Source organism: Ochotona princeps, chromosome 17 (assembly GCF_030435755.1).
Source record: "Ochotona princeps isolate mOchPri1 chromosome 17, mOchPri1.hap1, whole genome shotgun sequence".
NCBI lineage: Eukaryota > Metazoa > Chordata > Mammalia > Lagomorpha > Ochotonidae > Ochotona > Ochotona princeps.
Genome location: NC_080848.1, coordinates 17285779 through 17429957, shown reverse-complemented (window position 1 = coordinate 17429957; position 144179 = coordinate 17285779). Strand labels below are relative to the sequence as shown.

The following is a 144179-nucleotide window of genomic DNA, read 5'->3' as shown; positions in this document are numbered from 1 at the left end:
CATGGGAGGATCTCCCACCCCCAGCCCTGGAGCCTGCCAGACTCACCATAGGTTCAACTGTATGACCTTGAGTGCCATCATCTCATCTCCCTGCACCTCAGAGATGCTCTGTCCCTAGGCATGGTGCCCAGAAGGTGGTGAGATAATGCAGAGTAAGTGTTTAGCCCACAGTCTGGCACTTCATAGGAATCCAACAACTCTTGGTTCAAGGGTTGAGTGGCTTCCTTTCTCTTAACTCTCAGCCGCCAGCCTATTCTGTGACCCCTGCATGGCTTCAGCGGGTGTTACACAGCAGTGGCTTCAGTAGTGCCATTGCTGGGAGTATTTAAATACATCCAACAGGTGGGTTTGTTGTTTCCAGAGTCTCGACAGTTTCTCAATCTTGAACTCTCAGCCTTATTTTTGTTATCAATAACTCCAGCAATAGTTTGAGCTCCGTCTCTCTGCGTTTACTCGTAGCAGGCAATGGACACGCTGCTTGTCAATCTTTCTTTTTCCACCACCCTAAGACACTGGCATTCATGTTTTTTTTTTCCCCCTGATGTTTTGCAGAGGAGAAAGTTCAAGTGGCAAAAGCAGACACAAACCCGGAACTGTGCTTCAAGCTTTGTTCTTAACCACAGCTCGCTGCTGCCTCTCTCCCCATGGCTGACTTCATCCTGGAAGTGTTGTGTTAGTTTTGCATTTGGGGAGTATAGTCAAAGGTGGATATCTGGCACCACTGGTGATGCTCAGACTGCTGACGGTGCCGTCACCTGCAGTGTAGGGAAGAGATTCAGGGGACTTGCATTGCAAGCAGTGCCTGAAGCAGTGAGCAGTACTTGTGTTGCCAATGTCACATTCCTGGCAAATTTTGGTGCAGTCAGGCTCCAACACACGTGTTGAATGTCCCCAAGGCTCTGTGTGCCCCAGAAGCAGCAGTTAAGAACGGTTCTGGTCCTGCCTAGGGGACTGCTGGCTTTCAGGTGAGGCCCTTGCTTCTCCTCTTGGGGCCTCTGTGCTCCCCCTTCATAAAATGAAGGTACGGAATCCAGGCCTGGATTTCAAACTTTGGGGTGCATGATTCCTAGGCTCTCCCAGGGTCGCCTCTGAGTCAGGCTGGGATGGGGGCTTACAGGCAACCTCACTGGAGGAATTCTGATTTCTGACTGGAGGACCTGCCACCCAGAGCAGCCTAATATAGGGTAGTTTCTTGGAGGTCGTTTTTTTTTTAAAGCACATTTATTAATTTTTATTTGAAAGGTAGGTTTACAGAGAGAGAAAAGGAGAGAGAGAGAGATCTTCCATCTGCTGGTTTATCCCCAATGGCTGCAACAGCCAGAACTGAGCTGGTTCAAGGCCAGGTTTAGGTGCAGGTCCTGGCTGCTGCAGCAGCCAGGACTGGGGCAGGGCCAAGTCAGGAACCTGGAACTCCCCCTGAGTCTCCCACATGGGCATCAGGAGCAGGAGTGCTTGAGCCGTCATCTACTGCCCCCCCAGGCCATACCTGAGCCGGGAGGTAGGTCTGCAAACAGGGCTGGGCCTGGCCTTCTCACCCCCTTCCAGCTGGCCCTCTGCTAAGTGGTGTCTTTAACTGCACAGCTACCCCCAGTGCCTGCCTGCTTAACCCAGGGATGGCATTTAGAAGGCTGCCCGCTGCTCTCCTCTCAGATTGACAGGAAACCACAACAGTGTAAAACGCAAACAAGAACCCACTGTGAATCAGCCTGGAGTGGTTTTCCAAGCAGCACAACATCATGTATGTTCACAAATTGTTCTTGTTTTCCATCTCTGTCTCTCCCTCCCTCTCTGTGTTGTGTGTATTTTTTCATTTTGGTGGCGGAGAGAGCGCTGAGAGTTAGAAAAGGCTTCACACCGCAGCTCCCTCTACCAGAGCCCCACTCGCCAAGCGGGTTCTGAGTCTTCTGCAACACTGTTCCCTCTGGAAGGAAAAAAGGAACAACTTAAATCTCCCATTCAGTGCGTTGTGCCACAGACTAAGGCTCCCCTAAGAAAACTGGTTTGTAGGAGTTGCTGGGACCACCCAGGCCCAGGGTCGTAAGATGCAGAGGTTATTGGTAAAGTGGTTTGCTCTACTATTTACCTCAGGAGCTAGGGAAGAAGAAAAGAGTTTAAAAAACACATGAGCATAGACTGACTGCTCATTAAATACTGGCTCTGGTTATCATTCGGGGATCAAGGAATTCAGTTTCTCCAATTTCCCTTTATGTTAGAAGCTGCTGTCGAACCAGGAGTAGTTTCTAAGAGCAAGGCTCATGCCACTTCAGGTAGCAGGGAAGTGCAGCTTCTTCAGGGAGCACTGTCTAGACAGGTGTTAGGGTCCCTGAAATGTTTTTAGGTGGAATGCTGACCTTTTGAATCATTTTCTTTAAAATGGTGTGTGTTGAAACATAAACGTAACTACCAACCTATGTGTATAAAATTGCTTTTGTCGGCCTGCTACGATGGCTCAATTGGTGAATCCTCTCCTGCAAGTGCCGGGATCCCTTATGGGAACAGGTTTGTGTCCCAGCTGCTCCACTTCCCATCCAGCTCCCTGCTTGTGGCCTGGAAAAGCAGTTGAGGATGGCCCAAAGCTTTGGGACCCTGCACCTGTGTGGGAGACCTGGAAGAAGCTCCTGGCTCCTCGCTTGGGATTGGTTCAACTTGGGGAGTGAATCAGTGGATAGATGATCTCTGTAACAGCCTTTCAAATCAAAATAATCTTAAAAAAAAGAGAGAGAGAGAGGGAGAGAGAGACTGGTTTCATGACAAAAGACAGCAACATTTACACTGACCCAGGTTCCTTTTCACATAAATTGGTCAAGTGGAAGGAGCCGATTCAAACAAAGTTATAAAGTAATGCAGTACAGGCGGTACCCAGAAATGGCGGTGCTTCTGCCGGTGCTATGCAAATGACAGAGCTTTGAGAAGCATGGGGTTAGTGAACCGGACTTGCTTCCTCCCTGTTTGTTACACAGGAACACGTTCCTCTGCACTCACCTGTTGGAGGGGCAGCCTGTAGCACAGTTCTACAGCTTCTGTGCTGTCTGCACCCGGAGAACAACCTTTGCAATTGAGATGCCCGGTTTCTGAGTGGCAGAGATGCTGTTCCTGGTTAACATGCCCTAGGATTTTACCCCCGTGCAGAAAACTGTGTTTCAATGGCCTGAGGCCTCACAAGTTGCCTGGACAGAGTCCTTTACCCTGAGCTCAACAAGACACAACAGGAAGATGAGAGTGGAGACTGTTGCACTAGAGGATGGCAGGGGGCGCCTGTGTCGCAACCCTTGAAGACCTTTTCTTGGAAGAGGATGACACTCAGTGACTTGATTGCACGGTGTATAAATAAGGGGCTGAGATGTGAGCAAGACAGACTTGGGCTTTGCAAGAAGAAATATTTTGTGGAGGGAATGAGCTGTCTTAGCGATCATGGAGTCCCTTGGGCTCACTGCAGAGCCACAATGCCCCAGGTCGCCAGGGGACCCAGTGTGGGTGGGTGATGGAGTGGCTGACCTCAGCTCCCTTCCTTTCCTTCAGCATCCATGAGTTCAAGGTGGCTTGTATTGAAGCATTATCTGCACTTGCTGCTTGCAATGGCAAAAACAATTTATCATTCGTGAGTTCCCTTTCCCTATACAATTTTTATTCATGAACACACTTGAAAAAAACTTTTTTGGGGGTACTAAATGAAAACTCATGAACATAAGTCAGTCAGTTTCATGCTATGTTTTCTGTACTGCAGCCTAAAAATTAGGCTGTTAAAATATTTGATAGTTTGGCATTTGCATTTTCATCAGGGGTTTGTTGTACTCTGCAACGAAACTATGAGAGAAGTGTTAGTCAGTCTGGCAAATGGAAAGTTTCATCATTTCTGCTCAGAAAGCTACCATTGAGAGCTTATTCTTTGAGTACAAGAAGTAGAATGATTAGGCTCAATCCGGTGAAATGATTAATTTACAGATAAAAACTTACATGGGCAATTTCATGTTGTACAAGAAGTCTTACAATGACTAATGCATTTAAACGCTCTTTTCTGTCAAAGTCAGTGTCTTTCTTACCACACTGATTAAAGAAACATTATCACTGTCGATCATTCCAATTGTAGCCTATGTGCTGCCAAAGCATTATCACTGTCAATTGAATTGTAGTCCTGTGAGCCCTGCCCAACAGCCTGTGGTGCTATGGATGCACAGTGGATTTTTCCTTTGCAAAGATGTTACTCCCTTGATGCACACGTCATTATGGAGGGCATGGCTGTGCCTCTAGCCTGCTGTGCCTGTCAGAGACCAAACTCATGCTCTGGTTGGATGCAGCCAGGAGATGCTGTGGGTGGCAGTACTTGGGGGTCCAGGGGAGGTATTTCTGAACTGGGGATTTAACAATGGATAATCCCAGCTTTGTCGTGGGTTCGCACAAGAAGCCAAAGCTTCCCTTTAGCCACAGGCAACAGGAGCTTCTCAATGTCGGAAATCCCCAACAAGGATCTAAACACACATTTGGTGCTGTCTGGCTGAACTTCAGGGGAGATGATGCTAGCCTGATTTCCTGCTAAAGACAGGTGATTGACCTGGAGTGATGGCTCAATTGGCTAATCCTCCACCTCCAAGTGCCCAGATCCCCTATGGATACCAGTTTGTGTCCTGACTGATCCACTTCCCATCCTATTCCCTGCTTATAGCCTGGGAAAGCAATAGAGGTTGACCCAAAGCTTTGGGACCCTGTACCTGCGTGGGAGACCCAGAAACTCTTGGCTCCTGGCTTTAGATCAGCTCAGCTGTGGCCTTTGCAACCATTTGGGGAGTGAACCAGCAGAAGGAAGTTTGTATCTCCTCTCTGTAAAATCTGTCTTAAAACAGAAGTTTTTTCCACAGGGCACTTGCACGGCCAGGTTAGAAATTCACTTCTATTAGGTTTCTTGATCTCTACCCAGCCACACATTGCCTTCTGAGGGGTGACAGGAGAGCCTTATGAGAAATGTACCCCTAGGTGATTTTTTTTTAAGATTTATTTATTTTTATTGGAAAGGTGGATATATAGAAAGGAAGAGAGACAGAGAGGAAAATCTTCCATCAGATGGTTCACTCCCCAAGTGACCACAACGGCCGGAGCCTAGCCAATCTGAAGCCAGGAGCCAGGAGTTGTTCAAGGAATAACATTGGAATCTCAACCAGATATGATAATTAAAACTATATTAGAGCATCTTAATTATAGTGAAAAAAGTCTAGTAAATATTTTCTCTGCTCCTACATTTTTTGGTATCCTCTATATACATAGTTTATGTGTTCTTAACTAAACATGGTTTACTCAAGCAAAAGATGAGGGGAAACAAAGCCTTACACATATCTAATAGGAGCTGGGTAAGTAAATTGAGATGGGTGCTATACTCGCCTCTTGCTGGCCTGAAATTCTGCATAACTTCATTTTTGAATGTGAGTTTCCCAAGTGAAGAGCAGAGGAACAATGAGGCCATTGCCTGAGCAGAAGTCATCTGCAGTTAGATATCAGCCTCTCTTACCCCCATTCATACACAGCTTGGGCGTGTCAATTCTGGTGGCCTTGTGATGTCTGACTGTCACCCAGAGCAAGCGCAAGATAAGTACATTATGTGCATGATTGAGCAGACTCTACACCCACAGCCCCAAGAGGCTTCTCTTTGCATAGCACCAGAGCTTGCGCCAAACTCAGAAAGAAGGCAGTAGCATCCTAACAAACAAGACTGTACCATGGGACTGGCACAATGGCTCAACTGATTAATCCTCTGTCTGCAAGCACTGGCATCCCATATGGGCACTGGTTCAAGTCCTGGCTGCTCCACTTCCCATTCAGCTCCCTGTTAATGGCCTGCAACAGTGTCCAAGGAAAGCCCAAACCTTGGGATCCTGCTTCTGCATGGGAGACTTGGAAGAAGCTCCTGGCTTGGGATTGGCTCAGCTCTGGCCGTTGAGGCCATTTGGGAGAGTGAACCAGTGGATGGAAGATCTTTGTCTCCTTTCTATAACTCTGCTATTTTCAATAATAAATAAATCTTAAAAAAAAACTTTACCATGTTTTCTCTGACATGGTGGCATGCAAGGGAGGGAAACTAAGGCCACCGGTGGCTCCTTGTCCTTTCAGCCTTGCCCACTTCAGAGTCAGTGAAGGGCACAGAGAGTTGGTGGCAAGTGCAGGGACCAACAAGCAAAGTCAGAACCGCTGAGTTCTCTTTATACAACATTCCCACCGTTCTGTGGGGGGAAAGACATGCATCTGCAAGTGAAGCTGCTAAGATCAATCTGTGTAATTTCAGTGATTCAAGACACGAGCTAAGCACTATTTAAGTGTATTGTACAATAGAAAAGCATATTGGGCCAGGAGCGATAGCATAGTGGCTAAAGTCCTCACTTTGAACGCACCAGGATCCCATATGGGTGCCAGTTCTAATCCCAGTGGCCCCGCTTCCCATCCAGCTCCCTGCCTGTGGCCTGGGAAAGCAGTCTAGGACAGGCCAAAGCCTTGGGACCCTACCCACACATGGGAGACAATGAAGAAGCCTCCCGGCTTCGGATTAGCTCAGCTCAAAAGCTGTAGCAGCCACCTGGGGAGTGAATCATTGGATGGAAGATCTTCCTCTCTGTCTCTCCTCCTTTCTGTATATCTGACTTTCCAATAATAAATTAAAATAAATATTTTAAAACAAACAAAAAGATACAACCGGAAGGAGAGTTGGAGTAACAAGTTCCAATGGCAAAGGGCATGTTTATAAGGAGGACAAGAAAATCAAGTCCCAGGTTTCGTTGTCCTAACAATAGCATTTACATTTTTATATATTTATTTTATGTGAAAGGCAGTTACTGAGAAAAGGAGAAAGATAGTCCATCTGCTGTTTCACTCCCCAAATGACCAATGGCTGGGAAAGCAGTCCTCTCTGTCTCTCCTCCTCTCTGTAAGCGAAGCTATTAACTGAGGGAAGTGTATATAACACATACCTCACCCTTTTGACACTCCATCCTTTAAATTCAATGCCTCAGAAGCCTACTCTGGGACTTCCTTACCTCTTTTCTAGTCCCTTCCAGGTTATTTTTTGATTAGTGTCCTCTGCAGTCTTCCAGGCACAAAGACAATGACTCAACTATCCTGACTACAATCCGTGGTCTAAACAATGCTTTCTATTAAGAGTCAGTAGAGGGCCCAGCACCATAGCTCAACTGGTGAATCCTCCCCCTTCAAGCACTGAGATCCTATATGGATCATGTCCCAGCTGCTCCACTTCCCATCCAGCTCCCTGCTTGTGGCCTGAGAAAGCAGCAGAGGGTGATCCAAAGCATTGAAACCTACATCCATGTGGGAAGAAGCTCCTGGATCCTGGCTTTAGATCAGCTCAGCTCTGACCATGTGACCACGAGGGCAGTGAACCAGCAGACAGAAGATCTTAGTCTCCGTCTCTCCTTCTCTTTGTAAATCTGACTTTCCAATAAATCTTTCTTTTTTTTTAAAGTCAGTATACAAACACAGTGAGAGTAGCAAAAATATAAGCTATATGAAAAGCACTCTAAAGTCTTTAATAGCAGTGACCTCCTACGTTGACTTTAAGAACCATTAACAGGTAATAATCAAGACCCTACGTAATCTCTCCATAAGTCTCTACTAAATGTAATCTTTCTCTGTCTGATATAATCATGATTTCCTTCTACTATCTGATTTCCTAGTTTTCAGTTTTCATCTTTCTAGGTAATAAGTTTATTGTGGTCTTTCTAGAAATAACTGCCTTTTTGTCATCTAGCAAAGAGGAATAGTGGTAAGAACATTAGTTTAAATAAAATAGAAACAAAAACTTATGTTAGGTAGAGATTTTGGTTTAAGTGCCTCTCCAATCACAGTGTGCAGGTAATTTCTAAACTCACCATTTGATAAAACAGCATTTAGCTGGGGAAAAAAAGTAAAGTGAGATGAGTCCTAAGGCTTTCTTTCTGATAAATATTTTTCTTTCCGTGTCAGTTAATTTATACATTTTTTGAAAGTCAGAGTTACAGAGAAAGAGGGGGAGACAAAGAGAAAGATCTCCAGACAGCCACAACGGCCAGGCAGGCCCAGAGCTAGGATCCAGGAGCTTCTTCTGGTCCTCCATGTAGGTGAGAGGGACCCAAGCACTTGGCCATCTTCTGCTGTATTCCCCAAGTAATTAACAAGAAGCTGAAATAAAAACAGAGCAGCTGGCACATGAACCAACACTCATATCACAAGCAATGCTTTTACCTGCTATACTACAACATCAGCCCCTAGATATGGTTTTAAATTTTCACTTCTTTGAGAAGTAAAGAGATAGTCACAGAAAGACAGAGAGTTCCTGAACACTGGTTCACTCCTCAGATGCCAGCAATGCACAGGGCAGGGCCAGGCCAGAAGCCAGGAGCCAGGGACTCCACTCAGTTCTCCCATGTGAGTAACAGGGATTCACCTGCTGGAAGCATCACCTGTTGCCTCCCAAGCTTCACATTAGCAGAAAGCTGGATCTGGAAACAGGGTTAGAACAGAAACTCCAGCACTCTAACACGGGATGCAAGCATCTCAACCAGCGACTTACAACTGGTCCAAAAACACACACCAATATTGACAGTATGAAGCATTTCTCCTAGGTATGTATGAAACGCTAGTGCTGCTTCTGTAACGAACGAAAGGGAATGCTCAAGGTGGCACACAAACTACCAAGGATAGAAAGAGTTCAGGGCCCAGCGGCGTGGCCTTGAGGCTAAAGTCCTCGCCTTGAACGCCCCGGGATCCCATATGGGTGCCGGTTCTAATCCCGGCAGCTCCGCTTCCCATCCAGCTCCCTGCTTGTGGCCTGGGAAAGCAGTCGGGGACGGCCCAATGCATTGGGACCTGCACCCACGTGGGAGACCCGGAAGAGGTTCCTGGTTCCCAGCTTCGGATCGGCGGGCACCGACCGTTGCGGCTCACTTGGGGAGTGAATCATCGGATGGAAGATCTTCCTCTCTGTCTCTCTGTATATCTGACTTTGTAATAGAATAAATAAATCTTTAAAAAAAAAAAGTTCAACGTAATGGAAAATTATTATTAAAAAATAATTAAAAAAATAAAAACATTTAAATTAAAATAGTAATGAAAATTAATAAGACAAATAAATGGAAAAAATATCCTTTATTCATGGATTGTGACAAAAGCAAACAACGAAAATCCAAAGCACCAAGCCCAAATGATGACAAGGATATGGAGAACAAACCATGCTGTCAGGAATGAAAGATGGTGTAGTCGTTTCTGAAAGATGGTCGGGCCATTTCTGATAACGCTACACACACTCTCATCACAGGATTCAGTCTGAACTCTGTGACCCGTGCAGGCAAGGTGCCCAGATCTGATCCCGACGGGCGCAGCCGCGCAGAACCCGCCCGCTCCAGGTTCCCCGCTCCCAGGGCGCAGAGCTGGGAGCAGAGCGGCTCCGGGGACGGCTGGATGCTCACTCACCTCCGAGGCCGATGCCCGCCCTCGCCCCCGGCGCCCCCGGCGCCCCCAGCGCCCCCAGCGCCAGCACCGCGGCCCGGAGCCGTGGGGCTGCGCCCGCGCTCGCGTCTCCACTGCCCGCCCCACAGTGAGCAGCCGCGCCCGCCGCCGCTTTTCCCGCAGCCAGAGGGGAGGGGAGGGCACGCGGTGGGTGGGACCAACGGGGCGGGCCGCGGCCTCAGGCAGAGAGGTTTCACGCCCCACTTCCGCTCACCTACTTCCGGGAGTTGGGCAGGGAGAGCGGTTGGCGGCTCGGGTTCTTTGACCGTTACTGTGTCAGTTGGGAGCCGAGGAGCACCGCGGCCGAAAGTGCTCCGTGCTCTTGTGCCTGCTCCAGTGTTTTCTGTTGCGCATCTTCCTGTGGTATGAACAATACAGTCAAAAACTGTGTATTATGTGTAATATGTTTGATTTTTACGCAAGGGTAGGAAGAGAAGATCCTAGAGCATCTAATCCTACCATATTGGCAAAAGAGATGAGCAATTGAATTTCCTTATCTTTAATCCTTATTTTATTTATTTGAAAGGCAGTGTCAGAGAAGGGAAGTGGCTAGAGAGCAATCACCCACTGATTCTCCAAGTGGCCACCATAGTTTGGGCTCAGGTAGACTGGAGCCAGAAGGCTGGAATTCCATTCAGGTCTCTCACGTGTCTCTCCAGCCTTAGACAATCCTCCACTGCTTCCCTAGGCACACGGGCAGGAAGCTGGATCAGAAACAGCAGCCAGAATTAAAACACTCTGATGTTGGGATGCTGGTGTTATGAGCTGCTGCACTTTATCTTCTGTTCTGTAACACCAGCCCTGAAACTAAACTCTGAAAATTTTGTTAATTTGAAGGAAACAAATGTTAGTAGTAATATTTACCTATCAGATTGTCACTTGGATTTCATCTGGCTATTGCTAATAAACACGCTAATTTTTATGAAGTCTGCATTGATTCTCAGCTAAGGCTATTTGTGATACCTTCAATTCTAGCAAATTCATTTGTTTGCATTTTGTGGTTCTTACAGGATTATGTTGACAAAGAGAAAGCAATTGCCAAAGACTGTGAACTCTGTGATAAGCAATATCAAAAGCATCAGGAATTTGACAACCATATCAACTCCTATGATCATGTGCACAAGCAGGTGGGTAGTTCCTTGCTGACAAACAGGAAGATTCTTTATCTCTTGTGGTAACTATTGAATTTTATAAATACATTCAAAAAACTTGGACTGCAGGTTTCTTACGTCTGCGAGTCTTTATTAAATATCATCTGCCATAGTTAATCCTTGCTAGTGGCAGAAATCCCAACATAGACACCTGTTTTTCCTCCTTGCTGTCTCCACCTGACTATTAGAAGTAGAAAGAATTGTGAGTTCCATAAATCAGATATATAATTTTTTTAACTCTAAATGACTTGAGTTTTATTTAATTTGATAGTTTACGCGAGGTTTACTGGGGAGTTTATTATTTTTTTAAGATTTATTTTTATTACAAAGGCAGATAGAAGGAGAGACAGAGAGGAAGATCTTCCGTTCGATGATTCACTCGCCAAGTGAGCCGCAACAGCTGGTGCTGTGCCAATCTGGAGCCAGGACCCTCCAGGTCTCCCACACAGTTGCAGGGTCCCAAATCTTTGGGCCGTCCTCGACTGCTTTCCCAGGCCATAAGCAGGGAACTGGATGGGAAGTGGAGCTGCCGGGACTAGAAACGGCACCCATATGGGATCCCGGTGCATTCAAGGCAAAGACTTTAGCTGCTAGGCCACCACGGCGGGCCTGGGAGGTTTATTTCTATTTCTGCTTTATTCTAAATATGTTAAATTTTCAAGAGTTTTGGAAATCTGTTATGTTTTCAATTTCTATAAACGTCTGTACTTTGCAGCTATTATCAGTATGTCATTTCATTATTCAATGTGCTTTGAAAGTAGATAAATCTTGAGAAGGAAGTAAAATTAGATGGTGTCTTAAACAGAAAACTCCTGCTGCTTGCTGAAAAACTGAAAAGCTAATCACACTTTGCCGTCTTTTCTCTTCATTGGGCTGGGAAAGAAATTTGTACCTGATTACTGGGTTACAGAAGCTGGTAATAATTCTGAGAGATTCGAGAAGGGAGAAATGAATCTTGAAATTTGTAGAACTCTGCCTTTTATTGATAGTTTTGGTCCACTTGATTTTGGGTCACTTTTCCTAACTTACTAGGTCTTTGTGGGCCATAGTAATTGTATGCTAAAAAATATATATAAGCATTGCTGGAATAATTACCTGTTCTCATTGAACTAAGACTTTTTTTTTTTAATGTGTATCTCATGTTTCAAATCGGCTGTGAGATTTCAGTGCACAGGTAAAAGGCAAACTTTGACCTGTTTTCCCTTCCTGCTCCTGGGAGTGCTTCTGAGCTGATTGTGTTACATTGTCTGTAACAGTCTTGTCTGTGTTGAACCACAGCAACCAATTTAAGATTCTTCTACTTAAAAAGTTGTTTTCAAGATAGTTTTTCAAGATTATTATGTACATGTGGGCATTGTTTTAATACACTGTCAGCTGCACTTAATTCAAAGAGAAATTTAGAGAAAATATAAATGGATTGGATGTTGGTGATAACCTTATTCCTTTGAAGAGTCATCTTTCAAGAAAAAAAAAATACTACAGTGAATATCACCTATTATTGACTTTTCTAGTTCTTCAGTGTATCTATAATTTTTCAGCTTATTTTTAATAGATTAACAACAGACATTTAGCATCTAAGTACATACTCACCTTTTTGGGCTCTTGAAATTTTCCTGCATTGAAAAGTATCTGATAATTTAGGCCAAAAAAAGGAAACTTTTAAAAAAGTTACATTTTTAGGTGATGAGAAGTCTGAGTAAAATTTGAGACAGAAAAAGGGAAACCAAGAAAACTTCAAAGCAAAATAGATCTAAATTAAGTGTGAACCAAAGTACAGAGCTAATAAAGTTCACATTGAAATCATGAACGTGATGGGTGATAATGTTTTAGTGATGGTGCTGTCAGCATGAGTGAAGGAGAAATGTTTGGGTCATTTGAATCTGCATGTTTATTATGTGTACCTTATGTTGATCAGTTTTCTCCCTCCTTTTCTCTATTGCAATGGTTTTCCAGTCTAGGGAGATTTTATTCCTTGAGGGTACTTAGCAGTGTTTGCAGGCATTTTTAGCCGTCATAGTTAGAAGCGCGGTGCTGCAGGCATCTGGTAGGCACAGGACAGTTTGCTGCTGGACATCCTACAGTGCTAAGGAGTGTCTGTAGAAACAAAGACTAGCTCGACCCGCATGGCAATCAGTACCACTTAGGTGGATAAACTGTCCCATCAGAATTACTGGAAAACTTCTAAATACATGTGAAACTGTGACATCATCTACCTTTGCTTGTTACGTAGACATCATAATCATTTTACTGTCCTACTCATGTTATAAACTTGTACTAAATGCTCATCTAAATAATCCAGAATATTCACTTGCGACTTTTTTAGATTCTCATCAATGTGAAAAAGATTGGTTCTTGTGGAAAACTCATGGTCTGTCTGTCCACTAATATAGAATGTAGCTGTGATCTCTGGTTTGGGGAAAATGTCTTAACAGGTAGGATTAATGAAAAATGAGTTTATTTCTTCACCTTAACCAGAAGCTCATCTTAGGTATTAAAAACGAATAGATTCTTTTTAGTTTTTGATAGAATGTTTTTTCATTTGGTTGAAATAAAGGCCTTTTCATCTTCACATTTCTGTCTTGTGCTAATGCTAGACTCTAGATTGATATAAAATATAAACAATAAAAGCACAATGCTAACTTTTTTTTAATAATTCAAATCTCTGCATTTTGACTTCCAAGGAACCCTTAATTGACCTTGGTACAACACAACTAAGTAATCTCTAACAGGCATGTGGGGAACAGCGTTTCTGTTAAGGGCCATCTGTCTGGGTAAATAGAAAGCTTCTGCGGCCCCTACAAAATCCAAACCTATCGTGCTCTGGATGTATTGAATTTCAAGTCTCATTGCAGTTGCTTTGCCAGACCACATGATTTCACAGTCCTTACACAGCCTGCTCTAGCTGGAGGTTGGGCATATTTTTTGTTCTTCTTTACGGACATAAATTTATCATACCAATGGCCCTTCCACTTCTCCAAATTCTTGTGCTAAAGACATAATAAAGACACCCTGTCTTGTCTTCCAGGAAGGCACACAGGATTTATATGAGTCTGAGATAATAGGTAAGTACTCTGACCTGTGATAGTAATCCCTAGTTTACATACATTTTCAAATTTTCACCATTAAAATATCTCAGAGAAATAATGTCATGTTAGTGGTAAACTTCTAATGTAGGCAGGGTTCTGAGCATACCCTTACCTTTATTAAACAGATTCATAGTGATTTTGTGCTCCCTATTCACTGGCATTTTTCAAAAATTTACTAAGATTTTAGGAAGTCATTAACAAAAGTATTAAGACTTAGCTCAATCTTCAAAAATGAAAACGGTAATGAGACATTTTGACTCTTTGGAGTAATTTTTTTTTAAAGGTTCATTTATTTTTATTACAAAGTCAGATATACAGAGGAGAGTCCAATGATTCACTCCCCAAGTGAGCCGCAACGGCCGGTGCTGAGCCCATCCAAAGCCAGGAACCTGGAACCTCCTCCAGGTCTCCCACGCGGGCGCAGGGACCCAAAGCACAGGGCCGTCCTCGATTGCTTCCCTGCGCCCGCGTGGGAGACCTGGATGGGAAATGGAGCTGCTGGGACTAGAACCGGCACCCATATGGGATTCCGGGGCGTTCAAGAAGAGGACTTTAGCTACTAGGCCACGCTGCCGGGCCCTATTTGGAGTAATCTAACCCTGGTTTTCAAATGGGCAATTTAAATACATGTTTAATTCTCCAACAGCGAACCTTGCCATTCCTCTACAGAGTCACCCAGTCTACGATTTCTGTGTGTATAGATTAGTTCTGATGGGCCTCAGTGCTGGATAAGCATAAGCGCTGATTATCTACCCTCTTGGCTTTGTTGCAACTTAACTTGCCAAGCTCGAAACTAAAATGTTTCCATTCCTACCTTCTGGTCTTTGTAAGGCTTCAGATGTATAGATAGATAGATAGATAGATATAGATATATAGATGTGTATATATATATGTATTTAAAAGATTTATTTTTATTACAAAGTCAGATATACAGAGAGAGGAAGAGACAGAGAGGAAGATCTTCCGTCCGATGATTCATTCCCCAAGTGAGCCGCAAAGGGTTCCGATGCCAGGAACCAGGAACCTCTTCTGGGTCTCCCACGCGGGTGCAGTGTCCCAAAGCATTGGGCCATCCTCAACTGCTTTCCCAGGCCACAAGCAAGGAGCTGGATGGGAAGTGGAGCTGCTGAGATTAGAACCGGTGCCCAGATGGGATCCCGGGACGTTCAAGGCGAGGACTTTAGCCGCTAGGCCACGCTGCCGGGCCCAGGCTTCAGGTATATTTTTAAAGCTCATGGCAATGAAAACTGTTGTCCTTAGATTTTCAAAGTGCTTAAAATTCAGTTCCAAAGAATATTCTGCCTTCCCTCCACCCGCAGCAAATTTGTAGCACCACACTTAAGAATCAGTCTCCCTCCCGCTTACCTCTCTCTCTGCTGTTTTCTTGCTTGGCATCTTGTGACTACACCAGATTCTGCAAATCTTTTCCTCTTTGTGCTTCTAAGGGTCCTTCTATTACATAAATCAGGATTAACACAGGTGTTTCAGAGATATATTTTGCTATTTAGCCTGGTGGTCACAGTGAAGTCTTTTCCCTCTTTAATGTCACTTAGTTCCAGCTTTTTTTTTTTTAAATTGGGAGATTTTGCATAATTCAGTATTTGGCTTGTCTTGAAAATTTTAAAGTGCCTGACAAGCCAACAGTGGCTGTCTCTTTGCTCACTCTCCGTTTCGCAGTGATTTTCGCTTCGTCTTTTCCTACGTGCCACCTGCCAAACACCTCTAAATATCATAGTTTGTAGCCCAGACCTCTAGCTTTCCTCCCGCTCCACACAGGGTCCTGTCGGTTCTAACACTGGGGACATGGCTCTTGAAAAGCTGCCTCCTTACTGCCGCTGCTGGAACCAGCTTGCTTGTGATTTTCTCCTGGGGTGGTGTCATCCAGCCATCGCTTTCTAGTGCTGTGATGCAGCCTCAGAAATTCCCTCAGTTTACTAAAGGATCTGTGTTTTGCAAGAAGTGCTTTTAGACTCTTCTTTTTCTAAAATAGCCTTAGCATTTCAAAAACCTTTGTACTTTTTACATTTTTCTAAAAAGACTGATGTTTTATTGAATATCAAGGTCTGTTTTAGCAATGAATAAAACTAAGTTTTCTGAACTAAAGATCAGTTTGGGGCCTGGCGGTGTGGCCTAGTGGCTAAAGGCCTCACCTTGAACGCCCCGGGATCCCATATGGGAGCTGCTTCTAATCCTGGTAGCTCCACTTCCCATCCAGCTCCCTGCTTGTGGCCTGGGAAAGCAGTCGAAGATGTCCCAAAGATTTGGGACCCTGCACCCATGTGGGAGACCTGGAAGAGGTTTCTGGCTCCTGGCTTCGGATTGGCATAGCACCGGCCATTGCGGCTCACTTGGGGAGTGAAACATCGGACGGAAGATCTTCCTCTCTGTCTCTCCTTTCTGTATATCTGACTTTGTAATAAAAATAGATAAATCTTTTAAAAAAATAAATAAAGGTCAGTTTGTTTATTTGAAAGGTAGAGTGAAAGAAGCAGGAACTCGAGAGAGCTGCAGATTATCTGTGTACTGGTTCACTCCCCAGATGTGACCACAACATCCCGATCTGGACCAGGCTGAGATGGGAGCCAGGAACTCCGCCCAGGTTTCCCACTTTGATGGCAGGAACCAAGTACTGAGCCACCTTGGTGCTGCCTTTGAGTTGCACCACCAAGAATTTGAATCGCAAGTGCGGAATAGCTGGAACTTTACGGGATGTGGGATTCCAGGCAGTGACAAAATACACTGTACAGAAACACCTTCTGAGCATTAAATAGATGCACTAGAACAGATGGAACGTATGGCAATTATTCATGACTTTTCATCTAAATTGTACAAAATAGAATATAATGGCATGATTTAGTTAGCCTTGTCTAAACTGTTTATAAACTGCTATTTGATAGTGTTACTCTTTCTTAGTTGATTATTTTGATCAGTAGCATTAGTAAGGAATAGAAGTTTTAGACCTTTTCTCATTACTCAAAAATGATGGGCCTGGCGCAGTGGCCTGGGAAAGTAGTCAAGGATGGCCCAAAGCCTTGGGACCCTGCACCCACATGGGAGACCAAGAGGCTCCTGGCTCCTGGCTTGGTTCGGCATGGCTCTGGCCGTAGAGGCCACTTGGGGTGTGAATCATTAGATGGAAAATCTTCCTCTGTCCCTCCTCCTCTCTGTATATCTGATTTTCCAGTAAAAATAAAATTTTTTAAAAAATGAAGCCCATCTGGATTGAAGTGTTTCCTGAAAATTTCGTGATGATCGAGGGAATGATCCTGTTTCAGCTTCGCAAGGACTTCATTGAAGTGTGGCATGATCACTCCCCACTGGAGGTTTGCCATTTACTGATTGTGCTCAGGGTAGCACACATAGCATGTGATGTGCTGAAAATAACATGGCCCTAGGACATTTACACTTCAAAATTGTAACTTAGGCCAGGAGGCGTGGCCTAGTGGCTAAAGTCTTTGCCTTGAATGCACTGGGATGCCGTATGGTCTCCGGTTCTAATCCTGGCAGCTCCACTTCCCGTCCAGCTTCCTGCTTATGGCCAGGGAAAGCAGTCTAGGACAAACCAAAGCCTTGGGACCCTGCACCCATGTGGGAGACCCGGAGGAAGTTCCTGGCTCCTGGCTCCTGGCTTCAGATTGGCACAGCACCGGCCGTTGCAGTCACTTGGGGAGTGAATCATCGGACGGTACATCTTCTTCTCTGTCTCTCCTCATCTCTGTATATCTGTCTTTCCAATAAAAATAAATAAATCTAAAAAAAAAAGGGAAAAGGGTTGCCAGCCTATGGAAATCTTTAAAAAGAATTTGTAACTCTACTTAGTCTAGTTCCCTTTATTATTATTATTATTTATTTTTATTGGTAAGGCAAATATACAGAGAGGACGAGAGACAGAGAGGAAGATCTTCCATCTCTTCAGGTCCTTGTTCATGTCCTGGCAACCCCACTTCGCTTCCCATCCAGCTCCCTGCCTGTGGCCTGAGAAAGCAGTAGAGGCTGGTCCACAGCCTTGAGACCCTGCACCTGCGTGGGAGACCCGGAAGAATCCCCTGACTCCCACTTCGGATCGGCTCAGCTCTGGCTGTTGTGGCCACTTGGGGAGTGAACCAACAGATAGAAGATGTTTCTCCTGTCTGTTTGCCTTACCAGTTAAATAAATATATCTTTTTTTTTTTTTAAAGGAAAAAGTGACACTTGATAATTTTCGGTTTAAATTTTTCACTATTTTTTTAAGATTTGTTTATTTGAAAGGTAGATTTAGAGAAAGAAATGTCTCTTCCTCTGACTGACCCCCGATGGCCACAGTAGTGGGCACTGCTTCGGGCCAGAGCTGAGAACCTGAAAGTCCATCTGTGTCTCAGACCTCTGGGCTGAGGTGCTGCTGTTCAATTTGCTGTAGGTTGTAGCAGCTTTGTCAGTCATATTCCCACTAGAGTGGAAGAAATGAACACACAATAAGTAACATTGGAGAGGGGGCAGTGGAGTTAAAACCCTGCCATGCAGCTTATGATATAGTGCAATGACAAAACTGAAAAATGGGTTGAGACTTCTTCTCAAGCTTCTATATAGAGATATATGACTAGCATACAGCCAAGAGAAATGAAAGTAAATGGCTGGCCACACAAGAATTGTGCAAGAATGTTCATAACATTAGTCATAATAACCAAAAAGCAGAAATAATCCAGTGTACAGCAGTTGGTACATGGATAAAATAGGCATGTCCACACGATGGAATATGCTTCACAATAAAAGGAGTGATTTATCAGCATATATAACATATATGAACCCCGAAGATATGTTAAATAAATAAGCTAAATCATAGTAGTAATGATGAAAATATGTGCTCTATACATGTGTTTGTGTTTTGATACACATCTGTGTATATCATGTGTTTATATATACATGTACATATACAAAAATACCTTAAAGCAGTCACTTCTTTTTTTTTTAATCTTAAATGAAATGTTTATTGAAGCTAGACCAAACAGTGAAAGCAGTCACTTGTATATTATTAAATAATATACCCAGGTGTGTGCTCTCCTGGACTTTCCCTTACCATGTATGATGTCGTGGGTGGTTCATTCCGAAGCAGAAGCTGAGCCAATCCGGAGCCGGGAGCCAGGAACTTATTCCAGGTCTCCCACACAGTTGCAGAGTCCCAAGGCTTTGGGCTGTCCTCAACTGCTTTCCCAGGCCACAAGCAGGGCGCTAGATGGGAAGTGGGGCCGCCAGGATTAGAACAGGCATCCACATGGGATCCCGGCACGTTCAAGGCGAGGACTTCAGCTGCCAGGCCACCGCGCTGGGCCCAAATCTGATAGCTATCCCTGATTTTCTAATGTGAGAACTAGAATTCAGTAAGGTAAAATCACTTGACAAGTAATTATTGAAACCAAATCCAGTATATTTTTGACTAAACTGGAAACCCCATGCGTTTCAAAGATCTGGAAAGTTGTAGTCAGAGCAAAATCCTATGGTTGTTGGCTAAGCTATGGCACTGTTAGATACCTGAGACTCAATAGTGCTTCTCAGGAAAATTATCAGAGACTTCATGAAGGAAATTTAGCTGCAAAGAAAAGACTTGAAGGTTTATTATTATTATTTAGAATTTCTTTTTAAAATTTATTTTGTTTGATTTTGTGTTTGAAAAGCAGAGCTTGTGGGGCCCGGCAGCGTGGCCTTGAGGCTAAGGTCCTTGCCTTGAATGCCCTGGGATCCCTTATGGGTGCCGGTTGTAATACCAGCAGCTCCACTTCCCATCCAGCTCCCTGCTTGTGGCCTGGGAAAACAGTCGAGGATGACTCAATGCTTTGGGGCCCTGCACCCGCGTGGGAGACCTGGAAGAGGTTCCAGGTTCCCGGCTTCGGATTGGCACAGCACCGGCAGTTGTGGTCACTTGGGGAGTGAATCATCGGATGGAAGATCTTCCTCTCTGTCTCTCCTCCTCTCTGTACATCTGTCTTTGTAAATTGAAAAGAAACAAACAAAAAAAAGAAAAGCAGAGCTTGAGAGAAAGAAAAAGATGCACAGAAATCTTCCTTCCACTGAATCACACCCCAAATCGCTGCAATAGTTGGAGTTGGGCCAGTCGCACATCCTCTGCTGCCTTTTCCCAGACCATTAGCAGGGAGCCAGCTCAAAAGTGGAGTATCTGGGAGCAAAACTGGTACTCATCTGGAATGCCGAAACCAGAGGGGGAGGCTTAACATGCTGTGCCATGGTATCAACCCCAGGAGGCTTGGATTTAGGCATCATTCTAGGTGAAGAGAAACCATGGCCTCGTCATTTTTATCTTAAGAATTTTTTAAGCGAGGCCCCGCGGCGTGGCATGGTCTAGCGCTTAAAGTCCTCGCCTTGAATGCACCGGGATCCCATATGGGCGTGAGTTCTAATCCCGGCAGTTCCACTTCCCATCCAGCTCCCTGCTTGTGGCCTGGGAAAGCAGTCGGGGATGGCCCAAAGCTTTGGGACCCTGTGCCCGTGTGGGAAACCTGGAGGAGGTTCCTGGTTCCCGGCTTCGGATCGGCTCAGCACTGGCTGTTGCGGTCACTAGGGCAGTGAATCATCGGACGGAAGATCTTCCTCTCTGTCTCTCCCCCTCTCTGTATATCTGACTTTGTAATAAAAAAAATAATTCTTAAAAAAAAAAGAATTTTTTAAGCGACCTCAGATGTTCAAATTGGGTTTGGAAGAGGTGCCTGAGTCCTATCTGTAAAGGTATGGTTAGTATTCTGTGGTTCGGCCCTGGCACAACCCCAGAATTGTGGCTCAGTCCTCACTTTGCATCCACTGGAATCCCATATAGGTGCCAATTCTTGTTCTGGCTGTTCCGTCCCCATCCAAGCTCTCTGCTTGTGGCCTGGGAAAGCAGTCGAGGGTGACCCAAGACCTTCAGACCCTGCATCCCTGTGGGAGACCCAGACAAGATTCTTGGCTCCCTGTTTCAGATCAGCACAACTCCATTATAGCCACTTGGGAAGTCAACTGGCAGACATAAGATTTTTCCCTGTCCTTTTCTCTGTAAATCTGCCTTTCCAATAAAAACAAATAAATATTTAAAAGAAAAAAAGGGATTCTGGGTTTCCTAGTTCTATGTTTGAGACTCCAGATTTGATTTCCAATTTTGGGAAAGTGTATGGGAGTGCCTACTGTGCCTTGCAGAACACCGAGATAAAGCTACATGGCAGGTAGGGGGAAACAAAAGTTTCTTTTTTTCTCATTGACATCTCCTTTTCTTTGTCCTTCCCTGCAACTGTATCCCCGAGGTGGCTGTTTGGAGCAGAGTGTCTTGGGCTGGTGTGGATGTGCTCCTATTCCTTCTACTTCTAAGGATGTACCGAGTGGCAGTTCTGTCGGATTCTGGCTGTTCTCCAGACTTGGAAATAGGATTGCTCTGTTGGTCAGTGTCCTGTACTTTGAGAAATGCTTCATGAAAATGATGAAATATTTGTAAGAGGAGAGGAAATTGGGTGTAGGGGACTTTTTCCAGGCTGAACAGGTGACTAGAAGAAGATGGAAGAAAGACACATTCTGTTGAAATCTTGGCTAAGAAACCTTTGAGGTGTTTGGAGGGGGGAAAGCTAGGTATGTAGCAATAGGCCTGATAGGCTCCTCTCTGGGTCCCCATGCTCAGAAGGAAGCTGCTACAATTCATATTTACTCTAAATTGTTGATCATTCCTCTTGAGGCAGTTTTACAAAAATGTTCATTTTTTGGCCTGCCAATCTCAGTAGCAGTTTTGCCGGCTGTTGGTTGCTTGAACTTTCCCAAAACAAAGATAAATGAAAATGAGAAAGTGTGCTTTTAGATAGCAGTGACTTGTCCAGAGTTCTATTGCTTTTTCCTTGGAATGTGCATTGGCAGTCCCTTTCTCTCGGTGGGATTACTGTGTCGGTCTGTGTGTGTGTACGTGTGTGTTGTACAGGTGCTTCCCTTCGGCCAGACGTTTTAGAGCTCATGGCTTTGTCCTAATTGTTCAGTATAACAGTTTGCAGATTCACTAAGAGAGCTTAAGTAGTAATGCTTGCTTTATTTTTTTTCTCTTCCACTATTGTTTCTTTTTTTTTTTTTTACTTTTTGCTTTGTGATATGACATTTTCAGCTGATCTGTTGAAAGCAAATCCTTCTAATCTGGTAGCCCAGATCACAAGAGTGAGTTTTCTACTAGTGTCTTTAGCTGTATATCTTTGTGTGTGTGTGTGTGTGTGTGTGTGTGTGTGTGTGTGTCCTCCTGCCCTTGCCCACTCCCAGTTCAAACAGATTCAAAGCACATTTCATAAATATAAGGTAAGAGAATTCCTCTGTCTGTCATACACGAGGCCCTTCCACAAAGCAATGTCCACTTTATATTGGGTTAGATTCCTTCCCTGATGCTGTTGTGAAAACATAGGCTAGTATATATGTTTTGTTTTATTTGTTTTTGTTTGTTTTTTATCCAGTGTGTTTAAGTAATTGTATTTCTCTCCTCACAGATAAGATACCTCTGGACTCTGTCACTAATGTGTCTCCTGCCATTTTTCTTTTTGAGTGTTTTTTTTTTTTTAAGGAAAATTTTACAGTCATTTCTGAGAATTAAAGACCCATTCTGTTACCTGGATCTTAAATTTAACAATCTTTAGTTTGTTTCTATTCTCCCCCCATATCTCCAGGATGTTCCTCTCAGCACTGTTAAAGAATGGAAACCTAAACATATTCCTTTGTAATTTTAGCAGCCTGAGCAGAGGAAAGTGCTCAGGCTGGTGATTTCTGAACACGCTAGCATTGGGCGACCTCGGCTGGGTTCACATAATAGTTACAGGAAACTTCTGTTCATGCTGAAAAGAACACCTTTTTATGGTGAAATGAGAATATGTTCTCTGTTGATCTGACTCAATGAACTCCCCATGTAAGCTGTACATTGCTTTTTAAGATGTTATACCTGGGTAATTTTCCTTATTAGCCTAACCCCTTTCTGTTCAGTTTGACCTCATGGTCTGTTTGTCTAGTTTGCATCCTGGAAGTGCAGGTGATGAAAAAGTCCCTTTTCTGTCTTGCCAATGTTCTCAAATTTGCTTGTTGCTTCTGAAATCATTTTATTTTGCCTGATAAAGCAGATGATATGCTGTCCTAAATAGAAGTGCAGATACTCCTAAGTCTTACACTGAAAGTAATCAGCTGTTGTGTTTTCAGTTACTGTAAGAAAGTGTAACTCATGTTTCCACTAGTGCAGTAATCACTGGTAAACAGTAAATATTCTGAACGCTTTACTTCCAGATACCCAAGTTATCTTAAATCACCTGCCCTCTCTTCCTTTCTTTCTGTTACCCTAGAGATTAAAAGATCTCAAACAGAGAGAGTTTGCTCGAAATGTCTCCTCAAGATCCCGCAGGGATGAGAAGAAACAGGAAAAGGCCCTGCGGAGACTGCACGAATTGGCAGAGCAAAGGAAACAAGCAGAATGGTGAGGATGTTTTTTCTCAGCAGTTTCTAAAAGTCAGTAGAATCCTTCAGTTATAAAAGTTAAAGATTTTGGTTTGATTTTGCCCCTGGAGAAGGTGGAACCCCCAGTGGAACTGCCGCTAAGAACTGAAAAGCTAAAATCATTTAATATCCCTCTTGTTCCACTACAGGTCAGGAGTGCAGAGAAATTTTCCACCTTCTTAGAATGTTTGAGCAAGACTTTAAGTGTAACATTTTATTTATGGATAACAAATTCTTTTTTTTTTTAAAGATTTATTCATTTTATTACAGCCAGATATACAGAGAGGAGGAGAGACAGAGAGGAAGATCCTCCGTCTGATGTTTTACTCCCCAAGTGAGCCGCAACGGGCTGATGCTCTCCTGCCTAAGACTTTTCTGTTGTTCAATTATTAACATATGATTTGTTAGAATTATAAAACTGTTTTGATTATCCTAAATGCATGAAAATCTGTAAAATCAAACTTGAATTATATAAATGGCAAAGTTTAAGTTGTAAGTTAGGATTCTCCCCAAAACTTTCATCAACTGTTAATGCTAAATGAAAAGTAACTGCATAGAAACTTTGGTGTTAAGTTTGTAATCAGCTGTTATATAATGGGTGTTAATGTTGATCCTTTCACTGTTCCTGTGCCACTCTGATTTAGGTTTAACACAAAAACATGTTACCTTGGGAGAAATTCTAGCTGTTATTTTTGTACCTTCTACCAGGGACCCCAGATGCATTCCCTGGAGAATGCCTGGCTGCTGTGCCCCCCTCTCTTCGCCCCTATTTCAGCAGGAAGTAGCCAGAATGATCGTCGTCCCCTATCCCTGACAGCAGCCAGGTTCATTCTCCTGGGAAAAAGAATATTGAGGAGCTAGATGGAATGCTAGGCAGTAAGGATGTGTGGTCCCTGGTGAAGTCATCTTGGTATAATATATAATATTGTTTTCCCCATTTTTCTGCTCCCCAAGAGCATGTTCCCCCAGCTACATCATTCAGGCCTAATTTTAAAAACACAGAAGGGGGATTTGCAGGAGGACATCAAGACCCTAGAAGGTCAGTGAGCACAGGATTACAGTTAAATGGACAATACTTGTATGGTAAACAACTGAATGGGTGTCTTGTGTGTGATTGGGTATCCTTTGCATGAGAACAACTGAATGAATACCTTTTGTATACCTGATGGGATACCATCATTGTGAACTAAGTAGAATAACACAATTTTTAAAGGCTTATTTATGGCTTTTTTAAAAAGATATATTTATTTGAAAGTCATATATACAGAGAGGAGGAGAGAGTGAGGAATATCTTGTCTTCATGGGCAGGCCATCTGCTGCACCCCTTGCAAAGTCCCTCTCTGTAAAGAGGCCTCCGCTCCTTGCCCTACAAAGTCTCATCGATTCCCCTCCCTGAGAGCCTTCTCCCTCTTCTGGAGACCCGAGTTCTCAGGATATTCTTTCTCCAGAAGCGAAGGCTCTTCCAATACCTCCTGCAGAAGACATTCTTGAAGCCAGCCTTGGTGTAGGAAATTACTTAAGAAACATTTTGATGGACAGTATGGCTGTGCCAGATGAATCTCCCTCTGCCAGCGCAACACAGGGGCATCCATTGGCCGCTGGTTTCCCTGAGATTGCCCCCAACTCAGTAGTGGTGACTGAGAAAATGCAATGGGGGAACCCTAACATGGGCAAGGACATCCCCTCCATACCCACAGGCATTACTTACCCCTTGCAGTCATCCCCAGGGGACCAGTTGAAAAGTCAACTGAAGCAGCAGCTACAGTCCCTCATCCCCAATAATGATGTGAGAAAGTTCACCTCACACGTAATCCATACTCTGCAAACGGACTGTGCAGACCCCCAGGTGCAGCTGTCCTGTGCCAAGCTCATCTCCAGAACGGGCCTCCTCATGAAGCTCCTCAGTAAGCGGCAGCCAATAAAGGAGGCCAAGGCAGAATGGGACACTGCCAGGGACCAGAGAACTGCCAAACACGGCCATGGTGTAGCCACGGTTGAATCCCGAGAGGTTGTAAGGGAAGGGAGGTGTTAGGTGCCTAATTGGCTTCTTTCCTATACTCTCATCTGCTATAATTCTTTAGGTCCAGGTCTAGTTCCCTCCCCAACCACAGGGCTAGGAGCACCATGCCGCGACACAGCCAGCCCAGGGCCCAGCAGTGAGAGCCCAGCCATGGGAGGTGAATGAATGAGGCGGTCCACTCCATTCTTTGCTAGTCCATTGCACTAGCCCCTATGTTAGGGCCTCCTCAACAGTGGTAGATAGTAGCAATCCTACTAAGCAGCCTAGTGTCTTTCTCTGTTTAGTTTTCTGATCCAATTAAGGATGCTTCATCTTTTCCCTCTTTGAAGAGGTTTCATGGAGAATTGTCTGCTTAAAGTTCTCTAAACAGCCAGTAAAATGTATTAGGCACCAGATGCATACAAAAAGAAAGGCATGTAAGTGATCTGGACATTGTGGTCACTGTGTTGCATAACAATGACTCTGTCTTCTTCCAAAACAGATTTACCCTCACAGGGCAAGACCTGAGGTAGATATAGGAAACAGAAAACATTTCCTTTTTTTATGGTCATGTCCACATGAAGAGGTTGGTCTGGCCCAAAAAGTAAAGAGAATCAATATATGAGGAATATTAAAAATCAGTGGCTTTATGTTATCTTTGGGGGAAAAAAAACAGAGGCTAAATGCTTGACCGCTGTACCAGCATTTCAGTTCACAGTTAAGTTCACTCAGCATCGTAAGCTTGGACTTCATGCGGCCACCAAGAGGAGGGGAGGAAGCTTGATGTTGGGAGAAAATGGCAATAATGGCTGGGACCCTGTTCCAAGTCAAGGGACTGATGTGTAAGGCACCTTATGTTTGGCAATGTAGGACCAAGAGCTTCAGTGTCTCATCCCATGTGAATTGAACAGAGCCTGACCCACCAGGAAAAGGAAAGGAGGACATAAGTGAAATAGAGTCCGAATTGTGTCTGCACTCGTTCCTGTAGGCTCTTTCAGAGCGGTTGCATGCTCATCCTCTGCAGTGGGTCTGGACCATTGGTAGGTGGTAGGTTCAAGGTCTGATCTGTGACACTGGGTGGCACTGGAGGTTGAGGTGGCGTTGGAATTGGAACAGCCACCTCTTGCAACACTGGAGGTTGAGCTCCCACCTCTGTAGATGGCTCTGTAAACTGCATAGGGTTCTCCTGAGTGGTTGGAGCCTGGTCAACCTCTGTATTGGGGTCTGGAGTTGGGGTATCTCCCAGGTTCCATTGTGCAACTGTGACTTCGGGCAGGACTGCATGGTGAGTCTGGACCTGGTCTGGATGTGAAATCTCTATCGCAGAGTCCGGAGGGGTTGTGGTCTTCAGGGCTGTGGAATGTTCAGCCTCCACACTGGGTCCTGGAGTTATGGTCAGCTCCAGCTTCAAAGGCTGAAATGTGATCCTGGGTGACAGGAGATAGGGAGCCTGTTCCTGAGCTGGTTTGGGGACTGTTACCTCCTCATGTACCTGCAATGGAGGTACAACTTCTTGAGGAGGCTCTGGAGTTTGGGTTAGGGTCTCCTCTGTCTTCAATGAAAGGACATCCTCCATCGTAGGAGGTGGAGTCAGGTGATATACTCGGGGTTGGGTTTTGGAACTCACAGTCATTTTCAGATGCTGAGCTGAGACTTTCAGCCATGGTGGAGACGGGAGGGTGACGTGAAGGGTCTCCAGGGGTTCAGCTGGAGATTCCCGTCCTGTTGGAAACGGCTCTGTCTCCTTGGGGGAAGCTGCAGTCTCATCCACGGCCTCTGGCTCAGCTGCAGAAGGTAAGGCTGGGTAAGGCTCAACCTCTGAAGGTGAAGTGGAGGTGACCTCAAGATGGGCGGGTCTCTCCATAGTTGTGGGCAATGTAAGATGGTGACAGGACTCTTGACAGGACTGTCAGGTCAAGTGGTGAAAGTGTCGTTGAGGTCTCTGGCAGCAGAGCTGGGGCTTCCTGCTGGGCTGCAGACATTCTGATTTCCTCAGATGAGGGTCCCTCTTCCTGAGTTACTTCTGGTGAAGGCATAGACTCAACCTCTTCCAAATTCTGGAAATGTGCAGATTTAGCAGCCAGACTGGGCAAGTCTGTGTGTTCTTGCTGGTGCTCTGGAGGCTGAACTGCGTCTTCTTGAGGCTGACTTGCAGAAGTTTCACCAGGTCCAAAGAACTCGATGGCTGAGCAGACTGTTCCTGCTGGCCTGGAGAAGGTTCTGCTTCCACTGAAAGCTCAGCATCCTGAGTTGGCTGCTCCAGCTGGGTGGGAGATGTGACCTCCACATAAGGACGTGGAGTCTGAGCTGGGGTCACCTGGTGGCCTAGAGAAGGTTCCTCCTCCACTGAAGGCTCAGCATACTGAGCAGACTCCTCTTGCTTACTGGGAAAAGGCTCTGTATCCTCAGAAGGGCCTGGAGTCTGAGTCTTGTTCTGCCCTAGGTGCCGCACAGCTTCTTCAGCAGCACATCCCTGCGGCACTGGAGAAGGTGTAGTCTCCTTGAGAGGCTGTGGAACCTGGCCTAGGCCTTCTTTCAGAAGCAAAGAGGGCTGCACATTTGCAGAATTCCAAAACAATGGAAACAATCCTCTTGTGGGATTGAGCAAGGGGATTCCCCTTCCAAGATCCCCGCAGGCTGAACTGGAGCCTGCAGCTGGCCCAGAGTACTTTGAGCTTCACCGCCTGGCTGTAGTGTGATCGTAAGCGTCACATCTGTAGGTTTCCCTGTGATGCTGGACAAGGGTTTGACTTCACGCAGCCACCAAGAGGAGGGGAGGAAGCTTGATGGGCATAATGGCTGGGACCCTATTCCAAGTCAAGGGACTGATTTATTAGGCACCTCATGTTTGGCAATGTAGGACCAAGAGCTTCAGTGTCTCATCCCATGTGAATTGAACAGAGCCTGACCCACCAGGAAAAGGAAAGGAAAGGAGGACATAAGTGAAATAGAGTCCGAATTGTGTCTGCACTCGTTCCTGTAGGCTCTTTCAGGGTGGTTGCATGCTCAGCCTCTGCAGTGGGTCTGGACCATTGGTAGGTGGTAGGTTCAAGGTCTGATCTGTGACACTGGGTGGCACTGGAGGTTGAGGTGGCGTTGGAATTGGAACAGCCACCTCTTGCAACACTGGAGGTTGAGTTCCCACCTCTGTAGATGGCTCTGTAAACTGCATAGGGTTCTCCTGAGTGGTTGGAGCCTGGTCAACCTGGAGTTGGGGTATCTCCCAGGTCCCAGTGTGCAACTGTGACTTCGGGCAGGACTGCATGGTGAGTCTGGACCTGGTCTGGATGTGAAATCTCTATTGCAGAGTCCGGAGGGGTTGTGGTCTTCAGGGCTGTGGAATGTTCAGCCTCCACACTGGGTCCTGGAGTTATGGTCAGCTCCAGCTTCAAAGGCTGAAATGTGATCCTGGGTGACAGGAGATAGGGAGCCTGTTCCTGAGCTGGTTTGGGGACTGTTACCTCCTCATGTACCTGCAATGGAGGTACAACTTCTTGAGGAGGCTCTGGAGTTTGGGTTAGGGTCTCCTCTGTCTTCAATGAAAGGACATCCTCCATCGTAGGAGGTGGAGTCAGGTGATATACTCGGGGTTGGGTTTTGGAACTCACAGTCATTTTCAGATGCTGAGCTGAGACTTTCAGCCATGGTGGAGACGGGAGGGTGACGTGAAGGGTCTCCAGGGGTTCAGCTGGAGATTCCCGTCCTGTTGGAAACGGCTCTGTCTCCTTGGGGGAAGCTGCAGTCTCATCCACGGCCTCTGGCTCAGCTGCAGAAGGTAAGGCTGGGTAAGGCTCAACCTCTGAAGGTGAAGTGGAGGTGACCTCAAGATGGGCGGGTCTCTCCATAGTTGTGGGCAATGTAAGATGGTGACAGGACTCTTGACAGGACTGTCAGGTCAAGTGGTGAAAGTGTCGTTGAGGTCTCTGGCAGCAGAGCTGGGGCTTCCTGCTGGGCTGCAGACATTCTGATTTCCTCAGATGAGGGTCCCTCTTCCTGAGTTACTTCTGGTGAAGGCATAGACTCAACCTCTTCCAAATTCTGGAAATGTGCAGATTTAGCAGCCAGACTGGGCAAGTCTGTGTGTTCTTGCTGGTGCTCTGGAGGCTGAACTGCGTCTTCTTGAGGCTGACTTGCAGAAGTTTCACCAGGTCCAAAGAACTCGATGGCTGAGCAGACTGTTCCTGCTGGCCTGGAGAAGGTTCTGCTTCCACTGAAAGCTCAGCATCCTGAGTTGGCTGCTCCAGCTGGGTGGGAGATGTGACCTCCACATAAGGACGTGGAGTCTGAGCTGGGGTCACCTGGTGGCCTAGAGAAGGTTCCTCCTCCACTGAAGGCTCAGCATACTGAGCAGACTCCTCTTGCTTACTGGGAAAAGGCTCTGTATCCTCAGAAGGGCCTGGAGTCTGAGTCTTGTTCTGCCCTAGGTGCCGCACAGCTTCTTCAGCAGCACATCCCTGCGGCACTGGAGAAGGTGTAGACTCCTTGAGAGGCTGTGGAACCTGGCCTAGGCCTTCTTTCAGAAGCAAAGAGGGCTGCACATTTGCAGAATTCCAAAACAATGGAAACAATCCTCTTGTGGGATTGAGCAAGGGGATTCCCCTTCCAAGATCCCCGCAGGCTGAACTGGAGCCTGCAGCTGGCCCAGAGTACTTTGAGCTTCACCGCCTGGCTGTAGTGTGATCGTAAGCGTCACATCTGTAGGTTTCCCTGTGATGCTGGACAAGGGTTTGACTTCACGCAGCCACCAAGAGGAGGGGAGGAAGCTTGATGGGCATAATGGCTGGGACCCTATTCCAAGTCAAGGGACTGATTTATTAGGCACCTCATGTTTGGCAATGTAGGACCAAGAGCTTCAGTGTCTCATCCCATGTGAATTGAACAGAGCCTGACCCACCAGGAAAAGGAAAGGAAAGGAGGACATAAGTGAAATAGAGTCCGAATTGTGTCTGCACTCGTTCCTGTAGGCTCTTTCAGGGTGGTTGCATGCTCAGCCTCTGCAGTGGGTCTGGACCATTGGTAGGTGGTAGGTTCAAGGTCTGAACTGTGACAATGGGTGGCACTGGAGGTTGAGGTGGCGTTGGAATTGGAACAGCCACCTCTTGCAACACTGGAGGTTGAGTTCCCACCTCTGTAGATGGCTCTGTAAACTGCATAGGGTTCTCCTGAGTGGTTGGAGCCTGGTCAACCTGGAGTTGGGGTATCTCCCAGGTCCCAGTGTGCAACTGTGACTTCGGGCAGGACTGCATGGTGAGTCTGGACCTGGTCTGGATGTGAAATCTCTATCGCAGAATCCGGAGGGGTTGTGGTCTTCAGGGCTGTGGAATGTTCAGCCTCCACACTGGGTCCTGGAGTTATGGTCAGCTCCAGCTTCAAAGGCTGAAATGTGATCCTGGGTGACAGGAGATAGGGAGCCTGTTCCTGAGCTGGTTTGGGGACTGTTACCTCCTCATGTACCTGCAATGGAGGTACAACTTCTTGAGGAGGCTCTGGAGTTTGGGTTAGGGTCTCCTCTGTCTTCAATGAAAGGACATCCTCCATCGTAGGAGGTGGAGTCAGGTGATATACTCGGGGTTGGGTTTTGGAACTCACAGTCATTTCCGGATGCTGAGCTGAGACTTTCAGCCATGGTGGAGACGGGAGGGTGACGTGAAGGGTCTCCAGGGGTTCAGCTGGAGATTCCCGTCCTGTTGGAAACGGCTCTGTCTCCTTGGGGGAAGCTGCAGTCTCATCCACGGCCTCTGGCTCAGCTGCAGAAGGTAAGGCTGGGTAAGGCTCAACCTCTGAAGGTGAAGTGGAGGTGACCTCAAGATGGGCGGGTCTCTCCATAGTTGTGGGCAATGTAAGATGGTGACAGGACTCTTGACAGGACTGTCAGGTCAAGTGGTGAAAGTGTCGTTGAGGTCTCTGGCAGCAGAGCTGGGGCTTCCTGCTGGGCTGCAGACATTCTGATTTCCTCAGATGAGGGTCCCTCTTCCTGAGTTACTTCTGGTGAAGGCATAGACTCAACCTCTTCCAAATTCTGGAAATGTGCAGATTTAGCAGCCAGACTGGGCAAGTCTGTGTGTTCTTGCTGGTGCTCTGGAGGCTGAACTGCGTCTTCTTGAGGCTGACTTGCAGAAGTTTCACCAGGTCCAAAGAACTCGATGGCTGAGCAGACTGTTCCTGCTGGCCTGGAGAAGGTTCTGCTTCCACTGAAAGCTCAGCATCCTGAGTTGGCTGCTCCAGCTGGGTGGGAGATGTGACCTCCACATAAGGACGTGGAGTCTGAGCTGGGGTCACCTGGTGGCCTAGAGAAGGTTCCTCCTCCACTGAAGGCTCAGCATACTGAGCAGACTCCTCTTGCTTACTGGGAAAAGGCTCTGTATCCTCAGAAGGGCCTGGAGTCTGAGTCTTGTTCTGCCCTAGGTGCCGCACAGCTTCTTCAGCAGCACATCCCTGCGGCACTGGAGAAGGTGTAGTCTCCTTGAGAGGCTGTGGAACCTTGCCTAGGCCTTCTTTCAGAAGCAAAGAGGGCTGCACATTTGCAGAATTCCAAAACAATGGAAACAATCCTCTTGTGGGATTGAGCAAGGGGATTCCCCTTCCAAGATCCCCGCAGGCTGAACTGGAGCCTGCAGCTGGCCCAGAGTACTTTGAGCTTCACCGCCTGGCTGTAGTGTGATCGTAAGCGTCACATCTGTAGGTTTCCCTGTGATGCTGGACAAGGGTTTGACTTCACGCAGCCACCAAGAGGAGGGGAGGAAGCTTGATGGGCATAATGGCTGGGACCCTATTCCAAGTCAAGGGACTGATTTATTAGGCACCTCATGTTTGGCAATGTAGGACCAAGAGCTTCAGTGTCTCATCCCATGTGAATTGAACAGAGCCTGACCCACCAGGAAAAGGAAAGGAAAGGAGGACATAAGTGAAATAGAGTCCGAATTGTGTCTGCACTCGTTCCTGTAGGCTCTTTCAGGGTGGTTGCATGCTCAGCCTCTGCAGTGGGTCTGGACCATTGGTAGGTGGTAGGTTCAAGGTCTGAACTGTGACAATGGGTGGCACTGGAGGTTGAGGTGGCGTTGGAATTGGAACAGCCACCTCTTGCAACACTGGAGGTTGAGTTCCCACCTCTGTAGATGGCTCTGTAAACTGCATAGGGTTCTCCTGAGTGGTTGGAGCCTGGTCAACCTGGAGTTGGGGTATCTCCCAGGTCCCAGTGTGCAACTGTGACTTCGGGCAGGACTGCATGGTGAGTCTGGACCTGGTCTGGATGTGAAATCTCTATCGCAGAATCCGGAGGGGTTGTGGTCTTCAGGGCTGTGGAATGTTCAGCCTCCACACTGGGTCCTGGAGTTATGGTCAGCTCCAGCTTCAAAGGCTGAAATGTGATCCTGGGTGACAGGAGATAGGGAGCCTGTTCCTGAGCTGGTTTGGGGACTGTTACCTCCTCATGTACCTGCAATGGAGGTACAACTTCTTGAGGAGGCTCTGGAGTTTGGGTTAGGGTCTCCTCTGTCTTCAATGAAAGGACATCCTCCATCGTAGGAGGTGGAGTCAGGTGATATACTCGGGGTTGGGTTTTGGAACCCACAGTCATTTTCAGATGCTGAGCTGAGACTTTCAGCCTTTCTTCTAGGATAGGAGGCTAACCCACCTTCCAGGGTAGAGGACCCCAGGTCATCAAAGCTGCCAGGCTCTGCTGGGGTTGAGTACTCTGGGCGTCTCAAATGACATATTAAGGGAGTGGGAAGACCAGGTCTCAGGAGTCAGCTAGATCAGATCCTGAGCCCTGCTTGTGGCCTGGGAAAACATTGGAGAATGGCCCAAAGGCTTGGGACTCTGCACCCATGTGGGAGACCCGGAAGGGGCTCCAGGCTCCTGGCTTCGGATTGGTGCAGCTCTGGTGGTTGTGGCTACTTGGGGAGTGAATCTATGGACGGAAGATCTTCTTCTCTATGTATCTGACTTTCCAGTAAAAATAAATCTTTAGTTTATATACAGGACCAGCTGCTATATACCTTAAAATGGCTATTTGGAACCATTCAGCTGTCTCGTGTCTATTTCATTTTAGTATTTAGCCATTTGTTGTGTTGAAGTATAATTTTGCTGATCTTGGCAGATTTTAGGATAATCTAGACTGGCTTATAATTCTAACAAGATATTTGTCGACATTTAAGGTGCAGAACATTTTTTGGGGGGGTGGGTGCAGGAAAATCCTCAACACCATGGTGAGGAGTAACTAATCTTTGTGTCCCACCCAGCGAGGCATGAGCCAATCCACGCCAGCTTTTTCCTGTCAGATTTCAAGCTCTACTTTCTGTTGTTTGTCTATTTATTTTAGTTTTTTTTTTTAGTTTGTATGATTGTTTGCTAAACTAAGATTGAAATGTCAATGAGCTAATCATAGGTTGTGGTTAGGACTTGCTTTTTTTTTTTTTTAACATACTGATTACTCAAAACCATGTCAACTCCATAATATTGCAAATTGCTGTTGATGTTATATTGGGACTCTTGACTGTGATGATATTCTACCAGCTCTAACTTCAGACAAGAAATGGTCTCCCCAAGAAACTGTTCAACCCATCTGGACAATAAGTAGCTGGACTCTATGCTTGGTATATGTTTGCAAGGAAAGAATCTTGATTGAATTTGAACTGTAATACTGCATCAAGGTGGAGGAATCCACCACGGGGGAGGGGCGTGGGGAGGGGCGGGGGGATTCCCAGAGCCTATGAAGCTGTCACATAATGCAAAATAATTAATAAAAAAATCAGACTTCTCAATAAAATAAATAAATAATTCTTTAAAAAAATCTTAAAAACAGCAATGAAAGTTGCTTGTTCTGTCTCTAGCCTTAAAGAGGCCTTGTGAGTTTCTGTTTCCTTGTGCACTTCCAACTTCTCTGTGGGCAGCAGCTGGCTCTTCTGCCTGGACCCCAGAGTGGACACCCTAGGACCAGCCCCCGCCCTGTCCTTGCCAGTGTGCAGACCTGTAGGAAAAGCAGAGCCAATCTTAGTTGCAGAGCCCTCCGGTATAATGATACCATCCACCTGCAGACCTGTGGGAATCCTGATTGTAATCTACTCTATGTTTTAGTATGGTGGATCACATAGTATTCTTGTGGCCACAGCTAACTCTGATGTGGTGATAAGCTCAGGGGGCTCTAATAGAGACTCGATACAATAGCAGGTTAAGTAAGAAAGCAGTTTATTGGGCTCTTGTGTAATCTGGTTAGGAAATCCAGGGTTGGTTTGATGGCTCAGGTGTCACAGGTAACTTTTTTTTCTGTGATTTTTACTTGCTCCATTAGTTTTTTAATTATTAATTTTTGATGATTACATAATTGAGAAGGGTGCATGCCCATGTGGACCACTGATTAGGATGGGAAGGGGTCAAGGAATAGTAGGTAGATGAGACCACTGCTTCCAATTCTGTTTTCCTTCTTCCTGTATCTGGGGGAAGAAAGGAGAAAAGGGGAGAAGCCACACCCAGCATCCTAACCGCATTAGTACCAGGAATGGGGGGATAGCCAATGTCATCCCAGGGCCCTGAAGGTGGAGCATGCTTCCAGGGCACTGCTCGGGTGGTTTTGATAGTTCTGAAATGCTTGCTGATTCCATTACTCCAAGGATGAGAAATCCTTTCAAGGTCCACTGGCCGACATACTCCATCTCAGAATTTTCATTCACCTATATACGTGCTGGCAAACCTCGGCTGGGAGAGCTGTCCAATTTGTTCTGCCCTCCATCCTCTGCTATGGTACTAGATGTCCTCTCCAGGCCCCAATGAACTTCCGTATCCTCCATGTACATCTGGGCATGCCGTCGCTGCTCCATCTTCAGCAGCTTAAGGCCAACTCTGCCACATGTAGCCCAGGATCAGACCACAGATCCTGTGATTTTTTCCCCCCGTGATTGGTGTTCCCAGTCCAGTGGTCCAGTTGGGGGGTCCCCAGAGAAACCTCACCAGAAGTGATCTCAGACATGACTCTTATGTGAAGCCAGTGTGGGGTCTGGTTCAGTCCATCACCCACATCAGCCTACACGCACACTGGTGGTTGCAGTTGTTGGGTCAGTTCTGTCCCCAGACCCATCTCTTACACAAACCAATGGATACTGTGGCCCAGCCCAACCCTACCCACAACACATTCAGCACTCATGCATACCAGTGGCAACAGCAACCTTGTCAGAGCAACTTCCAACTACCCCCACCAAACCACCCCCCAGCTATGGTTCCTGTGTAGGCAAGATATGCAACAGACTGGTCCAGTCTGTCCCATATACCATTTGGCTTTTCTACATACCACTGGGTGCTGCAGGCTAGCTCAGCCTAAACAACCCCACTACCCAGCCCACAGTTATGCTGGTGGGTGCTACTGCCTGTCCAACCAGATCCACCCCCAGCCCTAATTCTCATTCTTATTGGTCCTGATCTTGTACTTTCCAGGTGGTTCTGTGGTCTAGCTGGACGAGACTTGCCCCTAGTTGCAGCACTTGCCAGCTGACACTGTGGTGAATCCTGACCAGCTTGCACTTATCTGGCTCATGAATGCACCAGTGGCTATGTTCACTTAGCCCAACCTGGCTCACATGAACGCCAATGGGTGTTGTAGCCCTGCCTGTCCTGTTCTGCCCCTGCTGGTCCCAGTTTCTCATGCTCAGCAGCAGTAACACTGGCCCAGCAGGGGAGGCCCCACTGTCCCCCTGCCAAGTATATCCCCTCAAGTGTTACTTGTGCTGGAGGGTCCTGCAGCCCAGTCTGGTATACCTGGCTTCAGGTTGGCATTCACCAGTGGATGCTGCAGCCTAGCCCAACCTGGACAACCCCCAGTCCTGGCCCTAACGTGAACTGGTTGGTGGTGCAGCCCAACCATGCTTGTCCTGCACCCTGTGCTGGTTTTCACATCTGCCAGTGGGTGCTATGAATTGGCCCAGCCTGGCCCAACTCCAGACTTGACCCACATGAATGCCAGCGGGTCCTGTAACCTGGCCTGGGATGGGTTGATCTCTGCCTTGGTTCTTATGCTCACCTGCAGGGATTGAATCCTGACAGGATTTCCCTGAGTTCCTCTATCAGGTCAATTCCCAGTGGTAGATCTCACGCACACTGGTGGGTCCTTGGCCCAATCTGACTGCGCCCACCTCCTATCCTGGCAGGAACAGTGGCCTTGCCCAAACAGCCCACAGTCAATCTGGCTCTTACTGTTGGCTGCTACAGCCCAAGCTCATATGGTCCACCCCAAGATCCAATCAATCTGGCACACCCCAGACCCAATCTACACCGATGCTGAGGTATACTGTAGTCATGTCCAGGACAGTTCGCCAACCCATCCCAGTTCTCATGCTTACCATTTGGAACCACAACCTACCCAGGGAATCACCCTTAGCTCCCCAACCAGACCTGATCCCAGCCACAGATCTTGTGTGTGCCATTGATTGTTCTGACACAGCCTAGCATAGCCCACCCAGTCACAGCTTTTGCCAATTCATGCTATAGCCTGACCTGTCCCAGTGTACTCGCAGTTCCAACTCTTGCTGGTGGGTGCTTCATCCTGGCTCTGCCCAACCTCTCACCATCCCTGGCTTTCACACAAACTAATGATGTAATTAGCCTAGACCAGCATAGCCTGCACCCCACCCTAGCTCCTACACATGCCAATGTGCTAGTTTGGCTCGGCCCTGCCCAGTCCGCTTCCCCCAGAACCAACCCATACATCTGCTGACAACTGGAGCACCTTGCCAGGCCTGACCAACACCCAGACCTGAATCATATGCTTACTAGTGGGAGCTATGGCCCACCAGGAAGTTCTCCAAGTTCCCCCAACAGGCCCACTCCCAGACTCAGATCTCACGTGTGTCAGTGTGAATTAGGCCCTTAACCTGGTATAGTCTGAACCGTGTCTTGGCCTCTAGGTGAGTTGGTGGATGTTGTGGCCAGACCCACCCAGGAGCTTATTCTTGGGTGTTTGTTGAGTGGTACAGCCTGGACCAGCCCAGCCTGTTTCAACCCCAGTGCCCATGCGTGTCAGGGGATTCCTGATAATGCCTAGCTCAGTCCATCACCACCTCCCAGCTCTTGAGCAAACCAGCAGATATTACAGTTCCATAGGACAAAGCCCCCAAAATCTGCCCCCAGACCTGGTTCTCTCATGTGTTGGTTAATGTCATGGCCTAACCTAACATTACCAGTTCCCTGTTTGAACACTCACTGGTGGGTACTGTGATCAAGCCCTGCCAGGAAGAACCACAGTGCTAGCTTTAGTGTGAGCTAGTGTTTGCTGGTTAGCAGTGGTCATGGCTCACTAGCCCAGCTCAGGTCTCCCACATGGGCAGGTGCTTTGGTCTGACCCAGAGAGGTCCTCTAGCTTCCTTCCTCCAACTGCTCCGCCTCAGCTCCCTCACTGACCTGCTAAGTATAGTGGTCTTCTTGGTTGAAGTCCCCCAGAAGTCATTCCTCACTTGCAACATACTTCCTCAGCAGTCCTCCCTCCCACACATCCCCATTGCCCCTTCCCTGAGCAATCCATAGTTGCTGCGCCCAGGAACACATGGGTTCCCCAGCCCAGGCTTCCAATGGGGTGGTGGCGTGCTGGTGTTGAGCTCTGCCTGCCCATCAGAGATCCAAGCTCCAGACATGCATGCTGGCCTGTTTACTACTCCTCTGCCCACCCAAGAGCCAAGCATGTTCACAGTTTCCCTAGCCCGGTCCACCAGTATGCCACCCCAGCATGCTCACCTACAGTTCTCCCTTCTACATTCTATACCCCAAGCCCCTGCCTGGATCAAGTACATGCAGAAATCCTCAGGCTCACTCTGTTTTTCTGGGCACAAGTCCCAGGTTCCTGCATTCACCTGCTGGCACCACTCCCAGGCTCCCTAAAATCCCACACCCTGAGCCTCCCAGTAGCCTACCAGCGCTGGCAGAAGCCAGGTGCTCTACCACAGGTAACTTTTATCTTACTGCTAAACCTTCCTTAAGGTGTGGCCATCCACATGAATTTTCTTATCCTTTACATGTTCAGCTCCTCCTTATATCCTACACTCTCATTAAAATGAACATTCCCCAGGGATGCAGTGGGAGCTGGCATGGGCAGAGTTGATGTCCTTGTGACTTAATGGTGTGACACAACTGTCCAGGATGGTACCTGGCCATGCTGGTGCTTAGTAAATAATAGTGGTCCCTGTCTTTCCATCTGTGTGGTTACCACGGTTACTGACCTGGATGGCAGCCCTTTATCCCTGCATCCTAGAGTCGCGGAGCAGAATGGTTAGGAGACTTCGGAGTCTGACAGCCCTGGGTTAACCCTCGCTTGTGGATGTGTGGCCTTGGGCGGGTCACCTCTGTTCCTTGAGCTCTGTTTCCTTTTCTATGAAATGATGTCTAAAAACCAAACAGAAAACTCTATTCCATGAATTCCTGGGATAGATACAAGACTGAAAAATGCCTGTTCCAGGGCTAGGCCCCAAGTAAGCAAATCAGAAATGGTGGTCCCTGTAGCCACCCACTGCCACCACTGCTTAGTCTCGCATTTCACACTCAGGAATCTTTACTGGCTCACTGAAGCCAGTGGGCAAGAAAAAGGTGTTTTTCCTTCTCAGCAAGGAACTTTGTGAGGTAACTTGGGGCAGCATGCAACGAAAGCCAGACCTGAGAACTTTCCCAATGGCTTGTAAGGACCAGTGCCCTTTCGACAGCATCATGAGACACATTCACATATGAGGCTGTGGGCTTGGGGAAAAGGCAGGACATGTCCCCACAGGGCACGAGGCTTCAACATCCAAATATCCAGGCAACCTGAAAGACCTCAGAGGGGCCAGTGTGGTAGGTCCTCTGTGGTAAATGACTGGTTTTTGATGAGCCAGGGGAGAAGGCCCTGGAATGCCTGGTATTTCACATGTTCATGTCCTAGAACCTGACTGTTGGGGGCATGTGGTGGGACCCCTGCTCGTCCTGTGCCCATGGTGCCACCAGGGGAGGATTTTCTACCTCGGAGGCTTCTAGTTGTATAAAACTTACACTTTCATTTCTTATCATCTTGGCTGGGACTGCTTATGAATATCACACACACACAAATATTAGAAGGGAAGTATTTTTAATACGAAATGGAGGCAGCCGCAGCAACAGGGCTCACTCAGTGAGCACCTCCTCAAGGGCTTCACTTTCTCCGGCAGTTGACTCAGCGGCCGCCATCTCGCCTGGGCCTGCGCTCACCGTGCTGTGGGGAACAGAACAGGTCACTTGTCCTCTCTGCCCGCCCCGTTGGTTCCCGTTAGGGAAGGTGGTGAAAGCACCCTGTCATTTACCTTGCCCGTTTGATGAAGATTGCCTCCTCGTCAGAGGTTTCAAAGTAGAGGTTTTGAATCACCTTTTTTTTGCTTGTAGTGTGGCGGGGTTTATAGTCACCCCTCAGCCAGTGCAGCCACCTCACCCAGAAGCCCACCTAGGGAAATGCAGTAGGTTCAGCACCCTTAGGGATGGGGAGGGGAATGTATATTTTGCCCCTACTCCCACCATTCCTTCCTCCAGCAACACACCGTGGCCCCTCAGTTTACCTGCTTCTTGGGTGATCCGAAGAAGTCGTCGCTGGGGGAAAACACATGCCCAAGACAATCAGAGACTGGTGTCACTCTCCATAGCCCACACATCTCTGGTGTGCCCGAGACAAAACGTGTCCTTGTCCCACATATACCACAAAGCAAAATCACACAGACCCGGGATCTAGGCTTCTGGGAGCTCTCCGTGACTGCCTGAAGTGCCCCAGTGCTAAGGACCAACTTTAACCACTGCTTTGTGTGAGGTTGTCAGCCCCAACCACTGCCTTCCCCAAGTGCCCTTGTGCAGTGACAGACTGCACAACCACATGGGGCACACACACTGTCTCCCTCCTTTAGTATTTGACACCAGCCCCACCGGGACTGAGTCTCACATGCCTCCTTCACCTGCGGTGAGGGAGAAGGTGCCTCTGTGTGCACTGTCCTTTGAGCCCCTGTAAACTGAGTCACATCAGGCAGGGCCTGAGTCTGACAGCAGTTACCTAGCTCATGCAGCCTCACACTGCAGGTGTCACTGATGGAAGCCCTCTGGTATGGCCAAATGACTGTCAGCTGCAGGGATGGCACAGCTGGAGTCCCTCCCCAGCCCCTGCCTCCAAGAAGGACTGAGGACAAGGTTCCTGGTCCTGGCATTGGATTGGCGCGTACCGGCCTGTTGTGGCTCATTTGGGGAGTGAAACATCGGATGGAAGACCTTCCTCTCTGTCTCTCCTCTTCTCTGTATATCCGGCTTTCCAATAATAATAAAATCTTTAAAAAAAAAAAAGGACTGGGGACAGCAGAGGTGCCATGGTAGTGCTGTCTACCCCAGCTGTGAAGTATGCTTCCTGTCTGTGGAGATTTCCTCACTATTCAATGAGGTGATTGGAATACATGTGTTCTAAGTTCCCTTCTAGTTCTCGAGTTTCATCTCACACATTGATGGGATGGTACTTACCTCAGACCTTTTTCTATATCTACCTCAGGTCTTGCCCTGTGAGAGTAAATCTGTTTTGGAAGAAGACAGAGTCATTGTTATGCAACACAGTGACCACAATGTCCAGATCACTTACATGCCTTTCTTTTTGTATGCATCTGGCGCCTAATACATTTTACTGGCTGTTTAGAGAACTTTAAGCAGACAATTCTCCATGAAACCTCTTCAAAGAGGAAAAGATGAAGCATCCTTAATTGGATCAGAAAACTAAACAGAGGGGTCAAGGGGACTAGGCTGCTTAGTAGGATTGCTACTATCTACCACTGTTGAGGAGGCCCTAACATAGGGGCTAGTGCAATGGTGTTTAGGTTTAGTCCCACCCGTGGTACAGCATCCCATTTGTGTAACGGTTCGAGTCCCAGCTGCTACACTTCTGATTCAGCTGTCAGCCAACAGCCTGAGTAAAGCAGCAGAGGACGACCCAAGTGCTTGGGCTCCTGTGCCTGTGTGGGAGACCCACAGCAATTCCAGGCTCCTGACTTCAGAGCAGCTCTGGCTGTTGAAGACGTTTAGAGTGAACCAATGGGTGATAGAGCTGTCTCTCCAATAAGAATAGATAAATCTTGAGTATCCATTTTTCAAAAAGACAAATACAGTATTGTATTGCAAAGGAATGTCATCTGAATGTGAAATGATGGACAACTCGGAAAACCCAACAGAATCAACTACCATTTTTGTGGAAAGTGATATGCCGAGTCCAGAAAGTTGGCCAGACACCAGGTCAAGAGATCAACATACATGGTGTGGTAACTTTCCTGTGTACTGCCAACAACTAATGGGAAAATGCAAGAAGGCTCCCATTTGTAACCAACAAAAAGGATTAAAGATGCGTAAGATTATGCGATGAAAACACGAAAGCTCTTTTGAAAGCCATGAGACTTGCGTTCCTATAATGTTGTGATGATGTCAATTCTCCTCAAATTAGTCAATCGAAATAACTCAATTCAGTTTTATTCAAATCCTAAGGTACATTTTTACAAAACTGACCGGCTGCCATTCAGTGGGGAATGATGCGCAAGAATAGTGCAAGAAACATGAGAGAACTGGAGCGCGCTCTAACAAAAATGAAACTCAAAACTAAGCCATAAAGTGACTGGAATTTACTTGTGTGATACAGGTATGGGTGGAGGAAAAGACAACAGAATCAATGCAAAGAGCATAGCGTCCAGATCAGGATATTTTAGATTGGTAAGGAATGAGTGAACTGTTCAAAGAAAAATTATTTTAGAAGATCTGGAAACTCATGTAGAGAAAGATAAGCTAGATTCCCTACTTCAGTCATATTGAAAAATAACTCCAGAGGGATTACAAAATAGAAATTAGAACAAAATGTTACACAAGTCCTAGAAGAAAATATAATACTACTCTGTCAGTTTCAAGAACCTAACAAACTTACATCCCATCAGCAAAATGTGAGACTGGCAGGTGCAGGCATGTGTGCTAGCAACCCCCTATCCCAGAGTGTGCCCCCTTCTGTTGGGATGTTACCTTTTATTTTGCTGTGGTTGGCTTAGAAACCTTTTTTTTTTAAAAAAAAAAAAGCAATAAATATATTAATCATTTTGGTGGCCTTTTTCTTGTTCAAGTGTTTCCAGTATTTCTCAGTGTGTTTGTAAGGAAGGGAAAGAGAACAAATGTAATAAGGAATGCATTCTTTGCAGTCAGGAGATCTGGGTCTGGCGTTGGTGTTGTCATTTGGGACCATAGCTTGATTGCCATGACCTGTGAAAGGGGAACTGCGGCAAGGGGTAAGTCGAGAACACAGGGAAGACTCTGCCCCAAGCCTGACCTCCCCAAGTGCTCAGTTAGCAAGCAGTGTCACACACAGGCAGACAAATCTTTCAAAGGTTTCTCCTGTGCCACTGGGCTTAGAAAGCTCTTTTCCATGCCAAGACTGAAAAATACTGCTTGCAATTTATTCTCAGTGTGTTTTTGTCTTTTTTTTTAAGACATTAACTAAAATACATTTAAGATGAGAACTATGCATCTATCATTGTTTGCCATTCACCCTAAGTACTTAGGCAGCTAGGCAGTGTTTGCTCAACCTGATTAGGCCAGAGGCGACATTGCAGAAGTTTTAGGAACACACACGTCCGTGTATTACTGAACTCTGAACTCTGTATGCTACTTCAAATGAATATTATATTGCATTCTTCTTCACTGTAAACTTGACATTGTACCTAACTCTGATCCTTTGAACACTGTTACTATCTTTCTAATACAGGCAAAACTCTGCATACTCCCTGACCTCACACACCTTCTCATCTAACTGGGGAGAGGAACTCGGGAAAACATGAATGAAAACAAATAGAAGTAAGCCAGAACTATACATGCACATTAAAATAACATAGGACTTGATCAAAACTTCAGTAATTTCCCCGAAGGCAAAGGCCACCGGCCACCTGGAGATAGCCAGGATACTGTCTGCAGTGGCCAGGGACTGTCTCCACCGAGACCTTGGCAGTTGACCCCATGTGGCTCCCAGCTCCAGGGTTCAAAAATCAGACTGTTTTCACAAAGAGCAAACGCACTGGAAACAACCTCACTGATCAGCACCACAGGCCTGAGTGAAAAGACAGAACAGCTGTGACTGCATGACCAGGGAGCCGCCTCTGCAGGGCCAGGCCTCCATGGCATACTCAAGCACCATCAGAAGGCAACTTGGGAAGGACAAAGATGGAAAGGAATCAGCTGAACCCAGCGTTTAATGGAAAGGTCTGGAATGTCCAGATGTGTCCCTCCCCCTCAGAGGCACAGCCTCACCAGTGGGCTGCCTCCACATCTGCCCGGGGGCTGTCCCTCTGCCCTTGTGCAACGTCAGGATGGCCACGAGCATGCTGGTGGGCTCTCATCTTCCTGTGCTCCTGTCACCATCCCCTGCTGTGGCTGGCATGTCTGTCTTTAGAAACAGTGACACACTCAGGCGGGTGTTAACGAGGCCAATAGACCTGGGAAGGACCTCTTTGGTCCCTATACACCTTTGCTGTGCTCCATCGTGTGTTGACCTTGGCACTTCCCTTTGTGAAAACCGCCATATTTTTAAAGTTCTCAGGGAAAAGGAAATACCTCCCCCCGTGGTATCATTGAAAGGTGATCAGTCTCACAGAAGGTTTAGCCCCAAGAAAGTGGGAGGATTCAAGGCATGCCATGAAGTAAGGGAATTTTAGGTAGAAAAAGGCACAGGAGAAAGTAGGAACGGCCATGGTGTGACCGGGGTATGGTAAGGGGCCACTTAGGCAGGAACACAGACAAGGCTGACACGACAGTAAGAGTATCAGTGAAGTAAACTGGGTTGGACTGGTTGGGTAGAGTCAAGACTGTCAGATCTTTCAATGACTTCATATTCAAGCCCTTTCCTGTTGGGAAAAGGAATACACTTTTTGCAACTGAACAATAGGTGAACAAAGCCAGGCTCCAGGAATGGAATATGACAAACACAGCACATCTCAGGGTTCAGCTTAGGAAGCAGGATTCAGTTACATTTAGGTGCATAAACAACCTGTCTTTAGACCTGCCTTATGTATTAGAACAGGTAGAATCTTTACCATTTGTTTTCTGGCAGTGTCCTGAGGAAGTAACCATTCAGTGAGGTGAGGTGAGGTGAGGTGAGGTGAGGGTGCTGATACAGCTCTCATCATTTCACCAACGAGAAGAGACATCAGCAGTAGCAGAGGGGGGCATGGTAAGCACATCAAACAGTTGACATAGCTGTGGGGAAATGTTATCATCTATGAAATCTGGTCTTCCACTTCACCTCTCACAATAGCCAGTGGCTTGGCTTGCTATCTAGTTTCCAGCTGCACTGAGATTTCCTGGGAGTAGGGTCTATTCAAAATCTCAAGCGTATGCTTTTCAGGAAAGAATGTCAACTGGCAGTATGTGGGCAAGTGGCCCTGATGTTCACTCTGTGCATTCAAATCTGTTGTAAAGAAAGGATGTTCTAGAAATCTGAGTGAATCGTTGTCCTTACCCCAACGAGACAGGCTCCCATTATTAAGATCACCATTGCTACAGTGACAGATATTGCCATGATGAATGTTTTGTGAAGGGTGTATCTTGGGACTTCTTTTCTGAGCTAAAAGAAAAGAAAAAGAGCAATTAAAACAGATCAAATAAAGAGACAGCATGAGCACTTAACTATTCCAGCCCATATTCTTCCAGGTGAGTGGCTTATAGGATCTTCAAGACCACACAAGATCCAATGTTACATGATCTATTGTCACACAGATACTCTACAGGTACTCTAGCTTGTCAGGGCTGCTTCATTCTCTAAAGGAGCAAAGTGGGAAATCACCACCTTGGCCAAAGTTATGTGCCCAATACAAGATATGGACTGGGAGCCCCTGTTCCTCCTCCTTGGTGCTTTAATGACACTTCCTAAGCGACAGGAAAGGGCAGGTCTCCTGTCTCGTGGCCGTCCTCACCTCGGTTGACTCGATCATTCCTGCATCACTCAGGCGTCCCGGGCTCTCGCTGATGTAGTTCTCTTCTTCCCGCCGGTCTGTGTCCCATTCCGCCTTGGCCGCCGTTACTGGCTGCCGCTCACTGAGGAGCTTCATGAGGAGGCCCGTGCTGGAGATGAGCTTGGCACAGGACAGCTGCACCTGGGGGTCTGCACAGTCCGTTTGCAGAGTATGGATTACGAGTGAGATGAACTTTCTCACATCATTATTGGGGATGAGGGACCGTAGCTGCTGGTTCAGTTGACTTTCCAACTGGTCCCCTGGGGATGACTGCAAGGGGTAAGTAGTGCCTGTGGGTATGGAGGGGATGTCCTTGCCCATGTTAGGGTTCCCCCATTGCATTTTCTCAGTCACAACTACTGAGTTGGGGGCAATCTCAGGGGAACCAGCGGCCAATGGATGCCCCTGGGTTGTGCTGGCAGGGGGAGATTTTCCTAAGTCATTTCCTGCAGCAAGGCTGGCTTCAAGAATGTCTTCTGCAGGAGATATTGAAAGAGCCTTTGCTTCTGGGGATGGAATATCCTGAGAACTCGGGTCTCCAGAAGAGGGAGAAGGCTCTCGGGGAGGGGAATCGATGAGACTCTGTAGGGTAAGGAGCGGAGGCCTCTTTACAGAGCTCTGTGTGTTGAGGGAATTCTTCCTTCTCAAATGCAGTCTCCGTTTGGTTTTGCGGGTTTTGAACACTGGATGGAGATCAATTTTATTGAAGTGGTACTTCACTCTGGAATCTGTGTTTGGTTCTGTTGCCACTTTTGTTTTCACTTTGCTCTTGGATGTTCTAAACACAGGATGAGGATCAATTCTGTGTAAGCGGTAATTCACTCTGGAATACGAACTTTGTTCTGCTGCCTCTGTCTTTTTTGTCCTCATTTTCATGGTGTCAATTAACCCTTTTTCTAGGTCAGCAAGGGACTTTACAAGGAGGGCAGCAGATGGCCGGTCCACCATGTACCTCTTCAGGGAAGAGGCGGCCCTGGCACTGTGCTCCTCTGTGAGTGGGGGCTCTGGGTGGAAGGAGTTGGCCACCAGGTGCCAGGGCCTCTGGGCCACAGGAAGCTCCTCCTGCTCCCTGGTACCTGTGCTTCCCAGCTCGCCTTGCACGGTGCCCTCCACAAGGGGGCGCGCGTTCTCTCTCCTCCTCCTGATTGCCTCCCGCTGCTGCCTTTTCCTCAGGCCCTCTGACCCCTTGATGACATTTTTCTGTCTCTGTAATCTTTGTCTTGTGCTTGGGGTGGGCGCCAGGCTGATCTGCTGTGATCGGGTCCTTTCTAACTTCCTTAGGAAGAATCGTCGTTTCCCTCTGATATCTAACGGAGGCTGCATCAGCATCACAGCTTTTTTTGAGTCTTTAACCTCATCCATTTTTTGCTCAATTTCAGAGTTTATCAAGTTTTCCAGAAAGTGGATCTCTCCCAATGTACGTTTCTGTGCTTTCACAGAGAAGTCTTCTAGATGGTTTGTCAAGTGATCCACAGATCTATCTTCTTCTGGACTTGAAAAAATCAACTTGATGTAGGGTAGTAACGCTGACTCTACGTCTTCTAGATTGCTGCCTGAGAAATAACGCAGCACGTAATTTAGTGCACTGATAAAGTCAACTTTTTCATTCAAGTCTAGCTGCTCATTTGTAGAGTCTAGAATGTCAAGTGTATGTTTATCTGAATTATGCGTCTCTGAAGTAATAATTAATTCGGTGCTAGTGTTCCTCTTCCGGGCTTGCAGTATCTTCAGGAATTCTGCTTTGGGATTCTCTGTCGATGGTTCTGGTACTGTCAGAAAGGAAGAGAATGCTTTCGTTAACAGGAAACGGAGTGTCAGTGTACAGTCATAGATCCCCAGCAGTTTAGGCTCAGAGTCACCACCATTTGGTTACCACATAGGAAGAAAAATTAACCCAAGCTGAAGTCTATGAAATGGCAGCAACAGAAAAGAAGAAAAAAGTGATTTTTTAAAAAGAGTGTCCGCAGAGGAGTCCCAAGTATGAAAAAGCAGTCACTGTTTAGGATTGTTCCTTGGCTCCCCAGTGGTCAACTGCCCAGCACCCAGTAAAAGCCCAAGGCTGGGAGACGGTCTCCGTGCAGCTGCCCAGTGTGGAAGCGCCCGCCTCACGGGCACATGCTGCACCGTCCTGCCTCAGACACCCAGGGAGCACAAGGCTTCCTCTCCAGCAACCTTGTCTTCTGGCTGCTGTCAACAGGTGACCATGGCCAAATGCATTCACATGAGGGGAGTGAAGGCACAGATGCTAAAACAGGAGCCTGCTCCTCATTGGATGTGTCCTTTTCCATCGAGGCAACGGTTACTTGGTCCCTGCTCAATGTTTCCTAGCCCTTATCACATCCACCCTGGTTCTTTCAATCTGGGCAGGTCTGGGATCTAGGTGGAGTGATGTGTAGGTTGCTAGGTGGTATGCATGCACAGATTGTTCTGTGAGCTCTCTGGGGTGGTAGCAGTGTCTGGGTAAATGTTGCTCAGTGCCCTAAAATGCAAAAGGGAAAGACGCTGGAGCCCTGGAGTGGTAGCCTAGTGGCTAAAGTCCTCACCCAGTATGTACCGGGATCCCACATGGGCACCAGCTCATATCCCAGGGGTTCCACTTCTCCTTTCGCTCCCTGCTTGTTGCCTGGGAAAGTAATCAGGGATAGTCCAAACCCTTGGGACCCTGTACCCATGTGGGAGACTAGAAGACACTCATGGCTCCTGGCTTCAGATCAACTCAGTTCTGGCCATGGCTTCCACTTGGGGAGCGATCCAGTGGGTAGAAGTTTTTCTTTCTCTCTGTCTCCCTTTCTCGCTGTAAATCTGAGTTTCCAATAAAAATAAATAAATCTTTAAAAAAAAAAAAAGGGAGGGGGGAAGAAGCCGCTTTTGCAAATGCCGGTTTTGCTTTCATTTCTAGTATTTCCAGCTTGACTTGGGGATGTCTTCAAGCTTCCAAGTGCAGGAAGGTCAAGTGTGCTGTTGTGTGGCTGGGCTTCTGTCCCAGACCCTGTCGTGACAGTGAGAGCAGGAGGTGAGCATCACGAGAAAGAAGGAACATGAGTGCGTGGAGAGTCAACGGTGGGCAGAAGACCGGGTGTCTGGCTTCACCCCTTCATGCCTCTGTCTTGTGTCTCCTCTCTGTGAAAGCCCATTAAATTGTTTGTGCTGCCCCCTCTTGGAGAGAAGGGGTTACCAGGTGGAAAAGTGTTCTGGACAATAAACAACACTGTTTGTCAGCCAGCAGTGCGCTAAAGTCCTGGATCCTGACAGAGATGTATATTCAAGCTCTAGGGAGAGTAAAGCAGTCTTGTCTGGAATCCCAACATTAGTGGGACTTCCAGTTAGTTGGTGGAGTTTAGTTACTTACTTAGTGGCACTTCACATATCCAGAAAACCACAGCAAAGCCCCTGGGTGACTGCCCAATGAGCAGTCTGAGCCTCGGAGCAGGTTCAGAGCTGGGCTGTCTACAGGTACAATGGCATTCCGCTCCATCAGAGGAGCCAGGCGGCCATGCCTGGCTTGGCACCACAAACTCCCAGGCTCAGAATCAAGTAGTGTCACTTGTACTCTTTTCCACAATTGCAAGAACAAGTCAAACAACAATGTTCTGCACCTGTTCTCTAGGGCAGAGGCACTGGAGGCTGCTGTGTATAAAAGCAGGCTACAGGCTGTGGTGCAGTGCCCACATGAGTGCTCATGGAAGCAAAGCACCAAGCTGAGAGCACGGTGCACCGTGTGGCCCTCAGCGTTAATTCCTTCCCTTCCATTTCTTTCCTGGGATTCTTTACGCACAAGGAACAGTTAGAGCATCAAATTTCCTATCAGTCACTGGGAGCCTGATGTTCACTGACAGAGTAGTTCAGAAATTGAGAGTTTTACTCTGAATAAATGAGCTAAAATAATTACATTATAACTTTAAGCATTTATCTCTAATTTACAAAGAAGAAATTAAAATCACCAGGCATCTCAGACTCACCACAAGATAGAGGGTTTGTCAGACATTCATTGCGACAATGCAGCTTGACTGTATTGCAGACAGTCTCAATGTCCTTTTTAAATTGGCAGAGGCAGCAGGCCATGTGGCTAGGTAAGATCCTGTTAAAGGGAAACACAGAGAATTCAGCTACAAATTAAGGGATTACCACAGTAGGTCAAGAGGCAGGCCAAGGCTGTGAAAAAAGAAATCTTGAGATGTGGCGTCAGGCTATGTGGCTGGGAACCCGATGACCAAGTGCTGCTCTTAAATGCTGCAAATATGGGGAGGAGGCAGAGGTGCCCAACAGAAAGGCAAACAAGGCAGTGGGTGTGGTATGCTCGGGATAAAGGTGACAGGGGCTGGAAGTGAGTGCCACTGGTCAGCACTGTCACTCAGGAGCATCTCCCCTCAGCTCACAAGTCTCACTCTGGGATAATGTCAGACTTGTGAGAAGGAGTCAGAGCCCACAGCCTAGGGAGTGCCTTTCTCATCTGCTGTTGGAAGGGTCTAATATTAGAAATTACTCTAACTGCAGAAAAGACTGACTAGCAATTGTTGGGAGAAAGATACAGAGTAAAAGGATCTCACAATCAAGGTTGGGGTCTACAAAAAGTTTGCCAGGGGTAGGCGTTTGGCCCAATGGTGAGTATCTTGCTTGGCAACCCACAGTCCATGAACCTGGATTTGAATCCTGTCTCCCCTTCCACCAGTGAATTCCCTGGGAGGTGTCAGGTAAAGCTTAATAAATACCCAGAAGTAGAATAGCTGGAACATATGGTAGGTCTTAAAGTTTTTATGATACTCCGAAACTAATTTGATTAAAAGCTTTTCTTGAGACATATTTTAAAAAATTATCTGTAAGGTGGAGAGAAAAACAGAGACAGGAATGTTCCATCAGCTGGTTCACTCCAAATATCTACCAGAGTCGGGGCTGGGCCAGACTGACATCGGGAACCTAGAACTCAACTTGAGTCTCCTGCATAGGAGGCAAGAACCCAAGAACTTGGGCCATCAGCTACTGCCTCCCAGGTGCACATTAGCAGGAAGCCAGAGTTGGAAATGAATCCGGCACTTGAATTCAATCACTTTGATGTGCAGTATGCGTGTCCCAGGTGGTGGCTTACTGCTGCTCTTGTAACAGCTTCATTTGTGATAGCCAAAACTAGAAAGAACCCAAGTGTCCGTCGACAGATGAGTGGATAGATGATACTGAGTTCACATAATGAGATGCTGTTCCACCAGAAAAAGAAATGAGCGATTGCTACAGACAACAGTGTGTCTTAATCATATTACGTAAATAAAGATGATGAGAAAGAGTGCATAGTGTTTAATTCCATTCATATAAAATTCTAGAAAATGCATTGTATAGTAACAGAAAGATGCTGAGACTTACACAGGCACTGGGGAGAGCAAGAGTGATGGAACAGAAGGATTCCAGAGAGATAAGGACCTGTTGATGTGGTACATTTGGAGTTGGGTGATGGCTTCATTGTATAGACATATATCTATACCTTATTTATGGTCTCAATTATGCTTCATCTCTGGCATTATTGTGAAACTGAAGGAAGAAGGAAGGGAGGGCGGGAAGAAGAGAGTAAGGAAGGGAAGAAGAGAGGCTACTCCAAATCTACGTGACAGGTATATGGACAACCATTATATTCTGTCCGTAAGTTTGAATTTGTAAAAATATTTACTTGAGGGTGCTGCTGAGTGTGTGGAGAGACAGGGACAGAATTAAGCAGAAGAGAGGCAGGAAGCGCAGAATTGCAGGAAAAGATGTCCGAAGCTCCGTGAAGCTGGTGAAACCGAGGCAACTTTCACACAGGCAAGAGAGAACCTGGAAGAACTCTCAGGACGGCAACCTGCAGCCTGAGCTTGTGGAGACGGATACCAGGACACCATCCGGGACAGGCAGGGACTCAGTAAAAACCTGGTGAGTCATGAATTGACGCAGGGAAGACACCAGCAGGAGCCTTGGCCTGCCCATAAGAGACAGAGGGAGTCAGAAGGACTCTCAGATCAGGACACTGGTGGGATTAAAAAAAATGGCCCAATGAGGAAACTATAGGCACAGATATGAGCAGCCTCTCCCAGAGGAGTGAACGCCTTTGGGAAAAGGGTAGTTGGGAAGTGAAGGGTGAGGGTCGGAGACACAGTTGGCAAGGTTTCTCAGACTTGGGCCACCCAGAGGGATGCCAGAATCCCCCAAAATGGAGATGCGGGAGCCCCCAGGGTTAGCGGTTTCTCTCAGTGACCCAGCAGCAAAAGAGCAGGCTCCAAAAGTGCTTGAGAGTAGGTTCGTGCCATATCAACACCCAGCAGACCGCAGGAGAACCCAGCGGTGGAGGTACAAATTCCAGAGCAAACCAAAGCCACATAACCCCCTGCCGTCACTTGCCCATTGGAGGTGAGGGAAGGCGTGATGCACCCCAGAGTGCGGAGATCCCAGCCACTGACTGTGCACTGTGGAGCAGAGGCTGGGTCATTTCCACTCTCGGCAACTGCACAGCGGGCAGAGGCTGTGAAGGCGCTGGGCAGCAGGGGGCTTGCACACAGAACTGGAATTGGCAGGCTTTTGGTTGCAAAGCTCCACACAAATGAGGGAGGAGAGTGAAAGCACCGGTCGCCCACAAGGTGGCAGCAGCTGACAAACATCCTAGTTACTTGGCCGGCAGAGACCCCTCACAACCCACAGGGCAGCTGACAGATACAGTGCTCCCAGAAACCCCCAAAGCACATCAGAGCTAAAATCTCAAAATGACAAGAAGGCACAAAGCAATGGGAAGAAATACCAGAAAAACTATTCAGATGAAAGAGCCAGTAATCCCCTCAAAAATGACCAAAAAATAACCTGCCTCAGTTGTAACAAGAAGACATTGATAAGGAATATTAAAAAAATGAGCATGAAACTCGTCATAGGGCCCGGCAGCATGGCCTAGTGGCTAAAGTCCTCATCTTGAACGCGCCGGGATCACATATGGGTGCCGGTATCACATATGGGCGCCGGTTCTAATCCCGGCAGCTCCACTTCCCATCCAGCTCCCTGCTTGTGGCCTGGGAAAGCAGGAGAGGACAGCCCAATGCCTTGGGACCCTGCAACCACGTGGGTGACCCGGAAGAGGTTCCTGGTTCCCGGCATCGGATTGGCGCAGCAGCGTCCCGTTGCGGCTCACTTGGGGAGTGAATCATCGGATGGAAGATCTTCCTCTCTGTCTCTCCTCCTCTCTGTAGATCTGACTCTGTAATAAAAATAAATATTAAAAGAAAGAAAGATGGGCCCGGCGGCGTGGCTTAGCGGCTAAAGTCCTCGCCTTGAACGCCCCGGGATCCCATATGGGCGCCGGTTCTAATCCCGGCAGCTCCACTTCCCATCCAGCTCCCTGCTTGTGGCCTGGGAAAGCAGTCGAGGACGGCCCAAAGCTTTGGGACCCTGCACCCGCGTGGGAGACCTGGAAGAGGTTCCAGGTTCCCGGCATCGGATTGGCGCGTACCGGCCCGTTGCGGCTCACTTGGGGAGTGAATCATCGGACGGAAGATCTTCCTCTCTGTCTCTCCTCCTCTGTGTATATCTGACTTTTTAATAAATAAATAAATCTTTAAAAAAAAAAAGAAAGAAAGAAACTCTTCATAGACAGAGAGAAGTGTTGGGAAGAGCTCAAAGAATTCAAAAGTAACATTATCACAGAAATTAAACACGTCCAAAATGAAATTTCGGAACTGAAAAATATGGTAGCAAGCTTGACAATAGAATCAATGCTGCAGAGGAAAGAATTTCAGACATAGAAGGTAACCAAAATGAGATACACAACAGAGAAGAAAATGAAATACCTGGGAATAAACTTAAAGGATGTGGAAGATCTCCATGAGGAAAACTAAAAAACGTCAAGAGAAGAAATAGAAGACTTCAAAAAAGTGGAGAAAAATACCATGTTCCTGGATGGGCAGAGTCAACATCATCAAAATGTCCACACTTCCAAAAGGAAAATATGCATTCAACACGATTCCAGTCAAAATACCAAGAAATTTCTTCACAGAGCTGGAAAAGATGATACAAAGGCTCATTTGGAAACACAAAAAACCATGAATAGCCAGAACCATCCTGAAGAATAAGAGCCTAGCGGGAGGGATCACAATGCCAGATCTCTGGACATACTATAGGGCGGCAGTTATCAAAACAGCCTGGTACTGGTACAGAAACAGAGAGGTAGATCAATGGAGAACAGGACATCCAGAAGGGAAGCCACATATGCACAACTATCTAATCTTCAACAAGAAAACAGAAAACAATCTGGGAAAAAGGAAGGGCTCTTCAACAGATGCTGTTGGCACGACTAGTAATAGTCTGCAAGACCCACACCTTTCTCCACACACAAAGATCAAATCTAAATGGATAAAATCTAAATCTACACCCAGAAACCATCAAACTTTTGGAAGAAAAAGTTGGAAATACTCTGCAAGATATAGGTATATGCACTGACTTCCTAGAAAAATCATCCAAAGCAAAGGAAGCCAAGACCAAAATAAACAAATGGGACCTACATTAAGCTAAGAAGCTTCTGCACAGCAAAGGAAACAATCAACAAAGTAAAAAGGCAACCATCAGAATGGGAGAAGATCTTTGCACGTTACACAGGAGACAAAGGGCTACTTTCCTGAATATACAAAGGACTCCAGAACAATAATACAAACACACCAGTCAAGAAATGGGCAGGGGAAATGGGCAGACACCTTTACAAAGGAACAAATTCAAATGGCTAACAGACACATGAAAAAATGCTCAAGCTCTCTGACAATAGGGGAAATTCAAATTAAAAACAACACCACTTAACACCAGAAAGAATTGCCCACATGCAGAAAACTACCAACACCACCTGCTGGCAAGGTTGGGGAGAAAAAGGAACCCTACTTCCACTGCTGGTGGGAATACAGGCTGGTGCGGCCACTGTGGAAGTCAGTATGGAGAACACTTAGGCAATTAAAAATCCACCTACCATATGACCCAGCAATACCACTACTACTAGGAATATATCCAAAAGACTTGTTACATGAGAAAGCAACACACACACCAATGTTCACTGCAGCGCAATCTACTATTGCAAGAACATGGAAACAACCGAAATGCCCACTAACAGTGGACTGGATAAAAAAAACTGTGGTTCATCTACACTATGCAATACTACTTGGGTATTAAAAAAAGAAATACAATATTTTGTGCACAAATGGGCCAAACTAGAGACCATTATGCTAAGGGAAATGAGTCAATCTTAAAATGTCAGGTATCATATATTTGCTCTAATATAATATGATGTCAAATCTAGGGATATTATATGTCAATCTTACTCTATGTCACTTCATACTTACCTGTACCTTGTGTAATAAGATCTTCACTCAATCTTAGCCAAAAGGTGGAGAAGCGATTGTGTAATAACATCTTGTGATGTAATTCATTAATCAAACATCCATAAGAGACCGATTATTTATAATTTAAAAAGATACAATGGTAAAAATATTTACTTGAAAAGTAGAGTGTTGGAGACACACACACACATACCACAAGAGAGAGAGAGGAAGAGAGTTAATCTTCCAACCTTGGATGGGGCTGGGCCAGGCTGAAGCCAGGAGCCAAGAGCTCCATCTGATCTCCTACCCCCGGCACTTTGGTCTTCTTCTGTTGCCTTCCCAATCACATTAATAGAAAACTGGGTTAGAAGCAGAGAAGCCAGGATTCAAACCAGCACTCCTAAGCTGCTGTGCCACAACCCTGGCCCCATGTAGGTTTGAATTTTCTCACAACAAAATCTTGCAGCGAAAGATAGCCAAACTGATTGTCTTATGAGTCAAGGCTTCCTGCAGGTAGTTTCAGGGAGAGAACAGCAGTCTCTAACCGCTGTGCCACACTGCCCACTCACTACAAAATAAATTGAAATGGAAACACACAGATTGCAACCAGAAGTGGAGCAATCACGACTCCCATACCCTGCTGGTGACAATGCAAACAGCACTGTCATTTTAGGAAACTGTTGAACAGTTTCTCAAGGAGGAAAAAATGCAGTTAGTAGTTGCTGCAGCGATCCTAGCCTTGTGTTTATCCCCTAAGAAGGGAAAACATGTTTAGACAAAGGTCTGCCTAGGAGTGCTCTTAACAGCTTTATTCATCATTGCAAAAATTGAGAAAGTCCAGATATGCAAACTGATGAGTGACTAAAACAAACTGGCCTATCCACACAACTGGGACATTACTCAGCCACAGCACTGCTGCTGCAGCCAACACCAGGGTAACAGCGTAATCTCACAAAGATTGTGCCCAGTTAAACAAGTCCAATGCTAAAGCCTACCACTGACCAGGGCCTGTCACAACGGCTCAATTGCCTAATTCACCTCCTTCAAGCAACAATTTCTCAATGGGTGCCACTTCATGTCCTGGCTGCTCCACTTCCCATCCATCTCCCTGTTTACAGCCTGGGAAGACAACAGAGGATGGCCCCAAATCTTGGGATCCTGCACCCACATGGGAGACTCAGAAGCAGCTCCTGGCTCTTGTCTTCAGATCGGCTCAGTTCGATCATTGTAGCCACTTCAGGAGTGAACCATTGAATAGGTTTTTGTCTCTCCCTCTCTATATATATGCTATTAAATAAAAATAAATCTTGCTAACATTAAAAAAAAAACTCAGTAATGTTGAAAAGGCAAAAGCAACAGGTGTCTGGGTTGGAAAGGGTTGACTGCAAAGGGTTCAGAGGTCCCTTTTTGGCATGTCAGAAGCAATCTATAGTAGGAATTTAGTGGTGATTTTATAATGACACATATGATGAAATTTATCACACTGCATACTTAAAAGTTTTATGATGTGCAAATTATTCCTGAATAAGTCTGATGTAAGAAAGCAATTAAATCTTCAAAATGACAAAAACATAACCCTAAGAGAGTAACTTACAGTTTTTCCAGTTCGAGAGTCTTCATGAGGATGTTCTCAACTGTGCTGATGGACACCTGCGTTCTTCCGAGGTCTCTGAGGGAGAAAGCCCAAACATTCATGATGTGAACCCCAAGAAAAAGTTCTGTCCTTAAAAAGATAATTTCAAGGAACAAAATCTAATAAAATAAAATTGAAATGAAACGAAAAACTCACTCAGATTTTTTTAAAAGTACAGAGTATTTTAAGAGCATGTGGTTGCATTAACTTTTGGCTACTCTGTAAAACAAGGCAGCTTGAGAGTTTGTCAAGGCAGATCCTTCCAAGAAATTCTCATTGAAGAAATTTAAGTTACTCTGCACTGTCAAGTCAGTGACCTTGGCACTGAAGGACAGAACCTGCACCGTTGTTGTTTTTGTTTTACCATTATCTTCCTTTTCATTTGCCTATTTCACTCCTTGGTTACTTAATATCTTTTCATCTGCTTTGTACTTCGACATGTATCTGAATATGCTCTTCCACACTGTCTCTCTGCTGGGGCTGTTTTACACATTGTACATCTTAATCCAGGAGCCCAGTTCAACTTAAAATTGCAACTTTTTAGCCTCAGTGCAAAATAAATTTTGATCAAAGTAAAAAACAAGGAGTATAAATCACTCCATGATTCATGAGGTTTATTTTTCATACTTACAGATATTTTAATGCTGGCAAATTAAAAAGATAGGAATCTTCAATAGTTGTCAATGGATTCTGATCAAGATTTCTGAAAAATGCAATGAGATTAAAATTATACACCTTTTCTCTATGTACAAACATGTGCAAAAGCTTATATACATATACATATATATGAGAGAGAATTTGTAAATTAAAAAAAAAAACTTTATGGGCCTGCCCGGTAGCCTGGTAACTGAAGTCCTTGGTTTGATCATGCTGGGATCCTCCCATACAGACACTGGTTCTAATCCTGGCAGCCCTGCTTCCCATCCGGCTCCATGCTTGTGGCCTGAGAGGGCAGTGAAGGATGGCCCAAGGCTTGGGACCCTGCACCACATGAATGAAGGGGAGGAGGAGGCCATACAGCCTGATCTGCAACAACGGCTGGTCCACTCACTCCCAGCATATCTTAAGCCCCTCCCTCGAGCGCAAATGGAACTGTGAAATCATGAAGCACAGGACAGGTGGCTATCTTGTCCAAGGTCAGGCTTGGAAGAAAATCTCCATCTCGAATCTCAATTCCCCAGGCCGTGAACTATCACAGAACTGTTAAGCTGGGAGGGAATAAAACTGCAACATTTCATTCAAGTGTGCCCAGGATGCAAACAAAATCAGGCTAGAGCAATGCTTTCCTATTACTGTTCACACCACAGCTTAACATAAACACCACCTTGGCTTACTTCAAAAGTTCCCTTGCCCACAGATGGTCCATAACTTCACAGATAAATACTTGTCAAAACACAGCATGAGCTGGGTGACTGTGTTGAATTTTCAGTTGTTCTTTCTGCTTTTTCACTTACAAGAAAATGATCCTGAGAAAGCACCAGCACCTCGGCTCCCCACACTGAGCGGCAATCCCAGTTAGATTCGGGGTGGAATCTCAAGGAGCATTTGGGAATCAGAGCAGCACTGTGGGGACTCTGGTAGCAGTGCTAACTGGAGTAGTATTTGCTTGATGTGCTCTCTTGCCCAAGGCCAAGATCAGCACAAGGAAAAGCAGAGCATGTCAGCTGTCACACAAAGTCCTGAGCCTCAATGCACCTTGGTGTCCTCATTTTAAAAAAAAAGAGTGAAACTTAAGCCATACTTTGCAGAGTTTGTACATGACTTACACTCAGCTAACGATAACTGTATGGATTTTACATATACACAGCTCTTTAATATTTGTTTATCTTGTATTTCACTTACACCACGTGCAAAAAATGCATTCCATGCCACGCCTGAAATGTGCCCAAACTCACTTCTGTGAGTAAATTGCAGCCAAGATTTCTGTAAAAAGACACAAATTAAGAAGAAAGTTACTCTTTTAGAACATTCATCATTCAGCAGTGATCCTAACTTGTACAGGTGAAACATCTCCTCCACACACTAAAGACTTCCCAGTTGGAAGACTCTGGCTTCTGACTCAACACGTTCCCATTTACACCTGTGGTGCGTGAGGTACGCCAAACCACACGCCACAAATACTTGTGCTCAGTGATCTTCATCTCCTCTCTAGAACAAGTTTCACAACTTGAGCACTTTAGACGTTTTGGGCTGAGTGATTCTTCCTTGTGGAGGTCTGTTCTGTACATGGCAGTTGTTCTAGAACAACTCATGGCAGGTGGTTTTGCAGCACTCTGACCTTGGCCCAAAATATCTCTGGAGACTAGAAAGAATTGCTACATAATTCTAGCCAATTTCCTACACGTAGAATTATAATGATGTTGCAAAATATGAGTGACTAACAAGGGGGGTTACAATTAAGACTTACTCTAATTCCAAAGACGACATTATAACTTACACAGACTTCAAAAAGGGAAGTGATTCAAATGTACGTCTTTCAATAAACTGAATTTTATTACAGGATAAATCCCTAGGAAAAGAAAAAAGAAAATTTCTATTAGATCTCTATTGTGTAGGAAGGAACAGAATTTGCATTTCTTAATGTTGAATATTCAGTTTTTGTCTAAACTACACCTTTGGACATCTGTTTGAGCACTCCAGAGCTCCTAATCAAACTTAACCTCTCCTAACAGTCTCACCTTCAGGGTCTATAGCCCTTGATAAGACCCTGAAGGGAAAATTTCCTGGCAGCAAGAGATATGATCAGATGACCTTTGGGTAGTCTCATCAAATTCAAGATAATGAGATCAAATTTGCATCTCTATCTGTAACTTCTAATATTCAGATGAATATTCTACTTTTATACCTTCCTGGTGTGGTTCTCTTTTTGGAACTAGTTCAGTTCCAGAATAAATCAGAGAACCTTTCAAATCATTTGAAGGGAAGTTACTCCTCAGAGGAACTCATCATTTTGAATTAATTCAGAATTATATTATCATTAGTAGGAATTCTTTTCTGATTTCACGTTGTCTTGACATTGCATAAAAGCAGATTTGTTTCAGTTGCACAGTGGCAGAACAGAAAACACCATGGAGATGGATTCTTGTTGGAAAACACTCACTTGTGACCATAGTTACATGGATCCCAGCTTGCCTCACTCCTCACCCACATGGCTGCCACCTGCCCACTGTGGCTGTCTCCATCTCTAGTCTCTCTTCTGGAACTCTCCAGAAGTGATTCTCAAACACTGGCTTCACCTAGGCACTGAAGATGCAAATTCTCAGCCCGGATCTAGACCTCAGTCAGGAACTCAGCAGGGCTGGGGGTGGTAGAGACAGAACCTAGCCCTGCAAACCCCTGGATGATGCTGATGCAGGCTCAGTTTTGCTTTAGAGTGCTGCCAGGAACATGTGGCTCTCCTGGCTGGTGACTTTTTCCATGACAGTCAAAGCCCTGGAGGCTGTGGCCCAACACTCCTTATGGCTTTCCTCCGTGGATTCCACAGGTACTCTTGGCGTTCCTCAGACACTCTCCTGTGTTTTGCCTTTCTCTCACTTTCCTTCTGCAATCTGAGGGTATTGCCCATGTGTCCTTCCAATGATGCCCAGTGGCTCTACACAGTGTCCTTCCAATGATGCCCTGTTTAACCAATATCACCCTAGCTACAGCCCCTGATCCAGAAACAATTTACACATCAAGTCTGTGCCCTTTTCTTGTTCACATTGCTACCCTTGCCTCTCCAGTTCCTTCAAAGCATAAACACCTTGAAAGCATGGACTTGGCCTTGCTCATGTGCACTGCTCACCATGTTTCCACCTGGCTCGTGGAAACAAAGCAAACTCAGATGCTTAGGAAATAAAAGAATAGCTAAGGAGTGAGTGAATGGAAAGAGGAACAAGTTACTAGTTTTTTTTCTTTTAAATTTTTTCTGAATCACTAGTTTTTAAGGCCTGTGGCTGCATTACTCCACGACCCTCTGCAGTGTGTTGTCGTCGACCTCCCGTTTGGTGGATCACGCTGGATTTCTGTGCTTGTTTCCCCGGCGGCCTTGCAGCTCCCAGGAGGGCAAGAAGCCTGCCTTACACATTTCAGAGCCGCAAACTAGACAAAGTGCTTAGCATTCTGTTTTAGCTTTAAACACTGATGGCATTTTAAAAAGCGATGACAATATAGATGCTGACAGAGAATAACTAGCTTGCAAAGGACTTCCTACTAAAAGCAAGGAAGGGCCCATTGTGCTGGACAGTTATTATCTCTTCTGTTTTTCTCCAGATCGGGTCTATAAGGTTTGGGAGTCCAGAAGTAAAGATGGAAGCAATTGTCCCCTTCAGGCCTAGAGAGCTTGGTCATTCAAAGGATTATTGTTAGTGTCAGATAAGGCTGTTTCTATCCACTGTCCTTCAGCTGTATACATTGGAAAGAAGAATCTATTTCCTACAGAGTATCAATAATTGGCCTAATAAAGATGAATGGCATTTGGAGCCCACTGTGGTATAGTAGGTAAAACAGCCCTGCCGTGCCAACATCCCATACGGGACCTGGTTTGAGTTCACTGCTCCACTTCCCATCTACGTTCCTGCTATATGCCTGGAAAGGCAGTGGAAGATGGCCAAATCCTTGGCACTCCTCCCCGTGACCAACCCTCTCTAAAAGCCCAGCTATTATGCTTGAAGAATACAAAATAAATAGTATGGATTCAATGCATGAGACCCTATACATACTTACAGAATTGTTATTTTCATACTAGAGGAAACTAGAGATTATTTAAACACCTTACTCATTTTATAGAAAACAACTAAAATCTCAGAAATAAATGTGCTTAACTAACTTACAAGTGCTTCAGGGATAGCAGGCCTTCAAATGAATCCTTATGTAATTCAGTCAAATAATTTTCGCTGAGAATCCTGGATCAAAATGAATAACAACAACAATTTTTATTCAGGAATAACTCTGATGTGGAGGAAACCTCAGTAGGGTGCCACTAAATGCAGGTTAGATCTTTCTCCCTTTCTCTGTAACTCTGAATTTCAAGTAAAACAAATACATCTCTTTTTTTTTTTCAAAAGCCCACATATCACACTAGTTTTCCTGTATCTAAATTCTGTACAGAAAAACATCAGAGAAGGTCTGGAGCGATGTATATCACAGTCACAGAAGTTTACCTCAGGGATGGAATGTTACACTACAACAAGATTTTTACTGTATCAGTTTTTAGTCTCTTAAGAACATAATCATGGAGCCCAGCATGAAAGCTCAATGACTAAATCCTCACCTTGCAAGAGCTGGATCCAATGTGGGCACCAGTGCATGTACTGGCTGCTCCACTTTCCATCCAGCTCCCTACCTTAGGGCCTGGAAGAGCAGTAGAAGATGGCCTAAAGCCTTAGGACCCTGAACCCATAAGAGAGAGCCAGAAGAGGCTCTTGGCTCCTGGTTTCACCTTGGCTGAGCTCTGCCTGTTGAGGCCACTTGGGAAGTGAGCCAACAGATACAGGATCTTTCTGTCTCTCCTCTTTGTAAGAATAATCTGTCCTTTTTCATATTTAAATAAACTCAATTTCTAGAGAAAGAAAAAAAAATAATCTGTCCAACAAAAGCAAAGAAATCTTCAAATAAAAAAAAATAATACAATCATGTATTACTTACAAGATGAAAAATAAACTTCAGTGGTCTCATTGCAAATACTGTGTTTTAGAACTGTAATAAGTAGAGGCTGATTTGTTAACATGAAGGGGTAAATACCTTTTCTGAGACATTCTGACCTCTAAATACTGGACCAAAGAGTTTGAGATGCAGTTGCATTTTTTTGTATCCATATTTAGAGAGAATATACTCACAGAGTCTCAACCCAGCGATATGCTTTCCATACATTTTTGTCAATGTAGGATATAGCGTTTCCTTGTAGATTTCTGTAAAGAAGCACAGTTCATATCCTTGAATAGATAGGAACACAATGAACAGAACAAGGAAAAACAATCATAGTAACTTCATGGGGATATCGAATATGGATATTACTACCAGTTTTCTAGTTTCTAGAGCTTCACCTGGGGCAGGCACAATTATGAAAAAAGAACATGGGGCCCTGGCACAAACGTTGCGGTGTCACTTCAGAAGCTTAACTTCCTGTTTGTGCAATCTCGTTGATAGATAATGCCAATCAGTTGCATTTGAGGGACACACTGTCTCCAAAATTCCCTAGGTGTCTAAACTGACTCCTTTTGCAAATCAGTAAGAAAATAATTCAACTGAGAACAAGGGACCAATTTATCTTTATCAGTAAGTAAGAATAAAGAAACTCCAACATACAGTAATTTTAACTTTGGCCAAGTACCTTCTACTGAAATTATTCTACCTACGTGAATGGACATGGACAATGAAAAATCAGATGGACTAATGTGTTGACATGAATGGGTCACTGGCAATATCCATGGTGAGGGATGGAAAACACAAATGACTGAGCCGGGAGCAAAATATCACCTCCCTCAGGGGAAAAGTGCAAAGGAGAGAAACTGGAAGGAGGGACACATATCGCGATGGGAACGGGAGTGTCTTATGGATAATAGAGAGGATAGGATGATAAAGGGTGTAGGGGTGCAGATTGATATTTTTCTCTATGTTCCATGACCCTTTGGCAAAGTGAGAATGTACCCATGAATGATGCACGTTCCAAAGCAGTCTGAAATACTGTGAGTTTCAAGTCTGAGTAACTTGGAGTCTTTACCTGTGCGTCTGTCTGCACTCCATCATCAACAGTGCACCTGCATGGCTTATGTACCCGGTTGTACCTCTGTGTTCTTCTGCCTGGTGGACATTTCACTTAACCAGAAGGCTTTGTTTGCTCTATGTTCATCAACATGAAGTATTAAAACTGAACACACCTAGGGCCCAGCAGCGTGGCCTAGCAGCTAAAGTCCTCGCCTTGAACGCACCAGGATCCCATAGGGGTGCCGGTTCTAATCCCGGCATCTCCACTTCCCATCTAGCTCCCTGCTTGTGGCCTGGGAAAGCAATTGGGGATGGCCCAAAGCCTTAGGACCCTGCACCCGCATGCGGGACCCGGAAGAGGTTCCCAGTTCCCGGCATCGGATCGGCGCAGCACCAGCATTTGCAGTCACTTGGGGAGTGAATCATTAGACCGAAAATCTTTCTGTCTCTCTTCCTCTCTGTGTATCTGACTTTGTAATAAAAGTAAATCTTAAAAAAAAAAAAAAAACCTGAACACACCTCCCTAAGATTGCCTCTCCTTTCTGATTGCTGTCTGCACCTGTGAGGCCATTCATTCTCACCAGGACAAATCCTGCAGTCATATTTTTTTCTTCTGTGCAACATCCACCACCAGCCTATGATCAGTCTCTAGGTCTGTCCGTCCTTTGTCATCTCAGGGACTTTCTTTTCATTCCTATCATAGCTGGTGACTTAGTCCCATTCTCATTTTATTCCTTGATTTTACTAGAGGTCTTTTCTTTTTTAAATGTCCTTGAAGTAAGCTTTCCTCTCTAGATGATTCTCCATACAGTGTCTAAAATCATATTTCTGGAACAGGCATTTGGCCTAGTTACTAAAACACATCTCACGTCAGAGTGCCTGGGCTCGCTACCCAGCTCCCGTTACTGACTTCAGCTTTCTGCCCACACACACCCAGAAGGTGGTGGAGCTGGCTCAAATAGTTGTCCTCCTGCCACCCTCATGGCAGACCTGGATTGGGTTCTTAGCCCACTTTGACCAACCAAGTGCCTGCTGTTCAGGCATTTAGAGAATGAACTAGCAGATGGAAACTCTCTCTGAATCTGTCTCTCTGCCTTTCAAGTAAATGCATGGAAAAAAATTAAGACAATGATCAATTTCTTTAAAAACGTAAAAAAAAATAATCTTTCTGTTTTGATCACCTCTCTCTCACTTGAAAACTTTCAGGGTTCTCTGCAGCTCGCAGTATAACTTTGAAACCCCTGTAGCTGATATTCAAGGTTGTTCATTTAATATCTTTCACTGCTTTGTAAGTCAGTTCTTTGCAGCCAGACTGTCTACTAACTCTTGCTGATTCCAACAGTCAAGTGTAACAGGCTGGGCCATCAGGATGCTGGCAGCCCAGACATATGGATACTGGTTTGATTACCAGCTTCTCCACTTCCTATCCAGCTCCCTGCTAACGTGTCTGGGAATAGTGGGAAATGGCTCAAGTGCTTGGGGCCCTGACCCCACACAGGAGACCCAGAAGAAGCTCTTGCTTCTTATCTTTGCCCGGCCCAGCCCCAGCCATTGTGGCAACATGAGGAGTAAAGCAGCAGAAGAAAGGTCACTTTTTCTTCTTGCTGTAACTCTGCCTTTCCAGTAAATCCAATTTTTTTTTTTTAAAGAGAAGGAGAAGGAGGGCCCGGCAGCATGGCCTAGCGGCTAAAGTCCTCGCCTTGAACGTGCCAGGATCCCATATGGGCGCCGGTTCTAGTCCCGGCAGCTGCACTTCCCATCCAGCACCCTGCTTGTGGCCTGGGAAAGCAGTCGAGGACGGCCCAAAGCCTTGGGACCCTGTATCCGTGTGGGAGACCTGGAAGAGGTTCCAGGTTCCCAGCTTCGGATTGGCGCAGCACCGGCTCACTTGGGGAGTGAACTCATTTGGGGAGTGAACCATCGGACGGAAGATCTTCCTCTCTGTCTCTCCTCCTCTCTGTATATCTGACCTTCCAATAAAAATAAATAAATCTTTAAAAAAAGAGAGAGAGAGAGAAGGAGAAGGAAAGTTGACAAGAAAAATGTCACAATAGGAAGTCAGGAAAAACAGGTTGAGTCAGGAGGAAGGCCCAGCAAGGTATTGAGCAATAAAAGGCTACCGTGACAGACAAGATCTAGAGAAGTCTGAGGAAGGGTAGTTCTTACAAGATGGTGAAGCTGGTGTCATTGCGGGCACCGAAGGATCCTGGCACAGGCACTTGGTGGAGCTTCTGCCATGGGCTGAGATTGGTACATGACAGTGTCTTATCTTTGCAGGTACACAGCTTGCAGAGGTCCGTATCATATTCAGCAGGATGTGCAGTCTGAAACTGCCCTACAGGTGGAGCTGTAGTCTTCAGGATTTTAGAAGGGTCAACCTCTGGAGCAAGGACTGGAGCTTTGATAGGCTCCACCTCTGAAGGCTGACCTGTGACCCGGGGAGATGTTCCTACAGTTACAGTCTCAATAGCTGGCTCTGGTGGCTTAGTTAGAGTAACCGGAATAGTTGTAGGCTTGACCTCTGCAGACAAACTGAAAGGCTTGCCTGTGACTTGCGGAGTCTGGCTCCGGTCTGTGTATGTAGGTGGCACCTCAAAATGCCTTGGACGAGCAGCTAGTGTAGTCTCCAGGGCTGTAGACTGTTGAGCCAGTGTGGTGGGTTCTGGGATCCTGAAAAGTGCTGTCTTCACAGCTTGAACTGTGACACTGACTGGCACTATATGCTGAGTTTCAGCTACAACCTCCAATGGAGGCTCAGCTGAGGTCTCCTGCAGTGCTGGAGACGATTCAACCTCCGCAATTCGGGACTGAAAAGCCAGCTGAATAGCAAAAGCTTGAATTGTGATTCCAGGGAGGTTTGGCAGCTGAGCCTGAACCAGGTCTGCCAGTGGAAGTGTCGCCTCAGGGACACGTTGGGGCGGTGTTGTGGCAGTCCTCGGGGCAGAACTCAGGCTTACATGCTGAGTCAAAATAGTGTCTGCACTCGTTCCTGTAGGCTCTTTCAGAGCGGTTGCATGCTCAGCCTCTGCAGTGGGTTCTGGACCATTGGTAGGTGGTAGGTTCAAGGTCTGATCTGTGACACTGGGTGGCACTGGAGGTTGAGGTGGCGTTGGAATTGGAACAGCCACCTCTTGCAACACTTGAAGTTGAGCTCCCACCTCTGTAGATGGCTCTGTAAGCTGCACAGGGGTCTCCTGAGTGGTTGGAGCCTGGTCAACCTCTGTATTGGGGTCTGGAGTTAGGGTATCTCCCAGGTCCCATTGTGCAACTGTGACTTCGGGCAGGACTGCATGGTGAGTCTGGACCTGGTCTGGACGTGAAATGTCTCTCTTAGAGTCCGGAGGGGTTGTGGTCTTCAGGGCTGTGGAATGTTCAGCCTCCACACTGGGTCCTGGAGTTATGGTCAGCTCCACCTTCACAGGCTGAAATGTGATCCTGGGTGACAGGAGATAGGGAGCCTGTTCCTGAGCTGGTTTGGGGACTGTTACCTCCTCATGTACCTGCAATGGAGGTACAACTTCTTGAGGAGGCTCTGGAGTTTGGGTTAGGGGCTCTGAAGAAAGGACATCCTCCATAGTAGGAGGTGGAGTCAGGTGATATACTCGGGGTTGGGTTTTGGAACCCACAGTCATTTCCGGATGCTGAGCTGAGACTATCAGCAATGGTGCAGACGGGAGGGTGACGTGAAGGGTCTCCAGGGGTTCAGCTGGAGATTCCCGTCCTGTTGGAAACGGCTCTGTCTCCTTGGGAGAAGCTGCAGTCTCATCCACGGCCTCTGGCTCAGCTGCAGAAGGTAAGGCTGGGTAAGGCTCAACCTCTGAAGGTGAAGTGAAGGTGACCTCAAGATGGGCGGGTCTCTCTATAGTTGTGGGCAATGTAAGATGGTGACCTCTTGACAGGACTGTCAGGTCAAGTGGTGAAAGTGTCGTTGAGGTCTCTGGCAGCAGAGCTGGGGCTTCCTGCTGGGCTGCAGACATTCTGATTTCCTCAGATGAGGGTCCCTCTTCCTGAGGTACTTCTGGTGAAGGCATAGACTCAACCTCTTCCAAATTCTCCAAATGTGCAGGTTTAGCAGCCATATTGGGCAAGTCTGTGTGTTCTTGCTGGTGCTCTGGAGGTTGAACTGCGTCTTCTTCACGCTGGGTTTTGGATGATTCAATAGGTGCAAAGAACTCGGATGGCTGAGCAGACTGTTCCTGCTGGCCTGGAGAAGGTTCTGCCTCCACTGAAGGCTCAGCATCCTGAGTTGGCTGCTCCAGCTGGGTGGGAGGAGATGTGACCTCCACATAAGGACGTGGAGTCTGAGCTGGGGTCACCTGGTGGCCTACAAAAGATTCTGTTCCCACAGCTGGGCCTGGAGCTGGAAGAATTGGGGTCACCTGCTGGCCTAGAGAAGGTTCCTCCTCCACTGAAGGCTCAGCATACTGAGCAGACTCCTCTTGCTTACCTCTAAGAGGTTCTGTACGCACAGTTGGGCCAGGTGTCTGAGCTGGAGCCTCTTGTGGGATTGAGCGAGGGGATTCCCCTTCCAAGATCTCCGCAGGCTGAACTGGGGCCTGCAGCTGGCCCAGAGTACTGTAAGCTTCACCGCCTGGCTGTGGAACCTGGGCTAGGCCTTCTTTCAGAAGTATCGTTGGCTGGCCCTCCTCAAGAGTCTCGAGGCTTTGAGGTACGTCCTCTGGCTGCAGTTCAGACAGTTCTGCCCCATCAAAGGGCTCCAGGAGCTCACCTGGGTGCTCCTCCCACTCCTTGGGGGAGGCACCAGAAGAGATGACTTTGTCATCCTGCATAGAGCCCAGGTCGTCAAAGACACTGGGGTCTGTTTGGGGTGTCAGCGCACTGAGCAACTCATCTGGTCGACCCATAGATTGGGTAGACCAGGCCTGAGGAGTCAGCTGGACCAAGTCCTGGTCCCACTCCTGAGGAGGAGTTGCCTGCACCAATGCCAACACAAAATAGAGCCATAGGCTCATGTTGGCGGGGGACGGGCGGGGGTTTTGAGTTTTTTGGAAATAGTAAATCGAACTACCAAGGGAAACGCAATCCACCTTGTTAAAGGGTGCAAAGCAATATGGCAGTCCCTTGGCACCTGTTCCTTAGTAACCTTGCCTTCTGCCCCGCCCTTTACTTATGACATCATCATTACACAGCCTTTGTTGGCCTCTGCTGCTCTGAACTTGGGCGCCTTTTTCTCATAGTCACTGCTGTCCTTCTCCTGAAGGAAAGACAACTGTTCCCACTATAGCCCCTCTATCCCCATGGCAAGGCAGGCTGTGGATCACAAGCCCAGGTGGCCCCAGGACACTAGCAGACCATTGTAGTGAGGGAAGGGAGGCAAAGCTTCCCAAGGAAGTCACAAGACCTGTCTTCTTGGGGTATTCAGAATGGCTAGTCTGAATCTGGTAGCCAGAACTCTGCCTCCCCTTAAGTTGAAATCCAAGAGATGCTCTTCCTCTCACCAGAGACAGCTTAAACAATCTCATCAATCTATGGTGATTATGTGATAACTTTTATAATGCCACTTTAAAGATTTTTTTTTTATATGTGTGAGAGAGGAAGAATATCTTCCATCTGTTGCTTCCCTGTCCAAATGGCTGCAATGGTCAGTGACTTTTACCCAGGTTTCCAACAAGGGTGCAATTGTGCAAGCACTTGGGCCATCTTCCACTACTTTCCAGTACTTTCCCAGGGACCTGGTGGGGGAGCCTGGGGGACTCCCCAACTACTGGGCTGTAGCTCCCACTCGTGAGCACAAGAGTTTGGGTGGTTGTGGGCCAGACCAGGCAAGGATGGTCCAAACTGTAGCACAGTAGTATACACAGTAGTCGGGATAGGCTGTGGGCCGTGTCAGGCCAGGCCTGGGCTATATCACTGCAACCACAAGCACACGCAGGAACTGTCGCTGCAAACTAGCCTGGTCAGGAAATGAGGAGAAACACCCCCCCCCCACAACACCACCCCCACTGGTAAACCCAAGAGCCGGGAATGTGGGTGCATCAGGCTGAACATGGCTACAATGTCTGTCTACAAGTGTGTGGCTTGGGTCTTGAAATGTGTGAGTCTTGGCTAGGCTCCAGCACCTGCTGTTCGTGAGAGGCAACGGATGTGGGATAGGCTAAACTGGGTCCAAGCACCCACTGATCCACATCAGAGCTGGGTCTAAGGGTGGGCTAGGCAGGGCTGGGCAGTGGTACCCACCAGTGAAGAGATGGAATAAGTGCAGGTTGCTCTGGCAAGGAGATAGTACCTGCCAGTGAAGGTCGGGACTGAAAGTGGGCTAAGTCAGGCTGAGTTCCGCAACAATGTGTGTGCAGGACTGGGAGTGTTCTCACAGGGGAACTTGGGGAACCTCACTGTTAAAAGATGCAGCCCCGGCTGGTGAGCCTGAGAACCAAGGCTGGAGGCATTCCAGTCCAGGCAGGTTAGTAAGTCAGGACAGGGTGCAGGCCAGGAAGCAGCACCCTTCAGCATGAGCTGGGACTGGGGCAGTCTGGGCAGAACCAGGCTGTAGTACCTGCTGGCAAATGCCTATGTGAGGCAGGCCATGCAAGACCGGCCACCGGCACACTCAAGACCTGGGGACAGGAAAAGCCTGTTGGGGGTGCTTCAGGGGCTTCCCTGCTGGCCACTGTTCCAACTAGTGAGCCTGAAAGCTGGAACTGAGGGCAGTCTGGGCTGCAACAGACCTTGGGCAACTGCAAGAATTGCCAGCCTGCATAACTGGGTTTGGGAAAGGGACAGGCTAAGTGCAAGTAGTATCAGACTGGACTATGATACTCCCTGGAAGCAGCAAGATCTGGGATGGGAACTAGGCCTTGCAGGGAAACTGGGCACTCCCCTGCTTGGCTGCAGCTTCCACTGGTGTGCATGATAGTCAGGGCTAAGGGTAGACGGGGACAGACAAGGCGGCAGCACTTGTCAGCACACGTATGGACTGGTTAGTGTGGTGGGGTGGGCTGAGCTAAGCTACAACACACATAGTATATGAGAGCCCAACTGGGAGCCCACTTCTCATTCAGCTCCCTGTTAACAAGCTAGGGAAGCAGCAAAAGACAATCCAAGTCCTAGTGCCCCTACACCATAATGTTTCCTTAAAATACACATTAACAAATGACATTAGTTTCTTTTTTTTTTTTTTATAATCCATTTTATTGTATTGTTGTTGACAATCTTTACATAGTTAACTATAGTTGAAGGAAAATCAAGAAAGAGAAGAAAAAAAAAAAAAGGTTCAGGGGGATAGGGAGGTGGGCAATGCTATTATGTCCATATTGTTTCCATCATGTATCTGAGGTAAAAGGGGATATTAAGGGAGAGACATTAGTTTCTTGAATACAGTTACAAGCGATAGTTCACAGAAGAGTTCTTTTCATCAACCAAATCTTTTTTTTTAAGATTTATTTATTTTCATTACAAAGTCAGATATACAGAGAGGAGGAGAGACAGAGAGGAAGATCTTCCATCCGATGATTCACTCCCCAAGTGAGCCGCAACAGCCAGAGCTGCGCCAATCCGAAGCCAGGAAACCAGGAACCTCTTCTGGGTCTCCCACGCGGTGCAGGGTCCCAAGGCTTTGGGCCGTCCTCAACTGCTTTCCCAGGCCACAAGCAGGGAGCTGGATGGGAAGCAGGGCTGTCGGGATTAGAACCAGCGCCCATATGAGATGCCAGCACGTTCAAGGTGAGGACTTTAGCCGCTAGGCCACGCTGCCGGGCCCCAGGCAGATTTCTTCAAAGCTAAATCCAAAAACAACTCTTCATTCATAAGGTTCTTATCACTGCCTTCCTGTTCAAACTGCATAAGACACTTCAAGTCACCATCATTCAAGTTACCAAACAGCTGAATTGCCAACTTCCTAATTACTTTCCCAAACAACCAAAGTTCTTAATGTCACCCTTCTTTCACATATCCACCAACTTCATCCAGAGCTTGATAATCATAAGCACAGACTGGATGGAAACGCTATTAACAGGAGGGGGGCAGGGATTGGTGAGTGCTGATTTTGCTAACAGTCAAAAAGAGTACATTCTAATTAAGAGAATAATTAAACATATTAAACAGAAAGGATTTGGAGAGCGATTCCTAACTCAGATGCATTCCTGGCTCTGAGCCCATGCCCCTTCCCACCACCCTTAGCCTTTGTGGTCATCTGGGGAAATAAAGCAGTGGATGAAAGCTCTCTCCCTCTCTATAAATCTGTCTTTCAAATAAATAAATCTTAAACACACACACAAGTGGGTCTCTCCAAGTCCATAACGCTTAGTGGGCTTTATAACTGGAAAAGTTTTATAATTACTAAAGTAGAGATCATTATAGATCATTATGACTGTTAATGTCAGCCACTGACTAGTTTACATTCTCTCACTCAATCTTCACAGTAACATTGCAAGGTAAATACCACCACTGGCCTCATTACACAGGTGAGGAAACTTCACTTCAGAAGTTAATTGGTATATGACTATACAATTGCTAAGTGACGGAGGCAAAAATCCCTAACTCACGGTGGCTCAAGGAACTTGAGTTTCTGGCACCCATTTGGGGAGAGTTGGGCTGCGTTCTGGCTCTCAGGCCACAATCATCCAACTGCTCAGGGCATTTGGGGAGTAAATCAGTGGACAGGATCTCTCAGTTTAGAGCTAGGTATAACTCACACTAAACACTAGAGTTTGATTGTTTTGGTCTTTACAGGAAAATCAGCGAGAACATGTCCTACTGTGTATCTCCGATATTAAGATGTCTGGGGCCAGTGCTGTGGCTTAACATGCTAATCTCCCATCCTGCGCTACCAGCATCCAATATGGGCATCAGTTCTTGTCCCAGGGCTGCACTTCCCTTCCAGCAATCTGCTTGTGGCCTAGGAAAGCAGTCAAGCATGGCCCAAAGCCTTGGGACCCTGCACCCACAAGGGAGACTAGGAAGAGGCTCCCAGCTCCCAATTTCACATCAGGTCATCTTCCCCTAAATTTGCCTTTCAAATCAAAATAAATAAATCTAAAACACATACACAGTCTATACAGCTTTCAAATCACCACAGTAAGTACCTATAAAAGAGGGTAAGGACAAGGATGACCAGGGAATCCTACACAGCAGGAGACCCTCACACATGTTAAGCAGTTGATAAGATGCAGAGACCTTCCCAGCAGAAACAGTATCTAAGCTGGAAACAGAAGTATCAGTAGGATCCAGCACTTGCTGCCCCCACTGCTTACATACGCTAAGAATCCCACAGTCCAAATCATTTCTCTGCCCAACACCAACTTTAAAACCACTTCCTGCTCCACAATCCCTCTGTGAATGAATAAATAACTCCACAATTACAAAATAAAAACTAAACATCAGCAGCCCAAGGCATAGCACAGGACAAGCAAAACTGTAATGTTTCACAGGAAGGGTCTTGTGGCACAGCAAGCCTCTGCTTGAGACGCCCACATCCCAGATTGGAATGCCAGTCGGAGGCTCCAATCCTAGAATGCTACTTTCAATCCAGTTCTCTCCTAAAACCCAGGAAAGTGGCAGACAATGGCTCGAATCTTAGGATCCCTGCCACCCACATGGAGGACCCACATGGAGCTCCGGGCTCCGGGTATAGCCTTGGCTGCTGAGGCCATTTAGGGGAATGAACCAATAGCTGGAAGCTCTCTCCCTCTGCCTTTCAAATCAATTTTTTTATTGTAACTTTCATTGTTGCCAAAAATAGTAATATAATAAAGACAGCCTAGATCTATGCACTGTCTGACCCAGGAGATCAAGGCAGGCCTCCAGAGAGGGCTCATGTGCCAAAGCATCCAAAGGGTGAACTGGACAGAATGAAGGGCACACTCATCCTATGTCAGTGCTACTGTCTATATTCACACTCATTATGTACCTGCAGTCATTCAGGCAGCATTAATTCCCCAATGATTCTTCCGTCTTCCTGTTTCAGCAAGACTTCAGTCTAGAGGTCACTAACAAAATGTTTATCAAATGGGGGAGGGGACTGTATTACAGAGCGAGAAGGGAATGTAAAAATCTGGCCACATCCTGGCACGAAGAGTAAGGACAAATCCAAACTCAATACAGAGCAAACATCTACCTACTTTTCATACTGAACCTCAACATCAGCCTGACCTGAACCTCAGACACAGCTCCGGCCTTTTCCACGCCCCTGTTACTTTATCAAAGCTCAGTTCTAAAATGACATTTTCTTTCAAGCATTCTTCATTCTTTCTTGGTTGTGTAAAGGGCCCCTCGTTCCAGGCTCTGCTCTGCACTGCTGTAACACCCTGAGCCATCGCTCAAAGTATAGCATGAACCCAGATCACCTGCCCCTCCTTGGGAGCAGGCACTTGGCTTGGCAGCTGAGGCACCACCTGGAACACCCACATCCCATACCAAATTCCTAGGCTCGGATTCCAACTCTGCTCCCAATTCTAGCTTCCTGGTGATATACACATCAGGGGAGTCAGTGGGTAATGCCTCAAGCGGTTGGATCCCTGCCACCCATATGGAAGATCTGTAGGTTCCTGAAATCGGGAACTGGCCTGGCCCAGCCTGGCTAATGCAGGCTTCCTGGGAGTGAATCAGCAGATGAGATCTATCTGTTTATCCTCTCTTTCAAACAGGTTTTTAATAGGTTTTTAAAAACTAGGGAACTTGGGCAGTATGATGGCTAAATCCTCACCTTGCATGCACCAGGATCCCAAGTGGGCCCTAGTTTCTGTCCTGGCTGACTCACTTCCATCCAGCTCTATGTGTTGGCATGGGAAAGCAGCAGAGGACAGCCTAGGTACTTGGGCCCCCACACCCGTGGGACAGCTGAAAGAAGCTCCTGGCTCCTGGTTTGCATCGGCTCAGCTCCAGCTGTTGCAGGGTGCAAGCCAGATCACACCAGACATGTCTAAGGTTTATTAAGGAGTCTTTATTAACTAAGCTTGGTGATAATAGAGCATAATAGCAAATCACAAGTCCATACGGCAATCCAACCAATCATAACCCAATGAATCATAATTCCCAAAGGAAAAAATGGTCATTATCTTTAAGTCTATCCATTAAGCTGAAAACCTATGTCCCAGCTTCCCCAACAATATAAGTTATCTAAGAGACATGCAACGAATAACCTGGACACACTCACAAAGAACCTGGACACACTTACAAAGCTGCAGACATTCACCTTTCCCTGGCTTCCCTGCCCACATTCTACTACTGCTAGGCCTCACCCCTCCTGGAACTCCAGATAATACACAAACCAGAAACAACATTTTTTTTAAAGATTTATTCATTTTTTTTTTATTACAGCCAGATATACACAGAGGAGGAGAGACAGAGAGGAAGACCTTCCGTCCAATGATTCACTCCCCAAGTGAGCCGCAACGGGCCGATGTGCGCCGATCCGATGCCAGGAACCAGGAACCTCCTCCAGGTCCCCCATGCGGGTGCAGGGTCCCAATGCATTGGGCCGTCCTCAACTGCTTTCCCAGGCCACGAGCAGGGAGCTGGATGGGAAGTGGAGCTGCCGGGACCAGAACCGGCGCCCATATGGGATCCCAGGGCTTTCAAGGCGAGGACTTTAGCCGCTAGGCCACGCTGCCGGGCCTGAAACAACATTATTATAACCATTGCCTCATCTAAGCAGAAAACAGGGACCATGCTCAGGGGATTACCTGTCCTGGGTGAGCCAAGAGCCAAGGTGCCAGAGTAATGGAAGCACCTGGCCAGAAAGAGAGAGCCCCTGCTTCATGGGCCTTTAAAGAGGCTTGTGAGCGGAGTGGTTACATGACAATGCAATACTGCCCCCTCTCAGTTGATAGGTATTCGCTCCTGCCCCCTTGTGACTCACCTAAGTGTTGTGGGCTAAGGAGTTGATTAGTGCTCATTGGGATGGGCAGGAACAGGAACTGGGCTTGTAGCTAAAAATACTTGTCTGCATCCAATATCCTGGCTAAATTAGGACGTGGGGGAAGTGGTTGAGGATGGAATTATCCATTGCTGTTAGAACCCACCTTCAGGACAGAGGTTGGGGGACACAGCCAAATTTCATCTGCCCACTGTCAATGGGTGCTGGCTATCACTGGCTGCACCTCATAACAGCCATTTGGGGAGTGAACCAGCAGATGGAAGATCTTTCTGTCTCTCCTGCTCTGTAAATTTGATCTGACTTTCCAATAAAAATAAATAAATCTTTTAAAAAAAATGTCTAATTATGCCATGACAACAACTTCAAGAAGACACAGGCATCAACATCTAGAACAGACTTCACCCACCGAAAGCCCCTGTACCCAGACTGGAAAACTTAACAGTTCTTTTTTTTTTTTTTTAAGATTTATTTTTATTACAAAGTCAGATATAGAGAGAGGAGGAGAGACAGAGAGGAAGATCTTCCGTCCGATGATTCACTCCCCAAGTGAGCCGCAACGGGCAGGTGCGTGCCGATCCGAAGCCAGGAACCAGGAAGCTCTTCCAGGTCTCCCACGCGGGTGCAGGGTCCCAAATCTTTGGGCCGTCCTCAACTGCTTTCCCAGACCACAAGCAGGGAGCTGGATGGGAAGTGGAGCTGCCGGGATTAGAACCGGCGCCCATATGGGATCCCGGGGCATTCAAGGCGAGGACTTTAGCTGCTAGGCCATGCCTCCGGGCCCTTAACTGTTCTTTTTAAACAACTAAATTTGGTTACATAGTATCTTGAAGGCACAACCTATCAATTTTTTTAAAAGATTTATTTTGTTTTTATTACAAAGTCAGATATACAGAGAGGAGGAGAGACAGAGAGGAAGTGGAGCTGCCGGGATTAGAACCGGCGCCCATATGGGATCCCGGTGAGTTTAAGGCGAGGACTTTAGCCACTAGGCCACACCGCCAGGCCCAAACAAATCTTAAAATGTATTCCTTTTAATTCCACTTTTCCATGAATTTTCTGAATTGCCCTCACAAAAATCCGCAATAGGTCACTTAATTGCTGTGCTTTAACCATCTCACCAAAAACAAAAATACCTAACAGTCACTAGCAGTAAAGCCTCCAGGAAGCTGAACAAACATGAAAGGAACAAGCATCACTCTTGCAAGGCATGGTTTCCTATTACTACTGTTTAGTAACTCCAATGTGTTTCGTTAGAGTATTTTAAAAACTGATTTCTAATAACTAAGCCTTTATCAAGTTTGGGCCTAACCTCTTAATAAAAGTATCATCAACCACAGCGGCACAAGGTTTACTGACTACATGAAGCAGGTCCTATCAAATGGAACGGAGCTAAAACCTGTTTATCGTTCAGTTTAAAATACAAGTAAAATCTGGAGTGAACCCCTTAAATCCAGGGAATGTAGAGACACTGGCTGCAGCACAGCATTTGCTACTAGGAACCCAGAGAGTGCTTGAAGGAAAACAAAAAGGTAAGATGACTATTTTCCTCCCTTCTCATCTCGGTAAAAGTTCACAAGTGAATTAGGCTTACTCATTTTCTAGCTTCAAGAACTTCCTCCATAGGATACTGATAAGTCACCTAACAATCAAATAAGTGCTCTGTAGGTTCAACGTTAGAAATAACGTATAGGCAATAAGGAGGAAAACCAAACAAAAATTTCACATCTCACTGAGGTAAAGGCACCAAAAAACAAAAATAAATTAATAAATAAATACTGATGGTATGAATCAGGCTTCCGGGCAAGATGCGAGAACAATTCTAAACATCTCACTTCCACTGGGGAAAGACCAAAGCCTCACTGGACCAAAAAGCCCTACCGTTAACTGATCGCTCAGCTGTTTACAGCCACAACTCACAAGTACCGATCGTGTAACCACTTAAAGGAGGCAGTCATCAGAGACCACCATCGTCAGCACAATACAGGGTAATATTAAGAACGCCTATGTCACCTGATGTGTCCACCAAGTACTTCACACTTGAGAAACGCAGTCAACCACCTCAAATCATGAGGTCACTAACAAGCACATCAAATAAGCTAAAGGTCAAACGTACTGCATATTTCACTGGAAATCCAACTAAGAAGTTTGACTGAAGGTAATTATCCAGCATTTACAATACATGTTTTCAAGTTCTCGAGGGATAAGCATTTTTTACCTTGCCTTATTTTTAGAACTACACATCACACTGCACATATCACATGACATGACGTAACTAACTGCTAGCAAAGACAACGGCTCAAACCATTGAAAATACTCCCAAGAAACAGATCAGTGCATGCTCCACACCGTTTCAGGTTTACTTTTTTAAAAAGTACAATTTAACATACCATAGGTTTTTTCCATTGGAAAAATGTCTATCAGATTACATTAAAAACAACAGAAGTGTACTGTGTATTTTACAATAAATCTACCCAATCATTGGGAAAACTGACAAGAACCAACAGATAACTTTCTTCTAAAAGCTGCAGGATTAAAGGCCAATATTCTCTGGATTAAAACTGCAACAGAAATGTTAATGAAACGCCCAAAGGTAAGAAACGGTTGTTAAGTATTCACTGTTGTTAGGAGAAAAAAGAAACAGTTTAAATTGACAGGCATCACACTATGACATTTTCTCAATTGGTCAGTGTGTTAGAAAAGGAACTGAGTGCAGCCTATAAAAGAGGAGGAGGGGAAAACACACCCACTTCAGCCTTTGCAAATAGTGATACTTTAAATGACCCAAAGGCAGGGAAAATAACACTACGTGCCATCCTGAGAAATGGAAAACACGTCCTAATGCATTACTTTCCATACTTGAAAGTGCTTTTCACACGAAGTTGGGTAACAACCTACAACTATATCATGATTATGCAAGTCAAAGATGATGTAAGTTTAACGTTTATTTTAAAATGTTCTCCGATTCTAAACACTAAAACCACCAAGATATTTTGATTTCGCCAATGGGGAGGGAGAATATTCCTAGGGCCATAATTTAAAAACATAAGCATACACCTCCAAACAACCCACAATGATTGCTAGCCACGTGACAAAGGCGATGGCAACATCAGGCCTGTGAATGGAGGGGAGGGAGGCGAGGCTGGAGCTAAGGACACTTCTGGGGAACTTTGGGGACCGCGGGACTCGGGGCGCCGACCCTCGAGGTACCAAAGTCTAGCCCCCCACTAGCGTGCCGCCAACACCCTCAAGTGCAGTTTTTACTGCTAGGGCACGGAGAATGCTCCGGTCACCCCCAGGATCAACGGGGAGAAACGCAGGAGGAAAGAGAGCAATTCAAAGAGGCGCCATCACGTCACCCCTTCTCCCCTAAGGCAATCAATAAGCAATAGTTAAGTAACAAGTTTCTCCAAAAAACCAAATTAGAATTCCAACACTGAAACACAAAAGGATTCTTAAGTAACACATGGGAGGAGCGGTATTTCGCATATGTCAAATAAACTATTTCCTAAAAATCAAAAGACCGTCAGCCGGAAAAGAGCTCCCCCCTCAAATAAAGCTGTTAAGGAGTCCAACTCACAAAAATAAATTTCCCTTCCTCTTTCAACACACACTCTCAAACATCTCAAACGCGCTCGCCTGAAGGAGACTAGATCTGAAAACCTAAGTGACCTCAATTTACAGGCAACAAAATAACAAATGAAGCAATCAGAGTTGGGATACAAACCGTGAAACGCGCAAGATGTGTTTCAGCAAAGAAAGGCCTTTCGCAGTCCAGAGAAGTTAAAGGCGAGAGGCAGAGTTTGTTGTGGGAATTTTTACGGGAATAAACTATGTTCCAAGGGCCGCCTTTTCAAACAGAACGCCAAAGCCAAAGCTAGCGAACGAGGCGGCAGCTGGCGGGGAAGGGCCCCGCACACCCCCGCCCTTGGGGCGACTCCCAGCCCGGACCCGCCGCTCTCCTCCCCCCCGGCGCCCGGAGCCGCTTTTTCTTCTCTTCCGAGCCCTTCCTCCGGCCTTGCTCCGCTCCGGCGGAGCCCGGGCGCGGCCGGGGACCGCAGCCCCGCCGGGAGAACGGACGAACGGGGCAGAGGGCGAAGCCGCCCCCCACGCCCCGCACAAACAAGCGCCGCCGGCTGCAGCCCGAGCCCGCACCCCGGCCGCCACCCCAGGCCGCCTCTTCCCGGCCGGGGAGCGCGCTCCGGCCGCCCCCCGAGCCGCCGCGGCGAGACCTGTCGGCTTCGCTACGGCGAAGACAGCATGGGCTGGACGGGCGCCCGCCCGCCCGGGGTGAGGCTCACCTGAGGCACTGCCGCCGTGACCGTCTCTCGGCGCCGCGCGCCAGCTCTGAGGGGCGAGGCGGACTGCGCGCCGGGGGACGTGAGGGGGGAACTGTGCACTGTGTGAGGACGGGGCCACGTTACTCCAGGGTCGGCAGTGCCCTCCGCCGGCACGAGGCTCCCCGGCCCGCGGGGCGCCCAGCCAGACGCCCTTTGTGCCGGCAGCCGGCCGAGCACTGCCGCACCGCCGGGCACTCGCCCCAGCACCGCGCTCCGCAGCCGCCGCGGGCGGGGGAGCACGTCGCCGCTGCGCAGGCGCGAGCTGCGGCCCGCGCCAGGCCAGCCCGGGAAGGGGCGGCGGGAGGCGAGGGAAAGTGCTGGCCCACCAGCGCCGGGCCCGCTGGGAACTGTAGTTTTGGTGAAGAGACACGCGTCTTGTTTGGGGTGTCAGGACTTGGCAGATCCGCCCGAACACACAATGAGTATTTATGCTTTCTGCCGCCACCAAAAGGAAGTTCACTGCCATGCTAAAGTTTAACAAAGAACTCCACGGAGAAACCCGAATCTCACAAGGGAAAGCAAACTTCCCAGTTTGATACCGGAGCTGGTTTAGAGTTACAGTATCTTACCATGTTTCTAGACCAATCAGTTCATTATTTGAATCCTTTCCCAAAACAGGGCCTTAACATAATGCTGCTGTTTCTAGATTTAAAAAAAATTAACTACGAAGTGTAATTCCACCATCCAGTGAAGCTAAAGTTGCCAACCGATGGGTTCAATGCCCCGAGGTTTATCCAGATTAGCTGAGTTGGTCTCCTGTTTAAGCATCACGTTTGAGAGGCCTGCATGGCGAATCAGCCTCAGCAGCTGGTGGCAGAAGGCGAGGCTCCTCACGTGCGAGAACGGGCTGCAGGTGCTCTGTCTGAATGACCCTCTGCCTCTCATATACAGATAATCTCTTCAAGAATAAAAGAAACTGAAGAAAAAAGGTAGTGCCAACAATTTAAGTCATGAAATTCAGCATTCAAGGTACGCTATACTACCAAAAAGATGTAAAATGCTCACTACTTTTTTGTGGTTTGCCAGAACCAATATCCGGTGTTATGCGTCACTTCTGCTCATCAAAAAACACCCTCACCATAGTTTCAGAACACTTTTAGTCTACCCACAAAGTTACACTAACTCACCAGCTCCTACAGCATCTGCACCTATACTGCTGTCGGTCCATTTGTTCTCTTAAAAATCACACCCTTGAGCACAGTCACGGTTCCTCAAAAATGGACCAAATTATACAAAGAATAAACTAACACTCAGAGAAATGATCTTTCAGTCTGAGTTTTTAAATCTATAATCCTAGGGGGAAAAATCAACTGATGTTTAAGAAGCATACACACACAATTCCACATAAATGGCAATTCCACAAAACAGTGTTAGCACACAAACCAAAACCAATAGATGGCGAGCTAGAGTTCTGAGCTCAGGATTCTGAAATCAAAATAAACAGAACGAAAAACGCCGAACAAGGCAAAGCCCTTTGCAGTGTATACTGCAGTGCACATTACACTCAAAGAAACCCAGAACAAAATAATTAATCTTTCCACTTTTGCAACCCTTAAAAATCAACTGTCAGTTTTAATTAGGTCCTGAATCAACAATAATGACGTGCACTGTTCGTAGTGGATTAGGAGAAAGATAGGAAGTGTTCATCTTAACAAGCATGTACTTGGAAGAAAAATAACTACCAATTTTCTCCCAACAGTTAGGAGTTCACAACATTCCTGGAACTTAAATCAGCCAGCCTGTATTATATTCTTTTTTTTTTTTTAAGATTTATTCCTTTTTTATTACAGCCAGATATACAGAGAGGAGGAGAGACAGAGAGGAAGATCTTCCGTCCGATGATTCACTCCCCAAGTGAGCCGCAACGGGCTGATGCGCGCCAATCCGAAGCCGGGAACCTGGAACCTCTTCCGGGTCTCCCATGCGGGTGCAGGGTCCCAATGCATTGGGCGGTCCTCAATTGCTTTCCCAGGCCACAAGCAGGGAGCTGGATGGGAAGTGGAGCTTCCGGGATTAGAACCGGCGCCCATATGGGATCCTGGGGCTTTCAAGGCGAGGACTTTAGCCTTTAGGCCACGCCGCCGGGGCCCCTGTATTATATTCTTCTCTGAAACCAGGCACCTCTGTGCTCAGGCACTAATGTTTACAAATAGAGGCACTCAAAGGTGAGCCATTATAGATAGAAAAACCTTAGAAAGACGCAGTTCTTAAAATTCCCCTAGAAAAAAACAGATGATAGCAATGCTGTTTAAAATCCCATACACATGATTTGGTTTTTTTTCAAAAAAATATTTATTTGTTTTTATTTGAAAGGCAGAGTTACAGAGAGAACAAAGAGAATCTTCCATCTGCTGGCTCACTCCCCAATGCTTTGGGACCCTGCACCCGTGTTGGAGACCTGGAGGAAACTCCTGGCTCCTGGCTTTAGACTGGCTCAGCTCCAGTCATTGCGGCCACTTGGGGAGTGTACTAGCACATGGAAGATATTTCCCTCTGTCTCTCCTCTCTGTAAATCTGACTTGCCAATGAAAATAAGTAAATACCTAAAATATACATACATATGTTTTAGATATATAAATTTGATATTTATTTATTTTCATTTAGGTATTTACTTATATATTATATAGCTCACATATCATAAATAATATATAATATGTTTTATATATTATGTAAATACTATATTTATATATTATTAAAATATATATGCATATATGTAGCTGCTGGGGCCAGCTTTGTAACATAGTGGGTTAAGCTTTTTCACCTGTGACACCAGCATCCCACATGGGTGTCATTTAAAGTCCTGCACATTCCACTTCCAGCCTAGAACCCTGCTAATGCACCGGGAAAGCACGGGAAGACAGCCCGAGTGCTTGGACTCCTCCCACCACATGGGAGACCCAAATGGTGCTCCTGGTTTCTGGCTTCAGCCTGGCCCAGCTCCAGCCACTGCGACCATCTGGGGAATGAACCAGCAGGTGGAAGACTTTGTCACTATCCCCCTCTCTCTGTGTAACTCTTTCAAATACATAAATCTCTTTAAAAAAAAAAAAGTTTTTCATGTCAAAACCAAAGCACCAGTTTTTACATGTTTTAAAGTAATAAAAACAGAAGGAAAATGTTTACAAATAAAAATGTGTTGAAACCTAGCAGATGTTTTCCATTGAGTAAAAGGGTTGTGAAGGATTATAAAACTAAGGCAGCCACATAACTGTATTCTCCAGGAGGTAACAGGTGGCAACTCCAGCAGACCAGCTTCGGTTGTGTTTTCCTGCCATGCCAGAGGCCTTCAACACAACCTCAAAGGTTACTGAGGGCTTTGGAAGTGAAACTGTAAACATCATAAATATCTTTAAAAACAGGCTTCTATGGATCCTATCCATTAAATAAAACCAAGGGAACTAACACAGAATCCAGTGTGGTGCACATTAAGCCACTGCCTACAATTTCGGCATCTCATGTGAGTGCCAGTTCAGGTCCTGTCTGCTTTAATCCTGATCCAGCTCCCTACCAGTGCTCCCGGGCAAAGCAGCAGAAGATGGACCCTGCTACCCGTGTGGGAGATCTGGAGGGAATTCCAGGCTCCAGACTTCAGTCTGGCCCATTACTGGCTGTTATGGGCATTTAGGGAGTAAACCAGTGGATGCAAGATTTCTCTGTCCCTACCTAACTCTGCCTGCCAAAAAAAAACAAAAAACAAAAAAACACCAATACATTGATTTTCTTTAAATCCTACATTTTTAGTCCCTTGCTGGGTCCAGGTGGAGTCACTTGCTAAGCAGAAGCTGCCTATTCCGGCCCATCTGTGCTCCCCGTGCCAGCCTTCCAATGTTCCCAGGGAACAGCTGGAAAACCTGCCATTCTGACCTCCTCTACCCCCAGGTAACTACTCTCCATCTAACACAGCAGACTATCAACTAAAGACTTCACCCGAATCCAAATATTTAGTTTGCAGAAACTGCCAAATCCTTCAATTCTCGCCTGCATTCATCTGGAATTCCACAGGGCAGACTGCCACATGACAAACTAGACTGGCACACAACTCCAAAGACAAGCGAAGCCAGTGGTGGGTTTCCATCACGCCCCTCTCTGGGTGTTTCCTCCACTTCCTCTTACACATACTCCTGTCTTCAGCTGTGCCCTCTGCCTCATCCCAGGGGAGACAGCACTGGCCGTGTGTAGAAGGGAGATTAGAAGAGCCCCAAGAGAACCAACACACTCTTGGGAGCTTCTCCATCTACAGGGTATCTCTCCACTCTGCCCAAATAAGATCTATACTGGGAGATGAGACTTGGCCCAAGTGCCATCAGTTGAGAAAAAAGCTTGTCAGATCTCCTCAGAAGAGCAGGAGCAGCAGGACTCTCCCAGAAGGTGGACACCTAACCCCTTAGCTTCCAAATGCTCTGACAGACCAAGCCAAGTTTCAGAGTAAACAAACAGTTAATGACACATCTTTTTGTAATCCATGAATCAGCCACTGATTTGCAAGACCAGGACGCACCCTGGTACCTGTGACTCATTTCAAAGGAAGCTAAAAGTGGAACCACTCTGTGAGGACTAGAACAAAGTTTTGTAACCAGGTAAGTAGTCGTAAGTTAAAGCTAAAAAGTAAATAACTGAACACACCATTATAATAAAAAGCAAACATGGGGACTTCACTACTATCAGGTAAGCAGCAACAACCAATCCTGGGAGGAAGGGACAGCTCAAGGCGACCAAAGACAGCAAATTCAAAAAACCAGAATATTCTCAATTCTAAACAAAATAAAGCCAATTTAAATTAATAAAAAAAAAATCCACACACATCTTACCTTAAGAGGCATCCAAATAGCAAGCATAGTGTCGGTGAGGTTCACACCAGACTCAGAAAGGAGTGATTAGGGAATCTGAGACCCCCGCTAGTCACCAGGTGCCAGCAGGTTTTCAGGTGGTATCTGAAAGAAAGAGCTTTCATTTAGACCCTCCCCACAAAAAATTCAGAATCTACAAACATTAAAGATACCTCAGCTCCTTTTTGGCTCTTCATCCTAAAATGACAAGCAAACCAGAGTACTCTCTGGAAAAACGCAAATGCATATATGTGAAGCTATTTCCTATGAAAAGATACGTGTGTAATATTTTAGATAATATAACAAAGAAGCAGAAAATCAAAATCCCCAAAAAGGAAAAAAATACCTAGAGTACTTCACAAAAATTATGGAAAGATTTTTTTTTAACTAACCATCTAAAACTAGACTCTGCCATAATTTTACTTGGCAAATTAAAAATCCTGATAATTTTGATCTAAATTTTATTAAATTGTTTCAGAGTCAACTCTACATAAAACACTAAAATCTACTAACAAAGTGCTACAAGCAAATAAAAAGATACTTTTTCCCCCCAAGAGATCCCTAAAAGGAAACCCAAACAAGTTAATTCTGAGGATGGGAGGGTGGTCGATTCCACAGGGGCCCGGCAGAGGGACTAAATGACCTCTGCTAGGACCCCATAATTCAAGTCCTGGACCAGAATGGAACTCCAGCTTAACCAGTTACTGCTTCCCTTAAAATGGAGGCTTGCCCGAGGAGGGACAAAAATAACTGCACAAACCTCCAAAAAAAAAAAAAAGTACTACCATTTAAAAAATAATAATAAATTACAAAATCAAACTCCTTGGAGTGGGTTTGTTCCTGCTATGCCTTTGCACTCCGGCTCCAAACACTTGGGACTTGTCATCTCTTTCCTCCCCGCCCATCAGATTTGGGGAGTGGGGGTGGGGGACGTGGGGTGCGAGGAATTTGACCCTGGACCCAAGTCTGTGGTGGGCTTCAAGGCCCCTCCAACGAATCCCACCTCCAAGACAGCTGCTGAAGAGAAAGGGGGAGAGCCCGAGTTCTCACCCCTCCCCCACCTCGGACCCGAGTCCCAAACCTACTCCGCACCTTCCCGCAGCGGGGAGACCCCTCCGGCCCGATGCCCCAGGCTGGCGAGGGGTGGACGGGGGAGTGGGCTCCAGTCCAGCGGTGCCCGCGGCCGTGGCCCCGACCCCGGAGGGCTTCGGGAGGGGGCGGCCCACGGGATGCCGCTTCCCTTCCTCTCGGCGTCGGTCCGTCCCACCTCGGCCTGGCGTCCAGGGCTCCGCTCGCTGCCGCCGGCCCCGGCCCCCGACCGGGCAGTCAGGCCCGCTGGCCACTCGGCCCCATAACCTGCGGCCCGGACCAGCTGCGAGGCGCGGGCCGGGGGCTCCCAGTACCCCACACGCATCCCCGCTCCCCCAGCCCAGCCGCTTCCAGGGCCCTCGGCGGAGCCCGCTCGGCGGGCCCCTCGACTCCCCGACCCCGGCCAGGCAGGTTCCTCACAGGCTCCCGGTTGTAGCTGCCTTCCCTTCCCTACCATCACCCCGACCTCCTTGTACCCCCCAGGCCCCAGGGCACCAGTGCCAAAGGCGGCTCCCCCAGCCCCAGACCTACCTGCACTGCTCAACCAAGCCTAGAGTGAGGATGTCCTTCTGGGTGATGGGGCGGGACAGAGGGGAGAGGGATGCTGGTGCTTCGGCGTCTCTGTCTCTCTATCTCGCTGTCTCTGTCTCGGTTTGGGCCTTGGAAGTGAGACGCTTTGAAACAAGAGGACTGGCCGGGGCCCTGAGACGTGGGGCACTACGATTGGGAATGCCAGCAGTGCTTCTCACCAGTAGGCCTCTCTGAACCCCCTAAAGTCCCCTTGGGTTCTCTTTTCCATCACCCCCAACCCCTGCCCCCTCACCCCTCTGGGTTCTCCATCCAGGAAACCATGTGATGAAAACTCAAGGCCACAAGGCCACAGGGGGAGATTTTATAGATGAATATCAAATACAGACATACATATACATAAAGCCAATCTGCTACGGGGTTACCAGGGCCTGGAGAGGAAAGGACACACATCTGTTCCCAAAAGGGCAGGGCTTGATAAAACTCATGTTAGGACAGAAACAGAAATCACCCCAGGCTGGTCATAGTGGTCACTTCCTGAGCTGGCAGCTGAGTGCCTAAGTGACCAGGTTGGAGGAAGATGTCTATCTTTTGTGTCATGAAATATTGTTCAAATCATTCAGGAATAACCAATTTTTAAAAATGTTTAATTGATTTAACACATTAAGTAATGTGAGGTTGTACATCTAAAAAAATTGAGAACAACACAATGTGGGGCAGAATCTTGGTTTTTGATGTGTTCAATTATTCACACCACAATTTCAGTGAGTGAAGAAGGTGTCCCGGGACTACAGTCATGGACGCAGAGAACATGGGGTTCCTGGCTCAGAGAAGCTTCAGGACACCCTGCTTCTGACTTGAGAAAAGAGCAAATCCCCCTCCATGTCAAAAAACACCCCCAGTTAAAGTCAGGAGGATGAGGAAGAAGGTGAGAGAGCTGAGAGAAGCAAAATGTTGATGAGTTGAGAAAGTAAGGGAGGTTAATCCCTGGAAAGAATATCAAGCAATAAAACTATAAGAGCCTTCGATTTTTAGGATCACTTCAGGGGCACTCTGTAGGCTTGAAAATACCCATAGTGTTCTCACCTTAGCACACCACAGACTCCTGGCAGGACCCTTCTCAGAATGATTTTGTTTGTTCTCCTTTAAATATTTATTTATTTACTTTTGAAAGACACACACATACACAGATATCTTCACACTGCAGTTGTCCCCCTGGCCCCGGCAACACCCAGGGCTGAGGCAGCCTGGAACTCCATCCAGCTCGCCCATGGGGGTGGCCAAGTCTAGGCCATCACCCAAGGGGCACATGAGTAGGAAGCTGGATAGGAAGAGGGATTTGACGTGCAGCCAGGACCCAAAGCCAGCATTTTGTTTGAACACTTTCAAAGTGGCCAATCTCAACTCTTATGTAAAATGCCCACTCCTTCGAATGTTTTTCAATGTATAAAGAACATACATAGGGATTAAAGGAAGCTATGATAAAATAAGGTTTCAAACATCTTTCAAATGTAACAGTAATGCACCTGATTTTTAAAAAAGATTTATTTTTATTAAAAAGGCAGATTTGCAGAAAGGAGAGAGGAAACTATTCTGTTCAAATCTTTTGCTCAGTTTTGAGATCATTCTGACCTGCTAAGTACAGGTCAGAGCTACAGAGAGAATGAGAGACACAGAGAATGATCTTCCATCTACTGGATCACTCCTCAGGCGGCCTCAATGGCTGGAGCTAAGCCAATCTGAAGCCAGGAGCCAGGAGCCTCTTCCAGGGTCCCAGGGCTGTTGAAGAGACATCTGATCTCCTATGTTGACTGCAGTGCTATTCACAACCAAGTGTCCATCTACCAGCAAATGGATAAAGAAAATGTGGAACCCGCACACCCTGAAAAGGATGAAGTATTGTCATCTGCAGCAATATGAATGGAAGGTCAGAGCATTAAGTGAAATAAGCCAAGCATGGAAAGATACATAACACATGATCTTACTCATTTGTGGAGCCTAAAAATTAGATGATCTTAGAGAAATGTAAAGTATACAAGCAGTTACCAGAGATTGCGAAAGGAACTGTGGAGGCAAGATGGGCAGAAACTTGACTGATGTATACTAAATTATACCTGGGCAACAATAAAAAAAATTCTGGGGCTCTATTGCACAATAGAGTGACTATACAAAATGTACTGCACATTTCACTAAAAAAAAAAAAAACAAAACCCTAGGGGCGGGGCGTGGTAGTCTAGCAGCTAAAGTCCTTGCCTTGCATGTACCGGGATCCCATATGGGCATTGGTTCTAATCCCGGTGGCCCCGCTTCCCATCCAGCTCCCTGCTTGTGGCCTGGGAAAGAAGTCAAAGACAGCTCAAAACCTGGGGACCCTGCACCCATGCGCGAGACCCTGAGGAGGCTCTGGGCTCCTGGCTTCAGACTGGCACAGCTCCGGTTATTGTGGCGACTTGGGGAGTAAATCATCGCATGGAAGATCTTCCTCTCAGTCTCTTCTCCTCTCTGTATTTTTCATTTTCCAATAAAAATAAATCAATCTTTAAAAAAATCTAAAAAAACTAGAAGACTGAATTTTGCATATTTTCACTATAAAAATGTTAAATTCTTGAAATAATTTTAAGTATTTACACCCTGATTGGATATCACACAGTAACAAAACATCACATGGTACCATAACAATATGTACAATGTCTTTATATATATTAACATTTAACTATATAAACGGAAACAAAAAGAAATGTACATGTCAATGTGTTGTAGTGACAGTACTAGCCTGAATGGTTGGCTCCACAAAAGTATATGATTATATCCTAATCTCTGGGATCCATGAATATACCCTCTCTTAGAAGCGATTAGAAAACAATGCGTAAGAATGGCCCACCTTCTTTTCTCACTAGCTGGAGGAACCTCTTCTCACGTTTAATTTGATTACCTAGTAGTACACCTCATCAAGATAGGCAAGACAACTGCTCTATTTCTTCCTTTATTTACCACTTCCTAACAATGGCTTAGCTAACTTGTACTCAAGGTAAAGATTCCTAGCTGAATTAAGCAATGATAGATTATTTATAAGAAAAAAGAAGGAGACTTTAGAGACACAGAAGCCATGGGGAGACTGAGGCGAAGGTTGGAGTCACATTGCCACAAACCAAGAAACACAGACACCATTAAACAGTAAAAACAAACGCCTCCCGCTCCAGGTTCCCCGCTCCCAGGGCGCAGAGCTGGCAGCAGAGCGGCTCCGGGGACGGCTGGATGCTCACTCACCTCCGAGGCCGATGCCCGCCCTCGCCCCCGGCGCCCCCGGCGCCCCCAGCGCCCCCAGCGCCTCCGCGTCAGCACCGCGGCCCGGAGCGGTCGGGGATGCGCCCGCGCTCGCGTCTCCACTGCCCGCCCCACAGTGAGCAGCCGCGGCCGCCGCCGCTCTTCCCGCAGCCAGAGGGGAGGGGAGGGCACGCGGTGGGTGGGACCAACGGGGCGGGCCGCGGCCTCGAGCTTCCTCTCCCGGGACCCTTCTCTGGACCCTGCGCGAGGGGGATGACGCGAGGGAGGAACCCGGCCTCAGGCAGAGGTCTCGGGCCCCACTTCCGCTCACCTACTTCCGGGAGTTGGGCAGGGAGAGCAGTTGGCGACTTGGGTTCCTTGGGCCGTTAGGCGCAACCGAGGGCGTCAGTTGGGAGCCGAGGAGCACCGCGGCCGAAAGTGCTCCGTGCTCTTGTGCCTGCTCCAGTGTTTTCTGTTGTACATCCTCCTGTGGTATGAACAATACAGTCAAAAACTGTGTATTATGTGTAATATGTTTGATTTTTACGCAAGGGTAGGAAGAGAAGATCCTAGAGCATCTAATCCTACCATACTGGTAAAAGAGATGAGCAATTGAACCTCCTTATCTTTAATCCTTATTTTATTTATTTGAAAGGCAGTGTCAGAGAAGGGAAGTGGCTAGAGAGCAATCACCCACTGATTCTCCAAGTGGCCACCATAGTTTGGGCTCAGGTAGACTGGAGCCAGAAGGCTGGAATTCCATTCAGGTCTCTCACATGTCTCTCCAGCCTTAGACAATCCTCCACTGCTTCCCTAGGCACACGGGCAGGAAGCTGGATCAGAAACAGCAGCCAGAATTTAAACACTCTGATGTTGGGATGCTGGTGTTATGAGCTGCTGCACTTTATCTTCTGTAACAGCAACCCTGAAATTAAACTCTGAAAATTTTGTTAATTTGAAGGAAACAAATGTTAATAGTAATATTTACCTATCAGATTGTCACTTGGATTTCATCTGGCTATTGCTAATAAACACGCTAATTTTTATGAAGTCTGCATTGATCCTCAGCTAAGGCTATTTGTGATACCTTCAATTCTAGCAAATTCATTTGTTTGCATTTTGTGGTTCTTACAGGATTATGTTGACAAAGAGAAAGCAATTGCCAAAGCCTTGGAAAACCTAAGAGCCAACTTTTACTGTGAACTCTGTGATAAGCAATATCAAAAGCATCAGGAATTTGATAACCATATCAACTCCTATGATCATGTGCACAAGCAGGTGGGTAGTTCCTTGCTGACAAACAGGAAGATTCTTTATCTTTTGTGGTAACTATTGAATTTTATAAATACATTCAAAAAACTTGGACTGCAGGTTTCTTACGTCTGCGAGTCTTTATTAAATATCATCTGCCATAGTTAATCCTTGCTAGTGGCAGAAATCCCAACATAGACACCTGTTTTTCCTCCTTGCTGTCTCCACCTGACTATTAGAAGTAGAAAGAATTGTGAGTTCCATAAATCAGATATATAATTTTTTTCACTCTAAATGACTTGAGTTTTATTTAATTTGATAGTTTACGCGAGGTTTACTGGGGAGTTTATTATTTTTTCTAAGATTTATTTTTATTACAAAGGCAGATAGAGAGGAGAGACAGAGAGGAAGATCTTCCGTTCGATGATTCACTCGCCAAGTGAGCCGCAACAGCTGGTGCTGTGCCAATCTGGAGCCAGGACCCTCCAGGTCTCCCACACAGTTGCAGGGTCCCAAATCTTTGGGCCGTCCTTGACTGCTTTCCCAGGCCATAAGCAGGGAGCTGGATGGGAAGTGGAGCTGCCGGGACTAGAACGGTGCCCATATGGGATCCCGGTGCATTCAAGGCAAAGACTTTAGCTGCTAGGCCACCACGGTGGGCCTGGGAGGTTTATTTCTATTTCTGCTTTATTCTAAATATGTTAAATTTTCAAGAGTTTTGGAAACCTGTTATGTTTTCAATTTCTATAGAAGTCTGTACTTTGTTTGCAGCTATTATCAGTATGTCATTTCATTATTCAGTGTGCTTTGAAAGTAGATAAATCTTGAGAAGGAAGTAAAATTAGATGGTGTCTTAAACAGAAAACTGCTGCTTGCTGAAAAACTGAGAAGCTAATCACACTTTGCCGTCTTTTCTCTTCATTGGGCTGGGAAAGAAATTTGTACCTGATTACTGGGTTACAGAAGCTGGTAATAATTCTGAGAGATTCGAGAAGGGAGAAATGAATCTTGAAATTTGTAGAACTCTGCCTTTTATTGATAGTTTTGGTCCACTTGATTTTGGGTCACTTTTCCTAACTTACTAGGTCTTTGTGGGCTATGGTAATTGTATGCTAAAAAATATATGTAAACATTGCTGGAATAATTACCTGTTCTTATTGAACCAAGACTTATTTTTTTTTAATGTGTATCTCATGTTTCAAATCGGCTGTGAGATTTCAGTGCACAGGTAAAAGCAAGCTTTGACCTGTTTTACCCTTCCTGCTCCTGGGAGTGCTTCTGAGCTGATTGTGTTACATTGTCTGTAACAGTCTTGTCTGTGTTGAACCACAGCAACCAATTTAAGATTCTTCCACTTAAAAAGTTGTTTTCAAGATAGTTTTTCAAGATTATTATGTACATGTGGGCATTGTTTTAATGCACTGTCAGCTGCACTTAATTCAAAGAGAAATTTAGAGAAAATATAAATGGATTGGATGTTGGTTGGTGATGACCTTATTCCTTTGAAGAGTCATCTTTCAAGAAAAAAAAATACTACAGTGAATATCACCTATTATTGACTTTTCTAGTTCTTCAGTGTATCTATAATTTTTCAGCTTATTTTTAATAGATTAACAACAGACATTTAGCATCTAAGTACATACTCACCTTTTTGGGCTCTTGAAATTTTCCTGCATTGAAAAGTATCTGATAATTTAGGCCAAAAAAAGGAAACTTTTAAAAAAGTTACATTTTTAGGTGATGAGAAGTCTGAGTAAAATTTGAGACAGAAAAAAGGAAACCAAGAAAACTTCAAAGCAAAATAGATCTAAATTAAGTGTGGACCAAAGTACAGAGCTAATAAAGTTCGCATTGAAATCATGAACGTGATGGGTGATAATGTTTTAGTGATGGTGCTGTCAGCATGAGTGAAGGAGAAATGTTTGGGTCAGTTGAATGCATGTTTATTATGTGTGTACCTTATGCTGATCAGTTCTCTCCCTCCTTTTCTCTATTGCAATGGTTTTCCAGTCTAGGGAGATTTTATTCCTTGAGGGTACTTAGCAGTGTTTGCAGGCATTTTTAGCCGTCATAGTTAGAAGTGTGGTGCTGCAGGCATCTGGTAGGCACAGGACAGTTTGCTGCTGGACATGCTACAGTGCTAAGGAGTGTCTGTAGAAACAAAGACTAGCTCGACCCGCATGGCAATCAGTACCTCTTAGGTGGATAAACTGTCCCATCAGAATTACTGGAAAACTTCTAAATACATGTGAAACTGTGACATCATCTACCTTTGCTTATTACGTAGACATCATAATCATTTTACTGTCCTACTCATGTTATAAACTTGTACTAAATGCTCATCTAAATAATCCAGAATATTCACTTGTGACTTTTTTAGATTCTCATCAATGTGAAAAAAGATTGGTTCTTGTGGAAAACTCATGGACTGTCTGTCCACTAATACAGAATGTAGCTGTGATCTCTGGTTTGGGGCAAATGTCTTAACAGGTAGGATTAATGAAAAATGAGTTTATTTCTTCACCTTAACCAGAAGAACATCTTAGGTATTAAAAACAAATAGAGGGCCCGGCGGCGTGGCCTAGTGGCTGAAGTCCTCGCCTTGAACGCGCTGGGATCCCATATGGGCGCCGGTTCTAGTCCTGGCAGCTCCACTTCCCATCCAGCTCCCTGCTTGTGGCCTGGGAAAGCAGTCGAGGACGGCCCAATGCACTGGGACACTGCACCCGCGTGGGAGACCTGGAAGAGGTTCCAGGTTCCCGGGATTGGATCGGCGCGCACTGGCCCATTCTGGCTCACTTGGGGAGTGAATCATCGGAAGGAAGATCTTCCTCTCTGTCTCTCCTCCTCTCTGTATATCTGACTTTGTAATAAAAATAAATCTTTTAAAAAAAAAAACCGAATAGATTCTTTTTAGTTTTTGATAGAATGTTTTTTCATTTAGTTGAAATAAAGGCCTTTTCATCTTCAGATTTCTGTCTTGTGCTAACGCTAGACTCTAGATTGATATAAATTATAAACAATAAAAGCACAATGCTAACTTTTTTTTAATAATTCAAATCTCTGCATTTTGACTTCCAAGGAACCCTTAATTGACCTTGGTACAACACAATTAAATAATCTCTAACAGGGATGTGGGGAACAGCGTTTCTGTTAAGGGCCATCTGTCTGGGTAAATAGAAAGCTTCTGCGGCCCCTACAAAATCCAAACCTATCGTGCTCTGGATGTATTGAATTTCAAGTCTCATTGCAGTTGCTTTGCCAGACCACATGATTTCACAGTCCTTACACAGCCTGCTCTAGCTGGAGGTTGGGCATATTTTTTGTTCTTCTTTACGGACATAAATTTATCATACCAATGGCCCTTCCACTTCTCCAAATTCTTGTGCTAAAGACATAAAGACACCCTGTCTTGTCTTCCAGGAAGGCACACAGGATTTATATGAATCTGAGATAATAGGTAAGTATTCTGACCTGTGATAGTAATCCCCAGTTTACATACATTTTCAAATTTTCACCATTAAAATATCTCAGAGAAATACTGTCATGTTAGTGGTAAACTTCTAATGTAGGCAGGGTTCTGAGCATACCCTTACCTTTATTAAACAGATTCATAGTGATTTTGTGCTCCCTATCCACTGGCATTTTTCAAAAATTTACCAAGATTTTAGGAAGTCATTAACAAAAGTATTAAGACTTAGCTCAATCTTCAAAAATGAAAACGGTAATGAGACATTTTGACTCTTTGGAGTAATTTTTTTTTTAAAGATTTATTTATCACAAAGTCAGATATACAGAGGAGAGACAGAGAGGAAGATCTTCTGTCCGATGATTAACTCCCCAGGTGACCACAACGGCCGGTGCTGAGCCCATCCAAAGCCGGGAACCTGGAACCTCATCCAGGTCTCCCACGCGGGCGCAGGGTCTCAAAGCATTTCGCCATCCTCGACTGCTTTCCCAGGTCGCAAGCAGGGAGCTGGATGGGAAGTGGAGCTGCCGGGATTAGTACCGGCGCCCATATGGGATCCCGGTGCATTCAAGGCAAGGACTTTAGCCGCTAGGCCACGCCGCCGGGCCCAGGCTTCAGGTATATTTTTAAAGCTCATGGCAATGAAAACTGTTGTCCTTAGATTTTCAAAGTGCTTAAAATTCAGTTCCAAAGAATATTATGCCTTCCCTCCACCCGCAGCAAATTTGTAGCACCACACTTAAGAATCAGTCTCCCTCCCCCTTACCTCTCTCTCTGCTGTTTTCTTGCTTGGCATCTTGTGACTACACCAGATTCTGCAAATCTTTTCCTCTTTGTGCTTCTAAGGGTCCTTCTATTACATAAATCAGGATTAACACAGGTGTTTCAGAGATATATTTTGCTATTTAGCCTGGTGGTCACAGTGAAGTCTTTTCCCCTCTTTAATGTCACTTAGTTTCCAGCTTTTTTTTTTTAATTGGGAGATTTTGCATAATTCAGTATTTGGCTTGTCTTGAAAATTTTAAAGTGTCTGACTATATTGGGGCCTGCATTTCAAACTAACAGTGGCTGTCTCTTTGCTCACTCTCCGTTTCGCAGTGATTTTCACTTCGTCTTTCCTACGTGCCACCTGCCAAACACCTCTAAATATCCTAGTTTGTAGTCCAGACCTCTAGCTTTCCTTCCGCTCCACACAGGGTCCTGTCGGTTCTAACAGTGGGGACATGGCTCTTGAAAAGCTGCCTCCTTACTGCCGCTGCTGGAACCAGCTTGCTTGTGATTTTCTCCTGGGGTGGTGTTATCCAGCCATCGCTTTCTAGTGCTGTGATGCAGCCTCAGAAATTCCCTCAATTTACTAAAGGATCTGTGTTTTGGAGGAAATGCTTTTAGACTCTTCTTTTTCTAAAATAGCCTTATTATTTCAAAAACCTTTGTACTTTTTACATTTTTCTAAAAATACTGTTTTATTGAATATCAAGGTCTGTTTTAGCAATGAATAAAACTAAGTTTTCTGAACTAAAGATCAGTTTGTTTATTTGAAAGGTAGAGTGAAAGAAGCAGGAACTCGAGAGAGGTGCAGATTATCTGTATACTGGTTCACTCCCACATGTGACCACAACATCCCGATCTGGACCAGGCTGAGATGGGAGCCGGGAACTCCACCCAGGTTTCCCACTTTGATGGCTTGAACCAAGCACTGAACCACCTTGGTGCTGCCTTTGAGTTGCACCACCAAGAATTTGAATCGCAAGTGCGGAATAGCTGGAACTTTACGGGATGTGGGATTCCAGGCAGTGACAAAATACACTGTACAGAAACACCTTCTGAGCATTAAATAGATGCACTAGAACAGATGGAACGTATGGCAGTTATTCATGACTTTTCATCTAAATTGTACAAAATAGATTATAATGGCATGATTTAGTTAGCCTTGTCTAAACTGTTTATAAACTGCTATTTGATAGTGTTACTGTTTCTTAGTTGATTATTTTGATCAGTAGCATTAGTAAGGAATAGAAGTTTTAGACTTTTTCTCGTTACTCAAAAATGATGGGCCTGGCGCAGTGGCCTGGGAAAGTAGTCAAGGATGGCCCAAAGCCTTGGGACCCTGCACCCGCATGGGAGACCAAAAGGCTCCTGGCTCCTGGCTTGGTTCGGCATGGCTCTGGCCGTAGAGGCCACTTGGGGTGTGAATCATTAGATGGAAAATCTTCCTCTGCCTCTCCTCCTCTATATATATCTGACTTTCCAGTAAAAATAAAATTTTTTAAAAAATGAAGCCCATCTGGATTGAAGTGTTTCCTGAAAATTTCGTGATGATCGAGGGAATGATCCTGTTTCAGCTTCGCAAGGACTTCATTGAAGTGTGGCATGATCACTCCCCACTGGAGGTTTTGCCATTTACTGATTGTGCTCAGGGTAGCACACATAGCATGTGATGTGCTGAAAATAACATGGCCCTAGAACATTTACACTTCAAAATTGTAACTTAGGCCTGGAGGCGTGGCCTAGTGGCTAAAGTCCTCGCCTTGAACACAACAGTATCCCATATGGGTGCCGGTTCTAATCCTGGCAACTTCACTTCCCATCCAGCTTCCTGCTTATGGCCTGGGAAAGCAGTCGAGGACAAACCAAAGCCTTGGGACCCTGCACCCACGTGGGAGACCCTGAAGAGGAAGTTCCTGGCTCCTGGCTCCTGGCTGCAGATTGGCACATCACCGGCCGTTGCAGTCACTTGGGGAATGAATCATCGGACGGTACATCTTCCTCTCTGTCTCTCCTCCTCTCTGTATATCTGTCTTTCCAATAAAAATAAATAAATCTAAAAGAAAAAGGGAAAAGGGTTGCCAGCCTATGGAAATCTTTAAAAAAAATTTGTAACTCTACTTAGTCTAGTTCCCTTTATTATTATTCTTATTATTTATTTTTATTGGTAAGGCAAATATACAGAGAGGACGAGAGACAGAGAGGAAGATCTTCCATCTCTTCAGGTCCTTGTTCATGTCCTGGCAAACCCCACTTCGCTTCCCATCCAGCTCCCTGCCTGTGGCCTGAGAAAGCAGTAGAGGCTGGTCCACAGCCTTGAGACCCTGCACCTGCGTGGGAGACCCGGAAGAATCCCCTGACTCCCACTTCGGATTGGCTCAGCTCTGGCTGTTGTGGCCACTTGGGGAGTGAACCAACAGATAGAAGATGTTTCTCCTGTCTGTTTGCCTTACCAGTTAAATAAATATATATATATTTTTTAACGAAAAAAGTGACAGATGATAATTTTCGGTTTAAATTTTTCACTATTTTTTAAAGATTTGTTTATTTGAAAGGTAGATTTAGAGAAAGGAATGTCTCTTCTGCTGACTGACCCCCGATGGCCACAGTAGTGGGCACTGCTTCGGGCCAGAGCTGAGAACCTGAAACTCCATCTGTGTCTCAGACCTCTGGGCTGAGATGCTGCTGTTCAATTTGCTGTAGGTTGTAGCAGCTTTGTCAGTCATATTCCCACTAGAGTGGAAGAAATGAACACACAATAAGTAATATTGGAGAGGGTGCGGTGGAGTTAAAACCCTGCCATGCAGCTTATGATATAGTGCAATGACAAAACTCCTGAAAAATGGTTTGAGACTTCTTCTCAAGCTTATATATAGAGATATATGACTAGCATACAGCCAAGAGAAATGAAAGTAAATGGCTGGCCACATAAGAATTGTGCAAGAATGTTCATAACATTATTCATAATAACCAAAAAAGCAGAAATAATCCAAGTGTACAGCAGTTGGTACATGGATAAAATAGGCATGTCCACACGATGGAATATGCTTCACAATAAAAGGAGTGATTTACCAGCATATATAACATATATGAACCCTGAAGATATGTTGAATAAATAAGCTAAATCATAGTAGTAATGATGAAAATATGTGCTCTATACATGTGTTTGTGTTTTGATACACATCTGTGTATATCATGTGTTTATATATACATGTACATATACAAAAATACCTTAAAGCAGTCACTTCTTTTTTTTTTAATCTTAAATGAAATGTTTATTGAAGCTAGACTAAACAGTGAAAGCAGTCACTTGTATATTATTAAATAATATACCCAGGTGTGTGCTCTCCTGGACTTTCCCTTACCATGTATGATGTCGTGGGTGGTTCATTCCGAAGCAGAAGCTGAGCCAATCCGGAGCCGGGAGCCAGGAACTTATTCCAGGTCTCCCACACAGTTGCAGAGTCCCAAGGCTTTGGGCTGTCCTCAACTGCTTTCCCAGGCCACAAGCAGGGAGCTGGATGGGAAGTGGGGCCGCCAGGATTAGAACAGGCATCCACATGGGATCCCAGCACATTCAAGGCCCAGACTTCAGCTGCCAGGCCACCGCGCTGGGCCCAAATCTGATAGATATCCCTGGTTTTCTAATGTGAGAACTAGAATTCAGTAAGGTAAAATCACTTGACAAGTAATTATTGAAACCAAATCCAGTATATTTTTGACTAAACTGGAAACCCCATGCGTTTCAAAGATCTGGAAAGTTGTAGTCAGAGCAAAATCCTATGGTTGTTGGCTAAGCTATGGCACTGTTAGATACCCGAGACTCAATAGTGCTTCTCAGGAAAATTATCAGAGACTTCATGAAGGAAATTTAGCTGCAAAAAAAACACTTGAAGGTTTATTATTATTATTTAGAATTTCTTTTTAAAATTTATTTTGTTTGATTTTGTGTTTGAAAAGCAGAGTTTGTGGGGCCCGGCAGCGTGGCCTTGAGGCTAAAGTCCTTGCCTTGAATGCCCTGGGATCCCATATGGGCGCCAGTTCTAATCCTGGCAGCTCCACTTCCCATCCAGCTCCCTGCTTGTGGCCTGGGAAAGCAGTCCAGGACGGCCCAAAGCTTTGGGACCCTGCACCCGCGTGGGAGACCTGGAAGAGGTTCCTGGTTCCCGGCTTCGGATTGGCGCAGCACCGGCCGTTGTGGTCACTGGGGGAGTGAGTCATCGGACGGAAGATCTTCCTCTCTCTTTCTCCTACTCTCTGTACATCTGTTTTTGTAAATTGAAAAGAAACAAAAAAAAAGAAAAGCAGAGCTTGAGAGAAAGAAAAAGATGCACAGAAATCTTCCTTCCACTGAATCACACCCCAAATCGCTGCAATAGTTGGAGTTGGGCCAGTCGCACATCCTCTGCTGCCTTTTCCCAGACCATTAGCAGGGAGCCAGCTCAAAAGTGGAGTATCTGGGAGCAAAACTGGTACTCATCTGGAATGCCGAAACCAGAGGGGGAGGCTTAACATGCTGTGCCATGGTATCAACCCCAGGAGGCTTGGATTTAGGCATCATTCTAGGTGAAGAGAAACCATGGCCTCGTCATTTTTATCTTAAGAATTTTTTAAGCGAGGCCCCGCGGCGTGGCATGGTCTAGCGCTTAAAGTCCTCGCCTTGAATGCACCGGGATCCCATATGGGCGTGAGTTCTAATCCTGGGAGCTCCACTTCCCACCCAGCTCTCTGGTTGTGGCCTGGGAAAGCAGTCGAGGATGGCGAAATGCTTTGGGACCCTGTGCCCGTGTGGGAAACCTGGAGGAGGTTCCTGGTTCCCGGCTTCGGATCGGCACAGCACTGGCTGTTGCGGTCACTAGGGCAGTGAATCATCAGACAGAAGATCTTCCTCTCTGTCTCTCCTCCTCTTTGTATATCTGACTTTGTAATAAAAAAATAATTCTTAAAAAAAAAAAAGAACTTTTTAAGCGACCTCAGATGTTCAAATTGGGTTTGGAAGAGGTGCCTGAGTCCCATCTGTAAAGGTATGGTTAGTATTCTGTGGTTCGGCCCTGGCACAACCCCAGAATTGTGGCTCAGAGTGGAGCAGAGTGTCTTGGGCTGGTGTGGATGTGGTCCTATTCCTTCCACCTCAAGGATGTACCGGGTTCAGTTCTGTCAGATTCTGGCTAGACTCCAGACTTGGAAATAGGATTGCTCTGTTGGTCAGTGTCCAGTACTTTGAGAAATGCTTCATGAAAATGATGAAATATTTGTAAGAGGAGAGGAAATTGGGTGTAGGGGACTTTTTCCAGGCTGAACAGGTGGCTGGAAGAAGAGGGAAGAAAGACACATTCTGTTGAAATCTTGGCTAAGAAACCTTTGAGGTGTTTGGAGGGGGGCAAGCTAGGTATGTAGCAATAGGCCTGATAGGCTCCTCTCTGGGTCCCCATGCTCAGAAGGAAGCTGCTACAATTCATATTTACTCTAAATTGTTGATCATTCCTCTTGAGGCAGTTTTACAAAAATGTTCATTTTTTGGCCTGCCAATCTCAGTAGCAGTTTTGTCGGCTTTTGGTTACTTGAACTTTCCCAAAACAAAGATAAATGAAAATGAGAAAGTGTGCTTTTAGATAGCAGTGACTTGTCCAGAGTTCTATTGCTTTTTCCTTGGAATGTGCATTGGCAGTCCCTTTCTCTCGGTGGGATTACTGTGTCGGTCTGTGTGTGTGTACGTGTGTGTTATACAGGTGCTTCCCTTCGGCCAGACGTTTTAGAACTCATGGCTTTGTCCTAATTGTTCAGTATAACAGTTTGCAGATTCACTAAGAGAGCTTAAGTAGTAATGCTTGCTTTATTTTTTTTCTCTTCCACTATTTTTTTTTTTTTTTTCTTTTTTTGCTTTGTGATGTGACATTTTCAGCTGATCTGTTGAAAGCAAATCCTTCTAATCTGGGAGCCCAGATCACAAGAGTGAGTTTTCTACTAGTGTCTTTAGCTGTATATCTTTGTGTGTGTGTGTCCTCCTGCCCTTGCCCACTCCCAGTTCAAACAGATTCAAAGCACATTTCATAAATATTAGGTAAGAGAATTCCTCTGTCTGTCATACACGAGGCCCTTCCACAAAGCAATGTCCACTTTATATTGGGTTAGATTCCTTCCCTGATGCTGTTGTGAAAACATAGGCTAGTATATGTTTTATTTGTTTTTGTTTGTTTTTTATCCAGTGTGTTTAAGTAATTGTATTTCTCTCACCACAGATAAGATACCTCTGGACTCTGTCACTAATGTGTCTCCTGCCATTTTTCTTTTCGAGTGTTTTTTTTTTTTAAGGAAAATTTTAGTCATTTCTGAGAATTAAAGACCCATTCTGTTACCTGGATCTTAAATTTAACAATCTTTAGTTTGTTTCTATTCTCCACCCATATCTCCAGGATGTTCCTCTCAGCACTGTTAAAGAATGGAAACCTAAACATATTCCTCTGTAATTGTAGCAGCCTGAGCAGAGGAAAGTGCTCAGGCTGGTGAGTTCTGAACACGCTAGCATTGGGCGACCTCGGCTGGGTTCACGTAATAGTTACAGGAAACTTCTGTTCATGCTGAAAAGAACACCTTTTTATGGTGAAATGAGAATATGTTTTCTGTTGATCTGACTCAATGAACTCCCCATGTAAGCTGTACATTGCTTTTTAAGATGTTATACCTGGGTAATTTTCCTTATTAGCCTAACCCCTTTCTGTTCAGTTTGACCTCATGGTCTGTTTGTCTAGTTTGCATCCTGGAAGTGCAGGTGATGAGAAAGTCCCTTTTCTTTCTTCCCAATGTTTTCAAATTTGCTTGTTCCTTCTGAAATCATTTTATTTTGCCTAATAAAGCAGATGATATGCTTCTTAATTAGAAGTGCAGATACTCCTAAGTCTTACACTGAAAGTAATCAGCTGTTGTGTTTTCAGTTACTGTAAGAAAGTGTAACTCATGTTTCCACTAGTGCAGTAATCACTGGTAAACAGTAAATATTCTGAACGCTTTGCTTCCAGATACCCAAGTTATCCTAAATCACCTACCCTCTCTTCCTTTCTTTCTGTTACCCTAGAGATTAAAAGATCTCAAACAGAGAGAGTTTGCTCAAAATGTCTCCTCAAGATCCCGCAAGGATGAGAAGAAACAGGAAAAGGCCCTGCGGAGACTGCACGAATTGGCAGAGCAAAGGAAACAAGCAGAATGGTGAGGATGTTTTTTCTCAGCAGTTTCTAAAAGTCAGTAGAATCCTTCAGTTATAAAAGTTAAAGATTTTGGTTTGATTTTGCCCCTGGAGAAGGTGGAACCCCCAGTGGAACTGCCGCTAAGAACTAAAAAGCTAAAATCATTTAATATCCCTCTTGTTCCACTACAGGTCAGGAGTGCAGAGAAATTTTCCACCTTCTTAGAATGTTTGAGCAAGACTTTAAGTGTAACATTTTATTTATGGATAACAAATTCTTTTCTGTTTTTAAAGATTTATTCATTTTATTACAGCCAGATATACACAGAGGAGGAGACAGAGAGGAAGATCCTCTGTCTGATGTTTCACTCCCCAAGTGAGCCGCAACGGGCCGATGCTCTCCTGCCTAAGACTTTTCTGTTGTTCAATTATTAACATATGATTTGTTAGAATTATAAAACTGTTTTGATTATCCTAAATGCATGAAAATCTGTAAAATCAAACTTGAATTATATAAATGGCAAAGTTTAAGTTGTAAGTTAGGATTCTCCCCAAAACTTTCATCAACTGTTAATGCTAAATGAAAAGTAACTGCATAGAAACTTTGGTGTTAAGTTTGTAATCAGCTGCTATATAATGGGTGTTAATGTTGATCCTTTCACTGTTCCTGTGCCACTCTGATTTAGGTTTAACACAAAAACATGTTACCTTGGGAGAAATTCTAGCTATTATTTTTGTACCTTCTACCAGGGACCCCAGATGCATTCCCTGGAGAATGCCTGGCTGCTGTGGCCCCCTCTCTTCGCCCCTATTTCAGCAGGAAGTAGCCAGAATGATCGTCGTCCCCTATCCCTGACAGCAGCCAGGTTCATTCTCCTGGGAAAAAGAATATTGAGGAGCTAGATGGAATGATAGGCAGTAAGGATGTGTGGTCCCTGGTGAAGCCATCTTGGTATAATATATAATATTGTTTCCCCCATTTTTCTGCTCTCCAAGAGCATGTTCCCCCAGCTACATCATTCAGGCCTAATTTTAAAAACACAGAAGGGGGATTTGTAGGAGGATATCATGACCCTAGAAGATCAGTGAGCACAGGATTACAGTTAAATGGACAATACTTGTATGGTAAACAACTGAATGGGTGTCTTGTGTGTGACTGATTGGGTATCCTTTGCATGAGAACAACTGAATGAATACCTTTTGTATACCTGATGGGATACCATCATTGTGAACTAAGTAGAATAACACAATTTTTAAAGGCTTATTTATGGCCTTTTAAAAAAGATATATTTATTTGAAAGTCATATATACACAGAGGAGGAGAGTGAGGAATATCTTCTGTCTTCATGGGCAGGCCATCTGCTGCACCCCTTGCAAAGTCCCTCTCTGTAAAGAGGCCTCTGCTCCTTGCCCTACAAAGTCTCATCGATTCCCCTCCCCGAGAGCCTTCTCCATCTTCTGGAGACCCGAGTTCTCAGGATATTCTTTCCCCGGAAGCAAAGGCTCTTCCAATACCTCCTGCAGAAGGCATTCTTGAATCCAGCCTTGCTGTAGGAAATTACTTAAGAAACATTTTGATGGACAGTATGGTTGTGCCAGATGAATCTCCCTCTGCCAGCACAACCCAGGGGCATCCACTGGCCGCTGGTTTCCCTGAGATTGCCCCCAACTCAGTAGTGGTGACTGAGAAAATGCAACGGGGGAACCCTAACATGGGCAAGGACATCCCCTCCATACCCACAGGCATTACTTACCCCTTGCAGTCATCCCCAGGGGACCAGTTGAAAAGTCAACTGAACCAGCAGCTACGGTCCCTCATCCCCAATAATGATGTGAGAAAGTTCATCTCACACGTAATCCATACTCTGCCAATGGACTGTGCAGACCCCCAGGTGCAGCTGTCCTGTGCCAAGCTCATCTCCAGAACGGGCCTCCTCATGAAGCTCCTCAGTGAGCGGCAGCCAATAAAGGTGGCCAAGGCAGAATGGGACACTGCCAGGGACCAGAGAACTGCCAAACACGGCCATGGTGTAGCCACGGTTGAATCCCGAGAGGTTGTAAGGGAAGCGAGGTGTTAGGTGCCCAATTGGCTTCTTTCCTATCCTCTCATCTGCTATAATTCTTTAGGTCCAGGTCTAGTTCCCTCCCCAACCACAGGGCTAGGAGCACCATGCCACGACACAGCCAGCCCAGGGCCCAGCAGTGAGAGCCCAGCCATGGGAGGTGAATGAATGAGATGGTCCACTCCATTCTTTGCCAGTCCATTGCACTAGCCCCTATGTTAGGGCCTCCTCAACAGTGGTAGATAGTAGCAATCCTACTAAGCAGCCTAGTGTCTTTCTCTGTTTAGTTTTCTGATCCAATTAAGGATGATTCATCTTTTCCCTCTTTGAAGAGGTTTCATGGAGAATTGTCTGCTTAAAGTTCTCTAAACAGCCAGTAAAATGTATTAGGCGCCAGATGCATACAACAAGAAAGGCATGCAAATGATCTGGACATTGTGGTCACTGTGTTGCATAATAATGACTGTGTCTTCATCCAAAACAGATTTACCCTCACAGGGCAAGACCTGAGGTAGATATAGGAAACAGAAAACATTTCCTTCTTTTATGGTCATGTCCACATTAAGAGGTTGGTCTGGCCCAAAAAGTAAAGAGGATCAATATTTGAGGAATATTAAAAATCAGCGGCTTTATGTTATCTTTGGGGGAAAAAAAACAGAGGCTAAATGCTTGACCGCTGTACCGGCATTTCAGTTCACAGTTGAGCTTCACTCAGCATTGTAAGGTTGGACTTCATGCGGCCACCAAGAGGAGGGGAGGAAGCTTGATGTTGGGAGAAAATGGCCATAATGGCTGGGACCCTGTTCCAAGTCAAGGGACTGATGTGTAAGGCACCTCATGTTTGGCAATGTAGGACCAAGAGCTTCAGTGTCTCATCCCATGTGAATTGAACAGAGCCTGACCCACCAGGAAAAGGAAAGGAGGACATAAGTGAAATAGAGTCCGAATTGTGTCTGCACTCGTTCCTGTAGGCTCTTTCAGGGTGGTTGCATGCTCAGCCTCTGCAGTGGGTCTGGACCATTGGTAGGTGGTAGGTTCAAGGTCTGATCTGTGACACTGGGTGGCACTGGAGGTTGAAGTGGAGTTGGAATTGGAACAGCCACCTCTTGCAACACTTGAAGTTGAGCTCCCACCTCTGTAGATGGCTCTGTAAGCTGCATAGGGTTCTCCTGAGTGGTTGGAGCCTGGTCAACCTCTGGAGTTGGGGTATCTCCCAGGTTCCATTGTGCAACTGTGACTTCGGGCAGGACTGCATGGTGAGTCTGGACCTGGTCTGGACGTGAAATCTCTATCGCAGAATCCGGAGGGGTTGTGGTCTTCAGGGCTGTGGAATGTTCAGCCTCCACACTGGGTCCTGGAGTTATGGTCAGCTCCACCTTCAAAGGCTAAAATGTGATCCTGGGTGACAGGAGATAGGGAGCCTGTTCCTGAGCTGGTTTGGGGACTGTTACCTCCTCATGTACTTGCAATGGAGGTACAACTTCTTGAGGTGGCTCTGAGTTTGGGTTAGGGGCTCTGAAGAAAGGACATCCTCCATAGTAGGAGGTGGAGTCAGGTGATATACTCGGGGTTGGGTTTTGGAACCCATAGTCATTTCCGGATGCTGAGCTGAGACTTTCAGCCATGGTGGAGATGGGAGGGTGACATGAAGGGTCTCCAGGGGTTCAGCTGGAGATTCCCGTCCTGTTGGAAACAGCTCTGTCTCCTTGGGGGAAGCTGCAGTCTCATCCACAGCCTCTGGCTCAGCTGCAGAAGGTAAGGCTGGGTAAGGCTCAACCTCTGAAGGTGAAGTGAAGGTGACCTCAAGATGGGCGGGTCTCTCCATAGTTGTGGGCAATGTAAGATGGTGACAGGACTCTTGACAGGACTGTCAGGTCAAGTGGTGAAAGTGTCGTTGAGGTCTCTGGCAGCAGAGCTGGGCTTCCTGCTGGGCTGCAGACATTCTGATTTCCTCAGATGAGGGTCCCTCTTCCTGAGTTACTTCTGGTGAAGGCATAGACTCAACCTCTTCCAAATTCTGGAAATGTGCAGGTTTATCAGCCATACTGGGCAAGTCTGTGTGTTCTTGCTGGTGCTCTGGAGGCTGAACTGCGTCTTCTTGAGGCTGACTTGCAGAAGTTTCACCAGGTCCAAAGAACTCGATGGCTGAGCAGACTGTTCCTGCTGGCCTGGAGAAGGTTCTGCCTCCACTGAAGGCTCAGCATCCTGAGTTGGCTGCTACAGCTGGGTGGGAGATGTGAACTCCACATAAGGACGTGGAGTCTGAGCTGGGGTCACCTGGTGGCCTAGAGAAGGTTCCTCCTCCACTGAAGGCTCAGCATACTGAGCAGACTCCTCTTGCTTACTGGGAAAAGGCTCTGTATCCTCAGAAGGGCCTGGAGTCTGAGTCTTGTTCTGCCCTAGGTGCCGCACAGCTTCTTCAGCAGCACATCCCTGCGGCACTGGAGAAGGTGTAGTCTCCTTGAGAGGCTGTGGAACCTGGCCTAGGCCTTCTTTCAGAAGCAAAGAGGGCTGCACATTTGCAGAATTCCAATACAATGGAAACAAACCTCTTGTGGGATTGAACGAGGGGATTCCCCTTCCAAGATCCCTGCAGGCTGAACTGGAGCCTGCAGCTGGCCCAGAGTACTTTGAGCTTCACCGCCTGGCTGTAGTGTGATCGTAAGCGTCACATCTGTAGGTTTCCCTGTGATGCTGGACAAGGGTTTGACTTCACGCAGCCACCAAGAGGAGGGGAGGAAGCTTGATGGGCTTATAATGGCTGGGACCCTATTCCAAGTCAAGGGACTGATGTGTTAGGCACCTCATGTTTGGCAATGTAGGACCAAGAGCTTCAGTGTCTCATCCCATGTGAATTGAACAGAGCCTGACCCACCAGGAAAAGGAAAGGAGGACATAAGTGAAATAGAGTCCGAATTGTGTCTGGACTCGTTCCTGTAGGCTCTTTCAGGGTGGTTGCATGCTCAGCCTCTGCAGTGGGTCTGGACCATTGGTAGGTGGTAGGTTCAAGGTCTGATCTGTGACACTGGGTGGCACTGGAGGTTGAAGTGGAGTTGGAATTGGAACAGCCACCTCTTGCAACACTGGAGGTTGAGCTCCCACCTCTGTAGATGGCTCTGTAAGCTGCATAGGGGTCTCCTGAGTGCTTGGAGCCTGGTCAACCTCTGTATTGGGGTCTGGAGTTAGGGTATCTCCCAGGTTCCATTGGGCAACTGTGACTTCGGGCAGGACTGCATGGTGAGTCTGGACCTGGTCTGGACGTGAAATGTCTCTCTTAGAGTCCGGAGGGGTTGTGGTCTTCAGGGCTGTGGAATGTTCAGCCTCCACACTGGGTCCTGGAGTTATGGTCAGCTCCACCTTCAAAGGCTGAAATGTGATGTGATCCTGGGTGACAGGAGATAGGGAGCCTGTTCCTGAGCTGGTTTGGGGACTGTTACCTCCTCATGTACCTGCAATGGAGGTACAACTTCTTGAGGAGGCTCTGGAGTTTGGGTTAGGGTCTCCTCTGTCTTCAATGAAAGGACATCCTCCATCGTAGGAGGTGGAGTCAGGTGATATACTCGGGGTTGGGTTTTGGAACCCACAGTCATTTTCAGATGCTGAGCTGAGACTTTCAGCCATGGTGGAGACGGGAGTGTGACATGAAGGGTCTCCAGGGGTTCAGCTGGAGATTCCCATCCTGTTGGAAACGGCTCTGTCTCCTTGGGGGAAGCTGCAGTCTCATCCACAGCCTCTGGCTCAGCTGCAGAAGGTAAGGCTGGGTAAGGCTCAACCTCTGAAGGTGAAGTGAAGGTGACCTCAAGATGGGCGGGTCTCTCCATAGTTGTGGGCAATTTAAGATGGTGACAGGACTCTTGACAGGACTGTCAGGTCAAGTGGTGAGAGGTCTCTGGCAGCAGAGCTGGGCTTCCTGCTGGGCTGGAGACATTCTGATTTCCTCAGATGAGGGTCCCTCTTCCTGAGTTACTTCTGGTGCAGGCATAGACTCAACCTCTTCCAAATTCTCGAAATGTGCAGATTTAGCAGCCATACTGGGCAAGTCTGTGTGTTCTTGCTGGTGCTCTGGAGGCTGAACTGCGTCTTCTTGAGGCTGACTTGCAGAAGTTTCACCAGGTCCAAAGAACTCGATGGCTGAGCAGACTGTTCCTGCTGGCCTGGAGAAGGTTCTGCCTCCACTGAAGGCTCAGCATCTGAGTTGGCTGCTCCAGCTGGGTGGGAAATGTGACCTCCACATAAGGACGTGGAGTCTGAGCTGGGGTCACCTGGTGGCCTAGAGAAGGTTCCTCCTCCACTGAAGGCTCAGCATACTGAGCAGACTCCTCTTGCTTACTGGGAAAAGGCTCTGTATCCTCAGAAGGGCCTGGAGTCTGAGTCTTGTTCTGCCCTAGGTGCCACACAGCTTCTTCAGCAGCACATCCCTGCGGCACTGGAGAAGGTGTAGTCTTCTTGAGAGTCTGTGGGCCCTGGGTTAGGCCTTCTTTCAGAAGCAGCAGATGGTCGGTCCACCATGTACCTCTTCAGGGAAGAGGCGGCCCTGGCACTGTGCTCCTCTGTGAGTGGGGGCTCTGGGTGGAAGCAGTTGGCCACCAGGTGCCAGGGCCTCTGGGCCACATGAAGCTCCTCCTGCTCCCTGGCACCTGTGCTTCCCAGCTGGCCTTGCACGGTGCCCTCCACAAGGGGGCGCGCTTTCTCTCTCCTCCTGATTGTCTTCCGCTGCTGCATTTCACTTAGGCCTTTTAGCCCTTTGATGACGTTTTTCACTCTCTTTGTGAGAGTAGTTAGACTGTAGGAGGCAGGTAGGGTATGAAACTTACACTTTCATTTCTTATCATCTTGGCTGGGACTGCTTATGAATATCACACACACAAATATTAGAAGGGAAGTATTTTTATGACCAATGGAGGCAGCCGCAGCAACAGGGCTCACTCAGTGAGCACCTCCTCAAGGGCTTCACTTTCTCCGGCAGTTGACTCAGCGGCCGCCATCTCGCCTGGGCCTGCGCTCACCGTGCTGTGGGGAACAGAACAGGCCACTTGTCCTCTCTGCCTGCCCTGTTGGCTCCCGTTAGGGAAGGTGGTGAAGGCACCCTGTCATTTACCTTGCCCGTTGGACGAAGATTGCAGGTTCAAAGTAGAGGTTTTGAATCACCTCTTTTTTTGCTTGTAGCGTGGCGGGGTTTGTAGTCACCCCTCAGCCAGTGCAGCCACCTCAACCAGAAGCCCACCTAGGGAAATGCAGTAGGTTCAGCACCCCTAAGAATGGGGAGGGGAATGTATATTTTGCCCCTACTCCCACCATTCCTTCCTCCAGCAACACACTGTGACCCCTCAGTTTACCTGCTTATTATTGTTTCTCGAGTGATTCTTCAAAGTCGTCGCTGGGGGAAAACACATGCCCAAGACAATCAGAGACTGGTGTCACTCTCCATAGCCCACACATCTCTGGTGTGCCCGGGACAAAATGTGTCCTTGTCCCACATGTACCACAAAGCAAAATCACCACAGACCCGGGATCTAGGCTTCTGGGAGTTCTCCGTGGGTGCCTGAAGGTGCCCCAGTGTAAGGACCAACTCTGACATCGCTTTGTGTGAGGTTGTCAGCCCCAACCCTCCCGCTACTGCCTTTTCCTTAGCCCTTTGGCCTCTTGAAGACTTTTTTCACTTTCTGGAAAGTTTGATAACCTCTGAAATTCAACAAAAAATGGATGAGGTCAAAGATACAAAAAAAGCTGCCATGCTGATGCAGCCTCCGTTAGATATCAGAGGGAAAAGACGATTCTTCCTAAGGAAGTTAGAAAGGACCCGATCACAGCAGATCAGCCTGGCGCCCACCCCAAGCACAAGGCAAAGAGTACAATTGATCTACTGATTAATCATCTTGTGCGCTTGCAAAAAGCAACTTTACGTAGGGTAGTAACGCTGACTCTACGTCTTCTAGATTGCTGCCTGAGAAATAACGCAGCACGTAATTTAGTGCACTGATAACGTCAACTTTTTCATTCAAGTCTAGCTGCTCATTTGTAGAGTCTAGAATGTCAAGTGTATGTTTTTCTGAATTATCCGTCTCTGAAGTAATAATTAATTTGGTGCTAGTGTTCCTCTTCCGGGCTTGCAGTATCTTCAGGAATTCTGCTTTGGGATTCTCTGTCGATGGTTCTGGTACTGTCAGAAAGGAAGAGAATGCTTTCGTTAACAGGAAACGGAGTGTCAGTGTACAGTCATAGATCCCCAGCAGTTTAGGCTCGGAGTCACCACCATTTGGTTACTGTTGGGAGCACTGCACGAGTGCCCTGCCCTAAAATAATGACTGGTTCAAGGCCAGAAGGCAGCAGGAAGACAGAAGGTCACAGGTGAGGCGGATCTGCCTCCTTTCCAGGACCTGGCCAGTCAGGTAGCACCCAGTGGACCCACGGGAATGCAAGTGATGGGAGTGAGAGCTGAAATTGCTATGGCAATAAGTATAGTTATTGTTATTTTATAGGCTAGCCTGTTTTTGTAATTTTTTGGAGTACAGAAAATGTAGCTGTTTTAGCCGCTTTTATAATTTTTAGCTAGAGGAATTAAGGATGCTTCTATTAAAGAATAGTGCTTTTGATTATTGTTTTATTGTTTATGGGGTTATAGGGTCTATAGTTGTAGAGGGATTTAATATTTGTAATTTTTGTTTTTAGAATTATATTTTTTCCCTTGCAAACTATTTTCCCATCGAATAATGGGCAAGTTGTAAAAATAGAAATGTGGTAGGAATGTACTGATTAGCAGGTAATCGCATGTGCCTTGGCCTTGGAGTCCTGGCTGCTGCTCCATGGCTACTGTTAAAGAATGAATAATGGCTTGCTTTGAAGAATATGAATACAGTGTTTTAAAGAATTATCTCTGGGGACACCTGCTTAGCCCTGAAGTGCAGACGGAATGACCGAATGTCTGTACATGCCCCCTTAGTCTTGAAGTAAAAAAAATAGAACAATTAGTTGCTTGTGCAGAAGCTTGTGAGGTGTCTGAGTAAATAAAAAGGACAGCTTTTTCTTGGGCTGTGGTGAGAACGCATCAAGTGTCAGTGTCTGTGTCTTTCTTTATCGCCGACTCCACGCACCCTTCCCGAGCTCCGAACTCTCGGCTGGAGCTGGACTCCGGCAGGTTACCACATAGGAAGAAAAATTAACCCAAGCTGAAGTCTATGGAATGGCAGCAACAGAAAAGAAGAAAAAAGTGATTTTTCTAAAAGAGTGTCCGCAGAGGAGTCCCGAGTATGAAAAAGCAGTCACTGTTTAGGATTGTTCCTTGGCTCCCCAGTGATCAACTGCCCAGCACCCAGTAAAAGCCCAAGGCCGGGAGACGGTCTCCGTGCAGCTGCCCAGTGTGGAAGCGCCCGCCTCACGGGCACATGCTGCACCGTCCTGCCTCAGACACCCAGGGAGCACAAGGCTTCCTCTCCAGCAACCTTGTCTTCTGGCTGCTGTCAACAGGTGACCATGGCCAAATGCATTCACATGAGGGGAGCGAAGGCACAGATGCTAAAACAGGAGCCTGCTCCTCATTGGATGTGTCCTTTTCCACCGAGGCAACGGTTACTTGGTCCCTGCTCAATGTTTCCTAGCCCTTATCACATCCACCCTGGTTCTTTCAATCTGGGCAGGTCTGGGATGTAGGTGGAGTGATGTGTAGGTTGCCAGGTGGTATGCATGCACAGATTGTTCTGTGAGCTCTCTGGGGTGGTAGCAGTGTCTGGGTAAATGTTGCTCAGTGCCCTAAAATGCAAAAGGGAAAGACGCTGGAGTCCTGGAGTGGTAGCCTAGTGGCTAAAGTCCTCACCCAGTATGTACCGGGATCCCACATGGGCACCAGCTCATATCCCAGGGGTTCCACTTCTCCTTTCGCTCCCTGCTTGTTGCCTGGGAAAGTAATCAGGGATAATCCAAACCCTTGGGACCCTGTACCCATGTGGGAGACTAGAAGACACTCATGGCTCCTGGCTTCAGATCAACTCAGTTCTGGCCATGGCTTCCACTTGGGGAGTGATCCAGTGGATAGAAATTTTTTCTCTCTCTGCCTCCCTTTCTCGCGGTAAATCTGAGTTTCCAATAAAAATAAATAAATCTTTTAAAAAAAAGGGAGGGGGGAAGAAGCCGCTTTTGCAAATGCCGGTTTTGCTTTCATTTCTAGTATTTCCAGCTTGACTTGGGGATGTCTTCAAGCTTCCAAGTGCAGGAAGGTCAAGTGTGCTGTTGTGTGGCTGGGCTTCTGTCCCAGACCCTGTCGTGACAGTGAGAGCAGGAGGTGAGCATCACGAGAAAGAAGGAACATGAGTGCGTGGAGAGTCAACGGTGGGCAGAAGACCGGGTGTCTGGCTTCACCCCTTCATGCCTCTGTCTTGTGTCTCCTCTCTGTGAAAGCCCATTAAATTGTTTGTGCTGCCCCCTCTTGGAGAGAAGGGGTTACCAGGTGGAAAAGTGTTCTGGACAATAAACAACACTGTTTGTCAGTCAGTAGTGCGCTAAAGTCCTGGATCCTGACAGAGATGTATATTCAAGCTCTAGGGAGAGTAAAGCAGTCTTGTCTGGAATCCCAACATTAGTGGGACTTCCAGTTAGTTGGTGGAGTTTAGTTACTTACTTAGTGGCACTTCACATATCCAGAAACCCACAGCAAAGCCCCTGGGTGACTGCCCAATGAGAAGTCTGAGCCTCGGAGCAGGTTCAGAGCTGGGCTGTCTACAGGTACAATGGCATTCCGCTCCATCAGAGGAGCCAGGCGGCCATGCCTGGCTTGGCACCACAAACTCCCAGGCTCAGAATCAAGTAGTGTCACTTGTACTCTTTTCCACAATTGCAAAAACAAGTCAAACAACAATGTTCTGCACCTGTTCTCTAGGGCAGAGGCACTGGAGGCTGCTGTGTATAAAAGCAGGCTACAGGCTGTGGTGCAGTGCCCACATGAGTGCTCATGGAAGCAAAGCACCAAGCTGAGAGCACGGTGCACCGTGTGGCCCTCAGCGTTAATTCCTTCCCTTCCATTTCTTTCCTGGGATTCTTTACGCACAAGGAACAGTTAGAGCATCAATTTTCCTATCAGTCACTGGGAGCCTGATGTTCACTGACAGAGTAGTTCAGAAATTGAGAGTTTTACTCTGAATAAATGAACTAAAATAATTACATTACAACTTTAAGCATTTATCTCTAATTTACAAAGAAGAAATTAAAATCGCCAGGCATCTCAGACTCACCACAAGATAGAGGGTTTGTCAGACATTCATTGTGACAATGCAGCTTGACTGTCTTGCAGACAGTCTCAATGTCCTTTTTAAATTGGCAGAGGCAGCAGGCCATGTGGCTAGGTAAGATCCTGTTAAAGGGAAACACAGAGAATTCAGCTACAAATTAAGGGATTACCTGAGTAGGTCAAGAGGCAGGCCAAGGCTGTGAAAAAAGAAATCTTGAGATGTGGCGTCAGGCTATGTGGCTGGGAACCCGATGACCAAGTGCTGCTCTTAAATGCTGCAAATATGGGGAGGAGGCAGAGGTGCCCAACAGAAAGGCAAACAAGGCAGTGGGTGTGGTATGCTCGGGATAAAGGTGACAGGGGCTGGAAGTGAGTGCCACTGGTCAGCACTGTCACTCAGGAGCATCTCCCCAGCTCACAAGTCTCACTCTGGGATAATGTCAGACTTGTGAGAAGGAGTCAGAGCCCACAGCCTAGGGAGTGCCTTTCTCATCTGCCGTTGGAAGGGTCTAATATTAGAAATTACTCTAACTGCAGAAAAGACTGACTAGCAATTGTTGGAGAAAGATACAGAGTAAAAGGATCTCACAATCAAGGTTGGGGTCTACAAAAAGTTTGCCAGGGGTAGGCGTTTGGCCCAATGGTGAGTATCTTGCTTGGCAACCCACAGTCCATGAACCTGGGTTTGAATCCTGTCTCCCCTTCCACCAGTGAATTCCCTGGGAGGTGTCAGGTAAAGCTTAATAAATACCCAGAAGTAGAATAGCTGGAACATATGGTAGGTCTTAAAGTTTTTATGATACTCCGAAACTAATTTGATTAAAAGCTTTTCTTGAGACATATTTTAAAAAATTATTTGAAAGGTGGAGAGAAAAACAGAGACAGGAATGTTCCATCAGCTGGTTCACTCCAAATATCTACCAGAGTCAGGGCTGGGCCAGACTGACATCGGGAACCCAGAACTCAACTTGGGTCTCCCACATAGGAGGCAAGAACCCAAGAATTTGGGCCATCAGCTACTGCCTCCCAGGTTCACATTAGCAGGAAGCCAGAGTTGGAAATGAATTCGGCACTTGAATTCAATCACTTTGATGTGCAGTATGCGTGTCCCAGGTGGTGGCTTACTGCTGCTCTTGTAACAGCTTCATTTGTGATAACCAAAACTAGAAAGAACCCAAGTGTCCGTCGACAGATGAGTGGATAGATGATACTGAGTTCACACAATGAGATGCTGTTCCACCAGAAAAAGAAATGAGCGACTGCTACAGACAACAGTGTGTCTTAATCATATTACGTAAATAAAGATGAGAAAGAGTGCATAGTGTTTAATTCCATTCATATAAAATTCTAGAAAATGCATTGTATAGTAACAAAGATGCTGAGACTTACACAGGCACTGGGGAGAGCAAGAGTGATGGGACAGAAGGATTCCAGAGAGATAAGGACCTGTTGATGTGGTACATTTGGAGTTGGGTGATGGCTTCATTGTATAGACATATATCTATACCTTATTTATGGTCTCAATTATGCTTCATCTCTGGCATTATTGTGAAACTGAAGGAAGAAGGAAGGGAGGGCGGGAAGAAGAGAACAAGGAAGGGAAGAAGACAGGCTACTCCAAATCTACGGGACAGGTATATGGACAACCATTATCTTCTCTCTAGTAAGTTTGAATTTGTAAAAATATTTACTTGAGGGTGCTGCCGAGTGTGTGGAGAGACAGGGACAGAATTAAGCAGAAGAGAGGCAGGAAGCGCAGAATTGCAGGAAAAGATGTCCGAAGCTCCGTGAAGCTGGTGAAACCGAGGCAACTTTCACACAGGCAAGAGAGAACCTGGAAGAACAGGCAAGAGAGAACCTGAAAGAACTCTCAGGATGGCAACTGCAGCCTGAGCTTGTGGAGACGGATACCAGGACACCATCCGGGATAGGCAGGGACTCAGTAAAAACCTGGTGAGTCATGAATTGAAGCAGGGAAGACACCAGCAGGAGCCTTGACCTGCCCATAAGAGACAGAGGGAGTCAGAAGGACTCTCAGATCAGGACACTGGTGGGATTAAAAAAAATGGCCCAATGAGGAAACTATAGGCACAGATATGAGCAGCCTCTCCCAGAGGAGTGAATGCCTTTGGGGAAAGGGTAGTTGGGAAGTGAAGGGTGAGGGTCGGAGACACAGTCGGCAAGGTTTCTCAGACTTGGGCCACCCAGAGGGATGCCAGAATCCCCCAAAATGGAGATGCGGGAGCCCCCAGGGTTAGCGGTTTCTCTCAGTGACCCAGCAGCATAAGAGCAGACTCCAAAAATGCTTGAGAGTAGGTTCGTGCCATACCAACACCCAGCAGACCACAGAAGAACCCAGCGGTGGAGGTACAAATTCCAGGGCAAACCAAAGCCACATAACCCCCTGCTGTCGCTTGCCCATTGGAGGTGAGGGAAGGCGTGATGCACCCCAGAGTGCGGAGATCCCAGCTACTGACTGTGCACTGTGGAGCAGAGGCTGGGTCATTTCCACTATCGGCAACTGCACAGCGGGCAGAGGCTGTGAAGGCGCTGGGCAGCAGGGGGCTTGCACACAGAACTGGAATTGGCAGGCTTTTGGTTGCAAAGCTCCACACAAATGATGAGGAGAGTGAAAGCACCGGTTGCCCACAAGGTGGCAGCAGCTGACAAACATCCTAGTTACCTGGCCGGCAGAGACCCCTCACAACCCACAGGGCAGCTGACAGATACAGTGCTCCCAGAAACCCCCAAAGCACATCAGAGCTAAAATCTCAAACTGACAAGAAGGCACAAAGCAATGGGAAGAAATACCAGAAAAATTATTCAGATGAAAGAGCCAGTACTCCCCTCAAAAATGACCAAAAAATAACCTGCCTCAGAGTTGCAACACGAAGACATTGATAAGGAATATTAAAAAAATGAGCATGAAACTCTTCATAGGGCCCGGCAGCGTGGCCTAGTGGCTAAAGTCCTCGCCTTGAACGCGCCGGGATCACATATGGGTGCCGGTATCACATATGGGCGCCGGTTCTAATCCCGGCAGCTCCACTTCCCATCCAGCTCCCTGCTTGTGGCCTGGGAAAGCAGGAGAGGACGGCCCAATGCATTGGGACCCTGCACCCGCGTGGGAGACCTGGAAGAGATTCCAGGTTCCTGGCATTGGATCAGCGCTGCACCGGCCCGTTGCGGCTCATTTGGGGAGTGACTCATCGGATGGAAGATCTTCCTCTCTGTCTCTCCTCCTCTCTGTAGATCTGACTTTGTAATAAAAAATAAATCTTAAAAAAAAAAAAAAAAGAAAGAAACTCTTTATAGATAGTGAGAAGTGTTGGGAAGAGCTCAAAGAATTCAAAAGTAACATTATCACAGAAATTAAACACGTCCAAAATGAAATTTCAGAACTGAAAAATATGGTAGCAAGCTTGACAACAGAATTAATGCTGCAGAGGAAAGAATTTCAGACATAGAAGGTAACCAAAATGAGATACACAACAGAGAAGAAAATGAAATACCTGGGAATAAACTTAACAAACGATGTGGAAGATCTCCATGAGGAAAACTAAAAAACGTCAAGAGAAGAAATAGAAGACTTCAAAAAAGTGGAGAAAAATACCATGTTCCTGGATGGGCAGAGTCAACATCATCAAAATGTCCACACTTCCAAATGAAAAATATGCATTCAACACAATTCCAGTCAAAATACCAAGAAATTTCTTCACAGAGCTGGAAAAGATGATACAAAGGCTCATTTGGAAACACAAAAACCATAAATAGCCAGAACCATCCTGAAGAATAAGAGCCTAGCAGGAGGGATCACAATGCCAGATCTCTGGACATACTATAGGGCGGCAGTTATCAAAACAGCCTGGTACTGGTACAGAAACAGAGAGGTAGATCAATGGAGAACAGGACATCCACAAGGGAAGCCACATATGCACAACTATCTAATCTTCAACAAGAAAACAGAAAACAATCTGGGGAAAGGAAGGGCTCTTCAACAGATGCTGTTGGCACGACTAGTAATAGTCTGCAAGACCCACACCTTTCTCCACACACAAAGATCAAATCTAAATGGATAAAATCTAAATCTACACCCAGAAACCATCAAACTTTTGGAAGAAAAAGTTGGAAATACTCTACAAGATATAGGTATATGCACTGACTTCCTAGAAAAATCATCCAAAGCAAAGGAAGCCAAGACCAAAATAAACAAATGGGACCTACATTAAGCTAAGAAGCTTCTGCACAGCAAAGGAAACAATCAACAAAGTAAAAAGGCAACCATCAGAATGGGAGAAGATCTTTGCACGTTACACAGGAGACAAAGGGCTACTTTCCTGAATATACAAAGGACTCCAGAACAATAATACAAACACACCAGTCAAGAAATGGGCAGGGGAAATGGGCAGACACCTTTACAAAGGAACAAATTCAAATGGCTAACAGACACATGAAAAAATGCTCAAGCTCTCTGACAATAGGGGAAATTCAAATTAAAAACAACACCACTTAACACCAGAAAGAATTGCCCACATGCAGAAAACTACCAACACCACCTGCTGGCAAGGTTGGGGAGAAAAAGGAACCCTACTTCCACTGCTGGTGGGAATACAGGCTGGTGCGGCCACTGTGGAAGTCAGTATGGAGAACACTTAGGCAATTAAAAATCCACCTACCATATGACCCAGCAATACCACTACTACTAGGAATATATCCAAAAGACTTGTTACATGAGAAAGCAACACACACACCAATGTTCACTGCAGCGCAATCTACTATTGCAAGAACATGGAAACAACCGAAATGCCCACTAACAGTGGACTGGATAAAAAAAACTGTGGTTCATCTACACTATGCAATACTACTTGGGTATTAAAAAAAGAAATACAATATTTTGTGCACAAATGGGCCAAACTAGAGACCATTATGCTAAGGGAAATGAGTCAATCTTAAAATGTCAGGTATCATATATTTGCTCTAATATAATATGATGTCAAATCTAGGGATATTATATGTCAATCTTACTCTATGTCACTTCATACTTACCTGTACCTTGTGTAATAAGATCTTCACTCAATCTTAGCCAAAAGGTGGAGAAGCGATTGTGTAATAACATCTTGTGATGTAATTCATTAATCAAACATCCATAAGAGACCGATTATTTATAATTTAAAAAGATACAATGGTAAAAATATTTACTTGAAAAGTAGAGTGTTGGAGACACATACACACATACCACAAGAGAGAGAGAGGAAGAGAGTTAATCTTCCATCCTTGGATGGGGCTGGGCCAGGCTGAAGCCAGGAGCCAAGAGCTCCATCTGATCTCCTACCCCCGGCACTTTGGTCTTCTTCTGTTGCCTTCCCAATCACATTAATAGAAAACTGGGTTAGAAGCAGAGAAGCCAAGATTCAAACCAGCACTCCTAAGCTGCTGTGCCACAACCCTGGGCCCCATGTAGGTTTGAATTTTCTCACAACAAAATCTGGCAGCGAAAGATAGCCAAACTGATTGTCTTATGAGTCAAGGCTTCCTGCAGGTAGTTTCAGGGAGAGAACAGCAGTCTCTAACTGCTGTGCCACACTGCCCACTCACTACAAAATAAATTGAAATGGAAACACACAGATTGCAACCAGAAGTGGAGCAATCACGACTCCCATACCCTGCTGGTGACAATGCAAACAGCACTGTCATTTTAGGAAACTGTTGAACAGTTTCTCAAGGAGGAAAAAATGCAGTTAGTAGTTGCTGCAGCGATCCTAGCCTTGTGTTTATCCCCTAAGAAGGGAAAACATGTTTAGACAAAGGTCTGCCTAGGAGTGCTCTTAACAGCTTTATTCATCATTGCAAAAATTGAGAAAGTCCAGATATGCAAACTGATGAGTGACTAAAACAAACTGGCCTATCCACACAACTGGGACATTACTCAGCCACAGCACTGCTGCTGCAGCCAACACCAGGGTAACAGCGTAATCTCACAAAGATTGTGCCCAGTTAAACAAGTCCAATGCTAAAGCCTACCACTGACCAGGGCCTGTCACAACGGCTCAATTGCCTAATTCACCTCCTTCAAGCAACAATTTCTCTATGGGTGCCACTTCATGTCCTGGCTGCTCCACTTCCCATCCATCTCCCTGTTTACAGCCTGGGAAGACAACAGAGGATGGCCCCAAATCTTGGGATCCTGCACCCACATGGGAGACTCAGAAGCAGCTCCTGGCTCTTGTCTTCAGATCGGCTCAGTTCGATCATTGTAGCCACTTCAGGAGTGAACCATTGAATAGATTTTTGTCTCTCCCTCTCTATATATATGCTATTAAATAAAAATAAATCTTGCTAACATTAAAAAAAAAACTCAGTAATGTTGAAAAGGCAAAAGCAACAGGTGTCTGGGTTGGAAAGGGTTGACTGCAAAGGGTTCAGAGGTCCCTTTTTGGCATGTCAGAAGCAATCTATAGTAGGAATTTAGTGGTGATTTTATAATGACACATATGATGAAATTTATCACACTGCATACTTAAAAGTTTTATGATGTGCAAATTATTCCTGAATAAGTCTGATGTAAGAAAGCAATTAAATCTTCAAAATGACAAAAACATAACCCTAAGAGAGTAACTTACAGTTTTTCCAGTTCGAGAGTCTTCATGAGGATGTTCTCAACTGTGCTGATGGACACCTGCGTTCTTCCGAGGTCTCTGAGGGAGAAAGCCCAAACATTCATGATGTGAACCCCAAGAAAAAGTTCTGTCCTTAAAAAGATAATTTCAAGGAACAAAATCTAATAAAATAAAATTGAAATGAAACGAAAAACTCACTCAGATTTTTTTAAAAGTACAGAGTATTTTAAGAGCATGTGGTTGCATTAACTTTTGGCTACTCTGTAAAACAAGGCAGCTTGAGAGTTTGTCAAGGCAGATCCTTCCAAGAAATTCTCATTGAAGAAATTTAAGTTACTCTGCACTGTCAAGTCAGTGACCTTGGCACTGAAGGACAGAACCTGCACCGTTGTTGTTTTTGTTTTACCATTATCTTCCTTTTCATTTGCCTATTTCACTCCTTGGTTACTTAATATCTTTTCATCTGCTTTGTACTTCGACATGTATCTGAATATGCTCTTCCACACTGTCTCTCTGCTGGGGCTGTTTTACACATTGTACATCTTAATCCAGGAGCTCAGTTCAACTTAAAATTGCAACTTTTTAGCCTCAGTGCAAAATAAATTTTGATCAAAGTAAAAAACAAGGAGTATAAATCACTCCATGATTCATGAGGTTTATTTTTCATACTTACAGATATTTTAATGCTGGCAAATTAAAAAGATAGGAATCTTCAATAGTTGTCAATGGATTCTGATCAAGATTTCTGAAAAATGCAATGAGATTAAAATTATACACCTTTTCTCTATGTACAAACATGTGCAAAAGCTTATATACATATACATATATATGAGAGAGAATTTGTAAATTAAAAAAAAAAAAACTTTATGGGCCTGCCCGGTAGCCTGGTAACTGAAGTCCTTGGTTTGATCATGCTGGGATCCCCCCATACAGACACTGGTTCTAATCCTGGCAGCCCTGCTTCCCATCCGGCTCCATGCTTGTGGCCCTGCACCACATGAAGGGGAGGAGGAGGCCATACAGCCTGATCTGCAACAACGGCTGGTCCACTCACTCCCAGCATATCTTAAGCCCCTCCCTCGAGCGCAAATGGAACTGTGAAATCATGAAGCACAGGACAGGTGGCTATCTTGTCCAAGGTCAGGCTTGGAAGAAAATCTCCATCTCGAATCTCAATTCCCCAGGCCGTGAACTATCACAGAACTGTTAAGCTGGGAGGGAATAAAACTGCAACATTTCATTCAAGTGTGCCCAGGATGCAAACAAAATCAGGCTAGAGCAATGCTTTCCTATTACTGTTCACACCACAGCTTAACATAAACACCACCTTGGCTTACTTCAAAAGTTCCCTTGCCCACAGATGGTCCATAACTTCACAGATAAATACTTGTCAAAACACAGCATGAGCTGGGTGACTGTGTTGAATTTTCAGTTGTTCTTTCTGCTTTTTCACTTACAAGAAAATGATCCTGAGAAAGCACCAGCACCTCGGCTCCCCACACTGAGCGGCAATCCCAGTTAGATTCGGGGTGGAATCTCAAGGAGCATTTGGGAATCAGAGCAGCACTGTGGGGACTCTGGTAGCAGTGCTAACTGGAGTAGTATTTGCTTGATGTGCTCTCTTGCCCAAGGCCAAGATCAGCACAAGGAAAAGCAGAGCATGTCAGCTGTCACACAAAGTCCTGAGCCTCAATGCACCTTGGTGTCCTCATTTTAAAAAAAAAGAGTGAAACTTAAGCCATACTTTGCAGAGTTTGTACATGACTTACACTCAGCTAACGATAACTGTATGGATTTTACATATACACAGCTCTTTAATATTTGTTTATCTTGTATTTCACTTACACCACGTGCAAAAAATGCATTCCATGCCACGCCTGAAATGTGCCCAAACTCACTTCTGTGAGTAAATTGCAGCCAAGATTTCTGTAAAAAGACACAAATTAAGAAGAAAGTTACTCTTTTAGAACATTCATCATTCAGCAGTGATCCTAACTTGTACAGGTGAAACATCTCCTCCACACACTAAAGACTTCCCAGTTGGAAGACTCTGGCTTCTGACTCAACACGTTCCCATTTACACCTGTGGTGCGTGAGGTACGCCAAACCACACGCCACAAATACTTGTGCTCAGTGATCTTCATCTCCTCTCTAGAACAAGTTTCACAACTTGAGCACTTTAGACGTTTTGGGCTGAGTGATTCTTCCTTGTGGAGGTCTGTTCTGTACATGGCAGTTGTTCTAGAACAACTCATGGCAGGTGGTTTTGCAGCACTCTGACCTTGGCCCAAAATATCTCTGGAGACTAGAAAGAATTGCTACATAATTCTAGCCAATTTCCTACACGTAGAATTATAATGATGTTGCAAAATATGAGTGACTAACAAGGGGGGTTACAATTAAGACTTACTCTAATTCCAAAGACGACATTATAACTTACACAGACTTCAAAAAGGGAAGTGATTCAAATGTACGTCTTTCAATAAACTGAATTTTATTACAGGATAAATCCCTAGGAAAAGAAAAAAGAAAATTTCTATTAGATCTCTATTGTGTAGGAAGGAACAGAATTTGCATTTCTTAATGTTGAATATTCAGTTTTTGTCTAAACTACACCTTTGGACATCTGTTTGAGCACTCCAGAGCTCCTAATCAAACTTAACCTCTCCTAACAGTCTCACCTTCAGGGTCTATAGCCCTTGATAAGACCCTGAAGGGAAAATTTCCTGGCAGCAAGAGATATGATCAGATGACCTTTGGGTAGTCTCATCAAATTCAAGATAATGAGATCAAATTTGCATCTCTATCTGTAACTTCTAATATTCAGATGAATATTCTACTTTTATACCTTCCTGGTGTGGTTCTCTTTTTGGAACTAGTTCAGTTCCAGAATAAATCAGAGAACCTTTCAAATCATTTGAAGGGAAGTTACTCCTCAGAGGAACTCATCATTTTGAATTAATTCAGAATTATATTATCATTAGTAGGAATTCTTTTCTGATTTCACGTTGTCTTGACATTGCATAAAAGCAGATTTGTTTCAGTTGCACAGTGGCAGCAGAACAGAAAACAACATGGAGATGGATTCTTGTTGGAAAACACTCACTTGTGACCATAGTTACATGGATCCCAGCTTGCCTCACTCCTCACCCACACGGCTGCCACCTGCCCCCTGTGGCTGTCTCCATCTCTAGTCTCTCTTCTGGAACTCTCCAGAAGTGATTCTCAAACACTGGCTTCACCTAGGCACTGAAGATGCAAATTCTCAGCCCGGATCTAGACCTCAGTCAGGAACTCAGCAGGGCTGGGGGTGGTAGAGACAGAACCTAGCCCTGCAAACCCCTGGATGATGCTGATGCAGGCTCAGTTTTGCTGTAGAGTGCTGCCAGGAACATGTGGCTCTCCTGGCTGGTGACTTTTTCCATGACAGTCAAAGCCCTGGAGGCTGTGGCCCAACACTCCTTATGGCTTTCTTCCGTGGATTCCACAGGTACTCTTGGCGTTCCTCAGACACTCTCCTGTGTTTTGCCTTTCTCTCACTTTCCTTCTGCAATCTGAGGGTATTGCCCATGTGTCCTTCCAATGATGCCCAGTGGCTCTACACAGTGTCCTTCCAATGATGCCCTGTTTAACCAATATCACCCTAGCTACAGCCCCTGATCCAGAAACAATTTACACATCATGTCTGTGCCCTTTTCTTGTTCACATTGCTACCCTTGCCTCTCCAGTTCCTTCAAAGCATAAACACCTTGAAAGCATGGACTTGGCCTTGCTCATGTGCACTGCTCACCATGTTTCCACCTGGCTCGTGGAAACAAAGCAAACTCAGATGCTTAGGAAATAAAGGAATAGCTAAGGAGTGACTGAATGGAAAGAGGAACAAGTTACTAGTTTTTTTTCCTTTTAAATATTTTCTGAATCACTAGTTTTTAAGGCCTGTGGCTGCATTACTCCACGACCCTCTGCAGTGTGTTGTCGTCGACCTCCCGTTTGGTGGATCATGCTGGATTTCTGTGCTTGTTTCCCCGGCGGCCTTGCAGCTCCCAGGAGGGCAGGAAGCCTGCCTTACACATTTCAGAGCCTCAAACTAGACAAAGTGCTTAGCATTCTGTTTTAGCTTTAAACACTGATGGCATTTTAAAAAGCGATGACAATATAGATGCTGACAGAGAATAACTAGCTTGCAAAGGACTTCCTACTAAAAGCAAGGAAGGGCCCATTGTGCTGGACAGTTATTATCTCTTCTGTTTTTCTCCAGCTCAGGTCTATAAGGTTTGGGAATCCAGAAGTAAAGATGGAAGCAATTGTCCCCTTCAGGCCTAGAGAGCTTGGTCATTCAAAGGATTATTGTTAGTGTCAGATAAGGCTGTTTCTATCCACTGTCCTTCAGCTGTATACATTGGAAAGAAGAATCTATTTCCTACAGAGTATCAATAATTGGCCTAATAAAGATGAATGGCATTTAGAGCCCATTGTGGTATAGTAGGTAAAACAGCCCTGCCGTGCCAACATCCCATATGGGCCCTGGTTTGAGTTCACGGCTCCACTTCCCATCTACGTTCCTGCTATATGCCTGGAAAGGCAGTGGAAGATGGCCAAATCCTTGGCACTCCTCCCCGTGACCAACCCTCTCTAAAAGCCCAGCTATTATGCTTGAAGAATACAAAATAAATAGTATGGATTCAATGCATGAGACCCTATACATACTTACAGAATTGTTATTTTCATACTAGAGGAAACTAGAGATTATTTAAACACCTTACTCATTTTATAGAAAACAACTAAAATCTCAGAAATAAATGTGCTTAACTAACTTACAAGTGCTTCAGGGATAGCAGGCCTTCAAATGAATCCTTATGTAATTCAGTCAAATAATTTTCGCTGAGAATCCTGGATCAAAATGAAGAATAACAACAATTTTTATTCAGGAATAACTCTGATGTGGAGGAAACCTCAATAGGGTGCCACTAAATGCAGGTTAGATCTTTCTCCCTTTCTCTGTAACTCTGAATTTCAAGTAAAACAAATACATCTCTTTTTTTTTTTTTTCAAAAGCCCACATATTACACTAGTTTTCCTGTATCTAAATTCTGTACAGAAAAACATCAGAGAAGGTCTGGAGCGATGTATATCACAGTCACAGAAGTTTACCTCAGGGATGGAATGTTACACTACAACAAGATTTTTACTGTATCAGTTTTTAGTCTCTTAAGAACATAATCATGGAGCCCAGCATGAAAGCTCAATGACTAAATCCTCACCTTGCAAGAGCTGGATCCAATGTGGGCACCAGTGCATGTACTGGCTGCTCCACTTTCCATCCAGCTCCCTACCTTAGGGCCTGGAAGAGCAGTAGAAGATGGCCTAAAGCCTTAGGACCCTGAACCCATAAGAGAGAGCCAGAAGAGGCTCTTGGCTCCTGGTTTCACCTTGGCTGAGCTCTGCCTGTTGAGGCCACTTCGGAAGTGAGCCAACAGATACAGGATCTTTCTGTCTCTCCTCTTTGTAAGAATAATCTGTCCTTTTTCATATTTAAATAAACTCAATTTCTAGAGAAAGAAAAAAAAAAGAATAATCTGTCCAACAAAAGCAAAGAAATCTTCAAATAAAAAAAATAATACAATCATGTATTACTTACAAGATGAAAAATAAACTTCAGTGGTCTCATTGCAAATACTGTGTTTTAGAACTGTAATAAGTAGAGGCTGATTTGTTAACACGAAGGGGTAAATACCTTTTCTGAGACATTCTGACCTCTAAATACTGGACCAAAGAGTTTGAGATGCAGTTGCATTTTTTTGTATCCATATTTAGAGAGAATATACTCACAGAGTCTCAACCCAGCGATATGCTTTCCATACATTTTTGTCAATGTAGGATATAGCGTTTCCTTGTAGATTTCTGTAAAGAAGCACAGTTCATATCCTTGAACAGATAGGAACACAATGAACAGAACAAGGAAAAACAATCATAGCAACTTCATGGGGATATCGAATATGGATATTACTACCAGTTTTCTAGTTTCTAGAGCTTCACCTGGGGCAGGCACAATTACGAAAGAACATGGGGCCCTGGCACAAACGTTGCGGTGTCACTTCAGAAGCTTAACTTCCTGTTTATGCAATCTCGTTGATAGATAATGCCAATCAGTTGCATTTGAGGGACATACTGTCTCCAAAATTCCCTAGGTGTCTAAACTGACTCCTTTTGCAAATCAGTAAGAAAATAATTCAACTGAGAACAAGGGACCAATTTATCTTTATCAGTAAGTAAGAATAAAGAAACTCCAACATACAGTAATTTTAACTTTGGCCAAGTACCTTCTACTGAAATTATTCTACCTACGTGAATGGACATGGACAATGAAAAATCAGATGGACTAATGTGTTGACATGAATGGGTCACTGGCAATATCCATGGTGAGGGATGGAAAACACAAATGACTGAGCCGGGAGCAAAATATCACCTCCCTCAGGGGAAAAGTGCAAAGGAGAGAAACTGGAAGGAGGGACACATATCGCGATGGGAACGGGAGTGTCTTATGGATAATAGAGAGGATAGGATGATAAAGGGTGTAGGGGTGCAGATTGATATTTTTCTCTATGTTCCATGACCCTTTGGCAAAGTGAGAATGTACCCATGAATGATGCACGTTCCAAAGCAGTCTGAAATACTGTGAGTTTCAAGTCTGAGTAACGTGGAGTCTTTACCTGTGCGTCTGTCTGCACTCCATCATCAACAGTGCACCTGCATGGCTTATGTACCCGGTTGTACCTCTGTGTTCTTCTGCCTGGTGGACATTTCACTCAACCAGAAGGCTTTGTTTGCTCTATGTTCACCAACATGAACTATTAAAACTGAACACACCTAGGGCCCAGCAGCGTGGCCTAGCAGCTAAAGTCCTCGCCTTGAACGCACCAGGATCCCATAGGGGTGCCGGTTCTAATCCCGGCATCTCCACTTCCCATCCAGCTCCCTGCTTGTGGCCTGGGAAAGCAATTGGGGATGGCCCAAAGCCTTAGGACCCTGCACCCGCATGCGGGACCCGGAAGAGGTTCTGGTTCCCGGCATCGGATCGGCGCAGCACCAGCATTTGCAGTTACTTGGGGAGTGAATTATTAGACGGAAAATCTTTCTGTCTCTCTTCCTCTCTGTGTATCTGACTTTGTAATAAAAGTAAATCTTAAAAAAAAAAAAAAAAAAAAAAACCTGAACACACCTCCCTAAGATTGCCTCTCCTTTCTGATTGCTGTCTGCACCTGTGACAAATCTTGCAGTCATATTTTTTTCTTCTGTGCAACATCCACCACCAGCCTATGATCAGTCTCTAGGTCTGTCCGTCCTTTGTCATCTCAGGGACTTTCTTTTCATTCCTATCATAGCTGGTGACTTAGTCCCATTCTCATTTTATTCCTTGATTTTACTAGAGGTCTTTTTTTTTTAAATGTCCTTGAAGTAAGCTTTCCTCTCTAGATGATTCTCCATACAGTGTCTAAAATCATATTTCTGGAACAGGCATTTGGCCTAGTTATTAAAACACATCTCACGTCAGAGTGCCTGGGCTCGCTACCCAGCTCCCGTTACTGACTTCAGCTTTCTGCCCACACACACCCAGAAGGTGGTGGAGCTGGCTCAAATAGTTGTCCTCCTGCCACCCTCATGGCAGACCTGGATTGGGTTCTTAGCCCACTTTGACCAACCAAGTGCCTGCTGTTCAGGCATTTAGAGAATGAACTAGCAGATGGAAACTCTCTCTGAATCTGTCTCTCTGCCTTTCAAGTAAATGCATGGAAAAAAATTAAGACAATGATCAATTTCTTTAAAAACGTAAAAAAAAAAATAATCTTTCTGTTTTGATCACCTCTCTCTCACTTGAAAACTTTCAGGGTTCTCTGCAGCTCGCAGTATAACTTTGAAACCCCTGTAGCTGATATTCAAGGTTGTTCATTTAATATCTTTCACTGCTTTGTAAGTCAGTTCTTTGCAGCCAGACTGTCTACTAACTCTTGCTGATTCCAACAGTCAAGTGTAACAGGCTGGGCCAGCAGGATGCTGGCAGCCCAGACATATGGATACTGGTTTGATTACCAGCTTCTCCACTTCCTATCCAGCTCCCTGCTAACGTGCCTGGGAATAGTGGGAAATGGCTCAAGTGCTTGGGGCCCTGACCCCACACAGGAGACCCAGAAGAAGCTCTTGCTTCTTATCTTTGGCCCGGCCCAACCCCAGCCATTGTGGCAACATGAGGAGTAAAGCAGCAGAAGAAAGATCACTTTTTCTTCTTGCTGTAACTCTGCCTTTCCAGTAAATCTAATTTTTTTTTTTTAAAGAGAAGGAGAAGGAGGGCCCGGCGGCGTGGCCTAGCGGCTAAAGTCCTCGCCTTGAACGTGCCAGGATCCCATATGGGCGCCGGTTCTAGTCCCGGCAGCTGCACTTCCCATCCAGCACCCTGCTTGTGGCCTGGGAAAGCAGTCGAGGACGGCCCAAAGCCTTGGGACCCTGTACCCGTGTGGGAGACCTGGAAGAGGTTCCAGGTTCCCAGCCTCGGATCGACGCAGCACCGGCTCACTTGGGGAGTGAACTCATTTGGGGAGTGAACCATCGGATGGAAGATCTTCCTCTCTGTCTCTCCTCCTCTCTGTATATCTGACCTTCCAATAAAAATAAATAAATCTTTAAAAAAAGAGAGAGAGAGAGAAGGAGAAGGAAAGTTGACAAGAAAAATGTCACAATAGGAAGTCAGGAAAAACAGGTTGAGTCAGGAGGAAGGCCCAGCAAGGTACTGAGCAATAAAAGGCTACCGTGACAGACAAGATCTAGAGAAGTCTGAGGAAGGGTAGTTCTTACAAGATGGTGAAGCTGGTGTCATTGCGGGCACCGAAGGATCCTGGCACAGGCACTTGGTGGAGCTTCTGCCACGGGCGGAGATTGGTACATGACAGTGTCTTATCTTTGCAGGTACACAGCTTGCAGAGGTCCGTATCATATTCAGCAGGATGTGCAGTCTGAAACTGCCCTAGAGGTGGAGCTGTAGTCTTCAGGATTTTAGAAGGGTCAACCTCTGGAGCAAGGACTGGAGCTTTGATAGGCTCCACCTCTGAAGGCTGACCTGTGACCCGGGGAGATGTTCCTACAGTTACAGTCTCAATAGCTGGCTCTGGTGGCTTAGTTAGAGTAACCGGAATAGTTGTAGGCTTGACCTCTGCAGACAAACTGAGAGGCTTGCCTGTGACTTGCGGAGTCTGGCTCCGGTCTGTGTATGTAGGTGGCACCTCAGAATGCCTTGGACGTGCAGCTAGTGTAGTCTCCAGGGCTGTAGACTGCTCAGCCAGTGTGGTGGGTTCTGGGATCCTGAAAAGTGCTGTCTTCAGACCTTGAACTGTGACACTGACTGGCACTATATGTTGAGTTTCAGCTACAACCTCCAATGGAGGCTCAGCTGAGGTCTCCTGCAGGGCTGGAGACGATTCAACCTCCGCAATTCTGGACTGAAAAGCCAGCTGAATAGCAAAAGCTTGAATTGTGATTCCAGGCAGGTTTGGCAGCTGAGCCTGAACCAGGTCTGCCAGTGGAAGTGTTGCCTCAGGGACACGTTGGGGCAGTGTTGTGGCAGTCCTCGGGGAAGAACTCAGGCTTACATGCTGAGTCAAAATAGTGCCTGGACTCGTTCCTGTAGGCTCTTTCAGGGCGGTTGCATGCTCAGCCTCTGCAGTGGGTCTGGACCATTGGTAGGTGGTAGGTTCAAGGTCTGAACTGTGACACTGGGTGGCACTGGAGGTTGAGGTGGCGTTGGAATGGCCACCTCTTGCAACACTTGAAGTTGAGCTCCCACCTCTGTAGATGGCTCTGTAAGCTGCATAGGGGTCTCCTGAGTGGTTGGAGCCTGGTCAACCTCTGGAGTTGGGGTATCTCCCAGGTCCCATTGGGCAACTGTGACTTCGGGCAGGACTGCATGGTGAGTCTGGACCTGGTCTGGACGTGAAATCTCTCTCTCAGAGTCCGGAGGGGTTGTGGTCTTCAGAGCTGTGGAATGTTCAGCCTCCACACTGGGTCCTGGAGTTATGGTCAGCTCCACCTTCAAAGGCTGAAATGTTATCCTGGGTGACAGGAGATAGGGAGCCTGTTCCTGAGCTGGTTTGGGGACTGTTACCTCCTCATGTACCTGCAATGGAGGTACAACTTCTTGAGGAGGCTCTGGAGTTTGGGTTAGGGGCTCTGAAGAAAGGACATCCTCCATAGTAGGAGGTGGAGTCAGGTGATATACTCGGGGTTGGGTTTTGGAACCCACAGTCATTTCCGGATGCTGAGCTGAGACTTTCAGCAATGGTGCAGATGGGAGGGTGACGTGAAGGGTCTCCAGGGGTTCAGCTGGAGATTCCCGTCCTGTTGGAAACAGCTCTGTCTCCTTGGGGGAAGCTGCAGTCTCATCCACGGCCTCTGGCTCAGCTGCAGAAGGTAAGGCTGGGTAAGGCTCAACTTCTGAAGGTGAAGTGAAGGTGACCTCAAGATGGGTGGGTCTCTCCATAGTTGTGGGCAATGTAAGATGGTGACCTCTTGACAGGACTGTCAGGTCAAGTGGTGAAAGTGTCGTTGAGGTCTCTGGCAGCAGAGCTGGGGCTTCCTGCTGGGCTGGAGACAATCTGATTTCCTCAGATGAAGGTCCCTCTTCCTGAGGTACTTCTGGCAAAGGCATAGACTCAACCTCTTCCAAAGCTTCTGGAGGCGCAGCTGGGGCCTCAGGCTGAGCTTCAGCATTGTGCTTTATTGAAAAGTCATCTTCTACAATTGTTTCCATTGTTCCGGTATTCTGCAAATGTGCAGGTTTAGCAGCCATACTAGGCAAGTCAGTGTGCTGTTGCCAATAGTGGCGAGCTGAAGGTAAAAATGTTTCCTCCTGGTGCTCTGGAGGCTGAACTGCGTCTTCTTCACGCTGGGTTTTGGATGATTCAATAGGTGCAAAGAACTCGGATGGCTGAGCAGACTGTTCCTGCTGGCCTGGAGAAGGTTCTGCCTCCACTGAAGGCTCAGCATCCTGAGTTGGCTGCTCCAGCTGGGTGGGAGGAGATGTGACCTCCACATAAGGATGTGGAGTCTGAGCTGGGGTCACCTGGTGGCCTACAAAAGATTCTGTTCCCACAGCTGGGCCTGGAGCTGGAAGAATTGGGGCCACCTGCTGGCCTAGAGAAGGTTCCTCCTGCACTGAAGGCTCAGCATACTGAGCAGACTCCTCTTGCTTACCTCGAAGAGGCTCTGTACGCACAGAAGGGCCAGGAGTCTGAGCTGGAGCCTCTTGTGGGATTGAGCGAGGGGATTCCCCTTCCAAGATCTCCACAGGCTGAACTGGGGCCTGCAGCTGGCCCAGAGTACTGTAAGCTTCACCGCCTGGCTGTGGAACCTGGGCTAGGCCTTCTTTCAGAAGTATCGTTGGCTGGCCCTCCTCAAGAGTCTCGAGGCTTTGTGGCAGAAAACTTCCAGGCAGAAAACTTCCAGGCTCTTCATTCCCCCCTCTTTCTAGTAACTAATCAAATCTTTGATTCAATAACACACTTAGTAATACAATTAACAATGTACAAGCCTCGTTGAAAATACTGACATTTAAGAATTTTTTTTAGTGTTAAGATGTTACATGTACACAACACAGTTCTGTCAGGAACCGGAGACCCTAACTGCCTATCATCCCATTTGGCTCCTATATTTCCAGACAGAGGACTAGACCCCAACAGTTTAGGGAAAGGGGACGTCGTCGTCCGCTCTTGACTACTTCCTGCTGACAGGGGGGCGCAGTTGAGTAACAGCAGCAGTTGGGGGGGTCTATCTAAAGGTTCCCGATAGAAGGCAGAAGTCATCAGGTGTTCGATGTACAGCCTGGCACTTGAAAGGCCCTTCTTTGTTGAAGTCTAGATATCAAAACATAACATAATTATAATTTTTTCCAACTTAGTAGGTCGTGAGTTCAGTTAGAAACTTTAGTTTGAATACTTGAGTTCTAGAGCTTAGATGCAAAAGAATTGTTAGGTTTTAACCTTTGTTTCAGCAAATAATATTTCAGTGGAACACATGAAACTCCCCCTGAGCTGCATAAATAGTTGACCTAGATCAATCAGAAGGCAAAGTAACAACGCAAGGATTAGCATGCAGCATTAGGATATAAGTCCATCACAGGACAGGTAAATGCAAGCTGACTTCTTGGAAATTATTGCATTTGACATTTGAAAATGCAACAGTAGTTTTATATCTAGGTAGGTGATGTCCACCAAAGTAATCAGAGGGAGGTGGAGTTTGCCTCCATCAAACCTGGAATGCATGGCAAAACTCTGGTGGGGCCCCTCTCAGGTTGTGAGACCACCATAGCACTAATGAGGGGCACAAACTCACATTACTCCAAAGAAGGGTCGAGGTGACCCTCATTTCAGCTTCCATGCCAAGCAGAGTCCAAAAAGGCCTCTTCCTCATCTCCTTCATGCCCATTTTCCTCCGCAGCCTTTAACTCCAGGTCTGTCTGCTGCATGGGGAAGGGAAGCCCGTGACCATGGCTCCCTGAGACAAAGGCCATTCAGATTCCCTTTATATACTTGGCAGAGTTCTTTTCCTGAAAATTGGCAAATCCAACAGTAGGGAACAGGCAAGTGTTAGATTTTTCTAAAACAATTATACTTTACCAATTGTTGCAAGCCCTAAGAGTTTCGGGATGACACACATAAAGCACAGCACTGAAAGCATTCTGTTGCAAGACCTACTAATCATGCTATTGATGGCAAGAGATTTAAACAGGCTTTCATTTACAATAACTCAGTAGCTTGTAGTATTCTGACAAGAGTTTACAGAACTTTATACACTTTAAGGCAGAAGTAAGCAATCTACTGGTTATAGTCTAACAAGCTATGTACTTGCAATTCAAGAATACAAGAATCTTAAGTAGGAGAGCAAACAGATTCCAAACAGTTTGGCGAGTGAGGAAGTCATGAGTTCTGCTTCAGAGCACTCAGGGTGTCCTACCCTAGGAAGGCTTAGTTGTGGTACTGGTTGAGTAGTCATAGGCCAACTAACTTATAGGCCACTGGTAGCCACTGTATTTCAAGCTCTTCTTGCTAATAAGGCTTTTTAGATCCACAAGACACTACTTAGAGAAATCTATGAATATTAATAATATATCTTTTTAGTATAACTCTAAAGTTACAGGTCCTGCATGGGAAGTCAGTACACAGTGACTCTAATGAATTTAATAAATTAGCACTCTTATGTGTGACGTCAGTGATCACCTGAGGCTCCTGACACACGATGCTTAGGCTGTGGAAGCTTCTTGAATCCACAACAACCCCACGAAGCATTAGACAAGGCCACACACAAAGTGGAAGTTCTCTCCTCCATTGAGAGAAGAGCACAACCATCTTCGATGGCTGCTTCTTTGCACAGGGGTATGGACCACAGAGGTCCTTCACGGAGGGACACTCTTCGCAGCAGTGTCCTGGCATTCCACACCTGATATGCTTGCTCTCTTGCTGGCTCTTCTGTCAGACCAGAATGCCTTTGGGTTGATTCTGAGGCCACTGAGTGCTACTCAAGATAGTCTATGAGTCTGCTGTAAGAATCGTTTCCCATGTTGGAGCATTTACATTACCTGACATCTGAGTTATCATGGAACACTTTCATACATATAGCCATGCATTTTACCACCTAGTTTATGAGGATTTGGCATCCTATGGTGTTTTGAAACTGTGCCCTTAGCAGTAAGTCCATTTGAATGCATGCAGAACTATATAGCTGAACAGACTTCGTAGGTCCTGAGAAAACAGAAACAGACATGACTCTCCAAGAGCTTAATTGTGCATCCATACATTATTTTCAAAAGGATTTAGCTTAACAATTCTCATTCATGAGCATTTTCATCTATAAGCAAATTAAAATAGATGACATAGCTTGTCACATTTAGATAGCACTGTGAAACCAGCTGTGTACCTGTAGAATTTTGCACACTCTTGCACTTTTTAGACCTAGGAGCCTAACCATTATGACAACACCACAACCAAATGGTCACTTAGACATCAGGAGGGAAGGTTTGAGGAATTTACGTAATAACAAGAGGGAGTATACCAACAAACAATTTGTTTCTCTAGCAGATTTTTTTTTTTTTTTTTTTTTTTTTAGTCTGTCAGTTCCCCTACTTGGGGGTGAAAGTACCTCTTTGATCTGTTATCTAAAACTTAGGATGAGGGAGTTCCTCTCATGTAAATTTTTACATCAATCATTTCTGGAGCTTTCCTGGCAGGATTGCAACTAATCTTGGCTCCTTGTAGACAAGGCTTCCTAAAGTCATTTTTGTAACCAAATTTTCCTACACAATTATCTTTACCAACCAAAAGATGCAATCTTTGACAAATATTCTTATGATTTTGAGATTCCTAGGGGCCCATCTAGGAATTCCAAAAATCAGAAGAGTCAGGTTGATTCAAACAGTAACGGATCAGATTCATTCAAACAGTAGCAGATCAGAATTTTTTTTTTATCACTTATAAAATGACAACACAAATATTTCTTGAAAAATGCAGCTCTTTTAAACCATGAGGATTTAACAAAGACAATTAAGTTACCTTTCTGAGACACGAAATGTGTATTTCTTTGGTCAATCACCAAAGGCAGATATAACCTTAAACACAGGAATTAGTGTATAATATCATCACATTACTTCTAAGAATTTAACAAATTCAAAGGTTGGAATAACAACAGAGCTTATTGAAATGAGGCTGGATATACAATTGACAAAGTTACCAATTTGTTTCCATTAACAGTCCTCAAAACTTGAAACTTCCATGGTCAGATATTCAGGAGCACTTCCATAGATGTCCACTTCAAAGGCATTTTGCAACAAATTTAAATGTCAGCATACATTAGATGTTAATGTGAAATACTTAAACAATGTTGTAGCAATCTTAAAGATTATAGTCAGAATCATTTCTGAAATTTCATGACTTTTTTTTTTTACCTCTTTCTTAATATGCTTAAACCTTTAAGTATTTTGCTTCACCTTTCCTTTTGCATCTTATGGTAGCCATACTCCTGTAGGACAAAATATTTTAACAGCAATGCTCTTTTTCATAATTCTCCTTTTATAACCTTCTCACCAAGAACACATTCTCAGGCTTGTAACCATCCTTCATCTGCCAATTCTCTGTATCTACATTTTCTAAATAAAAGCAGGTTAGATTTTAAACACAATTGTTTCAGGCAATCTTCAGTTATCTTTCAAATATAGCCAATCCATGAAAACATTTTAAAATGCAAACCCACTTTAGAACCAGAAGCAGTTACCACCTTCCAGCAAACTTGGGAACCTCCTCTTTCTTGAATTAAGGCAGATAAGCAACACAATGGCAGGGACAAAGTCGAAGGCCAGGCTCCAAGTATGCCCCTCCCTTTAGGGCCTGAAGCATCTTCTTATCTTCTGTTTCATTCAAGTCAGGGGAATGGAAGAACTCCAGTTCCGCTGCCAGAAGAATTTACTGAACCTAGTTAGCAGGGTTAGTCATCAATAAGATGAGAATAACTGAAAAGGAGATGTTAAAACGCTGTTGTTCTGTAACAAGGCATCAAACTTCAATTTCAGTTCTGTTGCTTTAAAGGTTAAACACTTAGAAAATTTACACAATATAGACAATTTCACCACACATTCTTTAAGAATTCGTTATCTTCCTGTAAGACAAACTCTCAGAAACAATACTTATGTAAATAAGAACACAGATAACTTACATCCTGAATCAATTCTGTGATTAAAAAATATTTTGACTAATAAACATACACATCAATATGCATTCTCTGCAACCATGTAAATATCCATCACTTTAATAGAACGTAAGTAGCAACCAACTTGGCATAACTTCATAACATTGTGAGATAGAGATTCAAATAAGTTGGTTAAATGTACATTTAACTGAGCATGCTACCAAGTAGGCCAGGTTTGATCAATGTTGGAACACTAGAAGCCACATTAAGTTTCAAAATCAAAAAGGAGCAGAAAGCATTACAAAACCCCTAAAGTTTATTCCTGAAGTCAGATGCTGTAACACAAAACACCTTGATTTAGCATAGGAACTCTAAAAAGAGGGAACTAAAGCCAGACTATAAAGAGTTAAATTATCCCAGGCCTTTCCCCAGCAGGGGGGTGGTTGGATGCCGAAAGGCTGTCTCTGGGCAGGTCCTGCTACATATGCATATCAATGCCTAAAAGCCATGCTGAGGCCGACCTGCAACACCAGGAAGCAAAGGGAGTTTTCAGACTCCAAACCCAAAATCACCTGGAGAAAGCTTAAAGGACACCTTTCAACCACTTGGATTCGGAACTTAGGCTACACATACACAAACCGGTCCCTCTGACCTGGCACCTGGACACTGGCTCTTCCCTCTCGAGCTTGGAATAACCAACCTACCCCCTCGAATCCGGAACCCAGCTAGGAGGCCACCTTCCCCATCAGACTCTGCAGGCGGAAGCCTTATCGAACCTGACGCCCAGTTAGAAGGCTGCCTCCGAACTCATCGGACTCGGAACCCAGGCAGGCTGGTTCGTCCACCTCGGAACCAGGGAGAGCCCACAGTCCCTCAGGTCAGGCACTTGGACCCAGGGAAGTCAGCCGTGGGGACCGGTCGTCACCAAGGAAGCCCCAGCCAACAGGGCCGAATTACGCGTCCGCCCAGACCCTGTAATGTCAGCTGCCGACTCCCTATCCTCCGGAGACTTTCGGCCGTCCTGCTTGCTCAGAAAATTAATCTAGAGAAACTTTCCCTCACTGTAATCAGATTAAAATTTAGGCGGCCACAGATAGGTTCAATTTAACTTAGGCACGCCACTCATAGGTTCAATTTAATTTAGGTAAGAGGTCCTCTTACAAAGTTCTCACAGTTCAAGATTTTCTAGCCAATAGTTCAACTTGTTGCAGCCAATTTAACTATTCTAGCAAGCATTTATCCTATAGCCGGCAGACACAAAAACATATAACAGTTTCACGACAAAACAGACACACAGTTAACAGGCCTACTAAAGATAAAAAACATTGGGAGGGAACGCACCAGCTCCTCCTTGGCAAAAAGGTGCCTCACCTGGAGAGGCCTTCACCAGGTACAAACACTTAACCCATTCAGGGATCCTGCCCCCATGCTGGGCACAAAAACAAAATTCAGTTGAAAAAAAAAAACTAGCTGGCAAATAAAAGTTAGGTGACACTCACCACACACGTCCTTAGTCTTGATGATCTGGGGATCCCAGTGAACCCCAAAATGTTGTAGACTTGATGACCTGGGGATCTCGGTGGGACCTCCAAATGTTGTGCCGGTTTCTGAAATCCCCAGATAATCATCAAGTCTGAAGCCGGTGCTAAGGCATAAAAGTGGTTTATTCGAACTAACCTAGGTCTCCCAGCCACCTCCCCCAGCCCAGCATGGCCGGGCGGGGGAGGGGCAGCCGTTGCAGGATCCGCAGCAAGCCCGTGAGCCAGAGAGAGAGAAAGGAAAAGACCCCGAGAGCCCAAGCTCCCCAGTTTTTATACATTTCAGGCTATTAATTATACAGTCATGATCTAGCAGGCTTCTATTGGTGGGTTTGAAACTAGCGACTTTCAAAAAGTACAAATCGATGAGCTATAGGGTGGTGGATCTTATCAAACACCAGGTACCTCCTTCCTGAGGAGTGGTCTGCCTACCTGACCTGCCAGGTGTCCTGCTGGGTGTCAGGCCTAGAATCCACACAGCCCCCAGTCAAGCCATCAAGGCGGGATCACAAAGGGCAGAAAACTTCCAGGCTCTTCATTCCCACTATAGCCCCTCTATCCCCATGGCAAGGCAGGCTGTGGATCACAAGCCCAGGTGGCCCCAGGACACTAGCAGACCATTGTAGTGGGGGAAGGGAGGCAAAGCTTCCCAAGGAAGTCACAAGACCTGTCTTCTTGGGGTATTCAGAATGGCTAGTCTGAATCTGGTAGCCAGAACTCTGCCTCCCCTTAAGTTGAAATCCAAGAGATGCTCTTCCTCTCACCAGAGACAGCTTAAACGATCTCATCAATCTATGGTGATTATGTGATAACTTTTATAATGCCACTTTAAAGATTTTTTTTTATATGTGTGAGAGAGGAAGAATATCTTCCATCTGTTGCTTCCCTGTCCAAATGGCTGCAATGGTCAGTGACTTTTACCCAGGTTTCCAACAAGGGTGCAATTGTGCAAGCACTTGGGCCATCTTCCACTACTTTCCAGTACTTTCCCAGGGACCTGGTGGGGGAGCCTGGGGGACTCCCCAACTACTGGGCTGTAGCTCCCACTCGTGAGCACAAGAGTTTGGGTGGATGTGGGCCAGACCAGGCAAGGATGGTCCAAACTGTAGCACAGTAGTATACACAGTAGTCGGGATAGGCTGTGGGCCGTGTCAGGCCAGGCCTGGGCTATATCACTGCAACCACAAGCACACGCAGGAACTGTCGCTGCAAACTAGCCTGGTCAGGAAATGAGGAGAAACACCCCCCCACACACACACCATCCCCACTGGTAAACCCAAGAGCCGGGAATGTGGGTGCATCGGGCTGAACATGGCTACAATGTCTGTCTACAAGTGTGTGGCTTGGGTCTTGAAATGTGTGAGTCTTGGCTAGGCTCCAGCACCTGCTGTTCGTGAGAGGCAACGGATGTGGGATAGGCTAAACTGGGTCCAAGCACCCACTGATCCACATCAGAGCTGGGTCTAAGGGTGGGCTAGGCAGGGCTGGGCAGTGGTACCCACCAGTGAAGAGATGGAATAAGTGCAGGTTGCTCTGGCAAGGTGATAGTACCTGCCAGTGAAGGTCGGGACTGAAAGTGGGCTAAATCAGGCTGAGTTCCGCAACAATGTGTGTGCAGGACTGGGAGTGTTCTCACAGGGGAACTTGGGGAACCTCACTGTTAAAAGATGCAGCCCCGGCTGGTGAGCCTGAGAACCAAGGCTGGAGGCATTCCAGTCCAGGCAGGTTAGTAAGTCAGGACAGGGTGCAGGCCAGGAAGCAGCACCCTTCAGCATGAGCTGGGACTGGGGCAGTCTGGGCAGAACCAGGCTGTAGTACCTGCTGGCAAATGCCTATGTGAGGCAGGCCATGCAAGACCGGCCACCGGCACACTCAAGACCTGGGGACAGGAAAAGCCTGTTGGGGGTGCTTCAGGGGCTTTCCTGCTGGCCACTGTTCCAACTAGTGAGCCTGAAAGCTGGAACTGAGGGCAGTCTGGGCTGCAACAGACCTTGGGCAACTGCAAGAATTGTCAGCCTGCATAACTGGGTTTGGGAAAGGGACAGGCTAAGTGCAAGTAGTATCAGACTGGACTATGATACTCCCTGGAAGCAGCAAGATCTGGGATGGGAACTAGGCCTTGCAGGGAAACTGGGCACTCCCCTGCTTGGCTGCAGCTTCCACTGGTGTGCATGATAGTCAGGGCTAAGGGTAGACGGGGACAGACAAGGCGGCAGCACTTGTCAGCACACGTATGGACTGGTTAGTGTGGTGGGGTGGGCTGAGCTAAGCTACAACACACATAGTATATGAGAGCCCAACTGGGAGCCCACTTCTCATTCAGCTCCCTGTTAACAAGCTAGGGAAGCAGCAAAAGACAATCCAAGTCCTAGTGCCCCTACACCATAATGTTTCCTTAAAATACACATTACCAAATGACATTAGTTTCTTGAATACAGTTACAAGCGATAGTTCACAGGAGGTAGTAGAGTTCTTTTCATCAACCAAATCTTTTTTTTAAGATTTATTTATTTTCATTACAAAGTCAGATATACAGAGAGGAGGAGAGACAGAGAGGAAGATCTTCCATCCGATGATTCACTCCCCAAGTGAGCCGCAACAGCCAGAGCTGCGCCGGTCCGAAGCCAGGAAACCAGGAACCTCTTCTGGGTCTCCCACGCGGTGCAGGGTCCCAAGGCTTTGGGCCGTCCTCAACTGCTTTCCCAGGGTGCTGGATGGGAAGCAGGGCTGCCGGGATTAGAACCAGCGCCCATATGGGATCCCAGCACGTTCAAAGCGAGGACTTTAGCCGCTAGGCCACGCTGCCGGGCCCCAGGCAGATTTCTTCAAAGCTAAATCCAAAAACAACTCTTCATTCATAAGGTTCTTATCACTGCCTTCCTGTTCAAACTGCATAAGACACTTCAAGTCACCATCATTCAAGTTACCAAACAGCTGAATTGCCAACTTCCTAATTACTTTCCCAAACAACCAAAGTTCTTAATGTCACCCTTCTTTCACATATCCACCAACTTCATCCAGAGCTTGATAATCATAAGCACAGACTGGATGGAAACGCTATTAACAGGAGGGGGGCAGGGATTGGTGAGTGCTGATTTTGCTAACAGTCAAAAAGAGTACATTCTAATTAAGAGAATAATTAAACATATTAAACAGAAAGGATTTGGAGAGCGATTCCTAACTCAGATGCATTCCTGGCTCTGAGCCCATGCCCCTTCCCACCACCCTTAGCCTTTGTGGTCATCTGGGGAAAGAAATCAGTGGATGAAAGCTCTCTCCCTCTCTATAAATCTGTCTTTCAAATAAATAAATCTTAAACACACACACAAGTGGGTCTCTCCAAGTCCATAACGCTTAGTGGGCTTTATAACTGGAAAAGTTTTATAATTACTAAAGTAGAGATCATTATAGATCATTATGACTGTTAATGTCAGCCACTGACTAGTTTACATTCTCTCACTCAATCTTCACAGTAACATTGCAAGGTAAATACCACCACTGGCCTCATTACACAGGTGAGGAAACTTCACTTCAGAAGTTAATTGGTATATGACTATACAATTGCTAAGTGACGGAGGCAAAAATCCCTAACTCACGGTGGCTCAAGGAACTTGAGTTTCTGGCACCCATTTGGGGAGAGTTGGGCTGCGTTCTGGCTCTCAGGCCACAATCATCCAACTGCTCAGGGCATTTGGGGAGTAAATCAGTGGACAGGATCTCTCAGTTTAGAGCTAGGTATAACTCACACTAAACACTAGAGTTTGATTGTTTTGGTCTTTACAGGAAAATCAGCAAGAACACGTCCTACTGTGTATCTCCGATATTAAGATGTCTGGGGCCAGTGCTGTGGCTTAACATGCTAATCTCCCATCCTGCGCTACCAGCATCCAATATGGGCATCAGTTCTTGTCCCAGGGCTGCACTTCCCTTCCAGCAACCTGCTTGTGGCCTAGGAAAGCAGTCGAGCATGGCCCAAAGCCTTGGGACCCTGCACCCACAAGGGAGACTAGGAAGAGGCTCCCAGCTCCCACCTTCAGATCAGCTCATCTTTCCCTAAATTTGCCTTTCAAATCAAAATAAATAAATCTAAAACACATACACAGTCTATACAGCTTTCAAATCACCACAGTAAGTACCTATAAAAGAGGGTAAGGACAAGGATGACCAGGGAATCCTACACAGCAGGAGACCCTCACACATGTTAAGCAGTTGATAAGATGCAGAGACCTTCCCAGCAGAAACAGTATCTAAGCTGGAAACAGAAGTATCAGTAGGATCCAGCACTTGCTGCCCCCACTGCTTACATACGCTAAGAATCCCACAGTCCAAATCATTTCTCTGCCCAACACCAACTTTAAAACCACTTCCTGCTCCACAATCCCTCTGTGAATGAATAAATAACTCCACAATTACAAAATAAAAACTAAACATCAGCAGCCCAAGGCATAGCACAGGACAAGCAAAACTGTAATGTTTCACAGGAAGGGTCTTGTGGCACAGCAAGCCTCTGCTTGAGACGCCCACATCCCAGATTGGAGTGCCAGTCGGAGGCTCCAATCCTAGAATGCTACTTTCAATCCAGTTCTCTCCTAAAACCCAGGAAAGTGGCAGACAATGGCTCGAATCTTAGGATCCCTGCCACCCACATGGAGGACCCACATGGAGCTCCGGGCTCCGGGTATAGCCTTGGCTGCTGAGGCCATTTAGGGGAATGAACCAATAGCTAGAAGCTCTCTCCCTCTGCCTTTCAAATCAATTTTTTTATTGTAACTTTCATTGTTGCCAAAAATAGTAATATAATAAAGACAACCTAGATCTATGCACTGTCTGACCCAGGAGATCAAGGCAGGCTTCCAGAAAGGACTCATGTGCCAAAGCATCCAAAGGGTGAACTGGACAGAATGAAGGGCACACTCATCCTATGTCAGTGCTACTGTCTATATTCACACTCACTACGTACCTGCAGTCATTCAGGCAGCATTAATTCCCCAATGATTCTTCCATCTTCCTCTTTCAGCAAGACTTCAGTCTAGAGGTCACTAACAAAATGTTTATCAAATGGGGGAGGGGACTGTATTACAGAGCGAGAAGGGAATGTAAAAATCTGGCCACATCCTGGCACGAAGAGTAAGGACAAATCCAAACTCAATACAGAGCAAACATCTACCTACTTTTCACACTGAACCTCAACATCAGCCTGACCTGAACCTCAGACACAGCTCCGGCCTTTTCCACGCCCCTGTTACTTTATCAAAGCTCAGTTCTAAAATGACATTTTCTTTCAAGCATTCTTCATTCTTTCTTGGTTGTGTAAAGGGCCCCTCGTTCCAGGCTCTGCTCTGCACTGCTGTAACACCCTGAGCCATCGCTCAAAGTATAGCATGAACCCAGATCACCTGCCCCTCCTTGGGAGCAGGCACTTGGCTTGGCAGCTGAGGCACCACTTGGAACACCCACATCCCATACCAAATTCCTAGGCTCGGATTCCAAATCTGCTCCCAATTCTAGCTTCCTGGTGAAATACACATCAGGGGAGTCAGTGGGTAATGCCTCAAGCAGTTGGATCCCTGCCACCCATATGGAAGATCTGTAGGTTCCTGAAATCGGGAACTGGCCTGGCCCAGCCTGGCTAATGCAGGCTTCCTGGGAGTGAATCAGCAGATGAGATCTATCTGTTTATCCTCTCTTTCAAACAGGTTTTTAATAGGTTTTTAAAAACTAGGGAACTTGGGCAGTATGATGGCTAAATCCTCACCCTGCATGCACCAGGATCCCAAGTGGGCCCTAGTTTCTGTCCTGGCTGACTCACTTCCATCCAGCTCTATGTGTTGGCATGGGAAAGCAGCAGAGGACAGCCTAGGTACTTGGGCCCCCACACCCGTGGGACAGCTGAAAGAAGCTCCTGGCTCCTGGTTTGCATCGGCTCAGCTCCAGCTGTTGCAGGGTGCAAGCCAGATCACACCAGACATGTCTAAGGTTTATTAAGGAGTCTTTATTAACTAAGCTTGGTGATAATAGAGCATAATAGCAAATCACAAGTCCATACGGCAATCCAACCAATCATAACCCAATGAATCATAATTCCCAAAGGAACAAATGGTCATTATCCTTAAGTCTATCCATTAAGCTGAAAACCTATGTCCCAGCTTCCCCAACAATATAAGTTATCTAAGAGACATGCAACGAATAACCTGGACACACTCACAAAGAACCTGGACACACTTACAAAACTGCAGACATTCACCTTTCCCTGGCTTCCCTGCCCACATTCTACTACTGCTAGGCCTCACCCCTCCTGGAACTCCAGATAATACACAAACCAGAAACAACATTTTTTTTAAAGATTTATTCATTTTTTTTTTATTACAGCCAGATATACACAGAGGAGGAGAGACAGAGAGGAAGACCTTCCGTCCAATGATTCACTCCCCAAGTGAGCCACAACGGGCCGATGCGCGCCGATCCGATGCCAGGAACCAGGAACCTCCTCCAGGTCTCCCATGCGGGTGCAGGGTCCCAATGCTTTGGGCCGTCCTCAACTGCTTTCCCAGGCCACGAGCAGGGAGCTGGATGGGAAGTGGAGCTGCCGGGACCAGAACCGGCGCCCATATGGGATCCCGGGGCTTTCAAGGCGAGGACTTTAGCCGCTAGGCCACGCTGCCGGGCCTGAAACAACATTATTATAACCATTGCCTCATCTAAGCAGAAAACAGGGACCATGCTCAGGGGATTACCTGTCCTGGGTGAGCCAAGAGTCAAGGTGCCAGAGTAATGGAAGCACCTGGCCAGAAAGAGAGAGCCCCTGCTTCATGGGCCTTTAAAGAGGCTTGTGAGCGGAGTGGTTACATGACAATGCAATACTGCCCCCTCTCAGTTGATAGGTATTCGCTCCTGCCCCCTTGTGACTCACCTAAGTGTTGTGGGCTAAGGAGTTGATTAGTGCTCATTGGGATGGGCAGGAACAGGAACTGGGCTTGTAGCTAAAAATACTTGTCTGCATCCAATATCCTGGCTAAATTAGGACGTGGGGGAAGTGGTTGAGGATGGAATTATCCATTGCTGTTAGAACCCACCTTCAGGACAGAGGTTGGGGGACACAGCCAAATTTCATCTGCCCACTGTCAATGGGTGCTGGCTATCACTGGCTGCACCTCATAACAGCCATTTGGGGAGTGAACCAGCAGATGCAAGATCTTTCTGTCTCTCCTGCTCTGTAAATTTGATCCGACTTTCCAATAAAAATAAATAAATCTTTTAAAAAAAATGTCTAATTATGCCATGACAACAACCTCAAGAAGACACAGGCATCAACATCTAGAACAGACTTCACCCACCGAAAGCCCCTGTACCCAGACTGGAAAACTTAACAGTTCTTTTTTTTTTAAGATTTATTTTTATTACAAAGTCAGATATACAGAGAGGAGGAGAGACAGAGAGGAAGATCTTCCGTCCGATGATTCACTCCCCAAGTGAGCCGCAACGGGCAGGTGCGTGCCGATCCGAAGCCAGGAACCAGGAAGCTCTTCCAGGTCTCCCACGCGGGTGCAGGGTCCCAAATCTTTGGGCCGTCCTCAACTGCTTTCCCAGGCCACAAGCAGGGAGCTGGATGGGAAGTGGAGCTGCCGGGATTAGAAGCAGCACCCATATGGGATCCCGGGGCATTCAAGGCGAGGACTTTAGCTGCTAGGCCATGCCGCCGGGCCCTTAACTGTTCTTTTTAAACAACTAAA

The 144179-nt window shown here is 46.0% G+C and overlaps 1 protein-coding gene across 1 annotated transcript; it reads right to left on the bottom strand.

Annotated features, from left to right (window-relative positions):
• Nucleotides 1-44764: 44764 nt before the first annotated feature.
• On the bottom strand, nucleotides 44765-125112 carry LOC131482366 (leucine-rich repeat-containing protein 37A2-like). The gene is made up of 14 exons (XM_058675852.1): nucleotides 125024-125112; nucleotides 124013-124084; nucleotides 121635-121706; nucleotides 121040-121120; nucleotides 119868-119939; nucleotides 119198-119272; nucleotides 61888-61959; nucleotides 60883-60954; nucleotides 58509-58580; nucleotides 57914-57994; nucleotides 56703-56774; nucleotides 56033-56107; nucleotides 49099-49217; nucleotides 44765-46908 (listed from the first exon to the last, which is right to left on the bottom strand). Exons 4-14 carry the CDS (start codon nucleotides 121057-121059, stop codon nucleotides 45041-45043), a joined length of 2598 nt encoding a protein of 865 aa, XP_058531835.1. The 5' UTR covers nucleotides 121060-121120; nucleotides 121635-121706; nucleotides 124013-124084; nucleotides 125024-125112; the 3' UTR covers nucleotides 44765-45040.
• Between the last annotated feature and the right edge of the window lie 19067 nt (nucleotides 125113-144179).

Excerpts from the sequence above, each read along its gene's own strand:
- LOC131482366 (XM_058675852.1), bottom strand. The coding sequence starts at position 121,059 with ATGCATTTTTTGCACGTGGT. Across the intron at positions 119,273-119,867 it reads TTGCCAGCATTAAAATATCT|AGACCTCGGAAGAACGCAGG; the intron begins GTAAGTATGAAA and ends TTTCTCCCTCAG. Across the intron at positions 46,909-49,098 it reads GACAAACCCTCTATCTTGTG|TACCAGAACCATCGACAGAG; the intron begins GTGAGTCTGAGA and ends CCTTTCTGACAG.